The sequence below is a fragment of the Poromitra crassiceps genome (assembly GCF_964638095.1).
Source record: "Poromitra crassiceps genome assembly, chromosome: 17".
Classification (NCBI taxonomy): Eukaryota; Metazoa; Chordata; class Actinopteri; order Beryciformes; family Melamphaidae; genus Poromitra; species Poromitra crassiceps.
In genome coordinates, this window is record NC_139635.1 from 29,216,216 (window position 1) to 29,360,394 (window position 144,179).

The 144,179-nt window shown below is 44.2% G+C and overlaps 8 protein-coding genes across 9 annotated transcripts in view; 1 reads left to right on the top strand and 7 right to left on the bottom strand.

The window, feature by feature from the left end:
• Positions 1-13,681: 13,681 nt before the first annotated feature.
• Positions 13,682-21,464, bottom strand: LOC310792328 (alanine aminotransferase 2; the record flags this gene model as incomplete). The annotated part of the gene is made up of 10 exons (XM_083654050.1): positions 13,682-13,798; positions 13,930-14,085; positions 14,312-14,483; positions 14,592-14,728; positions 15,360-15,439; positions 17,772-18,015; positions 18,919-19,052; positions 19,398-19,506; positions 19,878-19,967; positions 21,363-21,464. The coding sequence occupies 10 exons, from the start codon at positions 21,462-21,464 to the stop codon at positions 13,682-13,684; spliced, it is 1,341 nt and encodes a 446-aa protein (XP_083510176.1).
• Positions 21,465-22,557: 1,093 nt separating this feature from the next.
• Positions 22,558-36,447, top strand: sharpin (SHANK-associated RH domain interacting protein). Its single transcript, XM_083653508.1, has 9 exons — positions 22,558-22,997; positions 30,578-30,752; positions 31,205-31,297; positions 31,459-31,600; positions 32,022-32,112; positions 32,204-32,489; positions 34,152-34,264; positions 34,733-34,843; positions 35,641-36,447. Exons 1-9 carry the CDS (start codon positions 22,743-22,745, stop codon positions 35,689-35,691), a joined length of 1,317 nt encoding a protein of 438 aa, XP_083509634.1. The 5' UTR covers positions 22,558-22,742; the 3' UTR covers positions 35,692-36,447.
• A 3,356-nt stretch (positions 36,448-39,803) lies between these two features.
• gpaa1 (glycosylphosphatidylinositol anchor attachment 1) lies at positions 39,804-48,284 on the bottom strand. Of its 2 annotated transcripts, none has more exons than XM_083653330.1 (13): positions 48,172-48,284; positions 47,561-47,672; positions 47,244-47,423; positions 47,048-47,159; positions 46,465-46,612; positions 46,100-46,201; positions 45,383-45,579; positions 44,694-44,890; positions 43,738-43,891; positions 43,485-43,556; positions 43,004-43,197; positions 42,092-42,262; positions 39,804-40,913 (listed from the first exon to the last, which is right to left on the bottom strand). In XM_083653330.1, the coding sequence occupies exons 2-13, from the start codon at positions 47,632-47,634 to the stop codon at positions 40,670-40,672; spliced, it is 1,845 nt and encodes a 614-aa protein (XP_083509456.1). In that variant the 5' UTR covers positions 47,635-47,672; positions 48,172-48,284; the 3' UTR covers positions 39,804-40,669. The 2 variants fall into 2 exon arrangements, with proteins under 2 accessions (XP_083509456.1, XP_083509455.1); XM_083653329.1 differs by having other exon boundaries at positions 43,004-43,200.
• A 419-nt stretch (positions 48,285-48,703) lies between these two features.
• exosc4 (exosome component 4) lies at positions 48,704-50,587 on the bottom strand. The gene is made up of 3 exons (XM_083653412.1): positions 50,386-50,587; positions 49,537-49,743; positions 48,704-49,196 (listed from the first exon to the last, which is right to left on the bottom strand). The coding sequence occupies exons 1-3, from the start codon at positions 50,554-50,556 to the stop codon at positions 48,837-48,839; spliced, it is 738 nt and encodes a 245-aa protein (XP_083509538.1). The 5' UTR covers positions 50,557-50,587; the 3' UTR covers positions 48,704-48,836.
• An 8,364-nt stretch (positions 50,588-58,951) lies between these two features.
• Positions 58,952-74,717, bottom strand: prkacbb (protein kinase, cAMP-dependent, catalytic, beta b). Its single transcript, XM_083653475.1, has 10 exons — positions 74,404-74,717; positions 66,861-66,922; positions 66,640-66,768; positions 66,146-66,244; positions 65,979-66,061; positions 65,172-65,298; positions 64,984-65,079; positions 63,786-63,908; positions 62,581-62,745; positions 58,952-60,831 (listed from the first exon to the last, which is right to left on the bottom strand). Exons 1-10 carry the CDS (start codon positions 74,447-74,449, stop codon positions 60,706-60,708), a joined length of 1,056 nt encoding a protein of 351 aa, XP_083509601.1. The 5' UTR covers positions 74,450-74,717; the 3' UTR covers positions 58,952-60,705.
• A 14,687-nt stretch (positions 74,718-89,404) lies between these two features.
• LOC310792329 (P2Y purinoceptor 14-like) lies at positions 89,405-102,440 on the bottom strand (the record flags this gene model as incomplete). Its single annotated transcript, XM_083654051.1, has 4 exons — positions 89,405-90,050; positions 90,382-90,644; positions 96,837-96,999; positions 102,316-102,440. The coding sequence occupies 4 exons, from the start codon at positions 102,438-102,440 to the stop codon at positions 89,405-89,407; spliced, it is 1,197 nt and encodes a 398-aa protein (XP_083510177.1).
• A 4-nt stretch (positions 102,441-102,444) lies between these two features.
• LOC310792331 (P2Y purinoceptor 14-like) lies at positions 102,445-107,379 on the bottom strand (the record flags this gene model as incomplete). The annotated part of the gene is made up of 3 exons (XM_083654053.1): positions 102,445-103,096; positions 103,423-103,685; positions 107,230-107,379. 3 exons carry the CDS (start codon positions 107,377-107,379, stop codon positions 102,445-102,447), a joined length of 1,065 nt encoding a protein of 354 aa, XP_083510179.1.
• Positions 107,380-139,699: 32,320 nt separating this feature from the next.
• Positions 139,700-144,179, bottom strand: part of adgrl2b.1 (adhesion G protein-coupled receptor L2b, tandem duplicate 1) — a 120,064-nt gene continuing 115,584 nt past the window's right edge. Inside the window, 1 exon segment of the mRNA XM_083653543.1 lies at positions 139,700-140,676. Coding sequence (XP_083509669.1) covers positions 139,799-140,676 — 878 coding nt within the window. The 3' untranslated portion in view covers positions 139,700-139,798.

A 144,179-nucleotide genomic window follows, 5' to 3' on the forward strand; every position in this document is an offset into this window, starting at 1 on the left:
AACCCTAAACCTATCCTTAACTTTTTTTTACTTGCCTAAAACCGAACCATAACCACCAATATCCTTAAAACAAAAAATATAAATTTCCAATTTTCTTCATGTTTTCCATGGTGATATTGCTCAGTCACAGCTTTGTTAACCTGATTGATATAGGCCGTACAATCAACATACACACACACACACACACTTGATAATTCAATATGTAGCTATGCTCACCAAACCCCTGCCAGCTTTGGCTTTTGGGTAGGCTATGATAGCCTCCGTATTTTAGACCACACTCACTCACATGCTCACAAAACCTTTTCTACTCATTATTTAAATTATTTTATATCAGAATAGCCTAATTTTCGACTGACCTTCTGTTGAGCTGCACACGCTTTATCTTGAAAATGGCGGAGTGAACTGCTCTTCTTATGCGGAAGCCGTGCAGAAAGGCTTTCTTAGAGGATGGCTTCAGGAAGTTCATAGTCCATCTGAGCTTGGAAGGCTTCTGGGCCTCTTCCTCTTTCACCACAACCTCCAAGGGTGTAGTCGCTATTGAAATACAAATACTGCCTCATATTAAGACTGTATTTCTAGCTGCAACCTTACTCCCTGTTTCTGTCTATCTTGATTAACATAGCCCAAAATTGTAATATATTGTGTTGATACAAAATTGTAATAGGCTATTGTAATGTGCATAGGTAGCAGAACGCATCTGAACTCCGGAACCCCCCCCCCCCCCCCCTTCCCCACACACACACACACACACACACACACACACACACACACACACACACACACACACACACACACACACACGTCTGTGAACCACCATCATTGATTATTATTATTATCATCATGTAAAGATTTTGGTCGTTTGAAGCCAGGTTCATATAGGAATATCTCATTTTAAATTAACATTAGGATTAGACGGTTGTGATTCAGTATTCAGTCTTAACAATCATATATTTGCTCCTTTTCTCACTCACTCCTATGTCACCACCTGCTCTCCCTGCAGGGTTTGAGATTCAACTTTTTTTTTATCACCAGCCAATATGGCTGCTAGATTTTAAAGTTACGAGCCAATTAATTTCAACTAGCCAAAATGTTTTTCTTGAAATAAACCAGAATATGAGTGCGACTGGGTTTTACAGCAGGGCTATTCAACTAAATTGTTCAGGGGGCCACATTGTCAGAAACCTAAGGGTCCGGGGGCCGGACCGTTCCCCGAGCCAGTACACTTGACACAATGCTCCACCACATTTTCGCAGCCGCGCTGGAACTATTATTAAGTAGGGGGTGCTGTAAGGAATGGAATCTCGGCAGCGTCGAAGAAAATTTTATGTTTTTTGGACTTTTATCCATATTTAGAAGAATATTTAATTTTCAATTAACATTAGGATTATACTGTTGTGATGTCATTATTCAGTATCTTCTCCTTTTCTATTATTAGTATTAGTATTAGTATTAAATACTGAGTGTCTCATGAAAAACTATTAATATTGCATCTTTTGTGTTTAGCTCCGTCTCACAGCAGGCCCGGCTCCAGAACCAAATTACAGAGGGGGCCTGCCCCTAGTTTGGGGGGGTCAAGCTACCCAAGGGGGGTCCGGGGGGATTCTCCCCCGGAAGAAGATTTTGTACATTTTAAAGTAAAATTCGTCAACCTGGTGCATTTGAGAGCAAAATGAAGAGGCTAAATCTATGAAGAACTACACACATCTCTAATGTGTTGTGACTTTACAAATAATTGGGCCTAAACAATTCATATTAAATGTATTTACACATTGTGCACAAATTGCATTCATTGTGTCAAATTTACAATAGTTAGTTAATATCCAGCCAGAATAATTGCAAATGGATGTTCAAAGTAACAGTTAGCAATAGCATTCAGTTAATCAATGCCTAATGACAGCCAGATTCCGTTTTAAACTTTAAAACAGAAAAACGGAAAAACGTTTTTAGCACACCAAAAAAAAAAAAAAATTGAATGGGGGGGGCCAGTTTAGGGAATGGGGGGGCCCGGCCCGGTCAGGCCCCCCTCCAACGCCGGGCCTGTCTCACAGCATTGTAACATTGTAGTGCAGCAAGAAAGGAAAACTACTGTAAACATTTGAACCATATTTCTTGTTTAGAACCTATAGCTAGCAACATCGCCATCTCCTGAAAAACATTAATATTGCACCTTTCTTGTGGCTACATCACAGCATCTACTGAAAAACATTTATAGTGGATCTGACTTGTTTAGTTCACTTTAGGTTCACATCACATCTGAAAAACAACCAGTCGAGTGTAATAAGTAAATGAGGTTTAATTGTAAAAAAAAAAAAAAAAAAAAAAAAAAGATTTGGGAACTGAAATGTACCCGGGCCCGGGCCCGTGTGGCCTGATTGTGCTTGTCTTTGTTCCAGGTGAAGAAAGGCATGATAACCAAGGGGCGCTTTCGACCCAATGCTCTGTGTTACCGCACATTCAGTGGTCCAGTTCTGCTTCACCGCACCTCAGTCAACAGGTTTGTACACAGGGTGTGCTCTAATGTTCACTTACAGCATGTTGCATGGTCTTTATCGGCTACTATAAATGAGTCTGATCCATGTTTACGTCTTTGTGTTGCAGGGGAAAGAATCAGCTGCCTAGTCGCTGGCTGACCTTCTTCAGTGTGCAGTCAAGTCCAACGATCACGTGTTCATCAGAGACTCATCCGCCGTCCACCCACTGGCCCTGCTACTGCTCACAGACTGTGACATCACAGAGACAGGTAGGACGTGCTGCTGCTCACAGACGGTGACATCACAGAGACAGGTAGGATGTGCTGCTCTGTGACATCACAGAGACAGGTAGGACGTGCTGCTCTCCATAAAGAAACATGTTAGGTTCATGATTAGTAACAAAATACCTCCAAAAACAAACAAAACATTACAGTCCCTCAGGGCAGAAATATTGGGGGAAAGGTGGCATTCTAAATGGCCGTTCTCTACCTGTGACATCACTTGTTGCTGGGTCAAGCAGCAGAATGCCCAGCAAGTTATGGCCCAGCCAGCTTGACACAGGCAGCTCCATTTGGCCAGCTGTCTAGAGTCTAGATGCAGCTAGGTGTGATTTATTATTTATTGCTATATACCCCTCCCATTATGTTAATGCAATGTGGTCTCCAACCTGCAGCATGCTCTTTAACAACAGCAGTTTCCAGACATGGGACCAAGTCACTTTGGTCCAAGTTTCAAGCAAGTCCCAAGTCATTTGGTCCAAGTCTCAAGCAAGTCCCAAGTCATTTTGTTTTTTGCAAGTCAAGTCAAGTTAAGTCACAGGTTATATCAAGTCAAGTCAAGTCGAGTCCTTAGTTAAGGCAAGTCAAGTCCCAAGTCTCAAGTCACTTCCCCCCCTCCCAAGATACTAGTCTTACCTTGCTTTATAAAGAGAAAAGACACGGTACAGTATTAGTAGCCTATCTGTCTAATACTGTAGTGATATTATTGACCAATTCATCTAACCTGTTCAAAAAGTATGACAAATGAATTAATTTGTATTATAATTAAATAAATGAAATCAAACCAAACAAAAGTCAAATAACTGTATGCTTAAATAACTACTAATGTAAGTGCCTTCTCCATGAAAAAAAAATCCAGTGAGAGGAGTGTGACTGACAGCCAGTCATCCAATCATGACAATGCCGTAAGGAGGAGCATGAGTGAGTCATCCAATCATGACGATGCCATTTCCAGCTTGCACTCACACAGGGACGTGCACAGGTAGACCCCCAGGTGGTGCCAAAACTGCTGCCTTTTTAACCTCTGACTGTGCCCTTTTTGCAAGACACTTCCAGTGGCCAACATGACTATCTTTCAGAGGCTGTAGCAGACTCATTTATAATAATAATATAATAATAATATACTGATATCATTATGAAACTAGAAGACCAGACCGAATGTATCCATTGGTAACAACCGTCATGCTAACCTGTAAAGTGTTACCTCAGTATTTGGCTTTGTCTGATGATTATATGGTTACTGCTGGCTGTACAACAAATTGCTCCTCGGGGATAATAAAGATGTGAACGTTTGAACCTTAAAGCATGTGATATGAAGATGGAGAAGGAAGTCCAAAGGGCGACTCCACCGAACCTGATGACGATGTCACCGGCTGTGAACTTCACACCACACAAAGTTTGTTTTTCAAGTTGAACAAATTTGCCATGGAAGTTCAGATGAGAATAAAATTAAATGCTAAGAGATGAAAATATTATGGGTGAAGATGTAACTCAAAAGTAATTGCACCATAGAAATGTTATCTAAATGTAATCAAAAAGTACAAATATGGAGGGGGGTACGGTGGTGCAGTGGTAAGCGCTGTCGCCTCACAGCTCGAAGGTCCTGGGTTCGATTCCCACCTGGGACGTTGTGAACGCTGAAGGAATGCGTGCCCGTCCGCATGTCCTCGAGTGCCCACCGCCCGGGTGGGGTCGTCAAAAGGGCCTTGTGTGGAGTTTGCATGTTCTCCCCGTGCCTCCCGGGGGCTTCCTTCATATAGGAACCCCCTTCACCAAAACATGCAATATCCTGGTTGCTAATGTGGTTCCTCCTCTGGTCGTTAAGGGCGCCTGTTCGGAGGGAGGGGAACTGGTTGGAATAGCGTGAACCTCCCACGTGCTATGTCCTACCGGTGAAGCTTCCCCTGTCAGGTGAAAAGAAGCGGCTGGCTAACTGCCCATGTCTCGGAGGAAGCATGGAGTCAGTTTCGGCTCTCCCTAGATTGGCAGAGGGTGGAGCAGCAACCAGGATAAATAAATTAAATTAGCACTAATGGGGGATAAAAATGGGATAAAAAAAATCGGCTGAAAAAAAAAAAAAAAAAGTACAAATATGGAATCTAAATGGAATCTGAAACTACTACTAGCCTACTACTTCACCCTGACATGAGATTAGATACTGTATGAACTCCTTCATGCTGGCTATATGCAAGAAATAATAATTAGTATTATTAGTATTAGTATGTTGGTGCTTAAGTTAAGTTATCCTTTATTTATCCCCATGGAGAAATTCATCCTCTGCATTTGACAGATCCTCTACTAGGAACCTTCTTAGAACTAGGAGCAGTGGGCAGCCGCAGTGCAGCGCCCGGGGACCAACTCCAGTTCTTTTGCTGTTGCCTTGGTCAGGAGCACTGACGTATTAACCCTAACATACATGTCTTTGATGGTGGGAGGAAACCGCAGCACCCGGAGGAAACCCACACAAACATGGGTAGAACATGCAAACTCCACACAGGAAGGACCTGGGACGGAGCGGGGTTCGAACCCTGGACATTCTTGCTGTGAGACAACAGTGGCAACAAAACCACTGAGCCACCGTGCCATCAGCGTGCTTTCTCTAACAATAGGATCTTGTGATCAGAGATAAGAATCTGGGCCCAGTTGCACAAAGCACCTTAGGTTAAGATTTCCCTTAGAGTCAGAGTTAAAAGGTGTCCATAAAATAGAATCAGCTGCACAAAACACCCTTAAATCTTGTGCTTATGTTTTCCTTAAAATGTTTAACCTTATGGAGAAGATTTAAGGGTGTTTTGTGCAGCCAATTCTATTTTATGGACACCTTAACTCTGACTCTAAGGGAAATCTTAACCTAAGGTGCTTTGTGCAACTGGGCCCAGATCCTCATATCGTCTGATGTCAACACATTTAATTTATTAGTTTACAATTCACAATTCATTAACCTGCTGACTGACAACTTCCCCACAGTGAACACTGTATGTGACAAATAAGGAGGGTCACTGACTGCATTGTACAACAAGGGTAAGTCTGTTATAGCTATGCTTCCTTCATGCTGTCCATGAAAGTGTAAGAAAGAAAGAAAGAAAGAAAGAAAGAAAGAAAGAAAGAAAGAAAGAAAGAAAGAAAGAAAGAAAGAAAGAAAATTAGTTATAGGCAAAATTTTGGCGAGGGAAAAAAATTTGCATTGCCATTTTCAAAGACGTCCCTTGACCTCTCACCTCAAGATATTTGAATGAGAATGGGTTATCATGGGCACTTGCATACCGGATAACTTTACACAGACACTTGAACACATTGAACAAGCTAATATTTAATATTTAAACTGATGAACACAAACAAGTCATCCAAGTCATTACGTCTCAAGTCAAGTCAAGTCCCGAGTCTTTAACTTCCAAGTCCAAGTCAAGTCTCAAGTCATTCAGTTTTTGTCAAGTCAAGTCGCAAGTGATTGAAACAGGGACTCAAGTCGACTCAAGTCCAAGTCACCAAGTCTCAAGTCCCCATCTCTGGCAGTTTCTAAGCCCTCTGCATGATTGGAATATGAGTAAAACTACGTGAACTCTAAAATCTCCACCTGTCAACACCATCAAGGTTCTGTGTTAGCACCACAGTGTGGTTGTAACAGAGAATTTGCTGAACAAAATATTGAATTCATGTGTTGACTTAGCCACTAATTAGAAGTGTCGTCTCTTTGTCTTCTACCATACTACCTGGTGTGTATGAGCACACATTGCATTTCCCTAATATAGAGATATTTTCTGATTGCAATGTGTCTTTGTTGATTACACAGATTTTGCAGGTTTGTCTTTTTGGCTGGTATTGTTTTCACATCGTGAGTCTGTGTGTGTCATAATGGCAAAATGTGGCCCTGAAGACACCTATTGTAGCAGGAAGTACCACAGAAGCCGTTTTGAGTAGCCTACTTTGCCAGGTGTTTATAGGTCGGTCTGTCTGTGGACAGATTATGCCGCTGCCCCATCGCAAGATGGTCTCTGGTATATTTCTATTATTATTATTTCTTATAAGTCATTTTCTGTCCTCTTTGTCTCAGTGAGCGGAGACCATGTGGAGGTGTCATTACCTGGACACTCTCTGGTGCGCTGTGAGCTGTCAGTTGCGACCTGGGAGCTGCTGTGGGAACTACGCACCTCCATTCAAACCATGCTGTACCGCAACTTCAGCAATCCCAACAACGCCGTCAACAACTCCTCTCAGGATGGCCAGCTCATCTCCTTACTTATGGAGCTGCTTAACAATACAGACTCAAATCCTTTCACACACAACAGTGACAGTGAGGTGGATTGACCATAAGAAGAAGGGCCAGTCTGTTGGAGAGACATGCACTGTTCCATGTTGTCTATACAGTATCAAGTCTGCTGGCTGATACTGAAGAATCAGGAGCCTGATGGTATGTCACTTGTATATTAGTTGAGTTAATGTTAGTTGGTGTTAATGTATTTCAAATGTACCCATGGCCAAACACCCAAGCAGTGATCTAATGTATTCGTTGAATGAATATCCTCCATGATCATTTACAAGAGAGTGAGATGAGATATAACACCAAGCACACATTTTGTGATAAGATGCAACCATAGTGAGGCCATTGACACCTGGCACTAACATGCGTTTTCTGTGATCAGATTGCAATCGGATAGTGCTTGACCACATTAACCTGATTACCACTTACAACGGCAGTCACCGCTGTTTTTCTGCTGCTCTACGCTGTGGAGCTTGCCTGATGTGATCGCAATCAGATCTCAATGTGGACACTGGGGACACATATTAATCATGTCATGTGTAAGTAATCTTTGACTCACTTGGGATCTCTGGTGTGGCAGCCGACCTAAACTCAGTGGCACGTGCTTTTTTTGGGATCGACAGTGACTTATACTAGCTGCTAGTCACAGCTAAAAATACTGAGAATGTGAATGGTTGTAGTTTTACAAGGAACTTGAATGCACTTGTCATTTATTACAGTACAATATGCTCTGAATTAATCAGGACTCTAAGAAGAGCAGAAATCCAAAGTGGACTGTTGTCTGCCACTATAAATATGACTGTGCTACATGATGAAGTCCATGTGGCGTGAGGAGATCCATGTGTTTGATTGGATTATGGACTCTGATTATTTGCTTTGTGAAAAGCAGAAGTTGGGATTTTACTCTGTTAATGAGTATCAAGACAGAAGATGCCTCTGGCTGAAGACCGTCACACCAGACTGCATGCAGTAAATAATGTTAATGTGGTCACATATTTATTGTAATACATTTAAAATACCAATACAAGGTAACTGGTCAGATTCTTGTCTGTACATCATTAAAGTGAAGAAAATGTACACCATGAAGTCTCAGTGAGTAGCTGGTGACGGGCAAAAAACTCTGGCTTACATGCAAAACTTTAATAAGAGATGAGAGAGAAGAGTTTCAGCCTGGTGTTTCCCAATGACAAATGGTACATAATAAATCTGTTTTACAACCAAACCAGCAATGTATAGCAAAGACCATCAAAAAATGAGAATTCACAAAGGACACAACTAAGGATCAGATTTTTTGACATTTTCAATAGTGTCAATGAGTTTTTTTTTATGATCAATTATTTATTCATATTTTCATAAACAATACAGTCCACACACCAAGAGAACCACAAATAAAAATACCCTACAATAGCAAACAAATAAAGACATACAAAACAAAAATCAAACTAAACCTAACCACTATTCCAAGAAAAGAAAAGAAAAGAAAAACGGTGTCACATCAGCAGCCCACAAACACCATTGCAAACGCACACGGCATAAACATCAACTTGAATAAGATAAAATAAAACATCTTCCCCTCATAATCCATTCACAAAGTCCAGATATTTCCCCCATTTCTGAACATATTTCTCCAACTGGTTGAGACGAAGAGAGAGTTTCTCGTATGCGTTTTTTTATACGATTTTCAGAAAACGTTAAAAAAGTCAGAGTGGTCCTCGTTTGTGAAGATTATCCTGCTGAACACAAATTTCCACTCCCATAAGCTTGTGTTAACCAGACCTTATTTCATGCTTTTTCTTTTTACCAAAATCCCCATTCTAAAATCCCATAGGCTTTTCCCCTTAGGAACCAACATGGCGGCCTACAAAAATACATCATCCCTGCGGTACTCTATTGGCAGTTGTGAGAATTCCAAACCAGGGCATCTGGGTTGGTGTGGTTTTTGGCTACATTTGAACCCATTTTATTAAGAAACATGACCAACCAAGATCTTACATAGTCAAAACTCAAAATGGACAAGTGTACAGGAGGAACCGCAGACACCTGCTAAAGACAGAGGAGACTTCATTCCCAGAGACACATGAAGACACCACATTGGAGTTCCCATATCATGTGGGAAAATAAACTACACCAAGTGTTGCTCTGGAGGACCCTATTCCAACTTCTTCCACTGTTCCCCACAGTCCAAGAGTAGTAGCAGACAATGCTGAATCCACAAACAGCCCTGTCAAAAGGTCACACTGTGGAAGGCGTGTTAGAGGGCCAAAGCATTATCAGGACTGATTTAAGGACAAAAAAAAAAAAAAAAAAGTTTGGAAAAGTTTGCCTATTGGTCGAGTTGTGAGAAAAGAAAAGAAAAGAAAAAACACATTGTTTGTATGTTTATTGTGTTTGAACTAAGAAATGGATAATTGCAAACTGAATCTGGGTTGAGTTAAGTAGGCTACGTGTAACTAGCATGTATAATATATATTAAGAAAAAATCGGAAAAAAAATCCTGTTAGAAGAAAACAAAGAAAAACTATAAAAAGGGAGATGTCAGTCAGCCCGACAGGTGGCGCTGTAGCCCAGGTTTCCTATTGTGTTCTACTTGTGTTGTTAACGCAGAATAAAAGTCCAACTCAAGGAACTGGCTGTCTCCTGCACGTATGTTACAATTACCATTGTACAATACATGCTGATCACTTGGCTGATCACTTTCTGAGTATAATAGCATCTGCCCCAGCGCGAGGTCTGCACGGTGACTCCCGGAGACTCGCGGAGCTCCACTCCCACGGAGCTTGCTCGAGTATAAGAGCACCTTGACTTGGTTGACTTGGGTCTGACGGTGGGTCTCATACGGTCTCCTGCCTGGACACGGTGTGGAATGAGGATCTCTCATTCCATCGTCACACAAGGAAGTGGGAGGGCAGGGCGATGTCTTTATCTTTATTGTTTATTTGAGCAGGGACAGTATAGGCTACACAATAAATATATTGCACCAGAGATAGCTAAAAGCTAATTTGCATCTGTAGTCCCTGTATACCCTGTCAGCCAGGACATGCCTACGGTAGGCAGCCTACCACCTGTTTCCACGGAGACATAAGGTCAAGGTAACACTTTATAATAACGTTCAGTCGTAAGTCATTTATAAGCCTTTAGTTAATGATGAACCATTTACAAAACATGAATATACATTTGTAGATGATTAATACATGTTATGTTAACATATGCTATACAAATTTGTTGTAGCGTTAAGTCATCTATAAACCTTTAGTAAATTAAGTGTTCCTCACCTGTTATAAATTATGTGTAAATCATTTACAATTCATTTACAAGGCTTTCTGCATCCCCTAATCTAAAGTGTAAACCATTCATCACACATATTGTGTTACATAGGCTACAAGGGGGTAGCTCTGTTTGTCAAAATTGAAGCCAATGTGGAAGTGTCCTCTTTGCCTGCAGGGGGCAACCCATTTGTTTGTGGACTTCTGTACTTCTGTTTTGAAGCCTCAAGTATGGCCTCAGTAATCACTTTCCTAATTAATGTGTTTATGGTCTCAATCGCTTCAGACTATGTTGTAGTTCCAGACTATGTTTTGGGGCGTGATTGACAGGTCGCTTGTCCACTGATCACACAGCTCGCCAGTGATGGACCAATAGCAGGCCGTGCTACACAGACCAATGGTTTAAGTGCACTTCCGCATTGGCTTCAATTTTGACAGAGCTACCCCCTTGTATGTAACACATTTATGTGTGATGAATGGTTTACACTTTAGATTAGGGGATGCAGAAAGCCTTGTAAATGAATATTAAATGATTTACACATCATTTATAACAGGTGAGGAACACTTACTAAAAGTTGATAGATGACTTACAACGCATTTGTGATATATTAACATAGCATTTATTAATCATCTACAGATGTATATTCATGTTTTGTAAGTGATTAGTTCATCATTATTTAAAGGCTTATGACTGAACGTTATTATAAAGTGTTTTAAAAGATCAAGTATATTTCCAAGTATAATTTATATGGAAGTTGATAGAGAATAAAATCTATTCTTTACATCCGCTAAATGTGATAATTAAGAGCTTATCTAACCAAATGAATTGAAGCCTTGAGTCCAGGACTGTTTAACATAAAAGTATATTTAATACAATATTCTCTGCAATATGCATATTGACAGAGGGCATGAATCTCAATGTACACATGTCTGATCGATGTACAGAGTCAAATATTCAGCCAATGGCCGACAGTCAACATATGCTTTATAGGCAAAGGTAGACAGAGAGAAACAGAGAGGAGGAAGGATGAACCTTGGAAATGTGTGTGCGTCCACTTGAGTCTGACAGGGAAACTGTTATCAGTTGTTATTGGACACGATGCACTGCCCAAGGTTTCAGCAAAGAGAAGTCCTCTCCATGGGGCTATGGGTGAGGTGAGATGTCAGTGTGAGTCTATATGTCAGATGTCATGTCATAATGTGTATGTCATGTCATCGTTAACTTATAGCATAATTATGTGTATGCAAATAGCTTATTGGGAAATGCCAATGGAACTTATATTTTTCTCCAACAGAAGTAATAATAATAATAATAATAATGATTGGATTTATATAGCGCTTTTCTAGACACCCAAAGCGCTTCACAGAAATCATTATTCATTCACACCATTCGTACCAGTGGTGGTAAGCTACGGGTGATGTAGCCACAGCTGCCCTGGGGAAGACTGACGGAAGCGTGGCAGCCATTTTGCGCCTACGGCCCCTCCGACCACCACCAACATTCATAGACATTCATACCCATTCATACGAGGCAATGAGGGTTAAGTGTCTTGCCCAAGGACACAACGACAACAGCTGGGAGGGAGCGGGATTCGAACCGCCAACCCTTGAGTCATTGGCCGACCTGCTCTACCTCCCGAGCTAATGCCGTCCCAGTACTGTATACTTTGTGCACTAAGTATACTAATATCAATGTACTAGTAGTATACTCCTAAGTATACTTGTCTAATACTTCTTAGCACTAAATTGTCCCAAATCAGTGTACTAGTAGTATACTAAGTAAGTAGGCCTATACTAGTAGTATACTTTAAGTGTAAGGAAAAAGTATGACCATGTGAGATTTGAACCCAGGGCACCTTCCTTTTCAGCAGGATGTATTCTGTCTCACTGTGCTATCCTTTCAGCTGAGTAAAGCAGAGCATGTTGACCATAACACTTGTGTATGTGGTATACATCCAAAACTCCAATGGTTATGGAGTTGCTTAACAATACAGACTAAAATCCTTTCACACACAACAGTGACAGTGAGGTAGATTGACGATAAGAAGAAGGGCCAGTCTGTTTGAGAGAAATGCACTGTTCCATGTTGTCTATATCAAGTCTGCTGGCTGATACTGAAGAATCAGGAGCCTGATGGTATGTCACTTGTATATATTAGTTGGTGTTAATGTATTTCAAATGTACCCATGGCCAAACACCCAAGCAGTGATCTACTGTATTCAGTGAATGAATATCCTCCCATGATCATCTACAAGAGAATGAGATGAGATAGCACCAAGCACATTTTGTGATAAGATGCAACCATAGTGAGGCCAATTACACCTGACACTAACATGCGTTTTCTGTGATGAGATTGCAGTCGGATAGTGCTTGACCACATTAACCTGATTACCACATACAACAGCAGTCACCGCTGTTTTTATGCTGCTCTCTATGCTATGGAGCTTGCCTGATGCGATCACAATCGGATCTCAATGTGGACACTGGAGACACATTAATACCAGATTTTAATCTTTGACTCACTTGGGATCTCTGGTGTGGCAGCCGAGCTAAACTCAGTGGAGCGACAGTGACTTATACTAGCTGCTAGTCGCAGCTAAAAATACTGAGAATGTGAATGGTTGTAGTTTTACAAGGAACTTGAATCATTTATTACAGTACAATATGCTCTGAATTAATCAGGACTCTAAGAAGAGCAGAAATCCAAAGTGGACTGTTGTCTGCCACTATAAATATGACTGTGCTACATGATGAAGTCCATGTGGCGTGAGGAGATCCATGTGTTTGATTGGATTATGGACTCTGATTATTTGCTTTGTGAAAAGCAGAAGTTGGGATTTTACTCTGTTAATGAGTATCAAGACAGAAGATGCATCTGGCTGAAGACCGTCACACCAGACTGCACATGCAGTAAATAATGTTAATGTGGACACATATTTATTGTAATAAATTTAAAATACCAATACAAGGTAACTGGTCCGATTCTTTAATTATGTCTTTACATCAAACACAATTTGCCATTTCTTTTTTGCAAAGAAATGGAAAGAAAGGCATCCCCCCCTCCTCTCTGTTCAAGAGAAATCCTTCATAAATTGTATGTGGAAGGTGGTCAGGCGTCTCAGAATTTCCTCCATCGTATCCACTGAGGTCATTATGCAAAATCTGCAGGGAGGCGTGAAGATTAAGGTATATTTTGTATATTTGCCATAACTCTTGACAGTACACATCCCTTTAGATTGGCAAACTATGAAATAGACCCCTTAATTCTTAGCATTCCCATTTCCCTGGTTTGTCTACTGGAAGACAGACATACAATGTTATATTGTGTTTACTATTGTTTAGTAAACACTGGTATTTGTGATAGCTGTATTGAGCATTATGATACTTAATTGATTGAGAATTGGGAATGTGCTACCTGAAATGATGGTTGCCCTCCTCCATCCCATGTTCACACCCAGGAGCGACACAAAGCCCCGCCTCCTCCAGCAGTCTGCTACAGTAGAAATGATCTGGCTGCATCCCTACCTCCTAAAATATCCAAAGACACATCTAAAATATTTGATATCCCAATACGCCTAGCAAGAGTGGAATGGTTTATTTTACAGTAATATGACTATGACATGCAGTGTATGCTTGGCCCTATAAAATAGTATTCCAACCTTGGCTTTTTGAATGGCTCCAGGTGGAAGAAACAGTCTGGGGAAAACATAGGAACCTCCTCTCACTGGTTGGCAGCGTAAACCTGGCAGGCTGTTGAGAACCTCAAGGATTCTCTTCACATTATGAACCAGCATGGTCCACATGGATTGTTTCTCCTGGAAGGGGAGCGAAGAAAAAAAAATCAAAGGAAAATATATTATTTGGCACTCAGCTGTCCAGATTCTTACAGCAAACTTTTTTTGTGTCACGTTAAGAGTTACAACGCTGAAAATTGGGCCGATGGTAGTGACATTGTCGTTGTGTTTCTTAAGGAAAATGCAGGCTATTGGCTCATTAGACTAGATCAGATAATGTGAAGCATATAGCATGATGAGAAGTCACCTCATTATAGAGGGGGTATGAGGGGTCCCCTGGTTGTGGGGGGTTCACCATCAGATCCAGGGCCATCTGACCAGTCACAGGTGAAAGGTCCATGGAGAACAGAGTGGAGATGTACTCGATAATAGCGGGGTCCAGATTTACCAGCTCCACATATCCACCACGCAGACCACACCTGGTGTCAGAGGCAGATACACAAATAGACAACGCTACTGAGATCTGTCTAAATGTGTTGTACTTGTGAGGATCAGCAAAAACAGACAAAAGTGCTTTGTGAACTCACTCTCCCATGAAGCCTTTGGATGCTGAGTGGAAGGAAGCCAGCTCCACTGTGTCTGAAATAGGAGGCCCCATCTCAGCCAGAACCTTCTTATAAGAGATAAATTCACTCCCTTCCCCAAAGACGATCGCTTGATAGACCTGTGGGCAACGGGGATAAGGAAGAAAAACGCATAGTCACATTTATGAGTTTCCTATTGTGCCTGTATAGATGATGTTTTAGCACAGGGATTTTCAAAGTCTGTGACTGTGGGCCTCCCCCCAGACAAAGCTTGATAAAAGGCGCCCCCCCCCCCTGGCTCAATTCCTGGATGCCTATGGGATCATGATTATGTTTTATCCCATAGAGACACTCAAATGAGCCAAGATAGCCTGATATTGCTGATTGAAATACTTCAGACTACACCAAATGCATGAAAAGGGTCATGTCTAAAGGCATTTATTTGTTTCTGACTTGGGAAAGTCAGAAAAACTCCCCCAAATTAGTGTATCTCTGGACCACATCACACACATTTATACTATTCTATATGATGGTCTCCTTTTGATAACTAATGTATTTTTATTTATTTGTTTGTTTGTTTATTTACTTATTTTTATTTATTTATTTATTTATTTATTTATTTATTTATTTATTTATTTATTTATTTATTTATTTATTTATTTATTTATTTATTTATTTATTTATTTCACTAAGCTTCCCCTGAAACTGTTTGGAGCCCCCCCTGGGGAGGCCTGCCTCCCACTTTGAAAACCCCTGTTTTAGGACATTTACCTCATCAGCCAAAAGGAAGAGCTTCTCCTCTGCAGCAAACTGGAGGACCTCTTCCATTGATTTCCTGCATTGAACATGACCTATAGGTCACACAGCATGAAGAAAACACAAGGTTAGATCTTCTCTGTTGAACATGACCTATAGGTCACACAGCATGAAGAAAACACAAGGTTAGATCTTCTGTGTTGAACATGACCTATAGGTCACACAGCATGAAGAAAACACAAGGTTAGATCTTCTGTGTTGAACATGACCTATAGGTCACACAGCATGAAGAAAACACAAGGTTAGATCTTCTCTGTTGAACATGATCTATAGGTCACACAGCATGAAGAAAACACAAGGTTAGATCTTCTCTGTTGAACATGACCTATAGGTCACACAGCATGAAGAAAACACAAGGTTATATCTTCTCTGTTGAACATGACCTATAGGTCACACAGCATGAAGAAAACACAAGGTTAGATCTTCTGTGTTGAACATGATCTATAGGTCACACAGCATGAAGAAAACACAAGGTTAGATCTTCTCTGTTGAACATGATCTATAGGTCACACAGCATGAAGAAAACACAAGGTTAGATCTTCTCTGTTGAACATGACCTATAGGTCACACAGCATGAAGAAAACACAAGGTTAGATCTTCTCTGTTGAACATGACCTATAGGTCACACAGCATGAAGAAAACACAAGGTTAGATCTTCTGTGTTGAACATGACCTATAGGTCACACAGCATGAAGAAAACACAAGGTTAGATCTTCTGTGTTGAACATGACCTATAGGTCACACAGCATGAAGAAAACACAAGGTTAGATCTTCTGTGTTGAACATGATCTATAGGTCACACAGCATGAAGAAAACACAAGGTTAGATCTTCTCTGTTGAACATGACCTATAGGTCACACAGCATGAAGAAAACACAAGGTTAGATCTTCTCTGTTGAACATGACCTATAGGTCACACAGCATGAAGAAAACAAGGTTAGATCTTCTGTGTTGAACATGACCTATAGGTCACACAGCATGAAGAAAACACAAGGTTAGATCTTCTGTGTTGAACATGATCTATAGGTCACACAGCATGAAGAAAACACAAGGTTAGATCTTCTCTGTTGAACATGACCTATAGGTCACACAGCATGAAGAAAACAAGGTTAGATCTTCTGTGTTGAACATGACCTATAGGTCACACAGCATGAAGAAAACACAAGGTTAGATCTTCTCTGTTGAACATGACCTATAGGTCACACAGCATGAAGAAAACAAGGTTAGATCTTCTGTGTTGAACATGACCTATAGGTCACACAGCATGAAGAAAACACAAGGTTAGATCTTCTGTGTTGAACATGATCTATAGGTCACACAGCATGAAGAAAACACAAGGTTAGATCTTCTCTGTTGAACATGACCTATAGGTCACACAGCATGAAGAAAACACAAGGTTAGATCTTCTGTGTTGAACATGACCTATAGGTCACACAGCATGAAGAAAACACAAGGTTAGATCTTCTGTGTTGAACATGACCTATAGGTCACACAGCATGAAGAAAACACAAGGTTAGATCTTCTCTGTTGAACATGACCTATAGGTCACACAGCATGAAGAAAACACAAGGTTAGATCTTCTCTGTTGAACATGACCTATAGGTCACACAGCATGAAGAAAACACAAGGTTAGATCTTCTCTGTTGAACATGACCTATAGGTCACACAGCATGAAGAAAACACAAGGTTAGATCTTCTCTGTTGAACATGACCTATAGGTCACACAGCACGAAGAAAACACAAGGTTAGATCTCTGTTGAACATGACCTATAGGTCACACAGCATGAAGAAAACACAAGGTTAGATCTTCTGTGTTGAACATGACCTATAGGTCACACAGCATGAAGAAAACACAAGGTTAGATCTTCTTTGGTACAGACCATTGTGCAGACAGACAGTTTTTTTTAAACCGTAAAGCCATTTTGATCTAAACGGTTATGCTTAAAATATTTTAAATTTGTTAATAGAAAATATAAATAGTGAAGTTGATATTGTGTATGAATTTCTTTCCAAAACCTTTGTCTTTCCATCAAGGCAAAGGGCGGCCACTTTAACGAACATAAAATATGTTTTGATTTATTCAACACTTTTTTTGGGGTGGCTGCATAATTCCATTTGTGTTATTTCATAGTTTTGATATCTTTGCTATTATTACGCATTTGCTATGGGCCTTTTTCACAGCAGCCATTTTGTATCTAAAATGCAGGGTAAACACAGGTGCAACCAAAACATTAATGAGAAAATTAAAAAGAAAAGAAAATGTGTGTATCCAAACTTTTGCCTAATAAGCACAACGAGGAGTGGAGTGCCTAACAGCAATCTCGTCTAACAAGTTGAGATGCATTCCATTGTGCTGGGACGTCAGTACCTGTGGGGTTTCCAGGGTTGATAACGTACAGAGCCACAGGGTTGCAAATGCCCTTTGCAGACTGCAGCGCTCTGCGTAGCTCGTCTATCTGCAGCTCCCAGCCCTGCTCCTCCTTCAGGTAGTACGGCACCACGGCTCCTCCAAGCCCCAGCAAGGCGTTGTTGCCAGAGGGGTAGGATGGGACTGGAGTTAGCACCCCTGATGGCAGCGGGCCCACACTGTTCACCAGGACTGTTAGAATAGTCTAAGGGGCACAGTAAAGAGACTTGACCTGTAGATGATGATGGCAGGGATAATAGTGGTGGCAATGGCTGGAGCCAGTGTTGTAGTCAAGTCACTATACCCTGAGTCGAGTCTCAGTCGAGTCCCCAGTGTTCGAGTGAAAGTCACCAAAGAAGAGTCTGGGTCGAGTCTGTGTCGACTCCCCATCATCTGAGTCCGAGTCCGGAGTTACTGAGCATGAGCGTGAATCCACACATGTACAGTAGGTGGAACACACATGCCTGCCCGTGCATAAAATTGAATAATGTCACAGTATTAATATAATTTTAGCTATCAATAACTTATGCCAAATTATTAGGGCCTATTACCAAAAAAAGTATACAAAAATGATGTCTTTATCAATTAACAAGTCCGAGTCCGAGTCTCCAATTTCCCAGTCCAAATGCATGAATGCTCAAGCCCAAGGATGGCACAGTGGCTCAGTGGTTAGCACTGTTGCCTCACAGCAAGAAGGTCCCGGGTTCGAACCCCGGTCCATCCCAGGTCCTTTCTGTGTGGAGTTTGCATGTTATCCCTGTGTTTGTGTGGGTTTTCTCCCACCATCAAAGACATGTATGTTAGGGTTAATACTCCTGTCAGTGCCAAAGAATTACCAAGGCAATGGCAAAAGCACTGCAGTGCAGCTGCCCACTGCTCTTAGTTCTAGGAAGGTTCCTAGAGGATGGGTCAAATGCGGAGGATGAATTTCCCCATGGGGATAAATAAAGGACAACTTAACAAGTCTGAATCATCAGTGCTCAAGTCCAAATCGAGTCACAAGTCCTGAAAATGAGTCCAAGAACTCGGATTCGAGTCCGACTCGACTACAAGCTGGAGCTGGAGCATATAAAATGGATAAAAGGGTGACGACAGCGATGATTCTTACCATGATTGACGTCTGGGAGCCCGAGGCCATGAATATATTTTCAGGGAAAGACGGAACCCCTCCATCTCGTTGTGATATGAACTTAGAGAGACTCTGCTTTATCTGTGATATCCCCCCTGTCTCAGTATACGAACCTACAAGAATGACAAACATCTCTGGTCGACTTTCACAAACTCAACAAAAAAAATTAATCCACAATGAAATTACATTGCTTAACATTTGCATCACACATAGGCCTAGATTATTTTAGATTATTTATTTATTATGTTGTAAGAGATTTTTTATTTTAATGTTATGATATTGTAAAGAAGTGGCAGGACTGCCCCCTTCTTGAACTCATCCTTGTGTTTGGTTGTTTTATGACAACTGTTTGACTTAATTGTTTATGCTTATAATTTGTCTTTATTGTGATTTTATATGCTTGATTTGTTTGAGAAAATTAAAGATCAAATCAAATAGGCTACCTACACAGTCCTTACCTACACTCCCTCCAGCGCACGCCCCAAGCAGCATCTGAGCCCTCTGCCTCACATCTTCGGGCAGTTTGTCACTGTTGGCAAGCTGAGGGTAGAGGCATGTTGCAAGAACCTGCCCATTATACAGACAGACAGACAGACAGACAGACAGACAGACAGACAGACAGACAGACAGACAGACAGACAGGCAGGCAGACAGACAGAGAGACAGGCAGGCAGACAGAGAGGCAGACAGACAGACAGGCAGGCAGACAGAGAGGCAGACAGACAGGCAGACAGACAGAGAGGCAGACAGACAGGCAGACAGACAGAGAGGCAGACAGACAGGCAGACAGATAGGCAGGCAGACAGAGAGGCAGACAGGCAGGCAGGCAGACAGACAGGCAGAAGACTCAGACAAAGATTGAGTTAATGGAAATGTATAGGCCTGTGTTAATGCAGGCGTGCAGATTGTGAAAGTCACAGGGAGGACAGAGGAAATACCTGTCGGACAAATGACAAGGGTTTCACTCCTGTCCGGTGTGAGTCGCCCCAGGAGACATCTATCACTTCTTTATACGGCTTCCTCACTCCCTATAGAACAGATGAGTCCATTTATAGCAGAAGTTAGAAAGTAAGTTAGATATTGGAATATATAGGTTGTTAAATATGCTGTAGTTTGCACATGCTCTCCGATGACAAGTCGTAGACGGGATGATGGGACGATGTATCGAAATTCAATATATCGCAATGCAAAAGGAGGCAGAATTAATCTCAATATTAGCTACATTTTATTCTGCTGTAATCATAAATGACAATTTCACAAGCTCTCCATCCAAATTATATGATTTGCACTTTGTAATTTCGTTGTTTACGTTCTAGCTAGCCCTCAGACTCTTTGGATCGTGATCGTCTCAACACTTCACTAATGAATGAGTTCTCTCATGCCCTATCCAAAATTCTTTGGGAAATGTGTGTCAGGCATTCAACTCACCTTATTTCTGCACTTTGAAGGCACTCTTTTATTAGTGATGTCTGAGGGCTACATTCTAGCTAGCAAATGAAATGACATTGCTAGAAAGTCGTTGCTAAGAAATAAACATAATTCTGCACATCCAGAATTTGTTGTCATTGAACTTTTCTATTCTATATGACATCATAGTGTGGTTGTATCGAATCGTGAACCCCCATATCGATTATCAATTTCATCTCTACTCTATATCAATATCCACAACTTTTACCTGTCTGAGCTCCTCCTCGATCTGGCAAGCAAGTGTGGTCACGGCTGCCAGCTCTGAGTGTCTGATGCTCATCACGTGTGGACTGATGTCTCTCGAAGCAGACATCTCTCTAACTCCTCTTCACTGGCCTCAGACCATGGCACCGGCAAAATGAGAAATGTCCAAGCTGGAAAGGCAACTGAGTGTACTGACCAGTGTGAAGAACCTTGGAACCTTGTGTGACGGCCCTATTGCCCAATCATCACCTTGGCCTGTATGCTGGCTGCTGAGCTGATTAGCCTGATTAGAGATGGGGTGCTCCCAGGCTTCTACTTAGGGTTACCTGCCCTGCTAGTCATCAGATCTGTTCCTCTCCACCAAGCTGCTTCACCTTTGTCTTTTGTTTCCACACATTACCCACTGCATCCACACATTTCCAGAGACACCACTGATATTACTGACTTCTACACTCCATTGTATTTTCTGTTGTATAATTCATACTTTTAAGTTTGTTAATTAAATCTCAGTTTATTGTGGAATCCCTGGTGTGCATCTACCTCTTTTGTAGTGGCCTACGAGCCGGTTATAACACCTTGTCGCAAGTTAACTTCTTTGTACAGAGAGGATTTCTAGTTAAAGATCTACATGGAAGACATGTGTTAATAAGTGCCTCTATATGACATCATAGCGTGGTTGTATCGAATCGTGAACCCCCATATCGATTATCATCGTCCCACCCTATACTCTACTCGATATCAATATATTTTACCTGTCTGAGCTCCTCCTCGATCTGGCAAGCAAGTCTCATCATGGCTGTCAGCTCTGAGTGTCTGATCCTCATCACGTGTGGACTGATGCCTCTCAGAGACATCTCTCTAACTCCTCTATGACCCAGGGTGCCCGCAAAATGTCAACGCTGGAAAGGTAGCTTACTGCGTACTGCCCAGGGCATACTGCCCAGTGTGAAGAACATTAGCTAAGCTGGAATGTGTGTGTGAGACGTATCACCTTGTCGCAAGTTAAAGACATGGAAGAAATGTGTTAATAAGTGCCTTATTAAGAGTTGGAGTTTCTTGTCAAGTGCCCCAGCAATGCAATGCGGTCTCGAGACATAGGAGGACACAAAGATCCTTCATCTGTTTGTGACTAAAATATTTATTACATCATCATCATCATCATCATGATCAAGCTGAGCAAGTATCCAAAATGCTCAATCGGCTAGGCATGCTCGAGTGGCATCACTGATAACATCACTCACTGATGACATCACTGATGACATCACAATTTCTCAAGTGACATTTCACATTACTTGGAAGGTTGACTGACCCATAACCCTGAGGACAAATGATGTCATCAGTGGTCGGCAGGCAGCCGACTGCATGGCAATGTTTTTGCCCAGCAGCCAGTTGACGGATGACAACATCAGTTATATGTCATCAGTAGCACACATGCTGCCTGGCATATAGCGAATATTTGTTGTTGTTGACTCAAATCTCCACCAATTTACACCTTACAAACACAACAGGCCTAAGTCAGATCATTTCGATAAGTAACCATTTCAAAAATTAATTTGCTTTGCACACTTGACTTTACACATACATAATAACACATAATATACATGATATCAGGGAAATGTCATTAGAATATAGCTCTGATAGGCTATGTATTTAGGCTACATCATTTTAAGTAGGCTATATCAATGGTCGGTAAAAAAAAATAGTTAGGTTGGTATTTCATACGGCGTTGGTTTGTATAGTATTACTTTGTATTTCATTTCACTCTTTAGTCTTTTTAGAATCATTATTTTCTGTGTAATTGTCTCCGTCCCCAGACCATTCTGTCATGATGTTGTGAGGTCTAGGGTCTGATGTTCCACATCCAAGTTTCTAATCGGAGATAAATAAAAGTCGTACCTGTCCGTCTGACTACTTCCTGTTTTGTTTTTCTTTCGCTCTGTGGTATCGGGTAGCCATACTATCAATGGTAGCCATGGGATTTCTTTGGCGAGGAGAAAACCATAACCTGTCCGCGATGAAACACAGTCTCCTCATGTCGTGGTGGATCTTATAAGCAAGACACAAGCCAACGACCTGTATTATCCACCGCGGGGCTCCGGTTATCCTGCATCGGGCCCTAAACTGTCACCGAGATGGCACTGAGCTCGGGTGGCTGGGCTCCAGTCCCAGTGCCTGCCTCGTCCCAAGCCGTGTATGGCGGGCCTACGCTGGCTTGCTGCAACACCGTTTTGATGTCAGTCCGGGTTTCGGTGTGCCATTCGGGGATTCGGCCGCTTTGCCTCCCCGGGGCGGGCAACGAGGCTCTCCGTTTACAGCTCAGCATGGATCCCAGCAGGGCGGGAGAGTTTCGCCTGGCGCTGCGAGATACAAGCGGAAGCCGCAGTGTGGTGAGATTGTTGTTACACCTGTGCTAACCTGTGTAACTCATGTTCTTCGATATTTATAATGAATGACCGAACCACCGACTGACGCGCATTACAGATAAACATGGGCCTACTACACGCACACATTTTTATGTTCGATACGTGCAGTCCAGTTTAGTTTGGAGAGGACATTCCGCCAAACTGTGCAGAAAGACGTTTTCGCTATCGGTACAGGTAAACCTACTAGTAGTAGAACATCACTCTTTTCCGAAGCGGGTCCTCCTGTAAATTCGGCATACACCAAAAGCTCAACTAGCGTTCCTGTTGTGTTTATTCCCTCCTCGTCTCTGAATCGTCCATTTTCCGGTGCACTGATGGGTCAACAGGTGAAAGTGTGGTCCCGGACCCGACCCCATACAAATTAAAATATATTTGTCAGTGATGAAAAATGTAAGTTACATTGGCTTTATTTACATAATCAGTTTAATGCACTTACACATAGTTATTAATAAGGCATAAATGCACACACACACAGACACACTCTGGCCCAGTCAGCTGCAGCCTTGTTCCAGGCAGCTCTCCCATCCTCTGCTCTGCTGTCTACAGAGTCACATGCAGCCTTGTTTTCTGTTACCATAGTTAAAACATACAGATTGTACCATGTCAGAGCTATAAAGGATTCTGTCTCTCCATAAATCCTTACCTAAATAGAAATACTAAATAAAATACTTAACCCTGCAAACCTGTAAGCTTTCATGATGGGTGCAGTCTCTTTGCATCTCTTTGCAAAGATACGTGTAGGCTAAAAGCACTTACCGTATATAAGACGACTTCAAGATTCATGGCTCCAATGATTTTATCTCAAGTGGTTTTCCTGAAGATGGCACAGTATTCTTTTTAGGCTCTTTCACACACAAATCGCGCAAAAATTGCCGTTTAGGAGTCCCGTAAAGCCAGCCGCCTCGCCACAGAAATTGCTTTCACACGAGCCAAGCAGCACGGCCACATTACTGTGCTGCTGTGTACTTTCAGGTGAAATCCCCTGCTCCCGGATTGAAAGGCGAGCGGAGGGATTTCCTGCTCCTCCTAGCCCAAATGTATATTTTCATAGGTTAGTGTAGCCTAGGCTACTGTATGATGAACGAATTCATTCAACAAGACTTCCCTCCTAGTCCGCTGAGCAGGGAGGATAGTGCACTCGCATGGTGGGCGGGCAGATCGATATGGTGTCCTACTAAAATTGGAACGATACACGACCGCCCGCATATCAAACAGCTGCAGTCTGCATAACGTTCGTCGGGGGAATAGTATAGGCTATAAATGCACATGACTCGTTAGTAGTTTTTGTAAGGGAATGCACAGAGCTGATTTCGAGAGGGAATAACCTCAGACCAACTCGCCACAGACAGCTATAGCCCTCTGAAGCTTATTATTATATCCGTTAATTGTAGCCTACCTACTAATGTCAACATCGTTTGAGCATAAAGCCTAACCGCACGGAGCATTCCTCCTGGCGTCCCTGCAGTCATGATTGTATAGGCTACTTTTTTTTACTTTCACTCGTGCACTTTCTTGATACATGAGGTGATTTCCCCTGTAATTCTTTTTATGAATGAGCAGACCATTCGCACCTTTTCCGGCTCGCTGCGACGACCTTTCAAGTGGAGGCGGGTTGCCAGGTAACCCGGCGCTGTTACTACCTCCCGTCGCGGGACAAAAGGCGTAAAACAATTGTCCACCAAAGCGCGTTCACGACTTTCACATCGGAGGCGCTAATCCTATTTTCCGTGCATTTTTCGGCTTTCAAGGCCGGTGTGAAAGAGCCTTTTGGTTCAGTAGAGAGAGATGCAGGTTATGTCGGGAGAAGAATGCTTGTTAAATTCTATTCTACAACAGTCACCAGTTTTGGGCAAGTTACTTTCAAAATGTAATATACTACATTTCCTAGTTACCTCCATTTGAAAGTATTAAGTTACTTTACAATATTACTGTCTGTGTAGAATAACTTGTTACTTATTACACTACGTTTGCATTACTTTCACCAAAATAACAGCAGCAGCAGAATGACATCGCCACCCCGGAACCATCCAGGAAAAATAATTTCAACCATCAGTCAGTGTAAACAATCCAAAATTCTAAATGTTATTCTTTTCCTTTGTTATTGTCATCTAGTGGTTATTTGCATTTAAAAAAAACAGTTTGATTGGGAAATGATTGTATCTTTATTTAAAGATGTGCTTTGATTTAAAAAAAAATAACTCAATTTGTAACTTGAGTTGACGAAGTAACTGGTATAATATTACTGAAATCCTATAAGTAATAAGTTATATTACTGAGTTACTGCTAAAAGTAATATATTTCATTTAATATGTTACTTTTGTAATGAGTTACCCCCAACACTGACAGTCACTGAACTGCCGGTGTGGGGGCTCGGCCTCTTTTTTCCTTTTGTCACTGGGCTCCCCTAAACCTGAATCCAGTGACAGCAACTGGACGTTTGGGCCATTTATCCATGTTTGCTTGCTAGTTGGTTTGCGCGCCGTTATGACATGCGTGAACGTGACCTCTTCACAATGTAGTGTAACAGTTCACACCTGCCGGCAATGGGCTTATGAAATGAGTAGATTTTTTAAATCATTTTGGAAATAAATTGTAATCCCCAATCTTTCCATGTACCACCAAGTTTGAAGTCGATCAGACAGACGGTTCTTGAGATGCATGACAGACAGACAGACGGTCCTGCCTTTATTAGCACAAGATAGATTTTCTCCTCTCTGCCATTCAGCTTGGCCCTTCTACTGATGCAGCCGTCGAAAGAGCCGACTTATTCCAGACCCAGCTCTTCCAAGACGTTTACAACTAAATTGGTTGAGAGATTTTAGACTGCCCGTTGATAACGCCCCGTGGAAATTGTGATATCATCGGTGATGTCATCATCAGTGAGTGATGTCACCCGAGCAATTGTGATGTCATTGGTGATGATGTTAAAATTTTACTCTGACAATGTCATCAGTGATGATGTCACTTGAGCAATTCGCGCCAGGAAGTTCAAAATTCTTTTAAGCTTGGAAGGGGCTTCTTGCTCTTTCTCCACAACCTCTTGCTCCACGAGCAAGAGCTTCATGGCCTGCTCCTCCATTTTTTTGTTGAGAACCTCCTTCTCATCCTTCTCTGTCTTGAGCTTAATTGAAAGCTCCTGGATTCTCAAGTCCTTCTCCTTCTGGAGCATCTTCAGAGTCGCTATTTCTTGGACGAGGCCTTCCTTCTCCTCCTTGAGCCTAAGCTCTGTGTTCGAGGCCTTCTCTGTGTGGAGCCCTTTCAGCTCCTCTGCTTTTTGGTCCAGTTTTGTCAGGAGCTTCATGGTCTGAATTTTGCTTATGGCCTCTTCATTCTGGACCCGTATCAGTTCCTCAATTTGTTTCCGGTGTGCCTCCATCTCACAGGCCATCTGCTTATGGTTGCTGTGAAGCTTTTCTTTAAGCCCATCCATTTCTCTGTGGAAGACCGCCTTCTCCCTCTTCTCAGCCTTAAACTCAGCAGCCATCTGTTCATGCTGAAGTCTGAGTTGCTCAATTTTTTGGTGTAGACTGTCCTTCTCATTCTGCTCTGCATTAAGCTTAGCAGCCATGTCATTTGTGGAGAAGGCCATGTTTCTCTGGATGTGCTCCATTTCCTGCCGAAGTGCTTTATATTCAGTTGTGAGGCTGTCATTGTCCAGTTTTGCAGGCTCTGGCTCTGTACTGTTTCCCAATTGCCTCATCTGCTCATGGTTGCTCTGGAGCTTGTCTTTAAGCCCATCCATTTCTCTGTGGAAGACCACCTTCTCAGCCTCGAGTTCAGCAGCCATCTGTCCATTCTGAAGTCTGAGTTGCTCCATTTTTTGTTGGAGAATGTCCTTCTCCTTCTGCTCTGCGTAAAGATTAGCAGCCATGTCATTTGTGGAGAAGTCCATGTTCCTCTGCATGTGCTCCATTTCATGGTGAAGCCCTTTATTGGCCAACTCACAGGCCTCAAGCTTGATGGCCTGCTCCTCATTTTTCTTACGAAGGGCCTCCACCATAATCTGGCAGGCGCCAAGTTTGATTGTCTGCTCGTCTAGTTCTTGGCACAGGGCCTTGCTTTTCATGTGAAAGTCATTCTTTGTGACCTCGCAAGCCTCAAGCTTGATGGCCTGCTCCTCCAGTTCTTGATGGAGCTCAGCGTTCTCTGCCTCGCAGGCCTCAAGCTTAATGGCCTGGTCCTCCACTGTTTTGCGGTGAGATTCATTATCTGCCTCACAAGCCTGAGACTTGGTCGCCTGCTCCTCTTCTTCTTGGTGGATGACCTTGTTCACCTTTGCCAGCTTGTAGGGGCTGTGCGCAAATATTTGGCGGAGCCCCACATGGAGCCCCTCCAATGTTTTGGGAATGTTTGGGTTGCTGTGGAGCTTTTCTTTAAGTCCATTCATTTCTCTGTGGAGGACCACCTTCCTCGTCCCAGCCGTAAGCTCAGTAGTCATCTGTTCATGCTGAAGTCTGAGTTGCTCAATTTTTTGGGTATAGAATGTTCTCCTTCTTTGGCGGACAGACATCATTTTTATGTGACATCATCAGTGATGTCATAAATCCTTATCCCCGATGACATCAGTGTTTAATATCACTGATGATCGCCGTGCTCTGAATGGTTCACACTCACTATTTCCCATGTAGTGTTTATCATATAGGGAACTGCGGAACGATCAAACAAGTTTTGGACACTGCCTCACTCTTGGTAAACACGAACGCATTGCATTGTGGTAGATAAGAGAAAATGTAGGGTACATTCGCTGTTCACTAGAAATTGCAGTGCATTGTGGTGGGTATTTTATAGTGAACTATATAGTGAATCAAAATTAACAGTTGAGAATTCGGACACTATTAAAAAATGGCGAACACTATAGAGACACTGCGGAGCGTGTCATCATTCAGAAACTAAGCCCAAAACGGGGGGAAACAAAAACTCCCCCCAATCCTGGCGTTCTCCCATAGAGACACTGCAAAACCCGTCATCATTCAGAAACCACGCCCAAGACGGGGGAGAATACAAGGAAGCACTGCCTGACGACTGCAGCTAGCAAAACAAACCGCGGCTAACCGGGGCGAACGGAGGAACTCTCATCAGATAGAAATAGTTTTGCGGGGTTTTACAGGGATTTGGACAGTTTTCTTTTTAGATGTCAAAAGATTATTTCAGTACACTTCCTCCAACGGAGAGGGAAAGGTACATCGAGAAAATGAACTCAGTTGGCCTGGAGCAGTGTCCCTTTTCTTTGCCCAAACAACGCTGGATAAACGATCCCACACAGTGGCCTGAAGTGAAATACTATGACATGAGCTTTTAGGCATGTTTAAATTATGAAAATGAAAATATGAAAATAACGCTGGTGTAACGTCAGACAGATGGCATCAGACGCGCTGGCGTTCTCCTATGTCACGTAGTTGCACACAAAGGTCATATATATGGAAGATGAACACTCCAACTTACTTCCTTGACAGCTAAATCGCCATTTTCTTCTCGCGAATGCTCAATGGCTTCCTTGTTTTGCTCAGGAGTACAAAAAAACTTTAATTGTCGATTTTTTACATTTGTTGCCTGCGCAGCCCACCACACAACAGCTTTTAGCTATGTTTAATTCAAGGAAAATGACGCTGGTGAATGGGAGTGAACGGAGCGATTTCCCCCGTGATGGGCGTGGCCTATTTCATGCAGTGTCTCTATGTCACGTGTGCACACAAAGATCATATATACGGAAGATGAACACTCCAACTTACTTCCTTGACAGCTAGATCCACATTTTTCTTCTCGTCAATTCTCAATGGCTTCCTTGTTTTGCTCGGGAGTAAAAAAAACTTGAATTGACAATTCTTCACATTGGTTGTCTGCGCAGCCCACCACACAACCGCTTTTAGCTATGTTTAATTCAAGGAAAATTAGACTGGAAGTGAATGGAGCGATTTCCCCCGTGATGGGCGTGGCCTATTTCATGCAGTGTCTCTATCCACCTTATTTCTAGTCTAGCTGCCATGGTGCCTTATGGGTGCTTCTTCCGGTGTAATCCTCCCAGCCCCTCCCCCGTTACGTTGCGGACAGCTTGACACCCGTCTGTAAACAATGTTTCAAAGCTGCAGGCGAACGGAGCAAATCAGGTCCAGCTTGGCAAAAATCTCGTCGATAAATATCCAGAGTTGCTCAAAGAGCAACAGAAATAGCCGATGTGATAGATACAATTATTACATTCCCTCAAATAAGTCATCAAACCAGTCTTATTTATTGTGACAAGCAACTCACAAGCAGCTTGCACATTTCCTCGTTAATAACGAGGAAATGCACAAGCTGCAACAATCAAGTCACGTTAAACCAGACATTGTACCCAATACCCATAATTATTTACAGCGGGGCATTCAAAAATAAGGTGGATAGTCTACTATTTCTTCTTCTTCTGTGGTGTCTTATGGCAGTTGGCATCCTTTGTTGCATTACTGCCTCCTTCTGGATTTATCCATCCACTGTTTCCCTCCGTCTTGGTCGTCTTCTTCTGTGGTGTTTTTCATCCACTATATCTGTAATAGAGCTGAACAGTCACATGACATTTCCTGTCCCGGAAGTGAGTTCCCCATTCATGTTCTCCATAGACATTCCAAAAAATCCTTATATAACGAGTTTTATGGCTGGAACCAAGCCAACCCATGACCTACTGAATCGTGAGCGACCATAAAACATTTCAGTTGGAGCAAAAACAAAAAATAAAGGGGGGGGGGGGGGGGTCAAAAATTCTATTTCCTTCCCCCATTGTCTGTGTGTCAGTCGGTCTGAAAAAAGAAATTATTCACATATCTGGTCACAGCTATTGCAAATTTGTGCTTGTTCTTTTGCACATTTAATTTCCTCTGGCAAGATGTGGAAGATGGAGGTAACTCACGGAGCCCTTTCCCACGCACACCCTGAGCATACTTGATCAGATTGACACGCTATGACTCTAAACCTCTAATCCCATCCTGCCTCAACTCCTGAATCTGCTTTGTTTATCAAAGTTAACATCACACACCGTCTTCCTGACATTTGACAGGCTTGGATCTGCTTTTTCATCCTTGTAGAATCGTCTGACAGATTTCCCTTATAGAAATGATTCTTGATTTGCACAGTTTTACTTTAATCCTAGCTCATTATAGGTATTAGTTTTTGTACCCAATCATCACAGTTGTCATATGACAGTCACACTGGTGTGCCACCTTTCCCCACCCTAATGATGACCTCCATTGTCATAATGAATGCTAGTGGAGAGATTTTGCACCCGTTTCCATGTGCTGAACAGGCGCCCCCCGGCCGACCAGAGGAGGCACTAGTGCAGCGAGCAGGACGCCTACCTCTAATCCAGCTTCCCACCCGCAGACACAGCCAATCGTGCCTGTATGGACGCCCAACCAAGCCAAGCCGGTGGTAACACGGGGGCACAAACCTGCGACCCTCGTGTTAGTAGGCAGGGAATCTACCGCTACCCAGACGGCAGACGCCCTATATTGAGAATTATTTTAAGTAAATAATTGGAATCTAACAACTGCATTGTGTTTTGTTTTGTTTTCCCTCAGTTCATCGCAGAGTTTGACCTGCGCTCGGTGCAGTATGAGGTCAAGTCCCCTCGCTGTCATGAGATGCGTCTAGCCGCTCCGCCCCACGACTGCATCCGCTTCAACTTCCGCTGTGACCGTGAAGCCGAAGAATGGGCCACAGTGGTGATGTCATCACTAAGAGAGGCACACAGAGGTCAGAGAGTCATATCAATGCTTACCCCCTCCCAACCTGCTTTGTCCAAGAACTACTTTTTTATTCGCTCTCTCCCTCTGTTCAAAGAAATGCACTTGTACCCAATCATTGCATTGGGAGTGAATGATTAAAAAACAGGACGACGATCACACATATCAAATGTTTATTCTAATAGCATAACATTGATAATGTCTACTCAAAAACCTTAGAGAAGAGCAGCCAAGCTGCTTTACAGGAGCCATCTGAGAAATCTAGGAGAAACTATCACATCTAGATTTTAACCTTTTATCAGGTCAGAGAGAGATATACTGTATATGTATGTATCTATCTCTAGAGAGAGAGAGAGAGAAAGGTAAAACTAAGAGAAGAAACACCGTCAGAATAAACACAAGATTAATATATATAATATTGATTTGTCTAACAGAAAGTGTACTTTCTTTTTCTCTTGACAGTCGCAAATATTTCCACACATGAAGCGGATGACAGGCGGCTCCACACGGCAGCAGCTATAGAACAGTGGAGCTCCGCCTCTTTACCGCTCACCGGTGGGCATCTCGCTTTTAACCTTTATACCCCCCCCCCCCCCCTCCCCGATTCAGAACAGGCATGTGAATATTGGTTGTTTTAGAGGAGCTATGATTGGAGCTGGCCCTCTATTCAGAACAGGCTGTGAAAATGTGAATATTTGTCATCTTGGTTGTTTTAGAGGAGCTATGCTTGGAGCTGGCCAGGGCGATTGAGGCAGGTGACACTCAGGCTGCCTCACAGCACGCCTCCTCTCTGGCTCGGCAAAAAGCAGCGCTGACGATTCAGCTCTCCGAGAAGAGCTACGCAGACGGAGAGATCAGGTGAGAAATCAGAAATGACTTGCTAAGCAATGCATTCATTCAAGGTCTGTATTAGGGCTAGGTGATAATTCAGTATTATCATTTATTGTCTTTGAGGTGAATCTCGTGATTTGGAGATATGGTGACACAAATTCAGTCTAAATTTGCATCCTGGCAAAATTAGATGTGAAACATTTTATTATTAAAGATTTTCAGTTTTGTATGACATCACACCTAAAATTATACTTCGGGTGAATGAGATGAATGTTAGTTTGATTATTTACGTGATTTTGCATACATGAGCCATATTGTGCTATATATCGATATCGGGGGGGGGGGGGGGGATTCATATGATTATTATATCGATTTCAACCATATCACCCAGCCCTAGTCTCTATATTCACTGGTATGCAGCTTATACAGGATCATGTCTGTCTCGCAGTTTATCTGTGGCAGTGGAGGACGTTTCTTCATCCTGCTGTGTCACAGTGAAAGTCTTCCCCCACATGACAGTGGCTGCACTCAAGCAACAGGTTAGAAAAACAGACGAATCTGTGAAACAAACTGGTAATGAACAAACGACAGCACGAGGTTTGATCTCCGCCCGCCGCACTTGTTCTCTAGGTGTTCCTGGAGTACGGCTTCCATCCCCGCGTGCAGCGCTGGGTGATCGGCCAGTGCCTGTGCACCGAGCCGCGCTCGCTGGCCTCCTACGGGGTCCAGAAGGACGGGGACACGGCCTACCTCTACCTGGTCTCCGCCCGCCAAGCCCGCGTCACCCGCCAGCTGTTCCAGCAGGACCAGGAGAGCGCCCTCCTCGCCCCGCCCCCTCCCCCCAGCAACGGCCCCTCCTCCCAGGACTGGAGGGGCTACAGCACCCTGCCCTCCAGGCTCACCCACAGCACCCAGGGTGAGTCTCAACTCTCAAAGCACAGTCGCACACATAACCCTCTGATGTGAAAGCTGTGACCAGACCCTAAATCGTTCACTAAAAAATTCCTACACATACTATATACTTCCACAAGCACGTCTCTCCTTAACATTCACAGGAATCCTAATCTATCACGAACTGTCCTCATGTCCTGCTATGTCAGCAATGTGACTGTCCCATGACACATGTAATGCTGATCTCTGTACTAGGGTTGTCAAAATTATCGATAGTATCGAAAAGTATCAATACTGAACATTTGAAACGGATACAATACTCATTTGCAACAGGTATCGATAGTATCAATACTAAAAATTTGAAACGGATACAATACTCATTTGCAACAGTTTCAATACCAGCAGTGCTTTCTTTAAGTGAAAAATCACAGATTTTCCCCCTCCCTATCATTGGTGGGTATCTGTTGCTTCAACAAGCTAAATGTGTTCTGTTATCAGGCCTAGATTATTGAGAAGTTTGCGTCTGTCCGTCCATCTGTCTAACTTTATTTTTATGCCTCTTGATGTGTCGTCATCCCCCCTTTGCGTGGTATCGAAAATGGTATTTTCCCGAGTATCGGTATCGAAGTATAAATTCTAGTATCGTGACATCCCTACTCTGTACCACCACTTACTGTACTGCAATGCCCCTGTATCAGCACTAACTTACTATGATGTTAGCTCTCTGTGCGTCATTGCACCACATATTCTCAAATACACTACTGCCGCATGCGCTGGGACGCGTCATCAGTGATGTTATCTGGGGTCGTTAGGTGTTTCGGGTCTGTCAACATCATACACCCTCGCCCAGTAGACCCAGCCGAGGCCAATTAAGACCCCGACTCGCGTCCCAGAAGCCGCTCACGGATCAGCCTTACTACTCTATCTGCAACGTTGCCCGCGGGAGGGGTAAACGAGAACGCCCAATCCGCTGCAATAGAGCTAGTGCTACGCCGCAGTATTGGCCCTTCGGTGCATGGAGGATCTAGGCTCTGTGGGTTACTCCCGGCCGTGCTCCTCCTTCGTCTCACCAGACCCTCCCGTGGCAAAGGCAATCCAGAGGCTGAGAGAATACCTCAAGGACGCCTCAAGAGGGCCTGTGCGCTGCACGTCATTTACCTGCGTCGAGCACCTCGCTCTAGCCTGGTGGACCTCAGGCCGCGCCGATCTTGCGCAGATTTTCAGGAGGCTAATCCGTAGCGTTTGTGGATTTCTCCCTCACGAGAGAGCCAAGATGGGGTGCTAATCCCATCCCGTACCGGGTTGCCATCTCTCCGGCCGTCAACTGTCTCTCCAGCTCGTCACCAAACTATACTTGGTTGTCACCTAGTCTTTCCTAAGTGTCACTGGCCAGAGGCAAGCCAGAATTCTATATTCTCAAATACACTACTGCCGCATGCGCTGGGACGCATCAAACTTTTCCTCTTGGAAGAGCTGTATCCACGCACCCTTGATGCGTGACTGTTACACCTCTTCCTCTTACGAGACCTTAAATCATGTTCAATATATTCAAGTCAGCCGAACCCTCTGACTCAAGAACTTTTACTTTAATTATTTGACATCACCCGCCCTCCCTGTCATGTGTTGCTCTGGACCTGGAGAAAAGGCTCACGCTGGGCTCTCATGTCTTCTTCCTCATCGACTGCAGGGAGCACAGCTGCAGGAGGAGCTGATCGACCCGCTGGGGGTGAAATCAAAGACGCCCTCAACCTGGAGTCTTTGCAGCTGAACGATAGGCCCAGCAAAGCCAGTAAATCACAGGTACGTTACAAAGTCCTGTGTGTTTGGAAGTCAGTAAATCACAGGTACGTTACCAGTCCTGTGTGTTTGGAAGTCGCAGGGTTCCCACGGGTCCTTGAAATCCTTGACAGTTTGTGAATTGGGGGGGGGGGGGGGGGAATCAAGGCCTTGAAAGTTTTTGAAGGTAGACATAAATCGAGATGGGTCATTGAAAGTGCTTGAATTTATAGATGTGCAAGAATATAAATTGACGTTCTTTTGATATATTCGATATATGCTATGTTCCACTGTCTGCATGCCTGCCTCGAGAAACTGTGACGGTCACCTGCGTGTATGAGTGATTGAAGTCGAATGATGCAGGTTAAACAGCGGCAAGCAAGCGAGAAAGCTTGAAAGAGTTAAGCGAACCTTCAAGCTATGCCTGGAAAATGTAAAAATGCTAAATGTTAGGTTACCTAACTCTGTCTCAACCTACCATGCTCTCTGCAGACGGAGTGGGCTTGTCCCTCATGCACTTTCATCAACAAGCCCTCCCGCCCCGGCTGTGAGATCTGTGCTACAGCCAGACCCGACACACACAAGCACAGCCGCATCCAGCAGGTACCGCACGCCGTCAAGCAATCAATAAAATCCCTACCACAACTACTACTACTACTTGATCCAGTCCATGTTTCACAATCTAGTGTCGTCTTGCAGCAAAGGTATTCCATGCAAAAGTAGTGATGTAAAAAAATTATAATAATAAGACACACGGTTATAAAGTGGAAGACAACTTACTAGGGATGCACAACTGCAAAATTCTGGGCCGATATCGATACCGATGTTTAAAATAACAATTTGGCTGATAGCCGAAAACCAATGTTTTTTTTTACACCTTTTTTGACAGGGAAAACAAATAACTGGCTTGTTTTATAAAGTCTTTGGAGCCCTTCATCACACTATCTTTGAATGAGCACAAATTCAATCATCCTGTAATGAAACAAACAACTCATGTGCCTCAACGGATCTGACTGATCATCTTTTTTTTGCCGATGGCCGATTGCAGTCAACAAGGCCAATATCGGCCGATACCAAGATACAATATACAGTATATCAATATAATTTGATATTATTGATATTGATAATATATATCAATCAGTCCAACTGGGACATTCCACATGTGGATCCGCCCCAATACCAACCATAAATGGTCAATGCCAATCACCGCATGACGCATATAAATGAGCCTGATTTTCAACTGAACGGGGAAAGTGCATGCAGGTGTGCACGCAGTCACTGGATACGTTTTGTAGTAGGGATCCTACACATGGTTTGATCAATGAGAGCCCCTGTTCTTTGTAACACTTGCTGCCTGTTACATCACCTGTTGTCCTCTTCTCTCGTTCTCTCTCACAAAGGAGAAAGGCAGGAGAGAGGATCGGGGAGAGCCTGGTATGAGCAGCAGTTGACTGCCCGGCAACGCCGTCTGGTCAACTTCCCTTTTTCATTCACTCACACACACACACACACATGCACACACACGAATGGCTAATTCTGTTCTTTACTGACAACATACTCACATGGAGACTGTCCAGTGCACTGAGGCTCGCTGGCTGCTGAAGACTGGAGCGTTCACTGTAGCATGACACAGAGCCCCCGTTGGTCGAGGCTCAGATGAGGAACTACAGACGGAGAGCGTCCGCTTCAACTGACATGACATGATGGTGAAACACCTTTGGATCTGGGCAGACATTTTTATTTATTTTAAGGCGTGGATGTGTGGTGCAATCGATGCAGACGAGTCCAATATTTATTTTAGAGGGCGGGACGAAGGCGTACGTTCCTCCTGCTCGATCGCAAGCGAAGATAAGAGAATGTCATACCTTCAATTTCTGACAACTGTGAAGTGAGAGGAAAAAGTCAAAGCGTCACGACTCCGGCGTTGTTGGATGGTGCCAAAATAATTTTGAACCAAACGAATAATGTCATCGTCGGAGAAAGTATGCCGAGTCTACACTCTACAGGGTTGTAAAGTGCTTTTATTTTTTTATAACATTGTATTAAGTGTATTATTTTTAACAATATGCATTGAGTAAGTGAGTTGTTGTTCGTTTGACTCTTGGTCTCATTTTACTCTGTTTATTCTCAGCTGTGACAGTGACGGAATGATTTGTTTTTAACAGTTCACGATGCTGTAAAACGGTGTTAGCTGAATAAACATAACATGACGCAAATCTCAAGCCTCGATCATTTGTACTCTAATGGAAAATACACCTGTGGGACCATTTCATAGCAAGTTCATTTCTTTGTGAATGCCATGGTTACGTTTCAATTTGATGTTTTGTACATGTAGGCACAGTCATTACACATTACATTACATTGTACATGTAGGCACAGTCATTACACATTACATTACATTACATTATACATGTAGGCACAGTCATTTCACATTACATTACATTACATTGTACATGTAGGCACAGTCATTACACATTACATTACATTACATTGTACATGTAGGCACAGTCATTTCATGTTTTTCTCTTAACTTGACAGGACAGGCAGCCTTGTTTTTGAAGAACCATCTGAAGTTTTTCATTACATTACGTTATTTGGCAGACGCTTTTATCCAAAGCGACTTACAATAACACATTTTTGTCAGCAATAGAGCAATCAACTATGCAACACAGTCTATGACACTGTGTACAACAATGTAATGTAAAGTTTTTCATACATTGAATTGAATATTATATTCAATTCAATGTATGAAAAGCCTTCAGTTGGTTTATTATATATATATATATATATATATATATATATATATATATATATATATATATATATATATATATATATATATATATATATACAGTGTTGGGGAGTAGTTAACTACATGTAGTTGAACTACTTCATTGAACTACATTTTGCAGTAACTTGCTGGTAATTCAACTACATTCATATTTGTGTAGTGAGTCAAGTAGTTCAACTACCTTTTGGGCATTTTTTGTAGTTTAACTACTCAAACTACAATTTTGGGCAATAAGATGAAATGAATATAATATATATATTTATATATATATGTATTTATATTATATATATATATACAATAAAACCATAAACACTGTTTATCTCTATGGGGTATAGATGTGATAGAGATATATCTCTATGGTATATAGATGGGATAGAGATATGAAAACAAAACCGAGAAGAACCCAGATTCGTTTACAACAAAAAATATAACATTGAATATATTGGGTGTCAGCTATTGCAATAAACTCAATTGAGAGGCATATTTTTTGCTGGCATGTGACTTTTTCGTAGGCTATTATATTTTATTTCATATCACACATGTACATTGTCAATTTAATGCTTTTCTTTTAAGTAGTTTGTACTTTTTTTTTACTTTACTTTTTCTATAGTTTCCTAAACTACATTTTCCGCAGGCTAACTTTGCTGTAGTTCAAACTACTACCATGGTGAAGTAGTTGTTAGCTTCCTAAGCTATGCTTTCAAAGTAGCTTCCCCATGTGTGTGTGTATGTATGATGATTAATGACTTTAGCAGCAAATCGGATTTGCCTGTAATGTGAACATGGCCTAAGACTCAAAATTATCGAGCCTGTTCGTGTGTTTTGTTTGTGTACTGTTCAGAAAAATGTAAAATAAAATAGAGAAAGACTCTCAAAATGATAGCTAGCTAGAGTAGGCCTACTAATAAAAGTAACAAAACCGTCAAACTATACTGTGCACTTAACTTAGGGGAATAATATATTTGTATTGCCCCCCCCCCCCCACACACACACACACACACACACATTAACTAGTATTATTGTGGAAAAGGATTACTCCTAAGGAACTCAATTTCCCGTGATCCTCCACTCCCATAGGACCCATACCTGTCACTCCACTCTGCCTCACTTCAAAACTGCTTATCATCAGCTTGATTGCTGCACTTCTTAATTTTTCCTTGCACTTTATTTTATGTGACATTGTATTTTATTTAACGTATGTATTATTTTATCTTTCATATTTGTCCTCCTTGGCGCTGATTTGAACTTTTGAACTTTTTTTTCTTAGCTTGTGGAAAATGGGTGGATGTATCAGCACATCATGGAAGAAGTAGGCCAGTCAGCTGGACAAAAAACTGGCGAGGGCAGGCACCAAGAAGAAGCTTTCAGACAAACTGAAGAAAAAGGTGAAGCAAGGGAGGGACAAGGTGCAGGGCCAGCTGGACAGCATGCCGCAGGGCCTTAAAGCCCAATATGCTGTCCTGGAGGAGAGTCAGAACGACAAGAGAGTGATGCAGAGAGCTCTGAGTGAGGTCCCCATCTCACTCACATCCGCACCTGCAACAAGCACGATGTCACGCCTGAGACGCATCCCGCCACAGATCATCATACCCTCAGCAGGGCTGAGGCAAGGCAGCAGGAGGCTGAGGCCAGAGAGTACAGGCGATACCAGCGGTTGCTGACCTCTACAAGCCCGGCCTTCCCCGGGGCTTGCCGTCGTCAAGAGGTCAAGCTCCATGACCATGACCAATGATCACTCCACCTCTTTGCTGCCAAACACACTGGCATGGCTTCACACACAGACACACACACACACACTGAGAGAGACTTGTCATTCAATAGACATATGGGGGATCCATTGTTGAACACTCGGGTCAATCATTGGAACTCAAAGTGCCAATACCCTTGTTAAGAAAAAAAATGCAGTATTTACATTTCAAACTTATTTGTATTATTTATATTTTTAACTGCATTTTTCTACTTTCTATTTGTATTCTAAGTTACCTTTACTTGTACTGTATATATTTCGCTCAACAGCAACATTTTCTCTTTGTACCTCTTGAGTTAATTTTACCTGCTCTTATGTGCATTATTTTCGACTGTTGCAATGTTGCACAGTTGTTTACACAGTCCTCAAGTTCGTCTATATTGCACTGTAGTAATTTTGTAAATATATTTGTAAATATATTTGTAAGATGATTTGTAAGATGACTGGTTACATTGCTTGAATCTGTATATAGTTTTTCAGAATAAATTGTTTACATTCAAATGTTTTGTCTTTTTCTCAATTTCTGTAGAGCAGTCAATTTTTTCAAAAACATGATGCCAATATGACAGACAACAAGCAAAGTGATTATCAAAAAGATCTAAAAGACACAACACATTGGGTTTAATTAACCCTCTGTGGTCTAAGTCAATTTTGCCTATTTTTGGTCTGTCTGGTCTTCTTGTGTAATAATGCTTGTATAACCTCAACCCTGTAATGCACCATCAAGTGATGATATATTTAAGCAATAGATCACAGGTCTGAAGTGATCTATTGCTTTTATAAAATGGTTTTATTTATTTTATTTAGCCTTTATTTAAACAGGTAAAATCACATTGAGACCGAAGTCTCATTTACAAGTGCGACCTGTTCATACAGCAGCAGCTCACACACACACACACACACACACACACACACACACACACACTATATTATATCCCGGTTGTATTAATTCCTGTTTTGAGCCATGAATGTGGTAGTGAGGTAATGTGGATGTCATGTTGAAATCATATGCAATCAATATAATTTCAGCCTTTTATTTTGGCATTTATAAATTAGTACATATGGTTCAAATAGTTATCAAAACAAACCGAAACCAGTATAAAAAATTATTAGAAGTAGATGTGATGATTTCTTCATCAGATGCAGATCTACAGATTTGACAGGAGGCAGACAGCCAACCACTTGGCTTCTTCCATTTCAACTCTTCTTCCCACTTTGCTTTTTTCTTTTCTTATTTCAGCCATAGACTCCCAGCTAACCCGGTATCAAAACCATTCAAACATAAACAAAAAAACACTAGTATTTTTCCTCAGGTGCCACAAAAGTCTAACAATTCAAACAAAATCATTAAACATAATCCCATCTGCAAGCAAATCAAACCACATTTACACTTAAAGGACCCACCCTTAATTCTTTATAAAATAATTTAAAATTGCACATATTTGTAAGTGATGTATGGAATAGAAATCAGTCCATTCTGCCAAAGTGAAAACAAAATTCTAGAAATTTAATGAATGACTTACTACAAATACGATGGATTCTGATGTAACTATCCATTGCCCATAAAAGGGTAAAACAGTTTTTCAAAAATGTGTTTGTTGTTGTTTTTCATTCAGAAATTTCTAGAAATCCATTCCACATCTTAAGAATGGCATACTTTGAGTAAATACCAGGAAACCAATAGCATGTTAAAAAAAAACACCCAAAAGAGTCAGTGCATTCTTTCCTAGTGAACTGTAGCCATTTCCTTTCTGTCCCGATCACTCCAGTGGATAGACGCCTGTCATTTTTTGCTTCACCTTCCCCCGGAGAAGAGGAGCCTTGCATATGACAGACAGCGGGCTTTTCCCCTTATAAGAGCCCTGTGTGGGTCCTCCTGACTCCTCCACATCTACTTCCAGAAGAGGATGTTCCAGAAAAGCAGCCAGCAGGGATAGACCAGCAGGGCCAGCAGAGGGTAGAGCACAGAGCCGTACAGCGAGTGGTCCAGGATGCCCTGCGAGATGACCGACAGGAAGAGCATCCAACCCTCCTGCAGGTCCACGGGCGACTCCCTCAGCTCCTGGAACAAGAAGACCGCAAAGAGCAGCGTGCAGCCCGGGCTGAGGAGGACCATGACCAAGGCTGACAGAGTCCTGAGCGGAGAAGGAGAGAGGGGGAGGGGGTTTACTTTCATAGTGTGACGGTCATATGGTCGCAAATCATAACTTTAGGTGTTATGATTTGCAGAGTAAATGTCAAGCCAGGCCTCCCATTTTTGAGTGATTGGCTAAGCCTTCACGGCACGCAGGTGTAGTGTTTTGGGCTGTGGTTGGCTGAGACCTTGATATAGAGGGCGAGGTGCCTGATGTCTTCCCCCCGCTGATGGAAGCAGGAAGTGAGAAGACTCTTGTGATTGAAAGGAGCGCGTGGGAAATGTTTGGGCGCGATTTTTTTATTCATTTATTTAGCCTTTATTTAAACAGGTAAATCACATTGAGACCGAGGTCTCATTCACAAGTGCGACCTGTTCATACAGCAGCAGCATACAGCAGTTACAAAATACAATCAGCAGTCAATACAATCAATAGAGTTCAGTAACAAAAACATGAACATAAAACATAAAAGTGCCAGAGAGGTGGAGAGATTCAACCTTGCGAGCAAGAGCAAACCAAGTAGGCACTCTCCAAAATTACTCAGCAATAATTTAAAACTCGCAACGGGGATCAAGCTGGACAGCTTCAGACTCTGCTGTAGCATGTTCCAGGTGGAGGGGGGCAGAGTAAGAGAATGCCTTGTTACCACGCTCAGTACAGACTGAGGGGATGGAGTAAGTGATGAAGTCCTGGTTGCGTAGGCTATAGCTGGACTGTTTGCCAAATAGATAGGCAGATAAATAAGTGGGCAGCAGACCTAGGATGGATTTGTAAATGAAGATGTACCAGTGCAAAGTTCTGCGCATGGAGAGAGATGACCAGTTGACTAAGGAATACAGAGAACAGTGATGTGTAAGGGGTTTACAAGCCAGTTATAAATCTCAGCGCGCCATGCGCGCCAGCATCCAGCAGATGGAGACAATTAACAGATGCATGGTTGAAGCATCAAACAAAACTTGGTTGAAGCATCAAACAAAACTGTGTGTGTGTGTGTGTGTGTGTGTGTGTGTGTGTGTGTGAGAGAGTTTGTGAGTGTGAGTGTGACACACACACACACACACACACACACACACGTGTAGCTGAGAACATGTAAACTCCACACAGGGATCTATGTCACTAAGTGCATGTGAAACACAACCAACATGGACATGGGGTTGGGCTCTGTTGTGTTGTCTTACTTAGGTACGTGGGGTGTGATGAAGGCAGCCAGAGGCACCAGGGTGAGAGCCAGGATGAAGCCCAGGGAGAAGTTGATGAGGGCGGTGCAGCCCAGCAGCACAGCCAGGTAGAGCACAGCCACCAGCTTCAGCACCCTCCAGCCCTGCTCTGTCCCCTCACCTGACACCAGCCTGCAGGGACGCAACACAGCAGTGTGACAAACACATTCAATGACAGTGATGATGCTGTGCCGCATTACAGTGCACTGTAGTGGACATACCCTTCCACCATCTCTGTTTGTGAGTGTGGCTTGGCCTGGGCTAACCATGGTGCTTGGCCTGGGCTAACCATGGTGCTTGGCCTGGGCTAACCATGGTGCTTGGCCTGGGCTAACCATGGTGCTTGGCCTGGGCTAACCATGGTGCGGTATGGTAGGATTTATTTAGCATCAGCTAGACAAACAACAGTGGTTCAAATTAGCATAGTTTCAGCACCGGAGTGAAAGAACAGCGACACAACAATTTCATGTTTTTGTTCCTCCTAATTCCTTGAGTATAAGTTTAATAACGCCACTACAAAAATGTAATTCTGAACAAAATGTTTCCACAGTATGCTGGAAAGGTTGTATTTATAATTGACAAGCATGAACCTTTATTTCAGATGTTTTGGGCAGCTTTGGTCAGGCCTGTCCAGGTTGTCAAATGCAGCTGGCTCTACTGTCATCCAAATGTGGTCAGTACAGACTCTGGACACAGCATGTGGCTGAACCATGGCCAGTGAAATCAAACAAACTTTGACAAATGGAAACAGCGCAAAATGTATACAGTAGGCCTACTGTATATTGCAGCTTGCAATATCCGTCTTGGCAATTACATTTAGTTCCTTGGGTGAAAAATGGATTGCATCAAAGATCTGCAAGTGTCAATAGCTACCTGTGTGTGTTGTGAGGCAAAGCCAGGCCTGCCGTGTAGACGGCGATAGCCGTCAGGACCACAGCCTCGGTCTCCGACACCGGGAAGTGCTCCACAGCCATCTCCTGAAAATGGATGGGCAGGATGTACAGAGCTACTCCTGTCAGGTGGCTGATCACCAGGGGAGTCAACACCGACAGCACACCTGGACTGGACTGCTGAGACACAGGAGAGAGGATGGAGATTTGAATAAGTTACTGTTGACTTTGAAGATTACCATCGACTTATTAACAGCATATGTCTCTGATGTCAGATGTTTGTTTCTTTACAAATGAGGACCACAATGGAAACAAGTCATGGACTTTATTGTGTTTTATTCCTCGATAATTCTAATACTGGTGTATGGATTTTATCTGTTCATTTGTATTTTTAACAACTGTCTTAATAAATTCATTCATCCTGTGAGAAGGCAGAGAGGTGCAGGCAGGCGAGTCTGACTAACCTGTTCCATGTCACTGACACCATCCTCTGCTCTGGGCGGTGGAGAGACTAGTTGAACCCACAAGTCTAAGGCCTGTGTCATAGTCAAGGGCAAAATTGACAATCAAGTACTTATCAATGCTAGCGATGTGTACACAATGAGCCAAAATTGAACAGCAAACCAATTTCAGATCATCAAAGCAAGTCAGTGCGCGACTATCCATCACAGTTTGAGATCTAATCAAAATGAATGTAAGCTAGCAGTGAGAGGATACACGAAGCAGCAGGATGAGGGCGAGCAGGCCGAAGGCGGGCATGTAGTAGCCGATGGAGACGAAGCGAGCGAGTGACGGCATGAGGTAGAAGAAGTAGGACTGGTGGAGGCGCTCCAGGAGGTTGTTCAGCTTACGATACATCCCCTCCAGGAGCCTGGCGAGTGCAAACACAAAAGCAGTGCAATTATGTTGACTGAAAGTCATAAAGTAATGGGTAGAAGAGTTTAGTACATTTACTCAGATATACCAGAACATGACAAGAAAAGAGAGAAAACAAGGCTAGATCGAAACCTAGCATATGGCCGGTGCGGTAAACGTTGATGAGCCTGTGGATCTCCGTGAATTGAGCAACAATCTCCCACAATTTGACTCCCGGGTTAGTGATTTGCTGATCCGCATGCAGTATTCTGATCAGGGTTCCCACACATTTTCATATGAATGTGTATTTTTTTCTTGTCATTCTAAATGTCATCACCTTGTTTCCTCTGATTAATATTTAAATTCAAATACATGTCACTCCAATGAGCTGAATTAAAGTTGACTGTAAATGCGCATTGACCCTGTTTTTATATCACATTCGTTCTTTTTTTTAAGATTTGTCTGGCAGCGTTATAAACCATAGACGTTAGGTCTACTAGGGCTGCCAGGTTTTTAACGCCCCTTCTGCCCACCATAGCGGTCAGCCCGACCACTGTGTAAAATGCATCTCTACAATAATAATAATAATGACGCCCCCAATCCTCGCTCTCTGACGAGAAGGAGGCACCTTTCTCTTTTGAAAGTGACGACTAGGGGTGTGGGCATAACGTCAGACGCCTGACGACTTCGGAGTGACAATGTGTTGAACACTGGCAACGAGCAATAAGGCAGGAGTAGAGTGATACTGCCTTATTGCTTGTTGTGTCTCTTGGGATAACTCGCACTTAAATGGGCCATGTGAATGCATTTGCACTCACCTGCCGATGGTGGTGACGTCAGTCTTGTACTGGCGGAAGCTGTTGACGCCCTTGATGGAGGCAGCTTCAATGTGGTAGCGCAGGAACAGGCCATGATCGCCCCAAGCCCGCCCACTGGCCTGCTTCAGCACCATCAGCATCATGGTCTGGACCGCATGGCTGTAGCCTGACGCGCTGTCCCAGTCGTTCCTCTGCAGCTACATTCAGATCCATAGAGAAGTGCTGCTCAATATTTGCCATTAGGGATGTAAGATTCAAACGGTGAGATGAAAAATGAATCGTGATGCTTTTTCTCCACTTTTTCTTTTAAAAAATAAAATGAAGAAAAAAAATGCATTCACTGCAAAGTGTGTGTTTTGCAGTTACTGTATACCCTACCTCAGAAATAAAAAGAGATTATTTCATTTGATAAAGAAAACAAGAAAAAATACAGTTCTTGTGCCATTTCTCAAAGAAATAATTAAAGGTATATTTTTCAGTCATAATTTGTCTGCAATCTCTCTCTCTTTATCGAATCATGGGTTGAGTGTATCATTACATCCCTAAATTGCTGACCTATACCAAGACAACTTCAGGTAATCCACCTTTCTGCTCATCAAACACATAAAATAGAAACAGTCAATAACCACAAAATCCATATTTTCTAGAGAAAATGTCACAGCATCTTCCAAGTGTTTACAAGCTGATACCTTGCCCTGGATGGTGCAAAGGACCCCTATCTTCTGGCAGAAGGCATAGAAGAGGTTAACCAGATCCAGGTTGGGTAGCTGGCCGTTGAGCCCTTCCAAGACCAGGTCCAAACTGGTGATGACATCATCGCTGAGCTCCAGGGACAGGGCTGCCTGGATGGAGCCACCACGCCCCTGCAGAGGAGACCAGTCCATACCTAGACCAACCGTCACAGAGAGACATCACTTTAGACACATAGCATGTGCAGAGTAAATGCATATAATCACCTGTATTCAGGGCTAGATGTTGCAGAGTTAATGCATACTAATCACCTGTATTCAGGGCTAGATGTTGCAGTGTTCAGTAGCAGAGTAAATGCATATAATCACCTGTATTCAGGGCTAGTTGTTGCAGTGTTCAGTAGCAGAGTAAATGCATATAATCACCTGTATTCAGGGCTAGTTGTTGCAGTGTTCTCTGTAGCAGACTTAATGCATATAATCACCTGTATTCAGGGCTAGTTGTTGCAGTGTTCAGTAGCAGAGTAAATGCATATAATCACCTGTATTCAGGGCTAGTTGTTGCAGTGTTCTCTGTAGCAGACTTAATGCATATAATCACCTGTATTCAGGGCTAGATGTTGCAGTGTTCTCTGTAGCAGACTTAATGCATATAATCACCTGTATTCAGGGCTAGTTGTTGCAGTGTTCTGTAGCAGAGTAAATGCATGTAATCACCTGTAGTGTTGGTGTGATGGTAGCCCTCCAGCCAGGCCTGCATACCAATCAGATCATGCTCATTCACCAGGAAGATGATGTCCTTGGCCCAGTAAACCTGACCTACAAAGGAGCACAAGCCATTAAATCATGACTGACCAATTTGGGGCCCGCGGGCCAAACTTGGCCCACGCTCAGTTTATTTTGGCCCTCCATGGTTTTGAAAGAAATGTGTATATATATATATATATATATATATATATATATATATATACACACAGTTACATATATACATACATATATATATACAATTACATATTACAGAGTTACATGCAGGTATATTGTAGCAAAGGGACAAGGCACTGTGCATGATACACGGTACTCACTCCTGAAGTACTGTGCCAAACCAAGCAGCAGGCCCACAGCCTGGTTGTTGCTGTTCCCCGGGCTGCAGGCAGCACTCAACACCAGGGATTCAGTCCGCGGGGCTCGAGGGGCCCGCAGGATCCCGTATACATTGGTGCCTTTCACCATCTGGAGACGAGAGGGGACAGAGGAAGATATACTGTATATATACAGGGGAGCCTGAGTCAGGGAATATACAACAACTAATGTGAGAACCATTCTATTGCCCTTTATATGATGAAATGTGGGGATTTTTAATAGCAAAATTATATTTCTGCTCTGCTTCTTTTAGTTAGTTTAACTAACTAAGTTATGAACTTTTACGTGTAAAAAAAAAGTGAATTGTAAGGCAGTAGAAGCCAATTTACTTTACTTTGTTTTTATAAGATAACCATTTTGTTTAGGAACACTTTATACACAATTGCAATAGGCCTATATATAATGTGATGATCCTTGAATAAAGTAAAGATCATATCACATCAAAAGTATTCGTGATTGCGATTATATTTATGCTATAAAACTGAATGCGTCACTAAATCCATGCACCTCTCATCACAAACTCACATATCGCTCTTTGTCTTCATCGGGGAAGGGAAGCGTGCGAGAGAAGCTCTGTGTGAACACCTCCAGCCCGCGAGACTGCATGGTCTTCACCAGCCAATCCACTGGCATCCCGCTGCACAGAGACATGTCATTAGATCAGAACAGAGACATAATGCGGGGAGAGATTGTCCTCTCTCTGTAGGTCTACATAGCTTACCCTGCTTTGTTCTTATGAGCTGCAAACTCCCTGCCCGTGGCCAGAGCCCTCTCCCCTGCTGGGAAGCGCTCCTCCACCATGGTGGAGCCCATGGCATTCTCTGACATGTAGGTACGCAGGGTGAAGGGCTCAAAGGCTAAGCCCATGAACCACGCCACACCTGCCATGTAGCAGACCACGCTGAGAGGGAGGGAGACATAAACACATAACGTTACAGCAATGGTGGATTTTTGTACATTAAGGGTATTGCTGTATGTATGGTGAAGCACAAGTGGACATAACGAACACATCACCTGTCAGTGACTAAAGTCTCTCACCAGATGGGGGCATTGAGATGGGTCAACATGCCAATCAAAGCACGCCTTCTGTTTGGATCAGACAGCAGTCCCATAATGTCCTGTATCCTCGGGGCAGGCTAAGCACTGGACCCTGGGAGGCAGAACACACAATAATATCAACGACACAATTAAAACCAGTGAAGGAGACGGCACATCCCAAAGACCTCATAAAAACAGCCAGTGAATGAAAAAGTAGAGGCCGCACACTGTAGCTCCCATTTGCTGATTTATTTCAAACCATGGACTACTTACTTACACACACACACACACACACACACACACACACACACACACACACACACAAGTATGATGAATTGATTATTACGTACATATCGAACTAACGCTATAGTGCTGGATATTATTAGTGTAATTTTATCTGACAGGGCAATATTATTATCTCGTTCAACCATTCTGCCAACCAGTCATTCACTGCATCGATTGACAGATAATGCTTAGCTGGCTGCTAGCTAGCTAGCTTCGCTAAGTGTCAAATTAATACAATCGAGGGCTGTTTTGCAAGCAAGCAGACCACTTTGATGACAAATCGCAGGAAACAACTCAATAACGTTATTTGACGAAATATAACATACCTCTTTCTGGTGCACAGCTGGTTAAAGCCACCCAGAGAGGAGGGGCTTTGGCTTTTAAAGTGGTAGCTTTTCAGCCGCGCCTGAATTTCGTGTTTCCCATTTCCTTGTTCCTGTCGGAAGGCTAATGCGGCGGACTGACTTCCTGTCCGGCAAAAATCGTTTTTTCTTTCCTTTTTTTAACCATTTCAATATTGCATTACATTTCATCATAGATACATTGAACTTAATACAATGTGAGATGATCATTTTAGCATCTTGAGTTATCATACAAAATGTATTCACAGCTGTGACTTGCAGGGAGTTGGAAGGTTAAAACTCACAAAGCCTTAATATTATTGTAACACAATTGATATGGCGTTATTACATACCGGTAGCTGTGTTAAAACCTATTTACAAACTAGTATACCGGTACTATACTAGCAATAATTTAGGATTTTGTGTGTATTACCTTCCTAGGAGACATACATTTATATGCAGGCAATTCACAACATGGAATCCAGGTTTCACATTTTTATTGTAAACTTCACTCACAATACATATACAAAAGTGGAATTATGAATACAACAACAAAAAGCCCAGAATCCTCTCCTCATCCTTCACCATTCAAAGTCCAATAACAATAACACTTTCTAGGATGCACCCCAAAATAGTCCAGCCATGCCACATCACTCTCCAGTGAGCACGGACACTTCTTGGAGGTGTTGGCGCACCACGTCATCCAGCACTTTGCTCACAGATTTACAAGCGGTCGTGGCTGCCTCAATCAGAGTCTCGAGGTGATCCTGATGCAGTCTGGCATCCATCTGCAGCAAAGCGATCTGGCCTCCGCGGGGCAGCAGGGCCAAGGCCAGAGAGCTGCCTCCTCCACTCTCCTCGGCGTGGCACAGGTCTGCCAGCGGCGTCTCATCCACAAACCCCACGCTGCAGGCACACACATAGTCCCGCATGGGGATGCCGGCGTCAATCACCGCCAGCGTGGCAGCATTGACGCACACACTGTAGTTCCCGCCATCCGACTGCAAAATCTGTTTTGAAGGAAAGTTTGCATGCATGTCAGTATAAATGTCATTGTTTCTCAAAATCAATATTTTTCCAATATGGTGCTGTTGTGCAAAACACACAACAATGAACACTAACCAAACAAATACACTTGGCTTGCACCAGTTAAAATGTGTCACTAAGGGCAGAGATATAGACTACTTGCTTTTAACTACGCGTTCGCCTGATGGCTGCTCTGCATTATCCTACATCTGTCTGGAGCGTACGAATAGCGTTAATTTGGATAGGACGTGCACAACCGACACTCCAAACAGAAGCAAGATAAGCAGGTGGACGCATAGGAAACAGTAATATCTCTGCCCTAACCTTGACGTAGATGTCTATTTGAGAGCGGGGGTAGAGCTGGGTCATCACAGCGGCTTCAAACGTCTGCTTGAGGTGCAGGCTCATCTCGGTGGACTTGCGGTCCCCGTGGGGTCGTCTCTTTCTCTCCGCCGTGCTGAACGTGGCCATACTGTACTGACAGTTGATGGTGGCTCGGTCATGAAGACTCCGACCACGTGAACCTCGTATCTAGGGAGACAAGAGAGAAGTGTACATAAAGGGAATACTCCTCAATTTAAGCATTCATATTTGTTGTGACTATAGTACAAAGACTCAAACCCTATGCTGTCACTGACACCTAAAATCTGGAGTTGCTCCATAGGTAATAAATGTTAGAATGAGCTTTGAATATACATAAAAAAAAAACTTAAAAGCATGAATCTTAACATTGAGACTAGGCTACTTCTCTTCATTCTAGTCATCTTCATCATCTCATTCAATTAATAAAGCAGTTCCAACTTTTACATGCTGATGATGACATAAAAGCATCTATATTAGTTCTGTGATTATAGCTTTTTTATGTTAAATATTGAGACTGACATCTCGAGACGGAGACAGACTGCCCTACAGACCAGGGACAATTCTTAATTTGATGCCATTTCCTTTTGATCGCTTGTTCCCCTGCATTCAGTGTCGCAGAGTAAAAACTATTGGCGTGACAATTATTTCGTTTACTCTCCGCAACACTGTGTAATAATAATAACCCAACATAGTCTTGCACTGCACAATCACATGGTGTTATAAACCTGTGCAGCAGCAACAGCAACATCAACACACACCACACAGCGTAGCTAAACGCCAAGGCTAGTACTACTAGCTAACGCTACTTACTTCATGCGGACCGTAAACAACAGCCAGGGCTTTGGTGTTGCCCTGCTCTATGTACGCGGAGCCGTCAGCTTGGGCAAACACTCCCATGCGGGCTTGTACTTTTCGCAGTTCGGTGGCTTTTCTCCCATCCAGCCGGTATCCCTGGTCGGACAGTAACTCGAGGCCTGCCATGTTTGCGCAAAACTTCGTCGAACACCACGCATGTGTCTGTTCTTCTTCTTCTTCTTCTGTTTGGTTTTACGGCGGTTGGCATCCAAAATGTTGCATTACCGCCTCCTTCTGGACTAATACATCCACTGTTCCCCTATTCCATTACAGTCTTTTTAACAGTCCAGTTCCTCTCAAAAAACTGACAACTATTTTCTTCCCCTCCACTACTCCCACACATCCCATTATACCCTTCACACTGGCCTCTATTTGACCCAGTCTCTGCAGTCCAGTCATCATGATCACCCTCTCTGCTTCATATCTCCTGCATGAGATCAGAACATGCTCCACCGTCTCCCTTACTTGACACTGACTACAATGCCCAGTTGGGTGCTTCCCTATCATACTAAGTGTTCCATTTAAGTTGCTGTGCCCAATTCTCAATCTACGTATAACTCTCTGTTCAATCCTATTAGTCCCACTATTCCCCACCACTCCCACTTTATTTTTTATACTATGCAGATGTCTCCATTTTATTGCCCTATCCCACTGCTGTTGCCACTGTTTAACTATTTCCCTCCATACTATACTCTTCCCCTCTGATTTTGAAAGTTTGATGTCAATGTCCACCTGTTCTCTCCTGATCGCCTCCTTTGCTGCCCTGTCTGCTTTCTCATTACCTGCGATTCCTACATGAGCTGGCACCCACATGAACTTAATAGTTTTCCCCTGCCTAACTAACCTTGAATTAACAAACAACAGTTCATATACTAAGTCTTGATGACTTTTCCCTGCTCCATTTTTAATACTTGCTAACGCTGCCACTGAATCGCATGTGTCTGTTGCTGTCAAGGAAGGACTACATTACCCACACGCCCTTTCGCTGGAATGGCTACGGACTATCTCCGTTTCGCCAGAGCCAGATTAACACCCCCAGGGGCCCCGGGGCACTGAAGCTCCCAGGGGCCCCCCTACCCATCGTCCGGATGTTTGGATGTTTTTTCGCCATATTTAGAGGAATATCTCATTTTAAATGAACATTAGTATTGTAACGTTCTTAGTACTTCATGAGGCAGAGGCTTCTTGCTGGTACAGGTTCTTTATTCACAGTTATTCATATTTACAACTCTCCGCTGTTGTCATGCTCATAGATAGCAGCTTTTCCTTAGGCAGTGCGCGGAGACTGACGCGCATGCTCAGTCTCCCCCCGGAAGTGGTCCCACAGCATAGTGCTCCCCAACATAACACTCCCCCACACAGTTCCTATCTGTAGCGGAGACACTACCATTGCTCACCACTATGTGTGTACTGCTGATTCGCTACATACTCCCCGCCCAACAATAAGGTCAACGCCCACGTTGACACCACATCACACCTCCCCTGTACCAACACTCCCAGCATCTTTTTTTTCCTTTTTAACAGTTCTTTGTTTTTTAACCACATTTTATGTTTCCATCTCAGGCTTTTCCCACGTCTCCTCCCCACAATATCTCATGCCATACACATCATTCACTTTCCATTATAACACTTCCAACCACCATCTCCTCCTTTTTTTTTTTTTTTTTTTTTTTAGTACAACTCGAAGTTGCTCAAATGTCCTGGAGCCCTTGGCTCTCTCCGTGGCCGTGTTAGTCTCTGTGAATCTGCCGGTGGGCCTGACCCCACCTGCAGTGTCTCTGGTGCTTCAAGTCTCTGAGTGGGGCCCGCCCGGTCATGGCCGGACGCCCCTCTCTGTGGAAACAGATTCCTTCTTTCACTCTGTCTAAGTGAAACCGCTGGGCGGCCGAGATCTGGGGGAAGGGTGCACCCCCCCCGGTATGGGGCCAACCTGTCTCTGTGGAGTACCTTCTTGCCACCAAGTGGCATCTGCACTCGGTACACCACCTCCCCCATTCTCTCCATGACCCTGCATGGGCCTGTCCAGTGACAGTCCAGTTTAGGGCTACGCCCTTTTTTTCTCCGGGGTGTGTACACCCACACCAACTCCCCCCCCTGGAAATGGTTTCCCTTTGCCCTCACATCATAGTTCCTTTTTTGTTTCATGCCTGCTTTCTCTAGCTGGTCCCGAGCGAAGTTGTGAGCGGACTCTAATCGATCTTGTAGCCTCCTGGCGTACTCTCTCCCCGGGGGAGCGTCCAGTGCATCCGGTGGCTTGCCGAACGCCATTTCTGCTGGTGTCCGCAGTTCTCGACCTAACATGAGCAGGGCGGGTGTGCAGGAGGTGGACTCGTGTGTTGCGGATCTGTAGGCCATGAGGATGAGAGGCAGGTGCGTGTCCCAGTCTCTCTGGTGCTCCTCCGTGAGGATGGCCAACTGCTTTTTCAGTGTCCTATTGAATCTTTCTACTAGGCCATCGCTCTGGGGGTGCAATGCTGTGGTCCGTGTCTTTCTAATGTTCAGTTTCTCGCACATGGTGGCGAACACTCGTGACTCAAAGTTTCTTCCTTGGTCACTGTGTAGGGTCTCTGGTGCTCCGAACCTACTGAACATGCCTGTGACTAGTGCGTCGACCACCGTCCCCGCCTCCTGGTCGGGCAGCGCGTATGCCTCTGGCCATTTTGTAAAGTAGTCCATGGCTACTAGGACGTATCGATTTCCACTCTCTGAGCGTGGAAACGGCCCCATCACGTCTACCCCTACCCTCTCCATGGGGGCTCCTGCTGCTAGCTGTTGGAGCGGGGCGCGAGACTGGTCTAATGGCCCTTTGTACGCCGCGCAGAGGTCGCAGCGCCGACAGAAGTCCTGTACGTCTCTCCTCATCCTCCCCCAATAAAAGCCTTGTCTGATGCGACGGAGGGTTTTGCTTACCCCAAAGTGGCCCACCCCTACTGTCCCATGGCAGCTCCTGCACACCTCATCTCTCAGTGTCGTTGGCACTACTTTTCGCCACTTGTTTTCTCCCGTTGCTGGCTCTTTCCAGCACTTCATCAGCACTCCACTGTTCAATCTCAGGGTGTCAAACCCTGCCCACAGCCCTTTGGTTGTGTCGGTGGCCCCCGCCACCTCCTCCCATTGCGGCTTCTGGCCCGCTTCTACCCACTGCAGCACTGGTGACAGCTCCCTGTCGTTTTCCTGGTGGCCCTTCCAATCTGCTGCTTCTGCCATCCGCAGTGTCTTGCACACTGGCCCATCTCCCGTGTGGTTAGGGCAGACTCTAGCGTCTTCTTGGAGCTCTCTCTCTCTCCCCTCTCTCTTCTCACAGTACACACACCCCCTTTCCGCGCAGGGTCGTCGTGACAGGGCATCTGCATTTACGTGGTGTCTCCCTGCTCTGTGCTCTATGGTGAAGTTATAGTCCGCCATTCTCTCTAACCAGCGGCACACCTGTCCCTCCGGCTCCCGGAAGGACCATAACCACTGCAGCGCTGAGTGGTCGGTCCGTATGGTGAACTGAGGCTGTCCCAGGAGGTAGTATCTAAAGTGTCTCAGTGCTTCTACGACTGCTAGGAGCTCCCGGCGTGTGACGCAGTAGTTTCTTTCTGTCTTATCAAACGTCTTACTGAAGTACCCCACCACCTGCTCCCCCTCCGGCCCTGCCTGGGACAGCACGGCCCCCATACCCCCATTGCTGGCATCAGTGTCTAGTAGGAACGGCAGTGCGGGGTCTGGTGCTCTAAGCACGGGGGTCTCGGTCAGCGCTTTCTTGAGGGTTTCGAACGCTAGGTGGCATTTTGCTGTCCAGTTGAAGTCTGTGTTCTTTTCTTTAAGCCGGAACAGTGGCTCTGCGATGTCAGAAAATCCTTTTACAAACTTTCTGTAGTAGGATGCTAACCCTACGAAGCTCTCGAGTTCACTTTTGTCTCTGGGGGTGGGCCATTCTGAGACTGCCCGTGTTTTTTCCTCTAGAGTGCGGATGCCCCCCTCGCCGATGCCATGTCCCAAGAACTCTACCCTCTTCTTCAGGAAGTGGCACTTATCTGGGTGTAGCTTTAGACCCGCCGCTGCTATTTTCTGTAGGACCTTTCGTAATGCTCCCACCGCTGCCTGAAACGAGCCCCCGTGTGTCAAGATGTCATCTAAGTATACGACGCATTCTGTTTGGGGAATGTCCCCCAGCAGTTTCTCCATTAACCGCTCGAACGTTGCGGGTGCGTTACACAGCCCGAAACTGAGTACTCGAAACTGCCACAGTCCTCTCTCGGTGCGGAAGGCGGTCTTTGGCTTGGCATCGTCGCAGAGGGGCACCTGCCAGTACCCACTGCGGAGGTCTAGGGAGGAGAACCAGGCTGACTCCCCCACTATGTCTAGTAGCTCCTCGATGACGGGCATCGGGTACGCGTCTTTTTTTGTCACTTTGTTCAACCCTCTATAGTCTACGCAAAATCGCATCTTTGCGCTATTTTTCTTTTTTACCAACACTACTCCCGATGCCCATGGGCTCTCTGACGGCTCGATGATCCCTGCCCTCAGCATGTTTTCTACAGCTTCGTTCGCTATATCTCTTCTTGCTGCTGGAACTCGACGGGGATATGATCTGATGGGCCGCGCCCCTTCAGTGTCTATTTGGTGTTCTACCAGGTGAGTGCAGCCTAGTTCATCGTCCGACATCGCGAAAATGTCTTTGTACTCTTCTAGTACTCTCCACAGTTCGTCGCTCTGTTGTGGTTCTAACCCCTCGCTCTGACGTTGGTGTAGTGTCCTGAGCATTTCTAACCTCTCTCTCTCTCCCTCTGCCTGTTGCATTGGCTGAGGGCAAGTGTTTGGAGGTGGGCTAGGGGCGTGGTTTTGGGGGGGGGCTTGGCCTGCTAGGTGGGGTTCATGCTCTACGGTGACGCGGTACACGGTGATGTTGTTAACGTTAGGCCGTTCCCTTGGAACGGTGGGCGGGTGGCTCATTTGGACTACCGTTCCTTCTGCAAATGTCAATGTGCTTTTTCCTAGGTCTACTGTGCATTTGTTCATCGTTAAGTAGTCTTCCCCCAGGATGCAAGGCCCCGCCATTTCTACCACCCACACCGGAAAGTCCACTGTCTGTCCCCCCACTGTTATCATTACGTGTCCCCTCCCCCTCATTGGCATTAACTCACCGGACACTGTTCTTAGCAGCTGTGCTGCTGGCTGCTCCAGGCGCATCCCCTCGGGCATCATGTTGACGTTCACCAGCGTCGCCGTACACCCCGTGTCCACCAGGGCGGCGCAGTATCTCCCCTGTAGGTAGGCTGGAACATGGCAGCCGTTCATCGCGCGCGGCCCGCTCTGCATGTTGACAGCTCCGGCGATGTCGTCTACTTCGGGGCACGGCGGAGCCCCACCTCTCTGTTGCTGTCGGTGGGCTCCCTCCTGCGACGCTGTGGCTACGGGGACTGTGGCATCGTAGACCCGTCTCGCCCCATCTGGACGGGCCCCGTACCGTTTCCCTGGTTCCACGCTCTCCGGCGGCAGTCTGCTTCCCGATGACCGGGGCGCCCACATCCCCAGCAGATCATGCTCCCTCTAGCCCAGCTGTTGTTCCGCTGGGTGGGCTGTCGAGCGGGGTTGGGCTGCAGGGTCGCTCTGCGGAGCAGTTGTTCTTTGAGCTGTTGTACTGACTCGGACAGTTCTTTCACCATGTTGCCTTGTTCTGCCAAAGCCGTCTTCCACGCTGGCTCTTCTTGTATCGGGCTTTCCGCTGCCATTCTCACTACGGGGACAGCTCTCCCCTCTTCGCTGTTCATGGCCCAGCCCTCCACTGTCTCTCTTTCAAACGCCAGCTCTAGCGCTATTTCTAGTGTCTTTGGCCGTTGCAGCATTACTTGCTCTCGTAGCCCTCGCGGCGCGATAGCCTGGACGAAGTAGTTTCGGGCTAGCTCGTCCAGTGCTTCTGGCGGCAGCCGGCTGTATACACGCCGGCTGAGGATCTCAATGTCTGTGGCTAGCGGCCGCAGCGACTCCCCTGGTCGTCTACGCCTGTTACACAGTTCTGCGACCATAATGCCTTCTTCTTTGCATCGTCCGAAACGCCTCCTCAGGGCCGCCATCACAACGTCTAAGTCTTTGGTATCTGCCATTGCTGCTACACATGTTATAGCTTCACCCTCGAGTGACATTACCAGATGACTGGCTCTCTCTCCCCTCGACCAGCCATTCATTTCCGCTGCTACGTTGAACATTGTGCAATATGGCTCCCATTCGCCTTTACCGTTGAATTTTGGCGGGGTGATTTCCTTTCTTCCTCGCCGCCCGCCGTCCTTTGTCTCCTCGACCCGTGTCCCGTCTTTGTCTCCGGTTCTCCGGCTAGCTTCACCGGGCTGTGGCACAGCCTCCATGGCTACAGCGGTGTTGTCAACCCGCTCGATCTTCACTCTCACCGGCCTCGGCTCTTCCGCTCTCTCCGCCGCCTCGTTAGCCTGCCTGCTAGCCTCTTTGAGCCGCGGGGTAGCTTCCGTGGCTACGGGGATATCGCCGTTTAGTTCGGATTTTATCATCACAAACCCCAGGCTTGCTGCTGCTATCCCCGCCTGGATCTCTGTGGTAGCGGCCGCGTCTACCCAGTCTTCTTCCTCCTCGGATGCTTGGTAGTCCGCCCCGGCTCTTTCTCTTCCCGCCTCCCGTTTGAGTCTTTGCTTCTCTTTCTTCAGGAACTTGTTAACCATCTTGCCGATTCTGGAGGTAATTCACCGTTTTAAACTTCTGACGCCAATGTAACGTTCTTAGTACTTCATGAGGCAGAGGCTTCTTGCTGGTACAGGTTCTTTATTCACAGTTATTCATATTTACAACTCTCCGCTGTTGTCATGCTCATAGATAGCAGCTTTCCCTTAGGCAGTGCGCGGAGACTGACGCGCATGCTCAGTCTCCCCCCGGAAGTGGTCCCACAGCATAGTGCTCCCCAACATAACACTCCCCCACACAGTTCCTATCTGTAGCGGAGACACTACCATTGCTCACCACTATGTGTGTACTGCTGATTCGCTACAGTATTATACTGTTATGGCATTATTCCGTTTCTGAGATTCTGTTTCTCACTCACTCATAGGCGATTCGAGGCTTTGCAAACAGGTAGCACCAGCAGGATAAAAATATTAGTCTGACTGGGGGGATTCTAGAAATTTTGTACATTTTAAAGTAAAATGCATGAATCTGATGCACTCTGAGAGCAAAAGGAAGAGGCTAATCTTCACATTAATATCCTCTTCACTGTGCTGTCGCTTTACAATGATGAAAAAATAATTGACATTTCATTTCCAATACAAAACAGCAGAGGGTGCCGCAGCACCACAAGCACCCCCACTTCCCGCGCCCCTGGTCACCACTTGCCCACAGGCATCCAATGAGACTAAATCATCAGACTTAATCTTCTTGGAAACACATTTTATTTTGTCCTGATTGGTCTTAGATTTGTGTCATAGTTCTGTGGAGCCCAACATGAGCCCGACCAAAAAAAAAAAAAAAAAAAAAAAAAAAAAAAAAAAGATTTTGGAGGGCCCCTTCACCCCGAGGGCCCCGGGGCACCTGCCTCGGTTGCCCTATGGTTAATCCGGCCTTGCGTTTCGCGCTGTGTATGCTACAAGTGGCGAAAGTGAGAATGACTGTTGATGGTCATAGTTCAACAACACATATAGCAGGGGTTCCCAACCTTTTTTGGCTTGTGATCCAGTGACCCCACATTGATGTCACAAAAAATCTAGAGACCCCAGACGGGGAATGCCGCCTTTTGCTCGAATGTCATCACTGGTGACATCATCACTGATAACATCACTCACAGTCACTGATGACATCACATTTGCTCAAGTGACATCAGTGATTACATAAATTTAATCTCAGGATTCTGACTTTATTCTTTTCTGGGATTAGATTAAGAATTCTGACTGTACTCTCAGAATTCTAACTTTTCCCTCAGAATTCTGACATTAAAATCAGAAGGCTCTTTTTTTTTTTAGAATTCTGACATTAAACTCAGAATTCTGCCTTTATTCTCAGAATTCTGATTTAAACTCTGAACTCAAATACAGTTTTCACATGTCATGTGGCCCTAATCATCTTCCGTAGTAAAAGAAAAAATCAGGGGACCCCATTGGAATTCCAGGCGACCCCACTTGGGGGTCGTGACTCGTGACCCAAGGTTGGGACCTACTGATAGCCTCAGAATTCAACTCATTTCATATCGATATGGAATGAGGAGTTGAATTGTGAGGCTAGGTCTGCATCACATACTGTAATGACATAATTCAAGAATATCTGAAGTCCTTGGAAGTAGTGTCTTACCAGTAACATGCCACCAATCATCACATCATCATCATCCATCAATCATGTTGTTTTCATATTTGGCTACTACTCTAAACTGGTTCATTTGACTTCAATGACTTGGTCAGTAATAATGTTCCATTTGACATCTGTGTGCCATGTTCAATAAAATAAATCAGCTTAAGTACCAGCTAGTCTAGTGTGTTGAATGGCATACTATTCAATGTCACAATTCAAGGAAAGGTACACAACTTCGACACTTTTAAAAATAAAATTTATTAGCATCTCTAATGTGTATAAATAAAAACATATATGAAACGATGCATATACGTATAATGTAATGAGCTGAACAATAACTGGGTTACATGTGATACAAAGGAGCTTGTTGTAGTCTTGTTTTTAGCCAGTGTATTGTGAGGAAAACTGTACCTTGAAATCAAGCTTTTCAAATATGCATACCTATAAGTTGCAAATCTACATTCTTTAATAAGAATGAAATAAAAATTGTTTATGGACGGCAACAGGGGAATTATGGGAAAATTTGCAGTTTTGTGTTCCTGGTTCAGAAGACCTCAAAACTTCTTTGCATGAATACATTATAAATTGTGTACTTCTTTAAGGTTTTACTAACAATGCTGAGGCACAAAGCCACAGCACTGTTCACATTGAACCGATCGATTTTACATTAAACTATCAAAATCCTCAAAAGGAATTCATTTCACCCTTTTCCATTTACTGGAGTCATACTGCTCCATAAACTCTTATCAAAGGATCCGTATCAGCAGACCTGAAATCTAGGGACAATATGAATATAATGTTAGACACAGCAACAAAATATTGTGATACCAAAATGACACATTTTACATGTAACTAACAGACCCAACTGGATCAAAAACAAACGACTAGATTTGCATTTTACTATTGTAACAAGGTTCGTCATCTTCTGCGATGGCTTGCTGTGACTGGGTCGGAAAAACCAAGACAGTGAGTGGATGTTCTGTGGGGTCAGTGAGTGGATGTTCTGTGGGGTCAGTGAGTGGATGTTCTGTGGGGTCTGAGGACTTGGCTCTCTAAAGACAGTGAGTGGATGTTCTGTGGGGTCTGAGGACTTGGCTCTCTAAGACAGTGAGTGGATGTTCTGTGGGGTCAGTGAGTGGATGTTCTGTGGGGTCAGTGAGTGGATGTTCTGTGGGGTCAGTGAGTGGATGTTCTGTGGGGTCAGTGAGTGGATGTTCTGTGGGGTCAGTGAGTGGATGTTCTGTGGGGTCAGTGAGTGGATGTTCTGTGGGGTCAGTGAGTGGATGTTCTGTGGGGTCAGTGAGTGGATGTTCTGTGGGGTCTGAGGACTTGGCTCTCTAAGGCAAAAGCAAAGAAAGGAAACAGCCTCTCTTCTTGTGTCATCATTTGGTCATGCTTTAAACACTCAACGTGTTCAAAAATGTCTTACAAAATTGACAGATATGCACATAAGACAAATACTACTTCTGAAAGCTGGCCAAAACTTTACAATAGCCAATGTGATGTGGACCTGTAACAGACCAGAACTATACACCGCTGACAACTAGAGGCAATACCCTACAACCCACACAACTGTGTGTCATACTGCCACAGACAAATCAGTTACAATGTGTGGACTAATATTGGCCATTGTGTCCGTTTTTCCCTCGTAAATTGAAAAATATCACATTTTAAAAGTGGAGCACAACATCCAAGACTAGAACTGCTTCAAAGTAAAAGTAGAAGTAAAAAAAAAAAAAAAAAAAAAAAAAAAAGTTGGTAGGTAAAAGAAAAAGAAAAACGTGATGTCTGCTTTAATAGGCAGGTGTATGTGACAGTGAGAGGTTATCGGCACCCAAGGATCATGGCGACCTCATTCAGCCTTGTGGAATGAAGGGACTATGTCGTAGTTTTGAAAAATGATGGTCTCTGCTCCATCCCAAGTCTTTAGAAGAGTGCAAAGATCCCCTTAATTCATGTGTTTTAGCCCTGAAATATCCACGGTCTCGCCTCCTAAAACTCTGCAAACTCCTTTGCGCATTTTTCGGTTAAGGAAACGCGGATCTCCTCCTCCTCGTAGTCATCAAAGTTGCTGGTGTCCCCTGGGCCTCTGCACTTTGGTATGAATGGGGCTTCCACCTACAAGAGAAAAACATATTTTAGGACCCCCTCGAAAACTCAAGGGATTTTTCTTAATGAAAAAACGTATAAAAACGTATAATCATCATTTTAAGAGGTACTATGCTTCACATGACACAAACATAAGCCTTTAGTGTATTTATTTCTCCAAAGTTTCCAGTCCACCTAAAAAGTTAATTTAGTTTATATGGGAAGACAACAGTTAGGCAGCGTGCACACACAACACGTGTGAACGCTTTGGAAATCGTGTCGAGAGCACTTCCATTGCGCACAAAACACAGCGCAGAGAGTGTTTTTTCGTGCTTCGTTTTGTTTTTTCCTGCGGCCGCGTGCAGTACAGTTTCCTGACGCAACGATCACACGGACAGTAGCCAGCTAGTTTCGTCTGTTTGATGTTGATGATTGTTCACACTGTAAACATGAAAGCCAGATTATGAGTTTGAAGATCCCTCTGTCAGGAGAGGAGGTAGGAGGAGTGACATTGACGAGCAGCGCGCTTTTCCTCCAAATGTTGAACTTAAACGCTTAAACGCGAGGTGCGTTCCTTGAAAGAGGAGCGCGCTTAGTGCGTCCTTACCATAGAGAATGAATTGCAGAAAAGCGCTGGCAGCTCAAATAAGCACGTTGGGTCTGCGCAGCCGCTTAGCATGTTTTATAAATAAAGAGAAGCATGTGCACAGCACCACACAGACATGCTCCAGATGGTTATCCCCCAAAATGATGGGCATTATCATTACGACTATTATTATTATAATTGTTATTATTGTGATTATTATTGTAGATTTAGCAGATTCCAATTCAATTAATCTGAGCATTTAATCAAAAAGCATATTAGTTTAGGTCCGGATATTATTTAGGGACAGTGTTTAGAGAGCATATATTCAATTAATCACTTGAAAACATGCATTGCCTGGAAAAACATAAATGCAAAATAAATGGGGGCCAAACTGGGCCTAAATAATAGCCTACTACAATAAACCAGCAGTATCACAAAAAGCAGCATTCAACAAGCAAAACAATCAATAATGTTTCCTCTGTACAGAAGCGTGGTGAGTAAAACAAAACAAAAACAGGCCCCCTTGTCACCTCCAGCATTTATTCTGAAAGCAATAATTATATTTAAAAAACTGGGGTGCCAGTAGATGGGATATGAAAATGAACAGTGCTGAAATATGAATTTATTAATTAGCCCCCTGTACCAAATCGTAGCGAGAGAGGTCAGGATGAGGGACACATTCTACAAGAAAATGGCAGTTAATAAATGCAGATGATGATTGCACAATAACCGAGGCAGATCAACATATCTATGAGATTAAAGCCTGGCCCTGGGCTAAATATCCATTTTGATTCATCAAAAAAAGAAAAGGTTTTTTTTATTATAATTATCCTTCTCATCCCGAGTACATTGGATGTGTCACAGATGCCTCACGCCAGCACCAGGGCTGGAGGGTTTCCGAGTGAAAAGAACAGCTCTGATTGGTCAGTTGTTGTGCATCACTAGTAGTAACACACAAACATTGTTACAGTGTTACATGTTACATGTACCTGCAAATAATGTTAACGACACAAGGACAAACTAGACTGACAAACCATCTTCAGATAACTTTATAGAAAGAAAGAAAAACTACTGTTGCAGCATCATAGCCAGGAATTTTACCACTAGCAAAATCAACAAATCAATAAATAAGTAGCTTGGGATTAACAGGAGAAATTCTGTTAGGTGTTACTATGAAATGTGCATGGTCTTGCCTTCCTCTCGTAGATTGCGATCCAGTCCGTTGTGGCAAACCACTTGTGGCCCTTGATGTCGTTGACAGCGTTCTTCAGGTTGCCGTAGCGCTTGGTGAGGTCCACCTGCAGCAGGTTCCTCAACAGATCCTTCAGGTCCGAGCTGAAGTGGGACGGGAAACGCACCTGCAAGGATCAAAGTTTGGCTTCATTTTAAATGTGAATTTTATGTGCAATACAAAAAGAAAAATCCCACCTGTGAACACATGAGACTTCTGTACATGCACACTAAGAAGTATACTCAACATTTTCATAAAATAACTAAAGGTACAGTAGAAAAGTGCATGTTTATGTACAGTAAAGTAGGGCTACCCCCTAATAGTCGATGAACCGTTAGTTGACGAGAAGAGTCTTCTGCCACGTTTTCATTGGTCAGGAGGAGAGGGGGAAAAAAGCTTTGCGCAGTTTGTCCTGCTCTCACACTGCTTCACCGTCACTTACGGTAATTTGGGGCATGATGTGGAGGTGTGTGTGCTGCTAGCAAGCGGTATGTGGAAAGTCAGTCAACAAGGCATAGGGGAGAGTCCTTATTTTCTGTTGACCGTACGTTTTGAACTTAATTTCTACATAACTGGCATTGTTTGAAGTATACATATTGCATTGTTTGATGCTGCTATGGATTGCACAAAATAAATTCAAAACTCAGCCATGGAGTGTGTTTGATTCGAACGAGGAGGACAGATAGCGTTAGCCTCCCTTACTTAGCCTCTCAGCGGCTAGTAAACCTTTGTGAGTGACTGTGCCTGTGTGTTTAATCACGGGTGACGGGTCAGCTCGCGGGTGTTATATTAACGGGTCTGAAGCGGTTTTGTAAAACTGGACTTGTGCAGGACTCTGGACAACAGAGCCCTACTCCACCGGGGCCCGCAACTGCGACTTGGGTGTGTCAAAAAAAGAAAAGAAAAAAGTTTTAATAATTAAATTAATATCATAAACGTGCGATGATTAGTCGACAAATGGCTTGAACTAACGACCAATAGTCACCCAGAAAAATCTTTAGTTGGGGGCAGCCCCAATGAAAATACTTTTAAAAAGACTATTAATATACCCGTTTCCATCATCATCATTATCAATTATTTTATGTGACTTGTGACCATGATCACATGGTATGGAGAAAATCCAATCAGACCCTAGCGAGAAATATACAAAAACAAACACCTGTTTACCTTTCCAGACACAATCTTCTCATAGATCTGAATGGGTTGATCTGCAAAGAATGGCGGATAGCCAGCTGCCATCTCATAGATAAGGACTCCGAGGGCCCACCAGTCCACTGCTTTGTTATAGCCCTAAAAAGAATGAAGAGGACAAAAATACTTCTACTACTCATAATAAGCAAACACAATTCAACCAAGATTGGACTTAAAATTAAACAAAAGGTAAGCCATTTCCATAGACACAGTGTGGTTGTTTTTGATCAACATAATTTACATACAACACAATCACTTTTATGAGTTCCAGCTGCTTTTAATGTATAATAACTTTCGAAAGTACTAAAAGAGATTTTTCAGATTTGTAGGGCATTGAATCCGAAGCCTCCCAAATCAGACCAAAACAAACCGACGTTGACTGTTGACGTTTTAGATAGCTCAACGTTTTTGCTGTCGAACTCCGTTGTAGCTGCACAGGGAAAACCTCAACGTGGCGTCACATTGTGTACGTTTGGCCAGTTATACATAGGGGGTGGGAATCACCAGATGGCCCACAATACGATATTATCACAATACTTAAGTCACGATACGATGGTATTGCGATATTGCGATATGCTAGTATTGTGATATATTGAGTATTGCGATATATTGTGATTTAATACCTTTTTTCAACTGCAAATTATGTCCCCAAAGGAAGAAAAAAACTTTGTCAACATCCGTTTTATCTAATGAGATCACATTTGCAGTCTGTTCATCTCACTTCAATCATTTTTATTGCAGCAAAATGGGATTGTCAAGCAGACAGACTGACCAACACTGTCATAAAAACCTGTCATAAATGTTGCATGATGCACTTGACATTTTGCATAATAAAATATCACGATACTTGGCATTCGATATGATACGATATATTGCCCACAAAATATTGTGATACTATGTTGTATCGATCCCCCCCCCCCCCCTAGTTATACAGGATAAAGGGGGACAGGACAAACACACCACCAAACAACAAAGTGGGTCCAGAAATGCAGGATATAGCGCCACTAGCTGTTTTTTTAAGTGTTACAACAAGTGTTTTAGGGTGGGCGGTTCCTTCTCGGTACAAGCATGGGAAACTGTACAGTTCCTGCACTGATGACATCTGACCTAATCTGTTCCATCTCTCTGTTCTCAGACGTGTGTGACTGGGCTCAACATTATAGGACATCCATACTTTGCTGAGAATGATTTCTGGTGCCAGGTACTCCGGTGTCCCACACAACGTCCAGGTCCTGCCTTTTACCCGCTTGGCAAATCCAAAGTCTGTCACCTAGGGGTCAGGAGGAGACATAGCGTCCATAGGCAAAGAGTTGACAACCATGACAGTGGCATTACGGATTCATCCATGGAGTCATAGCACACCTGAATGTAGCCGTGATGGTCGATGAGAAGGTTCTCAGGTTTCAGATCTCTGTATATGAGATCTAGTGAATGGAGGTACTCAAATGTCAGCACTATCTGGGCGGCGTAAAATCGTGCGTGTGGTTCACTGCAGAGGAGAGGGAGACAGTGGTGTCAAAGACAGAAGCAATCAAACAGCTAATCAGTCAAGATATGAGCACAGAACAAAACCGCAGCAAACAACTGATTAAATCAAGGGCACATTCCTTGTGATGACACAGTGTATAATGTGCGACCAAGACGCTAGCGCATAGCTCCGTTCCTGAAGCCAATGTGGAAGTGCCTTAAACCTGCATTCTTTCGAATGGCCTGCAGGCAGCGACTCCACTGGCTGCAAAAAAGAAGCCAGATTGTATGGAAGTCAATGGGGAAATGGCCATACACTTCTCACTTGATTTATGGCCCCCGTAAACACTTTACTAATGAGTTAATGCTTCCAATCTGTAGTTTCAAATCTTCTTCAATACAGCATGATGTTCATTTTGTAATTGATGGTCCCATTTAGAGTCAAATAAACAATAAACCCGACTAGTATTTTGGGCGTGATTGACAGGTCGTCTGTCCAGTGATCGCACAACTCGCCGGTCATGGACCAATCAGGCCACACTTCTCATCCAAATCTACGTCACTTCTGGCTCCAAATAACCAAGATGGCGACAGTGAAAATGCCAACCTGGAGGCTTCGAAACGGGAGTCCAAAAGCTAATGGATGACGTCACGCTAGCTACGTCCATATTTCTACCGTTGATGGTAGAGAAGAATACTTACCTGAACCTTCCAATTCGTCTTAGATGTGAGAACATCTCTCCTCCTGGAACATACTCCATCACCATGTACAAATTGGAGTTGTCCTGAGAAAAGTAAAACGTCACTTAATCCCTGGCTGACAATTGGGCTAAACTAATTCAACGCATAAGGAGAGAACAGCACCGTACCTTGAATGAATACTCAAGTTTGACGAGAAAGGGGAAGCTCACAGCCTGTAATATTCTCTTCTCATTTAACGTGTGTTCTATTTGCTTGAGTTTCACCACCTAATAGATCAAAAGAGATCAGCAGGGAAATATCACTTCTACTGGCAACAGATCACCAACGAGAAGTGTTGTTAGCTTGTTAAGTTGTTGTTGTTGTCGTTTTATAGCTGCATCCCATTTCATTGATGAAAAGAAGAACGCAGTTATCCAGGCAACAAGTAATAATGTCAACTTGGGTAGGTTGGTGGTTCTTGGCTGTAGAGAAAACAATCAGATCACTATGACACAAAATACCTCAGTGGCACTCAACCTGTGATGTCACTCAAACCTGTGATGTCACCGCGCACACTTCGTTGCAACACAAAAATTCCAAGGTGCACTCCGTTATTGATTGCTTGAAAATATCCCACGGAGCCAAAGATAATCTGTTAAGCAGAGAGCGCGCCGCCACTGACCTTTTGCTTGTCCAGTACTTTCATGGCAAAATACTGCTCTGTTCCTTTATGTTTCACCAGCATGACTCTTCCAAAAGAGCCCGTCCCCAGGGTCTTTAATCTCTCAAAGTCATCTAGGCACGTTGTGCTCTGTGGAAATAACGGAGCGTGTCAGCCTACTTTGTGTGACGCATCTACCTCAAATCTACGCATCTACCTCGAAGCCTTTTCATCACTCTCACCTGTGGTGGACATTCCCATTTCCGTAAGAAGTCTTCTTTGGCTTTGGCTAGGAACTCTTTCACTAAAAAGGAGGACAGACAAGACACAGTTAGCAAACATCACTTATCACACAAACTTGAATATTGACTTGTGAAAATATATTTGGGTTTCGGATGGAACTGGCAAAAAGACCAATGCTATGGTACTAGAAAGGGAAGGGGAGAAACTGCATGGAAATTATATTGTAAATCAACAGCGGAGAACAGGGGCAAAGTCAAACTCTCATCTAAATGGGATATTAAAAATATCACATATTTTGTTTCTAAAGAGAAGACAAAACACGGACACAAAACAACATCCAAGACAGGCAGATTAGTAAGAAACGATGCAAAGAGACCCAGTATATTTGTCTTTTCTGGTTATTATTGAGTAATTCAGAGGGGGGAGGGAACAAAGATTTCTCCGAAATCACAGGAGAGATCTCCCTGAGCTCTGAGCTCTTGTGCATCACTTTCTGTAATCTGTACTACATAACAGTGTTTTAGGGAAGGCTATGAAACTCACACGGCATTAAAATGATAAGCCAGGACAAACCAAGATTACATGGGGAACACAGCAGACAGAAGATATCCAGAATGACAGAATGTGGATGACAAAAACACAGACTTATTATCAAAGCACACAAGAAAAGCAAGCATCTCTAGCAAGTTATCACACTGAGACCAATGCTGTTCTGCCATTTTGGGCATCTTTTGGAAGAATGAGCATTACCAAAAGTCTCTATTTGATCACCAACGATTTGCAGGAGCAATCACCCACATGGATGGGATGATGACACGGAAAAAAAGACAGGGAGAAAGACAGATCGATTTTATGGACTTAAAAACAACTATATCAGATCAACACATATGAAGCGTATGTAGTGAATGAAGCGACAAGAATGATGCAAAGAATGAAAACAGTCACAGAGTTCAGTCAGTTGACATAAGAGGATTTCTTTATACTTGGCCAATTCCCCTTCAATGCCGTCTCAGTCGTTGCTCCACCCCCTCTGCCGATTTGGGGAGAGCCGAAGACTAGCACATGCTTCCTCCGATACATGTGCAGTCACCAGCCGCTTCTTTTCACCTGACAGCGGGACGTAGCGCCTGGGAGGATCACGCCGTTTCCCCCCGTTCCCCTACCCCTGAACAGGCTCCCCGGCAGACCAGAGGAGGCACTACTAGTGCAGCGGCCAGGACACATACCCTTAATCCGGCTTCCCACCCGCAGACACAGCCAATTGTGCCGGTATGGATGCCCGACCAAGCCGAGGGAGGTATCACAGGTGCTCGAACCTGCGACCCTCCTCGTGTTGATAGGCAGGGAATCTATCGCTGCTACCGACGCCCACGGTAAGAGGAATTTAAACTAGGGATGCACCGATCGATCGGCACGTGACCGGAAATGGCCGATTTTCACGTGATCGGCCTCGATCGGTGATCTGTTCCGGTCACTCTAAATAGCCGATTCTGTGAGCCGATTTTCACATGACGTGCGCGCACCCCAAAGCACCGAGACAGGCACCCAGCCACCACACCACACACGCCAGCATACCTTCCTCGTTGTGGATTTTTTTCACCGTCAGTGAAGTAGACAAAGCTCGCAGTTTGTCACACATGCAAGTCGAAAATAAGCCGTGGAGACAGAGGTGCGGCCGTGTCCCGCTCGGCTGGAGTCTAGTCTGAGCGGCTCGCTTCACCTCACTGGCCCCCCTCTCTCTGCTCTCTCTCCCCGGGAAGCGGTGCTCCAGCAACCCGCCACCGCGCACAGCCGGCTTGGCGAGGTGAACGCGAGCATTGTGTCCAGTCCCCGACCTGCTTTTCCATTCCACATCAGCGCTGCTGCCTCAGCCTGTCAAGTCATGTTGTAACGTGACGTGGATACAGGAGAGACTATTTGTTTCGTATTGCAAATAGAACGACATGAGAACGACGGACATAATAATAAAAATGCATCGGACTCACAAGTGTGCAACGTTTTCTGTGCGTGACGATATTTTTTCGGATGGCAGATAAAAATACGCATACCAAACTTCGGACTGTGTGTAAACTCCGCCTGATATTCAGACTGAAGATCGTTACTGTAACTCATAAACTCATTTCCCCTCTACTCAAGAGGACTGGTCTGGAGCCAGTCTATAAACTCCTTGTCCATGGATCATTTTGATGTTCTGTTGCACCTGTTTTCTTTTGGAAAAGTAAATGCATGATAGCTGTGGGATATAGGCTATTGGATTTAATTTAATTTTTGTATTCATTGTATTTGCACAAAAAAGCTCTGTCCAGTAGCCTAACCTGGAACACTTTTATTTTGAGATGTGTTTGAGTGAGAAGGTCCTACTTCATGCAAATGATAAGAATTGTTTATTTGTTTATTTGGATCCCCATTAGATGTAAGAATTGTTCTATGAATCTTAATTTTTAAACAAAGTTACAAAAACGTTTGTGTAAGCTGTCAATTGTTGTTTTTAGAAAAAAAAATCGGAATCGGCAAAAATCGGTATCGGCAAGTCAGACTATTCAAAAATCGGAAATCGGAATCGGCCAAGAAAATGGCAATCGGTGCATCCCTAGTTTAAACGTAGACTGAGTGTCTACTAGGGATGTTCATTTTGAAAATTTTCCAAAATCGATAATCGGTGAGAATTAACGATCAATTATCGATTATCGATTTTATTAATACTTAGAAAATTTTCAATATTTTCAATATTTTCAATTTTTTTTTTTTTTTTTTTTTTAACAAAATGAATGCCTATGGCAGAAAATACGAAAGACAACGTGTTCTCCTCAATGAACTCTTTATTTCAATGTGTCTCCTCTCCAACACTGCTGTCCCCGGCGCATGCCGGTGTGAATTTCTCATGTTTAAAACAGTTTTGTTGGCACAAAGGCCCGTGCCCAGCCAGAAAACTAGAGACTATATGAAGCTCCACCTCACGTTAGTCGGCTGTGCAATGGAGTGGGGCGAGGAGGAACGAATTCCACCCAAACCTAGTCCAAAAAAAAAAAAAAAAAAAAATTTTTTTTTTTTTTTTTAACACATTGAATGCCAGCCATGTTTTCATTCCTGTAGGTAAGTTGTGCCAGGGGTGTTTTTGACGATTCTGGCTCATTTTAGCAACAGCCGAGGATTCTTTTCTGTTAAGAATTCATGAACACCAATCATCTAAAAATAACTAATAGAATGTGTGCTTTCTCTGTCTAAAAGAGTTAGTTTGCAGAGTTAGTAGTTATGTAGATATTAGCCGTTGAGTACAGCATGGTTTCAGCGTCTGGAAATTTATTCAGAGATAAATGGCTTTTTGTGAAACAGTCACTTTAACCATTCATTTTTGGCATCAGTAAGACCGTCAGACATTCTAAACAATAGTTTTGAACAGTAATTTCCTCCATAACAACAGGAAACACCCCTCTCATTCAAACTCCTCCCTCCGTGTGTCTTCTCCTCCTTCCTCCTGGCTGTACAGCGGGCGTGTCAGAAGCGCTTTTGCTGCTGCCTGCCTGTGTGCCTGCCTGCCTGCTTGCGTGCGTGCGGACGCTCCTTGTGCGAGTCAAGATGGGCCGGGGAATGCGTGGGCGATGGGCAGATGTTGATTATGGCCTTTCTGAGGTGTTTCAAAGTGTGTTTCACCTATGATCTATTTTGCAAATCGCTCTCCGCTCTCTGTGTGCTGCTGCCGGTGCGCGGCCGCTCTCAGGCAAGACAAGTCTTGAGTGGATTACTGTAAAATCGCCACGGCATTTCCTTGAACGGCTTGGTCCCGCGGCAGTTTTTTCTTTGATTTCGGTCGTCTGGGGGAGCACTGTCAACACTTAGTGGGTCGGTAAAATAGATTATACACATTATCTTGCTCCAATAGTGATCTCGAAGATGTAAAAGTTGTTGATTGATGTTCCACCGTCAAAAAAAAAAAAATGTTTATGTAAGACGAGTAAACTCGGCTCTGGCACTTAAGCGTTGGATTATGTAAGACGAATTATTTCGGCTATGGCACTTAAGGTGTTAATAATTAAAAAATCGATCCAAATGCCACAGGATCGATTCCAATCCTTAACGATCGATTATCGATTTTCGATAATTGATGAACATCCCTAGTGTCTACTGTCGAAGTGTCAGAGGTTTACAAAACAGGTATGTCACAATGCCATGTGGCAGAGATGCAGTGGTGCATAACAGTTCAGATTGACAGGATAAAAAGCGCTGAATACTTGAGGGAAGAAAACACATTCAAACCCTACTGTAAGAAGAAGCAAAGTGGGCTTGCCTGCCCAAAAACGTTCCTGAAACTCCTCTCTAAGGTTTTTTGTTTGAAGTCATTTGGAAGTCATGAGTGCAAAGAATAATCAACGTAGTTGACAAAAATCAATGACCAAATTAGTTGCCAACTAATTTAATTGTCGATCAATAGTTGGTGGCGTCATTGTGTGGGTTTTTCATGCTGTGGAGCTGAATTACATTGTTCTTTCCGGAGCTGATGATGGAAGTAGCTAATGACAGTGAGCAATCTCACTTCCTTCCTATCTCTGTTGAGTTTTTTCTTCTTCTGATTTCCCGCCCATTTTCTCCCCCAATTGGATTTGGCCAATTTCCCCCCGCTGCCCTGGTCGCTGCTCCACCCCCTCTGCCGATCTGAGGAGAGCCGTAGAGTACTCTAGACTAGCACCATGCTTCCTCCGACACATGTGCAGTTGCCAGCCGCTTCTTTTCACCTGACAGCGGGGAGCTGACGATCGGGGACCATGTTGGAAATAAGTGTTCACACTTTAACATGTCTATCCCTTGGATTGTGTCTGCCGCCATACCCATGAATAAAGTCAATCAATCAATCAAGCTTCACCGGCAGGACGTAGCACGTGGGAGGATCATGGCGCTATTCCCACCAGTTCCCTTCCGCCGCGAACAGGCCCCCCGACCGACCAGAGGAGGCGCTAGCGCAGCGACCAGGACACATAACCCTCAATCCGGCTTCCCACCCGCAGACACAACCAATCGTTGCACATGCGCAGTACCGATCGGTCAGCGACAGACGCTTACTGAAGCAATATGACAGAATGGCAGCACAACCAAAACCTTTGCGAGTCGCGGGGTGAAACTACACATTGCGAGTGAGGCAGAGGCTACGTGACTTTCTCCTGTGTGAGCTCAACAGTCAGTGACCGCCAATTTTCCGCGGCTCCGGTTCCAGGAAGTTAATTTTCCATTAATTTCTCCATTGACGTTTTTAAGCCTGGAATGAAGCCAAACAGCTATGAGACAAATCGTGACAATAAAACATTTGATTCTGAGAAAAAAAAATATATATAGACAGTATAACTTTAGCCTTTTTTCCGATTCTGTTTCTTTTTTTTGCTCTGAATCAAATTGTTTTTGGCATAATGAAATTAAGAAGATGTGATGACAACTGCATCTCCCCGAGTGTGGCTGTATTGTCCATATAATGGATATTGGCAAGGTGGTTAGGACAGCTGATAGGAGACGCCCACTCTACCTGGCAGAAAAAACTGACCATTTTCAGCTGTTTGTAAACAAAGACCCCTCATGTCTAGAAAGGTAAAACCAGAAAATATCCTGCTCTGGCTAGACGGACATGGTCCAGACTTCATGTTTAGAAGTGGCTATGGAGGTCAGGAGACGAGACACAGATAGCATAGGTAACCAGGTCGTCGACTCTTGTGAGAGCAGTAAATCTGCAGCTCAGGTCACGGTGTCAGCTTAAACAGGTTTAACACAGTCAGCCACAGCCTGGGCAATGCATCCAGAGATCATAACTACACCCAGAAGAAATGAGTGTCTCTCTTCTCTCTGCCTGGCAGTGCTCTCTGTGCCTGCTCTCTCTCAATAGCCAATACATCTCAGCAGAACATATTCGCAGCATCATAGAGTGACACTAGTTTAAACAACCCGAGTGCATAACAGACCACAGATAGTTTTCTCTATGTTGCAGGACAGGTGCTTGAGAGTTGCAGAGAATGTCTGGTATAAATAGAAAACACACACAACTTGACTAACTGGAAGCCATTCTTTTTGCCTACCCCGGACCTGATGCAGTTAATTCAGCAGATACGACACAAAGCAAATACTGCCTTAATGCTAACACCTCAATTAGGCATAGGGAAACATTTCTGATTTATAACACTGGATGCTCACGGATTATCAGCTGCACACATCAAAGTATACAATCACAAATTAACTCTCTGGCCTCGGCCTAGTTACGTCAAACCTTTCCAAGCTTGTAATACCCCTTATCCTCTGACGAAGGTCTGATGACAAGCTGCTTGACAAACCATGTGAGAAGTGGACCTACGTGGACCCCACCATTACCATAGCAAGATTAGAAAAGGGCTAGACTCTAAATAAAAAAAACAAGTGAGGAAATCCCTCTCTGTGTGCATGTGTGTGTGTGTGCCTGTGCGTGTGTGTGTGTGTGTGTGTGTGTGTGTGTGTGTGTGTGTGTGTGTGTGTGTGTGTTGGGAAGACTTGTAGTAGGGCCCAGTTTTATGAATGGAAAGAGGGCATTTGTCATTTCTTCACCATATTTGGTCACTGTGCTGCACACAGAGAGAAAGCTTTGTTTATGCAGCCGAGAATAAAATGTAGTGGTGAAGGCTGAGGCAGACACAGACCCACGCAGTCTTCAAGTCCAAAATAAGAGTTATTCATAACAACTCCTCATGGGTTTGTCGTTTATTACTATGTAAGATCACCACCACCATCATTGTAAAGTTTGCAGCTGATATGCATTATACATCATATATACATCATAAGAGGCTTCCACCATAGTTCAATTCATAACCTGATTGTTTTTCGTGTATTTGAGGATGACACCACAGCGTTGGCTGCATTTCCCCCCAAGCGACCCTCGCATGCATGGAAGAGGCTCGCTGGTGATAGCCTGGGGATGTTTAGCCATTAGCCAGGGTTTTCCATATGCGACTACACGCTATGGCTAACTGTGTGTAACTTACAGGCCAAGGGGCGATGGAATGACAGGGCCTTCTGAGGGCTAATCCCCCCTAACCCCCCACCCCATAGCTAGCGTTAGCCTGCTATCTGCCCAACATACTTTATTCTACTTTCGATCCAGTCGGCGTTTCCTACTTAAAAGGGCTTTCAATTAGTAAATGTACCAATATGGAAGGCGTCGATACATTTTGCTTTGCAGCTCTCCCAGCTGTCAGGGTTCACACGGCACGGGCAATGCCCCCTCCACTTACAGCCAAAGGATTCCAATGACAACAACCAAATGGGGTCCCTTGCTACTGCTAGCTAACAGGTAGGCCTTCAATTATGTGCAGATGAGAAACCACATGGTATTTTCACACTGCAACCAAAAGGGCGAATGTTTACAACGCTGGTGGTGGTGGGATGAATGCGCGGGGGATGTTGGCCCTCCCCTGCTTTACTGAGGCTGCCAGATAGCACAGTGCTTTGCCAGTTTCAGTTAGCCGACTAGCTAGCTAGTTTGTGGACACCATCATCCCATAATAAACACCATTATCCAAAGCCACTGTCCCAACTCACCGCTCTCTAGCTCGTTGCCCTTCTTGGCGGTGGCAGCGTTTCCCATGGTATGGAAGACACGGCGATCGCACACACTGCGAGAGATGGCGGTAGCTAGCTACCTAGTACAGCTGATGTCGAGCTTTTCCTCCTTAAATTGGGTAACCTCAATCGATTAAAAAAATATATAGATCGATTCACATGTATAGAGAATTCCAATTCCCTTCCAGCAGCCCGCTTCTCTCTCTCTCTCTCTCTCTCTCTCCCTCTCTCAAAGATGCCCGTTATGACTCAGTAATGCGGCTGCTTGTATCGTTGACATGGAGCTAGCGGTCACTTCTGCGCTTCTCCCCATTCAGGGTCGCTCTGGATTGGCCAGCCAGAGATGTCTGACTGTCAAGATAGCAAACTTGACTCGCTTCCGCGTTTCTTGTGTGCATTCATTCACTGATATGAAATGACACGAGGAGCATTCATTCGCCAGACTTTACTAGGTGGGCACTAATACTTTTTTGTTTGATTTAACTAGAATTTCAATATTTAAAATAACTTGCTGTAACCATCCATTGTTGTTATCATGAATTTTATTTTTTATCAGTATTCCGTTTTTACTATCTGTATCTGCACATGAAATAGCTTTCTCTTTGAATCATCTGAATGTTATGATGTGCATCACAACTGTCTGTCATGTCATGCACTGGGTATCAGTGTATTAATTTAGCAGAAACGACAGTATACCAAGAAAATGTAATTAAAATTGGCATTCTAATTTAGTTTTACTATCTGAAAAACTGAAAAAAGTGTCCAAATGTAATGATTTCATCCAAACAGCAACAGCTATGGGACAAAACTACAATTATCCTCCCAAAATAACACCACAGCTACACAGAGGAAATGACTAAATGGCAGTGTTTGGATTTAAACTATAACTAATAGTAACCTCAGATGGATCAGTCATAAGGATTAGTAGTGATAGTATTATAATAGTAACACTTATAATAGTGACCAAAACCAAACTAGGCCCATAGTTTTGGCACAACAATGAACTTGGCGATGATCAGTAGCCCTTTGTTGCAGAGGATGCTGAATTCAAGAAGTGTCTTTCTCTGATGCGTTCTTTCTGAAGCATCCTCTCCTGCTCTGACTTGCTTGCCTGTGATGGCAGCACGTCTTTCATCTCCTTCATGTTTGTATCGCTCATCTACTCCTTCCTCCTATTCCTCCTCCTCACCTCCTCCAGCGGTCTCATGATGGCCCCATAGGTGCAGCAGTTGAGCAGCATCCCCCCCTTCCCCATAATGAGGAAGCCCCCCCTCCAGCCGAAGCAGTCCAGCAGCAAAGGGGACAGGATGGAGAGGAACACGGGCATTGGCCAGCAGGCTGCACCTGTCCCAGCATGATGAGGGACGGCTGGAAGTTCAGAGCCAAGCAACACCTGCAAAGGGTGAGATTACAGTGTAATATAGCCAGCAGGTGGTGCTGTGCAGTAAACCCTCTCCTCATCCCAATGCCTCAATGCTCTAGCGCAGGGGTCAGCAACCTATAGGGCACGGGTGCCACCTCTGGTTAACCAGGCAGCACACAGTAGCAAGTTCACAATTTAGATTTTTCTTTTGTAGAAATGTTGAAATGCCCTGCCAAATTATCTATTTCACAGCCATTTGCAGTTGTGCGGCGTCTTATTTAGGATATTTAGGGTAGTGACCCCTGCTACTCTGCCTCTGATTGATTAGCCTCCTTGCGTTCCATGGATTCCATACATTCCAAAGCAGCAGACAGCAGATGAAAATGTTGGGTGTGAAAGATTGACAATGTCAGGCCCTCCAAGCCTCGGGCACAAGCAAATTTGAAAATGGCACTTCATATCAAAAAGGTTGCCGACCCCTGCTCTAGCGACAGACGCTAGAGCCCATGCGTTTTAATCTCCTTGCTAGAGCATCCGCCTCCCATGCCGGAGGTTCTGAGTTCGATCCCCAGCCGTGGGGGACTACACAGTGCGGGTATATGGCATGTTTGTGAACACTGTGAAATCACTGTTGGCTGCTGTCTCAGTGACAAGAAAGGCTGAAAGATGGCTGTGTGGTGATGGAGGGTAAGAGAATGCTATGAATGGAGTTTTGGATACAGGTCATTCAGAAGTGGGATACATTGACTTACCTGTATAACAACACCAGCAAGTTGGATGATGTCGGTGCTCCAACCATCCTTGCTGAGGCAGTCCCCCAACCAGCATCACTGACGGGCTGCCGAACCTGTTCACCATGATGCTCGCTACAGCGTAGCAGGAGTCAGATATATTAAAATTGGCTCCAGAGTCTCCACCCTAGAAGATGTATATCTCAGGTATTGCACAGTTATATTAACCTTGCAAGGCAGCTGGATTTGCGTGAGATCATGAGATCAGATCACGCCCCAAATTGAAAACAAAACCATCCACCTGGCAGCGTCAGGTTACCGGCGGCTACGTAGCATTTTGATATGATATAATTCATTTTGGAAGATAAATGTTAGTCTCACTGATGAAATAACTATTACTATTCATTATTCCGGTGAAGCAGTTTGCTCCAAATGTGCATTGCTATGTCATTCAGTTTATATGCTGTACATTTCTCTGTCCATCCTACCTTTCTTTCATGCATCCCAAATCAAACCTGTCCATTCGAGTACTGATGATGTCACTGATGTTGTCTCTGATGATATCACACTTGACATTATAATGTCACAGATGATGTCACTGTTGTCGTTATGATGTCACAGATGATGTCATTGAAGGTTATAAGAATCATCACTGCCAACTTGTCAGATTGGGTACATCTTAGTGTTTAATGACAGAAGCGGAGAAGATGGAGAATGTAGGGAAGCAGTGGATGGATGGATCCAGAAGAAGGCGGTCATGCAACATTAAGGATGCCAAATGCCATAAAACACCAAAAAGAAGAAGAAGAACTTGTCAGATCATAGTACCAGCTACATTCAGTCAATCTACGTCTAGCCTCTAGAAGGAGAGAGGACCCCCCCCCTACATAAACACCATAACTCAGCGCTCTTGTTCTGCCTCTTCCGTCAGGTCTTTGAGAGCCTTCCACAGCATAGACCACACATGGGCAAAATGTGGCCCCAGGGCCGGACCTGGCCCCTGGACCATCTCAATCCGGCCCCCAAGGTCCTCAAAGAAAAACAAAACAACCCCCAAAACTCAATAAAAGGCAGAATTATGTTAGTAAATCTCATCTGCTACAGCCATTGAATTTGTATCACTATTGTATCGGGAGATTAACAAGAAATTACCAATCACAACAAGAGAGGGTTAAAAATAGGGAGAGTGTTGGCAGGTATGATCTCCAATGTGTGGCCCTGATGTATGGCCCTCTGGAAGAAGAAAAAATGGCCCACCCCTGGCGTAGGTAGACCCTGTGATCCCAAGAGACTTAGCACCCTCCACCCTGCTTGGGAGCACGCTGCTGCCAGCTCTGTGTACTTTTCCTTCTTTCTCTGGAAGGCAGCCTCCATTCCCTCTTCCCAAGGTCATGGAACAGTCAATTCGGTCATAATGACCATCCTACAGCTGGACCACATCTGGCCATAATATGGAGGTTGTGGTGATCTCTTGTGGGAACTTCAATGGGCGGTCGAGGTCAGCTCTCCTCATGTTCCGCTTGCCTTCAGGTGACAGCAGGGACCACTCCCTCATGCTGCTACTCTGACACTTACAAACTGATGTAACCGGGTTGACCCCGTTTGCTTCCAGGATTTCGCCTGGCTTATGCGGGACCCGGTCGTGGCGCTATCAGTACCGGCCCTGCATCAACGCTGCCTTGCAGCCAGAAATGTTGAAAGCTGGGGTTCTGCGAGTGTGCAGAGTTGGCGGCTCTCCTCTGAGCCGTACCAGAGGTGCAGGTTCCGTGGACCGGGAAGGGTATCGTACGTGCACCTGATCAGCAAGCGCAGCCTTTCCTTGCCTGGGGGCATCCTCCACATATCGGCCCACGTAACAAGCCCTGTTGACCACAGCCTCCCAGGTTGTCCATCTCCCGGGATGTTGTTGGCTCACTGCTCTGATAGCTGGATAGCTCTCTGATAATGTGTCTGTTGCTGCCTGCCTGCTCCTCTAGTCATTTGTGGGTTAGTACATTCTTTTAAATATGAATTGGGCTTCTGTATGCATTTTCTCCCTGGATTATGACACAGAGAGGCTGTTATAAGCTTTACACTCTTTTTGACTTATTAAGATCATTTAACCATACCCCACACCGAAATGAATGGTGGAGAGTGAATAGTAATATCTGGTGGGTACAAATTGTAAACAGATTACCCTAATTCCTTCTAATAAATTAAACTTTGTAAGCAAGCATACTTCCAACTGCTTTCAGCCACACATTTTCTCCATTTCTCTCTACTGCTAATAAAAAAATAATAATATAGAAGAAAATTGAGTACAAGAGAAAATTAGAATCTAACTAAAATTCAGTACACTATACTCAAATTAACCCAAAGGGCCTCGTGACTAGATCTTGAGGACTTTCAAGCTCAAACTAATTAGCTAATTGACATGGTGCATAATTCACCCACTTACTTACACCCATGGCAGGAAAATGAGATTAGATAGTAATCATCAATTAGTTATCACAGATTAATATCAACCCCCTTATTAGGACTTCCTGTGACACAGGATAGACAGTGTAATACAAAATGTAGTAGTCTAATATTATTACTACTACTCTATGCACCCTGCAGGGTGACAAGCGCTGCCTGGTCATTATGCCACACCACACCAGAGGGCAGCAGTGCTCTGTTCTGGATCATTTGTAATGTAAAACCCTGTACCAGCCTTGTGTAGTGAGCACAGCACATGCCTTGAGTCAAAGGGACTTGATTTAATTTCTTGAATTAAGCTAATTGTGCCGAGTCTTTGTATCCTGTTTTCCATAGGGCTAATTTTATTGCATTTGTCTGAGACAAGTCACAGCTTGTTGTGCACCGTGTGAATTTCACATGTACAAACAGAGCGCCTTCTCTTTCAAGTGGCACTTTTTCTGACAAAATACGTGACGGCACACAGCATGTCCTGAGACTCTCGTTAAAGCTGCGGCCTGCCTAATTGTCCAAAGAAGGAGACGCGCTGGTGCATTTCTGTAGCCGCCTTTGAGCACGTCACTCAAGAGATGCAGCGTGCATTTTTCTTTTTCATTAAAATGCGTGGGAGAGTGCGAAGAGATATTTTTTGAATATTGAACGTGAAGCTCATCTGTTTTCACTCTTTTATCCCCTCGTTTTTCCCTTTCTTTCTCTATTCCGTCAACAAACAGCATGTCATGTTCATCCCAACTGACCAGCTGCTCTCCACATTGCCTTTCTTATGTTTCTTGCAAACAGGGTCGGCTGTTAGCTTCAAAGGGAATGATTGATGCCTTTTAATGAATGAGTGAAAAGCCATATCTTTAGGTTTTGCTCTTGGTCTGTTTGGACTTAAGTGCAGTAACCCAGTTATATATACACAATATGCTGTATTATTTCTGCCTAATGCATTCGGTGAGCTATATTATCAACAACAACAATATTAACAATAATGGCACTTGAATTAATTTTTGCTTTAACCAAGCATCTGTGTTCATTTATTTACAAATATGGTTAATGTTTATTTTAAACTTTCAATATTATTATTTTTTTGTAACTTTTATTTGCCCAGGCAAGGGATATTGGGTCGAGTCCCGCTTTTTCAGGCACGCCCTGCTCCACATTCACACAGGAGCTGCCTAGTAGAACGAACCACAGATTTCCTCCGTTGGCCGCTGACCAACTCCACTCCAGTGGCTGGGCCTTCCTCAAGAGCACAACAACAGAATTAATAAGGAGCGGGGTGTGTTTGCAACTCTCCAGGTTCCACTTCTCATTGGCCCCCTTCTGGGATTCAAACTGACAACCTTTCAATGGCAAGCTCTCTGATTTCAAGGTTGTATAACTGCCCGGATTGTCCAATCTTACGTTTCCCCACACCACACATTCATTCCCCATAAAATCATACTATCCGCACCCCCCCCCCCCCTCCCCCCTCCATTGTGTTGCTAGTAGGAGGTGGGTGTAGTGGGGGTGATACAACCTGTAAGATGTCAGTGGACTGTCAGCTCTTCTTGGTTACAGTGTTGCAGAAAAATAAGATACAGGTCCGATCAAAATGTGACATGTCTCTTAACACAATGCGCTATTCCAGGGCCGTGCGAGGTGATTAGAGTGAGAGGGAAAGTTGACTGGTTGTAAGAGAGAGATGATCTGGCTATCTCTTTATTATCAATCACCAGCTCCTATTAGGATGTCGCATGTGGTTCCAGGACATTACCCATTTCCTCCTCTGTATATCAAAGAATCCAGCCCCCCCACCCCCTGCCCCCCCCTAACCCCCCCACCTAATGCATTCCAGATGAGCACAATGGGACATTTGATTTAGTGTGCAAAGACACATGTATACAGCTGTGCCTGCCTGCCTCAAACAGCTGGCGCGGAGCTTCGGCACAACTGCGATCCTTAATCATGCATTTGTTTATGTAATTAAGATGAGAAAAAACACAGAGCCAGAGACTGCGTTGTATTGTCGTCAGCTGCAGACTGATCATCAGATAGATGTTGTCTTTGTTGTAAGCTCGCACAGTCACACTGGTGAATGCAGGCCGGTTTAATGACATCCAGGTGATACGAATCAAGTACGAGCTGCAAAAAGGTCTTCCAAGTGTGTGTCAACACACATGACGGCTCGCCCAGTGAACACAGCTCCAGTGCCTGTGTGCTTTGGAGCCCAGTCAAGAGGCTCCAATGACCCGTGGCAAAGGCCTACTGTCTGATTGTATATAGCATGCAGGTCATTTCTTTAATCACTTTTTATTAAGATCGTTAAGCCTATTAGGCAGAGAAAAGAAAAACAGGGCTGTGAGAAGAATGAGCCATCAGTAGCCTACTGCTGGTGGTTCCCAAAGCGGGGGTCGGGACCCCACGGGGGGGGGTCACGGGACACCGATGGGTGGGTCGCGAGATGAGTTAAATTATCCTTTATTTATCCCCATGGGGAAATTCATCCTCTGCATTTGGCCCATCCTCTACTAGCAACCTTCCTAGAACTAGGAGCAGTGGGCAGCCGCAGTGGGCAGCCGCAGAGGGCAGCCGCAGTGCAGCGCCCGGGGAACCAACTCCAGTTTTTTTGCCATTGCCTTGGTCAGGGGCACTGACAGAGGAGTATTAACCCTAGCATTCATGTCTTTTGATTGATTTCAAGAATGTGTGAAATTGACAGAAATAATGTGTGAAGTACATAATGTGTTAAATACAATGTAAAAAAAAACAACGATTAAAAATAGCACATTTTTAACCATAATTGTTAGGCTTTGTTTGTTTTGTTTACTCTATTTAGTGCATGTGTGTGCTGCAACCACCTCCGGGGATAGTGGGAGTCGCGAGCCTCTGGCACCGTTATTTTGGGGCGTGGGGGTCGGGGGCTGAAACGTTTGGGCACCCTTGGCCTACTGTCTGCAGAGCTCGGATCTGTAAGGTTTGTGCCAACTTCTCAAAGCTTCACACACAGTCCTATTTTTGCTATGCAGCCCTCGTGACTTCCACGGATTTGATCCTGGTATTTACAGTTTGGTGCCCTCTTCTTCTTAGCTCCAGGCTGGGTGCCCTCTGGGCATCAAGAGGTATCATATAAGTGGTATCTCTGTCTGGGAATGTTGATCTCCAAACCATAAGGGTTTGCCTCTACTCTGGTCTCTCCCATCTACACCCCGCGTCTCCATTGTGGCTTCATGCGGGAAAAGAATCCACGTTGTTTTGTCCTTTGGCAGGCTCAGTGGTGCACTACAACATAAATGCCTGTAATTTCATAACCGCAAGATAATGTATTCTTACCATCAGAGGATGGTCTCAAAGTGCTCAGACAGTTGCTCAGGCAGCTAATTTGGGATAGATGCACAAAATCCCTTTGAAGTTCTGCTTTAGTGCTGCTAGTGCTCAGAAGTCTCCCCTCCAGAAAACAGAACATAACAGCTTGTCTGTAGGACATTGTTTTCAGTTGCTGAAAGGAAGGTAATTGTTGCTTTTGATTAAGTGGAAAGTCGATTCATCATCAAGGCAATAGTCTAAGTGCACGAAACCACCCTGTTTTGAGTCACCTTGTCAGAATCATACTTGCATTATTCTGTTTCAAAGAAATATATTATTTTCTCTTAGGGCACACAGACTGTACCGTGGTTTTTGAACGAAAACAACGGTCTCTAGAACGTATTTCTGTATTTATAGACGCGGTAATTCATGCGTCCTACTGTGAGAGGTGAGAAGATGGTCTAAGGAAATTGCAGAGACGCAGACACCCCAGTCAGCGTCACGTCTTTCCCACTGCAGCATTTCAGCGAGGGCAAGAGAGATTATGAGAGGATAACGCTGCACAACATGGCCGCCCCAAACCAGATCAAAGCCAGAGCAATCAAAGCCAGAGTGAAAGCAACAGCCACAGTAAGCTCCTCTAAATGTCTGCCCCACCACCACCACCACCACCACCCCACCCCGTCCAAGTGGAGTGTTACATCACCCTCCTCAACTGTTTCCAACCCCAAGCTTTCCACTTCTGGGAGCGACATAAGCCCCTTTTTTTGCATGAACAGTGGGCAGTGGACAGTGAGTCGACTGGACATTTAAATCCTTGAAAGCAATGCAAACAGCACAGTAAATGACCCGTGTTCATATGAAACCTGACCTGTCGTGTTGTAAAGCCTATGTAATGCCAGTACTGATAGGACATGACACTGCTCATAATCATTCATGACACTTAGCTTTAGGCTATATGATATCACTGTGACCAATGGCTTGTCATGACTCATGTTTTCCATAAAAGGGTCTGTCCAGAGGGGGGGGGGGGGGGGTCACAAACTGCACTGTCACAGTAGACATTTTGACCTAGCTCACTATAACGCCGAGCCTCATAGGCTAGACCAGAGGTTTTCAAAGGGGGAGTCGGGCCTCCCCAGGGGGGCTCCAAACAGTTTCAGGGGAGGCTCAGTGAATGGAAGTGAATACATATGACTTTAGTTATTACAAAAGGAGATGACGTAGAATAGCTGAAATGTTTGAGTCAGAGTCAGGAACAAATAAATGCCTTCAGCAGACCCTCTTTATGTATTTGATGTAGTCTGAAGTCAAACAGCAATATCAGGCTATCTTGGCTCAATTATTGAGTGTCTATGGGATCAGATAACATCATCACGATCCCATAGGCATCTAGGAATGAAGCAAAACTAAACAAGTAAACTGCACAGGGGGGAGGGGGGGGGAGGGGCTTCCAGGTCTGTCCCAGGGCCAAGGGGAAGCCCCCAGTGTCAGACTTTGAAAACCTCTGGGCTAGACTATATGATGCAGACTATTAGCTATCCAATAGGGATGGGACAATATGCTTATCTGATCTCATGATGTGTTTTCATATGCAATATGGGGTTTAGGAACACTCGCAGTGTTTCCCGCAGGATTTAGTGGGACTCTGTGGTGGGTGGACCTCGCTCGGACCCTCTAGGGTGGTCCGGGCACATGCTCCCCCAGAAGAAAAGTTTGTACATTTAAAGTTAAATGTATCAATCTGCTGCTCTTTGAGAGCTAAATTAACAAATTAGACTATGGTGGGACAAATTGGGCTATGATGGGCCACCATAGTAATTAATGGGACACTGCAATGATACGATGTAGCCTAATGAATGCAAGTTAAATGTAAGTATGACTGTGCAGATTTATGTTTGTTTCTGAGCCACTAATCTTTCTAGCGAAGGCATTGGCTTGTTAGACGTACTGTAAACAACAAATCAATCATTACTTTGTCATTACAAAGTCCAAATAATATAATTTCGATGGCGAAATTGTGATGGTCAATCCATCTCATTTGTGATTATAGCTAATATCGTGACTAATTTTCCTGCCCCATGATACATATTGTGACATTTTTGTATTGCGATACGTTGAATTGTCGATCTCGTGCCATCCCTATTATCCAGTAACTCAAGATTCAAGATTCAAGATTTTTATTGTCACTCCCTAGTACAAGTATCACGTGTGAAATTCTTGTGCTGTGAACTCCGTTTACAACATAGTACAAATATAACAGGGCATATGAGTGCAAAAACAACAAGAGACACAACAAGCAATAAGGCAGTAGAGTGATAAGACAAGTCAGAGACAATGGCATATTCACTGCACATAGGTGCACATGTCATGTGCATACTTTGGACGTACTTAAACATTTTAAATTCGACGTATTTGACGTACAGGTGCAAATAGCATATACCTAATTAAACATACAATTGAACATTAGACATACATAATGGTAGCATCTACAGTGCGGTACAGTACAGCTACTACACTATTTGTGTATGTTAAGGAGTCTCGTGGCCTGCGGGAAGAAACTGTCCCTCAAGCGATTTGTGCGTACTTTTGGGACCCTGTATCTCCTCCCTGAGGGTAACAGGGAGAACAGGCTGTTGTGGGGATGGTTTGTGTCTTTGATGATCTTCAGGGACCTCCTGAGGCACTCCTCAACCTGCATCTCAGAAGTCAGTTGACGTTATAATATCCTTCCACCCTGACTTTCTATTGTGTTAAATGTCAAATGGTAGATTGAAAATTGAGTGTGTGTGTGTGTGTGTGTGTGTGTGTGTGTGTGTGTGTGTGTGTGCATACGTGTGCCGTGCGTGTGCCGTGCTTGTGTGCCTGCGTGCGTGCGTGTGATTTTTGGAAGGAAGAACAAGTTGTGGCAAGAAGATCAGATCACGGGACTGTTTAAAAGGGCCTATAGGCTCCACTTGTCTCTCTCTCTCCTCTCTTAAAGTTTGATTTTGCCTCAAGGACATTAGAGACGGGTACACAGAACAGAAGCACTTTCCTGGGACAGGTTTCCTTTTAGAGAGAGGAGATGGATCAAATGTTGCTTCCAGCAGTAGGGGACAAACCTGTATCAATTAGGAGCATCATAATGATTACGACTGAGATCAAACACCATGACCTGGCACCGCTTGTCAATTCCACAGACAGCAGCTTTTGGACTGCCTATATAGTCTGTGGAGAGCAAGGAGGAGCACACTCAGGGGGAAGTCTCACTTTGATGATGTTTCATCAATCTGTTTGAAGTTTCTTACTTTTTTTCTCCGTCCTAATTGTCTTCTGCCGCGCTTTTTGCTTGGTTTGCAAAAGCTTGTCATTTGGACCTGCTGCCCAAAGACTAGTGTACTTGTGCCGTTCCTATCCACATAGCCTACCTACAGCTCTGTATGCTATTGCATACTCTTTGTCTTATTACCAGAAATTCTATGGTATCTAAAATGCACAATTCAATTAGATTGAGCAAGAAGGTAAGTGGTTTGTTGGCCAGATTGTGTGATCGTTCCAGAAGTAGGTCTAATCGCAAATGGCTGCATAGCTGATAGTAGTCCACCTTATCAGGTTCATCTTGAGAAGGTATAACCTTAACTCTGCATTTATTCTCAGTGGTGTGCCAAAGGTTTCCCAGTCGGTCAGCTGCTCTTCAATCTTGATGCAGGTCTATACACAGATTGGTGTTCCTCTTCTTCTTCCTCAGTGTAGTCTTATCAGCATCCTGTCTAGGGCGTAGTAGGGGTTGTTGGGCCAAAACTATGACCATTACATTGTTTTACTAGTCTTCTCATGCACTTCATGCAGTATTCACATATCTGTAGTGAAGGGATCCCTCTTTGGCGTCAGCATGGCAGACTGAAGTAGCGTGTTTCAAGCAAATCAAAATGCCACACTGCCTCTGCTCTCAATATCCAGTCAGCCAATCTGCAGTCCATGCCTTGCGTCTGTCTTAACGAGATGTGACTGTGTGCGGGTCTAAAAACCATTCCGATTATTAGAGTTTTGAATAGATGTGATGTGTTTTTTATTATTTTATTTTTTTCTGTGCCTTTGACATGAGGGGGGCAGTGCTGGCTCCATGTGGCTGTGCAGGGCAGCCAATGGGCCATTTAACGGCTTAAAAGTTGAGAGAAGAAGAAGAGCTCAGTTTGAGCGTCACACACGCTGATGTACTGCTTTAGACACAGAGCAGTGCTTTCTGCCCCTTCAGTCTTTCTGTATTCAGCGTGACTCAAATGTTCCTTGCATAATGTAGAAGGTGGGAGTGTTCTTCTCAGCTCGTCTCGTTTTCGTCATCTCTCCTGATACCTCTGCTTCCTATGTTCCAGATCGTTTTGTAGCCCAGGTCAGCCTGCTGCTACCATTTGTAATTAAGACAAAGTATTCTCAGACCGGAATCAGATGAAAGGCGAATAAACTCAGTGTTGAATATAGTCGTATGCCAGAGGCCAGCTCAGTTACCAACTTCATTCTTATTCCCTTTGTTCCTCTCCATCTCACAGAGGGCTGGAGGCAGCTGAAGGACTGCTGGGTCTGTGACAGTGGAACTGGTATTAAACGGACCATTTCTGCTGTCATCATGTGTTAACCCAAAGCTTCAAAGAGCCATCTATTTACTGCAAAATTAAAGCAGGGATAAGCCTTAGCCTGTATGATATTATCGCCAGTCCTACAAGTCGTTATTGATGAGAAGTTACTGTCGGCACTGCTGAAGTTTAGTAAGGCCAGAACAGACAGAGGTGGAAAGAGTACTGACAAATCATACTCAAGTACAAGTATTGTTACTTTAGCTAGTGAAAATTAACTCAAGCACAAGTAAAATTACTAGTCCAGGAAATTACTCAAGTAGAGTAAAAATAGTAGCCTATTTAAAAGTACTCAAGTAAAAGTACATTTGCGTTACTTTAAAAATGTTTTATATTTTAATTATTTACCATAAATTAATGACATTCCACACATCCAGCACATGTTACCAGAGTTACCTAAGCTGTCCCAGTCTTTGTCTGTCTTGTCTTTCATACTGAATTCAGATGTGGGCACGGATGCTTAGTTTGGCGATTCTCTCCTTTGCCAGACATGCTAGGATAGCAACAATATCACAAATCACAATCAACAGATATGTCCATTGTGCTGTGGCTATCAGCAATGTCAAATGAAACTGAGATTTCTCAACTAATAAGATGATGGGAATCATTAAACCTGTCTAATTCAATTTGCCAGTCTTGAGCACGATTTAATTTAATTGAACATTGCACTAACCAGTTTGTGCGCCCTAAATGTGGAAGTGATTCCGGACCTGTTAACGAGCAATCTGAATTTACTAATTTACTCAGTGTAAAAGTACTTTAGAATATCTATTATTACTATTAGCATTATTGAAAATACTTTAAAAAGTACAAAAAGTACTTGTACTTGAGTAGCCTACTTGTACTTGAGTAGCCTACTTTCCACCTCTGAAAACAGACCCCTTGACTACATGCCATTAGCGGCTGCCACATAGTGGTTCACATGATGTGCAGGGGCGGACTGGCCTTCGGGAGTACCGGGAGTTTTAGTTTTAAAAATAGACCCCCCTCCCCCCCATTTATCGAAATGTCTATGGAGAAAATGGACGCAGAACTTACTTCCGGGGCAAATTACATCACGAAAAGTCACTGTTGAACTCTATTGAAAACCACAATACTGTAGGCTATATCCCTCAGTAATGTAACAATCTGGTTCAGAATTGGAATATACTACACATAGCACCACAATAAATCTATCTATACCAGGGGTGGGCAACTATTTTTCATGGGGGGCCACACGAGAAACCCAGATTGTTGCCGGGGACCGAACAAATATTGTCATGCCGTAACCCATGGATGGGCAACTTTGATGATAGAGAGGGCCACAAAAAAATGTCCTCGCTACCAGGTTTTGCTGAGGGCCGAACGGCGCCAGCGCAAAAAAATTGGGGCATTTTAAGTCAGGTTTAGAGGAATAACTCATTTTATATTAACAGTTGTGATGTCATTATGCAGCCTTAACCACCAATATTTGATCCTTTTCTCACTCACTCCTATGTCACCACCCTGCAGGGCTTGAAATTAACTTTTTTGACCACCTGCCAATATGGCTGCTAGATTTTAAAGTTACCAGCCAATTAGAATTTCCACTAGCCGAAATGTTTTTCTTGAAATAAACCAGAATATGAGTGGGTTCATTTAAGCATAAGTACCAGTAAGTGGCCCGGGATTCTCAAAGCCTGTGTTGAGGGTCACACAAACAAAAATGCACTCTTGAAGCTAAATAAATCCAAAACCAACAAGTTAATTATTTAAATTTCTACTTCAATGTAGAACAGTCATTTCTTACACATGAGATTACTTTTAGCCTTTTAGTCATAAAGATGATTGAAAGATATTCCATATTCCAGACTGAAATGCTATAACAGAAGTGGAGTATTGGTCAGAATGACATGAATATTTGGACACTCATTCAGCGGGTATCTTGCATGTTGCGTTCAGGTGCACTGTAAAAAAAGAAAAGAAAAAAAAAGAAAATTACAATTCCATCGCGGGCCACACAGGGGGCGCCGTATTTTGCCCATGTGTGATCTATACCATGGACCCACAGAACATTATCCACATTACCAATCTATAAACTGTAGAACCATTTATATTAGGGGTATATAGAAAAATAATGGACACCCGCACACTGTCTTCACTTGCTCAAAATTGGAAAATTTAATACACAACGTTTCGGTACAAGACCTTTTTCAAGTATATCTAGGGGTATTAGGGGTATATAAAAGCAGATCAATTATTAGGCTATTTTTATATTTGAAATAAATGATGTGTCTCCTTTTCTAAAGTAATGATAAATAGTCATGAGTGAATCAAACAGTAGAAATTATATTCTATCTAAAAATACAGACTGTTAATTGAAAGGCCACAGAAAAATGGCAACAACAACTGAGAAAGTCTGATTGTCAACAGACAACTGTATAAAATTATTACAGATTAGTCTCACTGGTCGCTCAGACGGTCCTCGCTGGTCCTCATCTCCTCACTGGGTGCCTGAGTGGCACTCTGCTTGGTGGCTTGGGTGCCGGCCTGCCAGATGAACACCTTCCGCAGGCCCTCGCTGGTCCTCATCTAGTGGCACCCTGCCTGGCTGCCTGTGTGCTGCTGGCCTGCCTGGTGCTGAACACCTTCTGCAGGTTCAGCTGGGCCCGGAACTCCTTACAGAAGATGAAGTAGATGAGCGGGTCCAGGCAGACGTTGAGAGCCGCCACCATGCTGGTCAGCTCTATCAGGTAGAAGAAGGCCTGGCGCCATGCACAGAGTTCACCCAGGAAGGAGTAAGGAAGACGTACCAGGTGGTATGGGACGAAACAGATGCAGAAGACGCTGACCAGCACCAGCATCTTCCTGCGGGACTTGACGAGCTTCTTGGAGCCTGAGGACGATGCTTGCCCCGACTGATTCCGCTGTACCAGCGTCAGCCTGCGGGAGGTGCTGACGTAGAAGAAGACCAGGGCGATGAGCACAGATAAGAAGAGAGTGACGTAGGTGCCGTGGGCGATCTTGTAGAACAGACTGAGATCGACGCTGCGCAGGGTGTTGCAGCTCGCTGTATCGGAGAAGGATTTCAGACGTTGCTCGTTGAGGAGCGACAGGGTGACGTAGATGGCCATCGCGGCCAGGAAGAACACCCAGGTTACCGTGGAGATGATGTAGGCAGCCCGCACCTGCTGCAGGATGTGAGTTGTTAAAGGATGGACAATCTTCAGATACCTGGAGAGAGGGGAGGAAGAGAGGAGAGGAGGAGAGAGGAGGACAGCACAGAAGAGGAGATGCAGGTGTGCGTTAAATTTGACAGCAGATAACGTCAGTGGTCAAATCTGACAAATCTGACACCACAAATCTGACACCACCAGGAATAATATACTCAACTGTATGAATTCTTAGATTAAGTAGTATGCCAATTTAAACTCATAAACATATGTTTTGGTGATTCTATTAGGGTATCTGTTAGGGATGAAGTGTCCAAACAGTTAATTTGTGTCACACAGGATCAAACCTGAGACCGGCCAGTTACAGGACGGTCTGATGCATCTGATCCTACCTGTAAGCGGCGATGTATCCCATGAACAGGATACTGGCATACATGTTGAGGTAGAAGATCAAGCTGCCGAAGTGGCAGTAGACCCGCCAGGCCTGGAAGGAACTGCTGGCATAGTAGGCGATGCGAAAGGGGAGACAGAGGGTGAGCAGGAAGTCAGCGACCACCATGTTCTTCAGGTAGATCGTCATGCTGCTGGATGCCTGCTGCTGCCAGGGCCGGCAGAAGTAAACCTTCATGGTGAAGCCATTTAGGACCAGTCCCACCTGGGGAGGCAGCAAGGAAAAACCTACAGTCAGTCGCCTTTATTCACAAAGTTCAAATCTTTATCGTCCCACCAAGTTAAAAGAGAGACTTCTCTGACCTCGAAATAGAAACACGTCATATTGAACCAATTACATTACATTACATTACATTACGTCATTTGGCAGACGCTTTTATCCAAAGCGACTTACAATAACACATTTTTGTCAGCAATAGAGCAATCTACTATGGAGCACAGTCTGTGATAACTACAACTTCTGAAGGAACAGTGGTACAAGTTTAGGTTAGTGGTACAAGTTAAGGTTAGTTTTTTTTTTTTTTTTTTTTTTTTTTTTGGGTGAAAGAGAGAACGAAGTTAGATCAAGAAGGGCCCAGATGGAGCCTGAAAAGGTGCGTCTTTAGTCTTTTCCGAAAGATCGGCAGTGATTCAGCCATCCTGACCGAAGGTGGAAGCTCGTTCCACCATTGAGGTGCCAGGGACGAGAAGAGTCGAGATCGGGATGAGCGACTTTTGAGCCCCCGTAGCGAAGGAGGGGCGAGGCGACCTGCACTGGTGGAGGAGCGAAGGGAGCGCTGAGAGGTTTGGAACCTGACCATAGATTGCAGGTACAGGGGAGCTGACTGGTGTACTGCCCGGTAGGCCAGTACCAGTGTCTTGAATTTGATGCGGGCCGAGATGGGAAGCCAGTGGAGCTCCTGGAAGAGGGGAGTGACGTGAGAGAATTTGGGTTGGTTGAATACGAGACGGGCTGCAGCGTTCTGAATGAGCTGAAGCGGTCGGATGTCGGTGGCAGGTAGGCCGGCCAGGAGCACGTTGCAGTAGTCCAGGCGGGAGGAGACAAGAGACTGGACCAGGAGTTGAGTCGCTTCTCTTGTGAGAAAGGGATGGATTTTGCGGATGTTGTAGAGAGAGAACCTACAGGAGCGTGCTGTAGCAGCTATGTTGGCTGAGCAGGACAGCTGGTTGTCAAGGATCACCCCAAGGTTCTTAGCTGTTTGGGAGGGAAGTACAGTGGTGTTGTCAATGGAGATGGAGAGATCTGCGAGAGGGCAGTCTTTTCCTGGGAGGAAGAGTAGCTCTGTCTTACCAAGGTTGAGCTTGAGGTGGTGGGCAGACATCCAGTCGCCAATGTCTTTGAGGCATGCAGAGATGCGAGCCTCGATTTGAGTGTCTGAGGGGGGAAAGGAAAGGAAAAGCTGGGTGTCGTCAGCATAGCAGTGATAAGAAAAGCCATGAGAAGAGATCACATAGGCAAGAGATCTGATATAGAGAAGGAAAAGTAAGGGGCCCAGGACTGAGCCCTGGGGGACACCGGTGGTAAGAGGACAGGATCTGGAGAGGGACCCTCTCCATGAGACCTGGTATGAGCGGTTCGAGAGGTAGGAAGCAAACCAGGAGAGTGCAGAACCTGAAATGCCTAGGTCAGACAGAGTGGAAAGAAGGATTTGGTGGTTGACTGTATCGAAGGCAGCAGACAGGTCAAGGAGGACAAGAACAGAGGAGAGGGATGAGGCCTTAGCAGTGTGAAGGGCCTCTGTGACAGCAAGAAGAGCTGTCTCAGTGGAGTGAGAAGCCTTGAAACCGGACTGCAGAGGGTCCAGGAGGTCATTTTGGGAGAGATAGAGAGAAAGTTGTTCGGACGTTGCTCGTTCAAGGGTTTTGGAAAGGAATGAGAGGAGAGAGACAGGTCTGTAGTTCTGAATAGCGGTAGGGTCAAGGGAGGGTTTCTTAAGCAGAGGCTTGACTCTTGCAGTCTTTAGAGCAGGCGGAACAAGACCAGAGGACAGAGAGGAGTTAATGAAGGTCGTGAGGAAGGGAGATATGTTAGGTGAGATGGTTTGGAGGAGAGAGGAAGGGATAGGATCGAGGGGGCAGTAGGTGGCTCGGTTCGAGCTGATGAGTTTAAGCACCTCATCGGGAGAGAGGGGAGAGAAGGAAGGAAATCCAGGGACAAGGGGCCGGGAAGCAGGATTGGAGTCAGGAGTGTTAGTGAGGGTGCCTGGAGGATGGAAGGAGGAGCTGATGTCATCCACCTTTTTAGTAAAGAAGGTTACAAAATCATCAGCAGAGAGGGAGGAGGGAGGGGGAGGGGAGGGAGGGTTGAGGAGCGTGGAGAAGGTGGAAAACAGTTTACTGGGATTGGATGCAGAGGACTGGATTTCAGAGATGAAGAAGGAGGTTTTTGCTTTGGAGACAGCATCAGTGAAGTTGGAGTGGATAAGGTGGTAGGAAGAGAGATCTTCAGGGAGATGTGATTTTCTCCATTTTCTCTCAGCTGCCCGAAGCTCAGTTCGAAAAGTTTGCAGAGATTCAGTCAGCCAAGGAGAAGGGGGAGAAGATCGGGCAGGCTTAGTGGTGAGTGGGCACAGAGAATCAAGAGCGGAGGAGAGAGAGGAGAGAAGAGTGGTGGAAGCCTCGTCAGTGGACAGGAGAGCAAATTGCTCGGCAGGGGGAAGCAGGGAGAGGACGGTAGAAGAGAGGGAGTCGGGTGAGAGAGTTTTTAGGTTGCGTCGGGTGGTGGTAGAGTGAGGGGGAGATGGGTGGGAGGAGGGGAGGGGGATGGGAAGGGAGAAGGTGATAAAGTGGTGGTCGGATACAGGAAGAGGAGTCACAGTGAGATTAGAGGTGGAGCAGGATCTGGTGAAGACCAGGTCAAGCACATTCCCTGCTTTGTGAGTGGGAGGAGATTGAGAGAGGTAAAGGTCAAAGGATGAGAAGAAGTTAAGGAAAGGCAGAGATTGTAAGGTTACTGGCTGGATGTTGAAGTCTCCTAGAAGGATGAGTGGAGTGCCATCCTCAGGAAAGACGGAGAGGAGGGTGTCCAGCTCGTCCAGAAAGTCACCAAGTGGACCAGGGGGGCAGTAGATTACCACAATGTTGAGCTTGATGGGTAGGGATACGGCAACTGCATGGGACTCAAAAGATGAGATAGACAGATGAGAGAGAGAGGTGACAGTGTAGGTCCATTTGAGAGAGAGCAATTAATTCTAATTAGATTCTAGAGCAGATACATAGATGTCTGTTCAGATGTGCGTTTACTGCGGGGGTTAAATCCCCAATCCTGTCTGCCTGGGCTGGGCTAGCAGCTAAATGCTAACTATGCTGAATGGATAGAACGGGGGATTTACCCCACCCTGACCACGCCCCCAGCCAGCTACCCCAGCGTCTATGACGAGACACAGACTGTCTCTGTGGAAAGATAAAGAAAACGCTGCTGCGGTCAACAGCGTTTTAGTGGACAACCAAACTCTAACTGAGGTTTGAATGTCATTACATCCATGACATGTATACATTACAGTATATATAATAATATGATAGCTTATAGTAGAGTTCCCCTGCTGATTCTAGACAGAGCCACCAGACGCAGGCTGCAGCCTCCACCATGTTGTGTTGAATCTGCTTTCTGCTCTGTTGCAGGGTTTTCCAGTGAGTTGACCAGGTATAAACTTTGTCACTTAGTAGGCTACATGAATCACACCAAAATACCATTGGAATACTTTTAGAATATTAATTGAACGCATTAGTAGCCTAGTTACTAGTTACTCACTGAGGATGAGATGACTCCCCAGCCATGCAGCGGGCGCTCCCGTCCCGATGCTGCTATTTTGCAAAATATAGGAGTCATGTGTGCCCACCGGCCATTCAACCATGCAGAGCCAGATTAACACCCCCAGGGGCCCCTGGGCACTGAAGCTCCCAGGGGCCCCCCTACCCATCGTCCGGATGTTTGGATGTTTTTTCGCCATATTTAGAGGAATTTCTCATTTTAAATTAACATTAGTATTATACTGTTATGTCATTATTCAGTTTCTGAGATGCAGTTTCTCACTCACTCATAGGCGATTCTAGGCTTTGCAAACAGGTAGCACCAGCAGGATAAAAATATTAGTCTGACTGGGGGGGTTTCTAGGGGAGGCTGTGCCCCCCCTGGACAAAGAAACTTTGTACATTTTAAAGTAAAATGCATGAATCTGATGCACTCTGAGAGCAAAAGGAAGAGGCTAATCTTCACATTAATATCCTCTTCACTGTGCTGTGGCTTTACAATGATGAAAAAATAATTGACATTACATTTCCAATAAAAAACAGCAGAGGGTGCCGCAGCACCACAAGCACCCCCACTTCCCGCGCCCCTGGTCACCACTTGCCCACAGGCATCCAATGAGACTAAATCATCAGACTTAATCTTCTTGGAAACAAATTTTATTTTGTCCTGATTGGTCTTAGATTTGTGTCATAGTTTTGTGGAGCCCAACATGAGCCCGACCAATTTTTTTTTTTTTTTTTTTTTTTTTTTGGAGGGCCCCTTCACCCCGAGGGCCCCGGGGCACCTGCCCCGGTTGCCCTATGGTTAATCCGGCCTTGCAACCATGTTTAGGAGAGGCCTGGCATCACAAATTAAATTCCCTGAACATTTAGTGATAGTTTTTACGATTGATGAATGCATAATCATTCATGGATGGTGGCTTCTTACAAGTATGTAGAGGTTGCTTAATTGCTTCACACCAGACAACTGTTAACACCGTTAATTATAAACAATAGTTTGAAAATGATCTTGAAAGGCTTAATGCCAAGAAAAAAAGATTGAAGCTGAATATTTAGTTATAAAAAGATACTAGGAATTTCGGAAATGAATACATCCATCTTAAATAGATTTTGACTTTCGAACTTTACAATGCTCTGGGGTTATTGGAAATGGTACACGAGGAGGGACCTGACCTGATTTGATCGCAGCCTCCGCTCATGTCCAGATTGATAAATGCAGAGCGTTGCGTGGCGTGAGCTGAGGTGAGATACATTTCCGATAGATTAGCGCTTGCACCGTTTATGTGCAAAATGTGACATGAAACCATGAAACTGAAACTCACACCTCTGCTGCATGTGCAGCGGAAGCATTGACTTGATGAGCGGAAGCAGAAGACAAGGCTTGAGACAACACCTCCCTTCATATGCGATTTTAGGCATTGTATTGGGGAGATCGGTATAGTAGAATATTAGAAAAAATGCATAATGACGCACAATATGAAAATACACAGCATAAAATGCACTGTCATCCGTCATGCATCACATCCACAGCTACAACACAATGTCAATCAAAAATGTCAATCAAATAATGCCAATATCACATTACTATAGAACGCACCAGTGCATGTTAGTCATCCCAGCGATAACAAAATCCAACAATATCACAATATGACAAAGAAGAAACGACTGAAATAACATTACTTTTTTGGACAATGTTTCTTCTATATTTACATTCCATTGTATCAGGGGGGGGGGGGTTTCTTCTTTTTTCGAGAGAAAAAAATCCAGCTTCTTAAATGGGAATATTGTCTGGTTTCTTTATTCATCTATGACAGTAAACTGAATATCTTTGGTTTTTGGACAAAACAAGACATTTGAGGACGTGATCAAGGGCTTTGGGAAACAACTAATCGATTAATCAAGAAAATAATTGACAGATTAATCAATAATGAAAATAATCGTTAGTTGCAGCACTAGTGCAAATAAACATTTCTCAATGTGTTCTCATCTGTTAGTTAACATTTGTTGGCTTTTTTGTTGTATTTGTTGTTGTATTTAAGTTGTATTTTTCTTTCCTTTTTTCTTCAATTGGCCACATTTCTGTCTGTACTGTATATTCAAGAAAAAATAGCTATGGTATCGGAATAATATCGGTATCGGCAGATATAGGCTATTTTTCTAGAACATTTTTTAAACAAATTATGGTTTTAAAAAGTAATGGGGACAAAATTGGTCATTTGGAAAAATGGTGTTGATATGTCCCCATTAACGTCCCCCAGTCTACCTGACACCTATGCTACATTTAGATTTGCGGACCTGACTTGAGAGACTTGTGCCTCAAGACTGGAGACTGACTTGGGACTCAAGCAGAGTTGACTTGATGCAGCTCTGGCAGAACATCATGAACCTTCATCCTCCTCTTCTGAACAGACTCTTCTTCAACAGCAAGCAGGTACATCACTACCGTTTCAATTTTGATTTTCTACAGCTGTATCTGCTTGGTTACTTCAGATCAGCTAGCTAGTTGGCAAACATAGTGACACTCACACACACAAACATAGTGACACTCACAGCTGAGCTTTGAGTTTGAGGAGTAAAAAGCTGCTATCTGATCTCAGACTGAAGTGACTCGAGTCTGATGTGAAGGTTTGGAGGCATTGCAACGCACCAGGAACTGCAGGATGGAGGCCAGCATGAAGAACAGCTTAGCCGAGGTGTCGACCTGACCACAGGTAAGCGAAACGTTGCCATCCAACCGATTGATGCCTGAGGACTGGTTGAAGGATGAAGCCACGCTCTGTCCCACCAGACCGCTCATGTTTCTGGGTAATCTGACAGAGGTAACGCAAGCTCAAGTTAGTTAACCACCTTCAGGTCTTCAAAGTCTGGACTGTAGCTTCAATATAGCTTCATTACAACCCGGCTCTAGGTTGGAACAAAGAAGGGAGTCATACGGCAAAGTAGTGTTATTTGTTTTAACAAAAGCAATGAGGAAATATGCTCATCGACTACTTTTTTTACTACTAAAAACAGGATGAGGTTGACTAAATATGATAATAACTTACAATGACATTTGACACAGGACTAAGACTAAGACTAAATTTAAAAAAATAGACGACAAAATTAACGCATATTATAGACTGTTTTCCCCCCTCAATGCAGCAGTTCAGTTTCTTGTACTGCAGCATCATAGCTGACATTTAGCTGTCTTAACAACACATTTACAAAAAAACAACAACACACATTTACAGAGATTGCAGGTAACAGAACCCGCCCAGGGTCTTATCTGTGTATGAGCGCTTTCCACACAGCGCAGCCAGCCCCCCTCCCTTCTCCCCTCAGCTGCGGGCTGAGCAGGGACTGTGAATAGGGTCCACTGGTCATTGCTACCGGCATACGCCGACACTGGGTTGGTACAGGCACCCGCGCATCCACATCAAAGTTCAACGGACTCCAGCTCGACATCATTTGAAGCAACCACTACATGACTTTTTGCAGCACATGAAGAACTGTTGCTGAAGCCGAATAGATTAAGCCAGACATCGGCTTAAGCGCTACCACGTTCCTCGAGAACCTGCCTCTCACCCAAGCTGGGTGGGAGGCACCCAGCTTGGGAACCTTACTGGACTCATCTTGCTGCTATGCCAGTAAAGCTTGTGCCATCCTCATCTGCTGCGGTTGCCAAAAGTCATGTAGGTGCTTCAAATGCTGTAAAAGGAGTCCATTGGACCTCAATATGTGGATGTGAGAGTGCCTGTAGTACCAACAATGAGGGTCAAGACGACAGATTTGAGTAATAAAGAGGCCATTTACACCTGGCGTTAACATGCGTTTTCTGCAATCTGATTGCAGAAATGGTTGTCCTCTCAATCCGCATAAAGTTGCTGTATCCAGATTGAGAGGACACATTGCATTTACACTTGTGTTCAATGTGTACACAATGCATCCCTGACCACCTCCCGAGGTGGTTTGGCCGATCAGATTGCAATCCTTCTTCAATGCGTTTTGGGGTTGTTTACACCTGGCATTTCAAGTGATAAAACACAATCTGATTGCAATCTGATCACAGAAAATGCATGTTAGCGCCAGGTGTAAATGGCCTCATATGTTGTGTGATTGATTAGGATAGCCGAAAACTCTTTCGGGCGGTGGCCATATTGGATTTCGCCACCATGGTGACCCCATGGGTCGCCGGCTCGAGCGCTCTCACTAAATCATTAGAGCATGTCCTGGGCTACACCTGGGTTTGGGTTTGGTGCCTTTAGACTTGATTTGCACAAACTTAGCCTCATATCTCCCTAAGTCCCTCGACTAAAAGGTTTGAAATGTTTGTTTTGCATGGGGTTATAAATCGAGTGACAACACACATTTGGAGGGCACCAGTGCAATGCTACCACGTATATTTTCTAATTCTACGGGTGTATACCTTGCCAAAATGAAAGTTAATCCCCCAAGATGGTACCAGTGGCCCAAAGTTGGGGCCCCGGCTCACAGCCTGTGACAATAAAATTGTCAGTTAATTTAACTTGTGTTCAAATCAAAGTGTTCAGTCAAAGTGTTCAAGTCAGCACTGTCAGTGTTTATGAGTCTAATCAACCCACTTGAACATTTCAAAACGTGTCAGGTTTTGCAGAATCCTACTTTAAAAGGTAGATAGAACCAATAGATACGATAGAAATAAATGCAATACTGTATTCATTATCATCATCATATTATCAGACTGAAACTAGCAGTAGGATCGGTGATCATCAGTCACCTACACTCACCTGCCTTTTCCGTCAGCTGCAGAAAGCTTCTCTGTATGCTCTGCAATTTCCTTCTGATTGTTATCGTTATAATCTTCACATATGTCAGGAAGAACTTCAGAGTGCGTGTGTGTGTGTGCGTGTGTGTGTGTGTGTGTGCGTGTGTGTGTGTGTGCATGTGTGTGTGTGTGTGTGTGCGTGTGTGTGTGTGTGTGTGTGTGTGTGTGTGTGTGTGTGTGTGTGAGAGTGAGAGTGAGTGAGTGAGACAGCTGCACTAACCACGATTACAATGTGGTTACTGGTTAGTGTCACAGGTGTGATAATTTACAAGTGAAAGCAGAAACTTAACTTGCTGAGAAAAGTTATTTCCTGATGCATTACGGTAATCAGTGTTGTTCCTGCAGGCCCGGTTCTACGGGGGTGCAAAAGCATGCATTGCACCCTTATTTTAATTGTCTGCATGCTCAGTTGAAAAGTAAAAAAAAAAATAAAAAAAATAAAAAAAAAAATGCTACAGCTGCACACTTACTGTTTAAACTTGAATTATAGTTGTTGTTTTTCTTTGTTCTTTGATGTGATTTTATGGCTTTTTGGCACCTATATGTAACCTTTTAAGGTTGAGATCATTGTATTATCATTATATGGTCCAAATATTTCAATAAAGCACTTGAAACACTTGAAATATTCTTGCTTGGGTGGTATCATTCTACTTGAAATGATGGTCAAATGCATTATTTTTAGTAAAATAACATGTCGGCCGGGCATCTGCACCCCTTCCTATCTAGGATGCACCCCTAGTCATCTTGTTCTGGAACCGGCCCTGTGTTCCTGTAGCCAGGGGTGGACTGGCCATCGGGAGTACCAGGAGTTTTCCCCGTGGGCCGCTGGACAATTGGGCCGGCCGCAATTTATTTATTTTTATTTTATTTTATTACATTTTTTACAGTGTAGCCTATGGGCCCTATTCTCCCACAGGCCTTCGGCGCTAAAACGGGCCTTAACCGCAAAAAAACGTGCCTTGCGCCTGTTTTGGGACGATATCAATATGGCTTTACGCTGCCAAATGTGCTTTAGGCCGAATGGGCGTGGCGCAGTCCCAGAATGGGCGAGACTAGGCGTGTCGGCGCTAAATACCGGCCTACTGATATCTTCCGACCTGGCGTACATTTAGCGCTTTGCGCTTTTGAAAAGCAGGCCTATTCAGTGCGCGGAGCGCTCCCCTCTGGCTCTCTCCCTCCCCTCTGGCTCTCTCCTCTGTCACCCTTCTCTGTGTCACTCTCTCCCTCTCTCCTCAGTCCCCAGCATGCAATTGGGTACTCCATTTCGCTACTAAATAGCAACCAAATGAGGCGAAATAGATATAAAAGGTCGATCTAAAATAATGTGTAATGGTAACACAGCCTGCAATTGTAGAACATTTCAATATTGGACCAAATAAAACATCGAAATTAAAACACCACCCTAAGTGAAACATATATGTCCTCCTGGGCCTATATATATCCCTTGTCGATTTAACGTGATTTAGATAAGTGACAGCGGAACGCGCTTCTATACTGTGATGTCCGCTCCAATAACTTGGCCCTACTTCACATTTAGTTTTACAATAAAAACACATTTATGCAATGACTTTACATAATGTAGGGTATATTTATGTACATCATCCTTCCTGCAGCAGGCGAGAGAAAATGATATCTTTCTGGACAAACTTTCACCAATCTAATAGGCTATATTATTCTAGCTGATGCATTTAGAACATTCTTTTCACTTTGATCTTGCTATAGTGTAGCGTATTTACATGCTTGCAGTATTTAAACTGCAGTTAGATTGGTTTGAGAAGCATAATAATATGGAATAATAGCCTATATGGAGACAGACAGACTGGATGAAGGGAGGGGGGGGGGGCAATCTGAATTTACTAATTTACTCAGTGTAAAAGTACTTTAGAATATCTATTATTACTATTAGCATTATTGAAAATACTTTAAAAAGTACAAATCCTCAAAAAGTACTTGTACAGACCCCTTGACTACATGCCATTAGCGGCTGGCATGCCAGCCACATAGTGGTTCACATGATGTGCAGGGGCGGACTGGCCTTCGGGAGTACCGGGAGTTTTAGTTTTAAATGTCTATGGAGAAAATGGACGCAGAACTTACTTCCGGGGCAAATTACGTCACGAAAAGTCACATGCCTGTTGAACTCTATTGAAAACCACAATACTGTAGGCTATATCCCTCAGTAATGTAACAATCTAACAATGATAGAGAGGGCCACAAAAAAAATTCCTCGCTACCAGATTTTGCTGAGGGCCGAACGGCGCCAGCGCAAAAAAATTGGGGCATTTGAAGTCAGGTTTAGAGGAATAACTCATTTTATATTAACAGTTGTGATGTCATTATGCAGCCTTAACCACCAATATTTGATCCTTTTCTCACTCACTCCTATGTCACCACCTGCTCTCCCTGCAGGGCTTGAAATTAACTTTTTTGACCACCTGCCAATAGGGCTGCTAGATTTTAAAGTTACCAGCCAATTAGAATTTCCACTAGCTGAAATGTTTTTCTTGAAATAAACCAGAATATGAGTGGGTTCATTTAAGCATAAGTACCAGTAAGTGGCCCGGGATTCTCAAAGCCTGTGTTGAGGGTCACACGAACAAAAATGCACTCTTGAAGCTAAATAAATCCAAAACCAACAAGTTAATTATTTAAATTTCTACTTCAATGTAGAACAGTCATTTCTTACACATGAGATTACTTTTAGCCTTTTAGTCATAAAGATGATTGAAAGATATTCCATATTCCAGACTGAAATGCTATAACAGAAGTGGAGTATTGGTCAGAATGACATGAACATTTGGACACTCATTCAGCGGGTATCTTGCATGTTGCGTTCAGGTGCACTGTAAAAAAAGAAAAGAAAAAAAAAGAAAATTACAATTCCATCGCGGGCCACACAGGGGGCGCCGTATTTTGCCCATGTGTGATCTATACCATGGACCCACAGAACATTATCCACATTACCAATCTATAAACTGTAGAACCATTTATATTAGGGGTATATAGAAAAATAATGGACACCCGCACACTGTCTTCACTTGCTCAAAATTGGAAAATTTAATACACAACGTTTCGGTACAAGACCTTTTTCAAGTATATCTAGGGGTATTAGGGGTATATAAAAGCAAATCAATTATTAGGCTATTTTTATATTTGAAATTAATGATGTGCCTCCTTTTCTAAAGTAATGATAAATAGTCATGACTGAATCAAACAGTAGAAATTATATTCTATCTAAAAATACAGACTGTTAATTGAAAGGCCACAGAAAAATGGCAACAACAACTGAGAAAGTCTGATTGTCAACAGACAACTGTATAAAATTATTACAGATTAGTCTCACTGGTCGCTCAGACGGTCCTCGCTGGTCCTCATCTCCTCACTGGGTGCCTGAGTGGCACTCTGCTTGGTGGCCTGGCTACCGGCCTGCCTGATGAACACCTTCCGCAGGCCCTCACTGGTCCTCATCTCCTCATTGGGTGCCTGAGGCACTCTGCCTGGCGGCCTGTGTGCTGGCCTGCCTGGTGCTGAACATCTTCTGCAGGTTCAGCTGGGCCCGGAACTCCTTAGAGAAGATGAAGTAGATGAGTGGGTCCAGGCAGACGTTGAGAGCCGCCACCATGCCGGTCAGCTCTATCAGGTAGAAGAAGGTCTGGCGCCATGCACACAGTTCCCCCAGGAAGGAGTAAGGAAGACGTACCAGGTGGTACGGGACGAAACAGATGCAGAAGACGCTGAGCAGCACCAGCATCTTCCTGCGGGACTTGACGAGCTTCTTGGAGCCTGAGGACGATGCTTGCCGCCACTGATTCCGCTGTACCAGCCTGCGGAGCCTGCGGGAGGTGCTGACGTAGAAGAAGACCAGGGCGATGAGCACAGATAAGAAGAGAGTGACGTGGGTGCCGTGGGCGATCTTGTAGACCAGACTGAGATCGACGCTGCGCAGGGGGTTGCAGCTCGTTGTATCGGAGATGGAGTTCAGATGGTGCTCGTTGAGGAGCGACAGGGTGACGTAGATGGCCATCGCGGCCAGGAAGAACACCCAGGTTACCGTGGAGATGATGTAGGTAGCCCGCACCTGCTGCAGGATGTGAGTTGTTAAAGGATGGACAATCTTCAGATACCTGGAGAGAGGGGAGGAAGAGAGGAGAGGAGGAGAGAGGAGGACAGCACAGAAGAGGAGATGCAGGTGTGCGTTAAATTTGACAGCAGATAACGTCAGTGGTCAAATCTGACAAATCTGACACCACTTGAATGCAAAGGAATAATATACTCAACTGTATGAATTCTTAGATTAAGTAGTATGCCAATTTAAACTCATAAACATATGTTTTGGTGATTCTATTAGGGCATCTGTTAGGGATGAAGTGTCCAAACAGTTAATTTGTGTCACACAGGATCAAACCTGAGACCGGCCAGTTACAGGACGGTCTGATGCATCTGATCCTACCTGTAAGCGGCGATGTATCCCATGAACAGGATACTGGCATACATGTTGACGTAGAAGATCAAGCTGCCGAAGTGGCAGTAGACCCACCAGGCCTGGAAGGAACTGCTGGCATAGTAGGCGATGCGAAAGGGGAGACAGAGGGTGAGCAGGAAGTCAGCGACCACCATGTTCTTCAGGTAGATCGTCATGCTGCTGGATGCCTGCTGCTGCCAGGGCCGGCAGAAGTAAACCTTCATGGTGAAGCCATTTAGGACCAGTCCCACCTGGGGAGGCAGCAAGGAAAAACCTACAGTCAGTCGCCTTTATTCACAAAGTTCAAATCTTTATCGTCCCACCAAGTTAAAAGAGAGACTTCTCTGACCTCGAAATAGAAACAAGTCATATTGAACCAATTAGTTCTAAGTAGCAGCCTGAAAAGTGGCATTAAAGCAAGTCAGAAAAATGCAGTATAGAGACAGTCTGTCTGTGTGGGAATGCCCACAAAATGTTACTACGGCTGGCGCGCGACTCGGCGCGAGTATATCTCAATGGGCTGACTCACCAAAGGACTCTACACTACAGGATTGGGGATTCTAGAGCAGATACATAGATGTCTGTTCAGATGTGCGTTTACTGCGGGGGTTAAATCCCCAATCCTGTCTGCCTGGGCTGGGCTAGCAGCTAAATGCTAACTATGCTGAATGGATAGAACGGGGGATTTACCCCACCCTGACCACGCCCCCAGCCAGCTACCCCAGCGTCTATGACGAGACACAGACTGTCTCTGTGGAAAGATAAAGAAAACGCTGCTGCGGTCAACAGCGTTTTAGTGGACAACCAAACTCTAACTGAGGTTTGAATGTCATTACATCCATGACATGTATACATTACAGTATATATAATAATATGATAGCTTATAGTAGAGTTCCCCTGCTGATTCTAGACAGAGCCACCAGACGCAGGCTGCAGCCTCCACCATGTTGTGTTGAATCTGCTTTCTGCTCTGTTGCAGGGTTTTCCAGTGAGTTGACCAGGTATAAACTTTGTCACTTAGTAGGCTACATGAATCACACCAAAATACCATTGGAATACTTTTAGAATATTAATTGAACGCATTAGTAGCCTAGTTACTAGTTACTCACTGAGGATGAGATGACTCCCCAGCCATGCAGGCAGCGGGCGCTCCCGTCCCGATGCTGCTATTTTGCAAAATATAGGAGTCATGTGTGCCCACCGGCCATTCAACCATGTTTAGGAGAGGCCTGGCATCACAAATTAAATTCCCTGAACATTTAGTGATAGTTTTTACGATTGATAAATGCATAATCATTCATGGATGGTGGCTTCTTACAAGCATGTAGAGGTTGCTTAATTGCTTCACACCAGACAACTGTTAACACCGTTAATTATAAACAATAGTTTGAAAATGATCTTGAAAGGCTTAATGCCAAGAAAAAAAGATTGAAGCTGAGTATTTAGTTATAAAAAGATGCTAGGAATTTCGGAAATGAATACATCCATCTTAAATAGATTTTGACTTTCGAACTTTACAATGCTCTGGGGTTATTGGAAATGGTACACGAGGAGGGACCTGACCTGATTTGATCGCAGCCTCCGCTCGTGTCCAGATTGATAAATGCAGAGCGTTGCGTCATCTCATCAGAGCTGAGATGAGATACATTTCCGATTGCACCGTTTATGTGCAAAATGTGACATGAAACCATGAAACTGAAACTCACACCTCTGCTGCATGTGCAGCGGAAGCATTGACTTGATGAGCGGAAGCAGAAGACAAGGCTTGAGACAGACTTAATTTATTTCAGATGGGAGACTATAACACCTCCCTTCATATGCGATTTTAGGCATTGTATTGGGGAGATCGGTAGGCTATAGTAGAATATTAGAAAAAATACATAATGACGCGCAATATGAAAATACACAGCATAAAATGCACTGTCATCCAAGGCCGGATTAACCATAGGGCAACCGGGGCAGGTGCCCCGGGGCCCTCGGGGTGAAGGGGCCCTCCAAAAAAAAAAATATATATATATATATTTTTTTTTTGTCTGGCTCATGTTGGGCTCCACAGAACTATGACACAAATCTAAGACCAATCAGGACAAAAGAAAATGTGTTTCCAAGAAGATTAAGTCTGATGATTTAGTCTCATTGGATGCCTGTGGGCAAGTGGTGACCAGGGGCGCGGGAAGTGGGGGTGCTTGTGGTGCTGCGGCACCCTCTGCTGTTTTGTATTGGAAATGTAATATCAATTATTTTTTCATCATTGTAAAGCCACAGCACAGTGAAGAGGATATTAATGTGAAGATTAGCCTCTTCCTTTTGCTCTCAGAGTGCATCAGATTCAGGCATTTTACTTTAAAATGTACAAAATTTCTTTGTCCAGGGGGGGCACAGCCGCCCCTAGAAACCCCCCAGTCAGACTAATATCTTTATCCTGCTGGTGCTACCTCTTTGCAAAGCCTAGAATCGCCTATGAATGAGTGAGAAACTGAATCTCAGAAACGGAATACAGAAACATAACAGTATAATACTAATGTTAATTTAAAATGAGATATTCCTCTAAATATGGCGAAAAAACATCCAAACATCCGGACGATGGGTAGGGGGGCTCCTGGGAGCTTCAGTGCCCCGGGGCCCCTGGGGGTGTTAATCTGGCTCTGCTTTCATCCGTCATGCATCACAATCACAGCTACAACACAATGTCAATCAAAAAGGTCAATCAAATAATGCCAATATCACATTACTATAGAACGCACCAGTGCATGTTAGTCATCCCAGCGATAACAAAATCCAACAATATCACAATATGACAAAGAAGAAACGACTGAAATAACATTACTTTTTTGGACAATGTTTCTTCTATATTTACATTCCATTGTATCAGGGGGGGGGGGTCTTCTTTTTTCGAGAAAAAAAAATCCAGCTTCTTAAATGGGAATATTGTCTGGTTTCTTTATTCATCTATGACAGTAAACTGAATATCTTTGGTTTTTGGACAAAACAAGACATTTGAGGACGTGATCAAGGGCTTTGGGAAACAACTAATCGATTAATCAAGAAAATAATTGACAGATTAATCAATAATGAAAATAATCGTTAGTTGCAGCACTAGTGCAAATAAACATTTCTCAATGTGTTCTCATCTGTTAGTTAACATTTGTTGGCTTTTTTGTTGTATTTGTTGTTGTATTTAAGTTGTATTTTTCTTTTCTTTTTTCTTCAATTGGCCACATTTCTGTCTGTACTGTATATTCAAGAAAAAATAGCTATGGTATCGGAATAATATCGGTATCGGCAGATATAGGCTATTTTTCTAGAACATTTTTTAAACAAATTATGGTTTTAAAAAGTAATGGGGACAAAATTGGTCATTTGGAAAAATGGTGTTGATATGTCCCCATTAACGTCCCCCAGTCTACCTGACACCTATGCTACATTTAGATTTGCGGACCTGACTTGAGAGACTTGTGCCTCAAGACTGGAGACTGACTTGGGACTCAAGTAGAGTTGACTTGATGCAGCTCTGGCAGAACATCATGAACCTTCATCCTCCTCTTCTGAACAGACTCTTCTTCAACAGCAAGCAGGTACATCACTACCGTTCTGCTCAATTTTGATTTTCTACAGCTGTATCTGCTTGGTTACTTCAGATCAGCTAGCTAGTTGGCAAACATAGTGACACTCACATACACAAACATAGTGACACTCACAGCTGAGCTTTGAGTTTGAGGAGTAAAAAGCTGCTATCTGATCTCAGACTGAAGTGACTCGAGTCTGATGTGAAGGTTTGGAGGCATTGCAACGCACCAGGAACTGCAGGATGGAGGCCAGCATGAAGAACAGCTTAGCCGAGGTGTCGACCTGACCACAGGTAAGCGAAACGTTGCCATCCAACCGATTGATGCCTGAGGACTGGTTGAAGGATGAAGCCACGCTCTGTCCCACCAGACCGCTCATGTTCATGGGTAATCTGACAGAGGTAACGCAAGCTCAAGTTAGTTAACCACCTTCAGGTCTTCAAAGTCTGGACTGTAGCTTCAATATAGCTTCATTACAACCCGGCTCTAGGTTGGAACAAAGATGGGAGTCATACGGCAAAGTAGTGTTATTTCTTTTAACAAAAGCAATGAGGAAATATGCTCATTGACTACTTTTTTTACTACTAAAAACAGGATGAGGTTGACTAAATATGATAATAACTTACAAGGACATTTGACACAGGACTAAGACTAAGACTAAATTTAAAAAAATAGACGACAAAATTAACGCTAATTATAGACTGTTTTCCCCCCTCAATGCAGCAGTTCAGTTTCTTGTACTGCAGCATCATAGCTGACATTTAGCTGTCTTAACAACACATTTACAAAAAAACAACAACACACATTTACAGAGATTGCAGGTAATAGAACCCGCCCAGGGTCTTATCTGTGTATGAGCGCTTTCCACACAGTGCAGCCAGCCCCCCTCCCTTCTCCCCTCAGCTGCGGGCTGAGCAGGGACTGTGAATAGGGTCCACTGGTCATTGCTACCGGCATACGCCGACACTGGGTTGGTACAGGCACCCGCGCATCCACATCAAAGTTCAACGGACTCCAGCTCGACATCATTTGAAGCAACCACTACATGACTTTTTGCGGCACATGAAGAACTGTTGCTGAAGCCGAATAGATTAAGCCAGACATCGACTTAAGCGCTACCACGTTCCTCAAGAACCTGCCTCTCACCCAAGCTGGGTGGGAGGCACCCAGCTTGGGAACCTTACTGGACCCATCTTGCTGCTATGCCAGTAAAGCTTGTGCCATCCTCATCTGCTGCGGTTGCCAAAAGTCATGTAGGTGCTTCAAATGCTGTAAAAGGAGTCCATTGGATCTCAATATGTGGATGTGAGAGTGCCTGTACCAACAATGAGGGTCAAGACGACAGATTTGAGTAATAAAGAGGCCATTTACACCTGGCGTTAACATGCGTTTTCTGCAATCTTATTGCAGAAATGTTGTCCTCTCAATCCGCATAAAGTTGCTGTATCCAGATTGAGAGGACACATTGCATTACTTGTGTTCAATGTGTACACAATGCATCCCAGACCACCTCCCGAGGTGGTTTGGCCGATCAGATTGCAATCCTTCTTCAATGCGTTTTGGGGGTGTTTACACCTGGCATTTCAAGTGATAAAACACAATCTGATTGCAATCTGATCACAGAAAATGCATGTTAGCGCCAGGTATAAATGGCCTCATATGTTGTGTGATTGATTAGGATAGTCGAAAACTCTTTCGGGCGGTGGCCATATTGGATTTCGCCACCATGGTGACCCCGTGGGTCGCCGGCTCGAGCGCTCTCACTAAGCAACCCTATTGGATGGTAGGTCCAGCAGCCTGTTCCAGAGGTTCACCATGCTGGCTTTCCATCTGACCACACAAGGGTCCCACCCCATTTCTCCACTAACTGCTGGAAGAGGAGCATATTTATGAAGACCCAAAAAAAAGCGAATTGCCCGGTTCTGGACACGCTCGCTTAACAAAAAACGTTTACCACCCCAAACACCAGAAACATAATCTAACAGGGTATACACAGGAGTGATACAGTTTTGAATAAGTATGGTAGCCTAAATCCCTCAGAACTTTGGTCTTACCTATAACACCTCCTAGAGCCCTGCTTGCAGAGTCTGCCAACATAGAAACGCCAGGCAAAAAAGACAAGTGGTCATCCAAAAATAAACCGAGGTACTTGTATTTGTCAGTGAATTCAAGCTGTGTGTCACCAATAGAAAACACAAACTGACTTCTTGCGACACCCGGCTTTCTGAAGTGCATTATTTGTGTCTTCTGTTGGTTAACACACATCTTCCACCTGTTACACCACTCGTTGACACATTTCAACATCACTTGCAGATCTTCTTCACATTCTGAAAGCAAAATAATATCGTCTGCATAAAGAAGGATGCTTAAGAGTACCTGGCCACATGGCCACAAGTCAAATTTCCCAACACACACTTGCACAATGAATGCTTTGCGCGTACGTACACTTGCGTGCACGCGCGCACACACACGCACACACACACACACACACACACACACACACACACAAACACACACACACACACACACACACACACACACACACCCTATCAGAACGTCAATATGAAGCAATTGTATTTTCTCTTATCAGTAAGCGCACCTTCCCTCCTTCCGCTTGTCATCTCATGGAACAACGCTGTCATCATGACAAGATGTTTTTATCAAGTCTATCAAACGGGCTAAACATTGTCATGGAGTTTATCTCTACTTATCTATATTTCTTCATAGCAGTGTGCTGTGCTGTGCTCTTAAAATACCACGTCGTCAAAGTTGGCGCAGTAAGAACTGAGAACGGGCCCTGGCAAAGGACTCAAATTGCCACCCCAGAAATACGCCTGTGTTCAAGAACACACTAACTCAAATTAATAACTCATTAACTCAAATCAATTCTCAATAACTGTCAAACTAGATGAATGACAGACTGTTTGACAGTTATTGAGAGTTGATTTGAGTTAATGAGTTATTTATTTGAGTTAGTGTGGACCAGTGATGTCACTGGTCCACACTTCAAAGTCCAGACTTCAAAACAGTTTACAGTTTTCTGATATACTACTGATGTTCTAATGATACGAAGCTGGTTGAAAATGGGCGGAGTGTTCCTTTAAGATTAGACTGTTGTGTCATTATTCACTCACCTTTTCTCACTCACCTACCATGTCACCACTTGCTCCCACTGCTGTGTTGGAATCCTCATTCTCTCTCCCACCCTTTTTGGACTTTTAGCCATATTTAGAGGAATATTTAATTTAAAATCAACATTAGGGTTATACTGTTGTGATGTCATTATTCAGTGTCTTCTCCTCTTCTCTGCAGCATTACTCAATTTACCCTCAGGAATCAGGGACAGTGATAGCCTACCTGCTATTCCTCCCATATATCCAGGGCCGGATTAATAGTACCATGGGCCCCCGGGGCTATTCATTTTCTAAGCTATTCATTTAGCCTTTTAGTCATAAAGATTATATCTTCCAGACTGAAATGTTATAACAGAAGTGGAGTATTGGCCAGAATTACATGAACATTTGGACACTTATTCAGTGGGTATTTTGCATGTTGCGTTCAGGTGCACTGTAAAAAAACAACAAAAAAAACACATCTCTTGCCACCAGGGGGTGCTGCAGCGCCCACCGCACCGTGCTTCCAGCGCCGTTGGGTGCAGTTGCACCCCCTAGTGGTCAGATTAAATTTCTATTATGTAAACGGACGTCTGCGGCCGACATTGCTGTCTTTCAGAGGCTGTAGCAGCAGGTTCCGTCTTAAAGCTAGTGATCATAATTATGAAACTAGAAGACCTAAGCCAAGGCATCCATTGGTACCAACCATGTCATGCTATAATGTTGTCGGGAAGTGCGCTAAATAATGCTCCAAAATTTGGCTAAATGTTATCGAGGTAATAACTGGCATGGCCATTTTCAAAGGGGTGCCTTGACCTCTCTCAGCATGATTTTGTCTACGTGTTCTCCAAGGTCTTGGAGTCTTAATGTGATATTTTGGAGGGATTTTTGACCTTTTGTAATTCAAGGCCCACTTCTGATTGTTGAAATAATTCTGAGGACCACCTTCCCAAATAAATGATAGGCTATCATTCTGATATCTTGATGTGAGAGGTCATCTGTGGCCCACTAGATGGCACTCTGAGGCTCAGTGGGCCACGGCCCAGTGGTTGAGAAAAACTGTTTGCAAAATATGGAGAGAATCCTTTTTTCATCACTGTAAAAAGCCACAGCATAATAAAGAGTATATTAATGTGATTAGATCTAGATCTCAAAGTGCACCAGATTGATGCTTTTTACTTTAAAATGTAAAAAGAATTCTTCCCCCTGCTGGGTTATGCATTGCTGTCTCATCTTGCACCACCTGCTTGCTAAGCCTACAATCAAAAGTGTTAGTTTTTAAATGGATTTAATGGTTTCATTTTGCATAAAATAAAAAATCCAGGAATTAAGGTCTCGTTGTCGCGTCCGGAGAGTGGGCCGACCAGAGACAAATTCCCGGGGGCACTTTTTTACCCCAGTCCGCCCCTGATGATGTGTTTCATAAGATTCTGTTGTAGAGTGTGCTACCTCAACTGTTACCGTTTTCCCCCCTCCTTCACTAATAAGCTCAACTCTATTTCAGTGAGCACAGCACAAATTCCACTATCTAACCTTGCAAACTCAAACGAATCTGTATGCGAGGCATGACTGTTTGGTATTCCAGTCATACCCCAGCAAACCATCTGGTGGCGGTCTTTGCACTCTCCCAGCGGAACATTACTCTTAGTGATCTTGTTGCCCTATCACTTGCTACCTCATTAAAATGAGTGATGATAATAAGTCCCACAGAGGCCACGATCGTGCGATGAAATCCTATTAATTTGCAGTCACACATAGATCACAGACGTGCCGCGTAAATATCAATCGACAAACAAAGCCCAAATCGGCCACAGAAACACTCTGTCTGAGCCACTGACACTATTAAATTATTTCATTTCAAATCCCTTTTCACAGTCCAGCAGCCTTTGTAGGTGCCTAGTGCAGCAGACACACTATAGGCACATGGCTTTCAGAATACAGACCAGGGAGGAATGTTCAATCAACCAAGATCACTGTTGCTTTGCAGTGTTGTGTGTGAGGAGGTTCTGGGAGGTTCTCGGAGGATCTCATCTGTATTCTCTTCAGATGGCTTGCGTTAGGAGGATCATGCAGATAGGGGATTTTTTCTCTGAGAATTAAAACCCAGATGTCATGCTATAACGGACACACATATCCCCACTACAGTAAAATATTATTTATGACGCCGCAGTCAGCATAACTAATTCCTCACACTCTGCAATCACTCACTGTGAACAATGCAAAAAAAAAGAGTCTTCAATTTGATCTGGTTGGCAATAATCCAGTTCCACCCATGTACCAAAATTTATCTGCCCCTTAACTCTGTCTCCACATTGACACGCACATGCACGCACGCGCACGTGCAACACACACACACACATGCATGGACATGCACACAAACACACACGCACGCACACACACACACACACACACACACACACACACACACATGCATGAATACATACATGCATGGACACGCACACAAACACTTTGAATGTAAAATCATTTCACAGAAAGCAATACAAAATAGCACCATTTGCTTGATTTGAATCTGACTTGTGGGAGGCCACAGTTATGTATTTTCATTTCTGAATGTTAATGTGTCCAATGTGTAAAGTCCTGTGGCTTTCTTTTTGCAGTTATATAAACACTCAACATGGTTTTAGACATGAAAAATGAAGATGGCGTATTTGAATCGATTGATTAATAATTTCATATCTTGGTAGAAAAATAAAAGCCTACATTCACATTTTTTATATCAAGTTGCCTTTTCACCACCGTGCATGCAATAAACAGATGGCAGGATATGTATATAATACACATCAAAAGCTTTCCTTACAATGAGATTGTTTTGATGCACATCTCTTCATTGAATGTAATTATGATAAATTCATGTATGCACGGCATCGCAGGATCTGCCGATAAATTTGACGATATGACACTTTCATACATTTTTTTGTGGCAGAAATCCCGGATCCTTTCTGAAGTGGCAATTGACTGTCCCTGTTTTACATAGAGAGCAGAGGCTTTGATGTCCCCCGATGAATTGCACAGCAATAACTGTGTCTCAACAGAAGTGATAACATCAACATATCTCAGGTACAAGACATGCACCAATATATGATGGCCGTGTTTCAAGCGATATTTGATTATGCTAATACACTAAAACAAAGAATAATACACACACTGCAGAGCATTCTAATATATATATACACAGCTGTGCTTTAGCTTGGAAGCAACATAACCCAACAGGTTTGATAATTACACTGATTATACTTCCATAAAAGAAGAGAAACAAATTACCTGGCTGTTTGCTCAAGGTAGGGACAAGTCCTTTGAAAACTATTGACTGACCAGTAACCTTTTTATTACTTTCCCCAGTAACTAGGAATGTATGGGATTACAATTCCCAAAACAAACCCAAGTAACTTCAAGTTACTATTACTTTCTCCAGTGCTGGCACAGCGCCAAAACGAGAGTGTGGAGATAGGTCTCGCTATGCGAGACTACTGCATTGCCATAATGCAATTTGTGTACTGTAGTTTGGCTTATTGTTAGTCTCGCTTGCCAGACTATCTCCACACTTTGTTTCAGGAGAGAGTCTGGCTCAACTCACTCTCATTCTGGTATAGCTTTGGGAAAAAATGCTCCGTTATCTTTACAACCATCCACCGAAACTAAGTACCAAGCAGGCCTGTTCTATTGCACAAACCAAATCTTCATCAAAACTTTTCAGCGTGTAGGTTGCTAGTTTGCTAGCTAGCGTTGTTGTTTCACAGCGGGGGAGGCATTTGAGAGCGACACACGGAGCGGAAAGGGATTTCCTGTCGCTCCGACTGAGATGGTCGGAGCCAATGGCAGAGCTTACACCCGCAGCCTCCTTCCGTCAAGTCAGACTAGTTAGGTTAAGTTAAGGTTAAGTTGATTATTGACTCCTCCTGTAAGGTTAATTGTTCCATTAAAGTGGATTCAGTTCTAAAAGGAGCTGGCTAAACAGGTTGTAGGCCTACAGGTCACTTTTTTTGAAAGGGGGGGGTGGCGACAAAAGTAATATAGTAATGTACCAAGAAATGTAAGTAACTTTTAATACCAACTAATAAGTAAAGTAATGGTATCACTTTTTAAAGGAGTAATAAGTAACAACTAATTTATTACACTTCCTGAGTAACTTGCCCAACACTGATTCTAATATACACAGCTGTGCTTTAGCTTGGAACTAACATAACAAGTTAGCCAACAGGTTTGATAATTACACTGATGACTTAGGCCTACTCCTACAGTATGAAAGAAGAGATCATTACCTGGTTGTTTGCTCAAGGTATAGGAACAAGCTCTTTGAAAACTATTGACTTGGTTGGGACAAGCTCCAGATGTTAGTGTTGATTATTATCATAATAGTCTTTGGGTGTGTTTTGTGTTTCTAATGCTAGGTCTCTAACCTGTGAGTGAAACCTTTTTTGAAACCTTGCCATTTCATTGCCTTCTCCCTGCTGTCAGTATAATTACGCACAGCGGAAAAGCATTGTGAGCCAGTGCCAGCCACCTATACTTAGAACGGAAGACTTTAAATGGAGACATACCTGGAGTGACACAAACTTGGCAGGGCTGAAATAGTTTCCAGATAGTTAATTAACCTTTACTGACTGGGCACAGCGGTCTCGCATGGCCGGCCAGTCGCAAACGAGTGCCGGGATAAATACAACCAGTCACGTTGACGTGCCACAGTCCATACATGTCATCTGTGTACTGGCACCCATTGCACTCTGTTTAGAGCCCAATTCACTGGGTATATCCATCAAGGGGAAGGGGGTGAATTTGGCACATAGCCATAATGTTATTCAAACATATAGCAGAAGTCACTCTGCCCCATAATTAGCCCAGGTATGTTTGCAGACTGATATTTGTATAGTGCTGCAACCCAGGGTTTCTTTTTTCTTTAATGTTTGATAATCATATGTGACAGGGACTGGTGTTTTTGGGTAACAAGTAGGCCATGGTAAAACATTTTTTTTTTTTTTTTTTTTACAGATTATGAAAGTGCAGATTGTAACATTTAAAATGATGTGTCATACATTAAAATCTCCTTAAATATAGAGGCGCCTCTCTAGACCTAACCATTTTTAAACTATGATGGCCTTTTGGCCTGTTCTTGTTTTCCTTATGTACTTTAGGGGTCTGTTGATCTATAGCTATTTTTACCTTGTATATATATTTGATGGTTATGTAAACATAGTTGTCTACTGTGTGTCTGTAGTTGTGCATCTGTGGTTTTTATGTATCTTTTCTGGAGTCATGTGACTATCACGTGACCGCGTCACGGGTGTATTTAAACATGGCATCTTTGTAACAATTTTTATGTCTGAGGAAGAGCAACACCTCGAAACGGCACGTGTTGGATGGCTTAATAAAAAGGTAATTGGACCTTCCCTTTTTTCATACATTGAAATCTGAACATAGTTGAAGAAGATTTGCTTATTTGAATGTTCGTAGGCTTCTAAAAGCAACATTCAGAGAAAATCGCGCTGAAAGTTAACAACCTTTTATCTTGATTTGCTTGATTTCACAGTTGCCTACTTGCTACGTCGTTCACCAGATCATGTCACATAATGTTGTAGTCATATTCATCAACAACACAAATGACGTCACTTGAATTTTGAGTGCATCTTGTAATTCTCTTATCTTGACATACGATACTGCTAGGGTAGATAGTGAGTGAATACATGACCGTGGTACTCTACTGTGGATAGTCAAATTGAGTGGAGATAGTACAGTAGGCCTATGGTATAAAAAACATCCTGTCCTTGGAAGTGCTACACTAGTTCACTGCATGAGGTCCAGATGTCCCTTGCTGCGATCTGCAGGAGGAATAACTCAAGCGGGGAAGCGCTAAAGTAGCTATCAGGTCCACAACGCGACGTTAACATTTATGCGGATCCTTCTCCTGGTTTTGAACATTTCCACTTTTCCCACCGCCATTACACGTTAGCCACATTCCGACAAGATCTTTAGAAGCTACGTCTCCGAATCAAAACGTCTCTATGAAAGAGTTGGGGAAGGAGGGGGAGGGGGGGGGGGGAGAAAACGAAACATCTGGTGGATAACACCTCACAGCTCCTGGGGGAAGAAAAAAGTCATCACATTTGCTGAGAGAGATTGCATGTGTCAGAAAAATGGATATAAGTTTTGGTGGAATGGAGCCCAAGCTGAAATGAGGGAATGATGACACTTGCAGGGCGGCCATTACACAAATGAATAGAAAACAGGTGGAATCGGCATGCTCCCACTGGAGACACTCCATTTCACCAGCGTTAATTCTTTGCAGGCTTTTTCCCAGCCAGCGTTTGCCGAGGAGAACCTCTTGTTTTTTGGTCGCGGATGAAGAATTCACATGTGCCAACGTAGCCACAAAACCTCCCTGCAGCTTCTTCCACCCACCCCCCCACCCCCCCCCCCACACACACACACACACACACACACACACACACACTCACACACACACACACACACACACACACACACACACACACTGTATCCATGGCATCGGCCTCATCACGCCCGCCGTTGAGCCCCTGCTTGCATCAAATGCCGGGGCTTTGAGACCTTCTTATCCAGGCATGGCACCAGGCCAGTAACATCAGCGAGGAGCCAAGGTGGAAAGTTCGGCATGGGACACTCTCCAACTCTATAAACAGATGCCTGAAGGCTTCCCTCAAGACAAACAACGTGGCGGCGGTATTTTGTAACAATTTGTTGAGAAAACCCCACCAGTCTGAAGAGTTACATTAGCATGATGTTGATGCCAAAGGCAATCACGGCTGACACGTCGGCTACTCCACCACCTTCCTTTCTAAAGCGCTTACGAATGTCGTACGCGCCAATCCATTGCCCCGACTTGTCCCTGTCAGAACGGACCCTGACGTTTTGTTTTAACGGTGGCGCGGTGATTTACGAAACCCTAACCGAAAAAGACATGCGGTTTGTATTCTCATGGCTGTCCCGCGCCTAAATGCCTCCAGATTCTTTACGAAGGGGATGTAGGGGGTGATTTGCTGACGTTATTTACACGGGGAAGGTTTCGCAGCCTCCCTGTCGGCCCAGAACATCAGGATTTTGGAATTTCTTGGCAGTGACCTACATCTGGATTTGTGCACTAGAGGGTGCCCCACCCCCTGACAGCCTCTCACAGAGCCGCGAGGCCTGCTTCCCTCTCTCTCTCTCTCTCTCTCTCTCTCTCTCTGCGAGTAACACTCCGGCCCACACTACACGTTGTAAATGTAACCCCCTCGTCGTCTCTGTCACACCTATCAGTGTCGAGTTCAGCTAAGTGCTACGGCAACACTTCCTGTTGTTCTCGCATGCGTACGAGACGGTTAGCGAGCAGCCATCCTTCCAGACGCTGCTGCTCCTCTGTATGCAGCAGTAGTAGTAGTAGGCTGTGTGGAACTCCGTGAGCGCCCAAATCTGGTTTTCATCCTGGGTGCCCCACCCTGGCTGCAACACAATGGGATTGGGAGCAGGCCTGGTGACTTTTAACTCACTCTGCAGATTCTATGCTCTGCCGCCAGTTTGGCCGATGCGCAGCCCAGAAAATTCCCTTGATGTGTCAGCCAGGGCAGCTTTGAATCCGATCATAGGGCCATAGGTTCCCTTGTAATAGGCCATCCATGTTCCTTCACTTTAGACACAAGGGGATTGCGTTTACGGTCAGCAATGTGGAAAAAGACAGATTGATTTTAGCCACAAATCTCGGGCTCCTATAAAGTGATGTATTGGAAGGAACGGAGAGATAGTCCGCGAAACCTGTACAGTAGGAAATAAAACCGATAACCCTCTCTTCCTTCCTTCCTTCCTTCCGTGGCATTCTTTGGCTGGCAAACAAGTTAAACGTTTCCCCTTTTTTTTTGTCATTGCGAAATGTGCTGTATCAGACAGTCAACTGAAATATATAGTTTGGTATACCACCCAGAGCGGGTAATCAAATCTATATTTGTCATGGCCAATTCCAGCCTGTTACTGGCGCGCAGTTCTCCTTTCATGCGTCTACAGAATAGAAACGAACACTTTAATGAAAGAAAGCTGGTAATGAATGAGTCTGACAGTCTGTGAAGGCCCAGTTGTTCGTCTGTCAGGCTCAACAGACTTTAGCGCGTCACCAGTGGGTTTGGGTTGGTTTTCTTGTCGGAGCCACCGTACAAACAAAGGCACCCCTGTAGATTTATGCCTCATCCCCCCTCTCTCATATTGGACTCTGAGGGCTTTTGAGTCTGTAATTAAATTCCAATCCTCACTCTCACTTCTCCGCCGACTGTCCCCGTCTCAGTGGGAGGTTGAGAAGCCGGGTTTGCCGCCTGTTGTGGTTTGTTTGAAAGATCCAGCGCTCTCTGGAAACGCCAGCCATAACGATAGAATTCACACATGTGGCGCGGAGAGAGAGAGAGAAAAGACCTCTCTCTCTCTCTCTCTCTCTCTCTCTCTCTCTGCTCAGGCACAGGCAGCACCGGTGGGCCCGTCCGGTCCGCCTGGTCAAGTAGTTGAGAAGCATGTGTGTGCGTGTTAATCCCCACATCTCCACCTCTCGCTGTGAACTCTGCGATGTGAACCTTCTCACGTCACGTCGGAGATGGCTATTTCACGCGTACGAGTGCGTTTTGGGGGGCGTTACGATGTCCGTCTCAATAACTCCATCACTCCATACCTATCAAAGCTTTTCCCTACCAGACGGGCCACCTACTGCCACTGGCGCGGATTGCATGGCTTGGGCCCGTGCAGCAAAGTGGACTCAGCTGCAGCGGCAGGCTGTCAGTCGGGAGTCCTGACAGCGATATGAAGGGCTAGAGTGAGCAGGTCCAGTCGGGCAGGGACCAGCGGGAGAGGAGGAGGAGTTCTGCACCAGTGATCCAGAGTGACAGTGATGGACAGCTTCAGAGAGGAGAGCTGATGGCCGGGCGCATGTGTGTGTGTGTGTGTGTGTGTGTGTGTGTGTGTGTGTGTGTGTGTGTGTGTGTGTGTGTGTGTGTGTGTGTGTGTGTGTGTGTGTGTGTGTGTGCGTGTGCGTGTGCGTGTGCGTGTGCGTGTGCGTGTGCGTGTGCGTGTGCGTGCGTGTGCGTGTGCGTGTGCGTGTGCGTGTGTGCGCGCGTGTCCGTGTGCGTGTGCGTGTGCGTGTCTGTTCCGGGGTACTGGTGCGTGTCAAAAACTTGTTTCGGTTCAATTTGAGGTTAACTTAAGTCAATGGAACGTGGAATAAACGTACAGCAATTTACTAAAGGGTTATTTTGTTGATTTTCAGCCAGCTCTGTATCATTACAAAATCAGTATATGCAAATGACGTCATAATGATGTCATAATAATGATAGTGATAATATCACTATACACATTATGATGATAGTGCTAGTGACAGCAATAGGGACACCATGACAAAACTGATCATTTGGTCGAGGAAGTTCTGCGAATGAATGGGGAGCTCTCGGTCCAGCCAAGATGGAGGGAAGTTACAGTGACATTGTTCATTTGCATAATATACTGAATTTGTAACGATAAAAAGCTGTTTGAAAAACCGGCAAAGTGGCCCTTTAAACATCATTGTAGAAGACATATTTTAGGCGCTAGCCTGTTCCGGCGCTGCAGTTATTTCCTGTGCAGCGTGAGTGGCGAGTTGTGCTCTCTCTCTCGGTAGCTTGTTAAACCTTCTTTATTTGTCACTAAAGATGCTTCTGTGCAGCTAATGCTTGATGGAGAGCCAGGCTTCCCTCACACAAGCCATTACGTCAAGAACAAACGTTCCCAAAGGCAGCAATTAATACTGAACTCATAACACACTCTGCCAGCCCACGGCCCTGGATCTAATATGGACCCTGGCATCCGTTGTTGTGCCATTTACCCAGTTGTCTGCTTTGATGACCCGAATACATACACCGAGAATAGACATGCTTTGTTTTTCAAGTTGCGTGCACGTGTTCAATGTTGTAGTGGAGTCGAGTCAGACTCCAGTCTGAGTTCTGGACACTTTTTCACGACTTCTGACTCGACTTGGACTTGAGCACCGATGACTTGGACTTGGACTTGGACTCGAGCATTCATGCATTTGGACTCGGACATTGGCGACGAGGACTTGGACTTGTTAATTGATAATGACCGTAGTTTGTTGTTCGTTTTTTTGTAATAGGCCCTAATAATTTGACATGATATTGATAGCTACTGTATATTAAAGGGATAGTTCACATTTTTTAAAGTCTAGCCCTATTTGCTACTTGCCAATGATGATGTTGATTGATAGAGTTCTTTCTCAGCACAATCCATGATATTCCTCATAGTAGCTCTGCAAAGTTGGGCAAAAACAAATCCAAGGTCAATGGGGTCACACTCCTGTAAGCTCACTGAAATGTACTTTGTGTACACAGTGTGGATGAATTTAGAGGGAACTATCCCTTTAATACTGTGACATTCAATTTTGTGCCAGGTCAGGCACATGTGTTCCACATACATGTGGATTAACCATCATGTTCAGTAACTCCGGACTTGGACTCGACCTGGACTTGGTGACTCGGACTCGAACACTGGGGGACTGTACTGTAGACTCGGCTTGGACTCGACTACAACACTTCATGTGTTTGTGAGTCTGTATGTGTCTTTAGGTGTGTGTTATTTAAGTCCCCTTCTGCTCTCATTCACTCACTCACTCACTCACACATTCAATCACTCACTCTCCTAATGCACAATAATCTCAGGGTGTCTTTAATTCCATAGGCCTATGTCCCGGAGGAAGATTATATGTGCATATAATACCCAAGGACAACTAAGCAAACCCATTTTTTTCCGAGGGAGCTGATTTTTTCAGACACATACGTTATCGACCGGGACAACTGCAGGATGCACACTGGCTGTATATCCTCTTTATGGTGAAATTAATCTTTTTTGACTACAGCTGCTCCTCCAAGATTTGCTGTTCCTCCAGAAAATATATGCCCAATGCATTCAGGACAGATCCCCCCCACCCCCCTTCCTCTGGAAATAAGCTCAAACAGAAGACTTGTCCTCCCCATTTCTCCTGGATGCCTTCAGGGTCACTGCTATGTCTGTCTTTAAACACCCCCCAAATCCCAATCCGATTAGTTTTTTTTACTACAATATAACTGTGGACAGCAGATGATTTCGAAATCGCTTATATATATATATATATATATATAAAGGTGAAAATGGTTATGGCATCTGCCCGGTAATGCATGGAAGAAAGATGGACATGCAGCGTTTAGGACGTGGGGCTGCGTGCTGCCTTCAGAGACAGCGCGGGCTTTAGGGGCTTTGCGAGGCTGTTAAACATGTTCCTGCTCACTTTTCCAGCTGCGGCCTTTTAATGGTGCATTAAACTCCGGTAAACCCAAAAAGTCACCGGGGAAAACAAGACATGCCCTTTGAAAAGCAAGGGAGGGTCAAGGACAATCCATTTGCAATATTCTGTCATTCTCGGGGTGGTGGCGGTGTGTGTGTGTGTCTGTGTGTGTGTGTGTGTGTGTGTGTGTGTGTGTGTGTGTGTGTGTGTGTGTGTGTGTGTGTGTGTGTGTGTGTGTGTGTGTGTGTGTGTGTGTGTTTGGGGCAAGGGAGGGAGGGGGTGATGGTGCTTGTGGTGGGACTAAGGAGAAAAACTGGACATTTCTCGAAGGCAATCTCAGTTGGGACGGGGGGGGGGGGGGGGGGGGGCATTTCAACACCCCTCACTCCCACAAAAAGACACCCTAAAACAAATAAAGACATTTGGACATAATGAGGTGTCACCATACCCCCCCCCACACACACACACACACACAGCAGGCTAATCACTATTACATGTATGTTGAACAGTGACGTTCTCAGCACCTTCCAAACAGGCTGAGGTCAACAGGCTGAACATGAATATGTTGAAGCACATATTTCTATTTGTATTTTGTAAATGTTAACAAGAAGCACATGCTGACTTAAAAAAAACTGCAAGAGTGGAAGTAACTAATTACATTTACTCCAGTTCAAATTCAAATAAGCTTTATTGGCATGACAGGTTAGAAACCCATATTGCCAAAGCTGTACGGAAAGTTAATCGCCTACAGATGATTATACAATAGTATGCACATAACAATTATGTACTGTACAATATTTAAAAAAGCATTAAATAATAACATTCCAGTATATACAGTATGAAGACATGGGGAGCTGTCACTCAAACATTTACCCATGTTTCTCTTTCAGTATGAACTAACATATTTTGCAGCTAATACTGTACACTCACTTTTCTCACCACATATAGGGCAGTTTCTGATGGGAGATGAATAAATTAATTGTAGGCTCTATGTTTTATTTATTTATTTGTTTATTTATTTATTTATTTATTTATTTATTTATTTATTTATTTATTTATTTATTCATTTATTTATTTATTAAGTAATGTAATGTAATGAAAACCTTTTTCAAATCCTTATGTATCACATATGTCTCAACATCTCTTTTTTGACAGAGTGAACACAACCTGACCTTCCTGGCTAGCCAGTTCTGTATTATTAGTATTATTACTATTTCCAGTTACTGTAACTGAGCAGCTTTTTGCGTATTTGTACTTTTTTTAAGTTTGATTTTTTTTTTTACATTAAAGTCAGTAATTTTACTTTTACTCAAGTGGGTTTGTGCTTAAGTGTTATACTCTTTAAATCACATCCATTACAAAGTGCATATTTTGTAGCTACATAAGCATCAGAAACTGGGCCGATGTAAATTGGCAACACGCAGAGTGATTCATAGTGAGAAGAGTAATCTGGCTTTACTTTATTTTGTAATTTCCAATTTTACCAATTAAAAGAATCTGACACTGTTCTCCCATCCTTTTAGAATGGCATGGAAAAGATCACATGTAACAAATGACTCTTTTCTAAAAAGAAACTCAGTAACTTTTACTCTTGAGTAGTTTAAACAATCTTATTTCCTGTCAGTTATTGTACTAGCAAACACTGCAACAGGAAGTAAGCTGGGGGCAATTTAGAATGTTTATGTTGTTGAGTTGAAACCGTCTAGATTTTTACACCAGTACCTCTAGTAAAAATATGAGCAATACTTGCACTTGAGTAGGACATTCTAGTATTCTTTCCACCATTGAAAAATGGTTATACTGTAATATTATTTTTGGATAAATATATAGGAGTCCATTTATAATTCACGATGAGTTATGTATTATTGTGGGAAGCACGTTGTAACATGAAACAGAAAAAAGAAGATAGCTTGGACTCAAAAAAAAGCTGCGTTCAGCTTTCATCAGTGTGAGCACTTTGTAACAAAAAGAGTGCTGCATAAATAAAGGAAACACGCTGTTGAACGAGGTCCATTCATTGTTCTTGAGAGCAGAGAAGATTCAACGCTGTTCTTTGCCTACACTTCACTGTCAAGGCCACACGCAGTGTATTATACATCTTATTGTAGAAACCCAATCCAGTTCATTGAAGACAGTCTAATAAACAGCTTTTCACTCCGAGCTGAGAGCGGTGCCCCCACACCATCTCTTCATATTCTTCCCACAACGTGCCGATTCAGTTAACGTCACAAAAACATTCACATTCTCGGCACTCTCAAAACAGCGTGGAGTCAAGAGTCTTCTCCATGTGGAAAAAGCAAAGTGATAAGAAATCAAACCGGGGGCACACACAGCACACACACACACACACACACACACACACACACAGCACACACACACACACACAGCACAGGCCTTGAGCGCAGCGGGGGATTCGTCTTTGTACTGAAAATACCCTTTTTGGTGTGTTTTGCTCTGCTGAAGCTGAAGATGTGAGTTCTTGAAATAGAGTTAATCATTTAAAAAGAACCACTTCAATCAGTTTATTGCACTTGTGACCAAGGCTTAGAGATGATAAACCGCACTGTGCTCTGGAATAGAAAGAATGTGAAGGAATAATGTATATATATATACAGGTATATGGTGTGAAGACCTAGGCATTGCTTTGGCTCTACCTGGAGCCTTTATGTCAGATCTTTCACAGGAGAGAGAAGACTGCTCTCAGTCAGAGTGTCTTTTGGTCTCTTCTGCGGTCGACTGGCTCACTGGCTCTTCTTTCAGACGAGGGGAAAAAATAAGAAAAAGAAAAATTATTGTTTGTGAACAATGCACTTTGAGATATTCAACACTTACCCATGTGTGTGTGTGTGTGTGTGTGTGTGTGTGTGTGTGTGTGTGTGTGTGTGTGTGTGTGTGTGTGTGTGTGTGTGTGTGTGTGTGTGTGTGTGTGTGAAAGAGAGAGAGAGAGAGAGAGTGCGTGTGTGTGTGTATTGCATCTATTTCTTTTATATTATTACATTTTCTTATTATTAGTTTAAATCTTTTCTATCCTTTCTTTCAGTTCCACAAATGCATGAATAGCGGGATTAGTATCTTGCTCAAGGGCACAGAGACAGCCGCTGGTGAGGAAGTTAAAACAGTTACATTCCCCAACGGGATCTGCACCATTAAAAATATACTGTATATTTATTCATCCAAAGTGATTGTTGGCATCAAAAGAGGCACTTTATGAGGTACTACTACAGACATTATTATACACTTTATGAGGTACTATTTTGAAGACCTTTACCGTAAATTCCGGACTATAAGCCGCGGCTTTTTTCCCGTTTTTTGGCCCCTGCGGCTTATATAACGGTGCGTCTTATCTATGGATTTTTTCAGAAAAAAAATTTCAAATACAAATAAAATCTCTCTTTTTTAGCACTCTTTCTACCTATAAATCCACTTCTGTTTTAATTTCCTCTGTTGCCCTCTTTTCACCACACCGCGGACACTGTGTGCACTGTCGAAATAAACAAAGGTGTTGTGTTATGTTGTTTTGTTGAAATGTTACGGTAATACGGTAAATGGGAGCTTCCTCAAACAGCCAACAATCCCCTCTGTGCGTGAACCCTTACATATGGTAATTACGGTAAGCAAAGTTCATCAGCCCGGAATCACAACAAGACGAGCAGTCTCTCTCTCACTTACCATGGGGAAGGTACGCAGAAAGTCACACGACGCAGCTTTCAAGCTGAAAGCAGTCGAACTCGCACTAAAAGAAACAAACAGAGCAGCAGCGCGTACCCTGGGCATCGATGAGTCAATGGTGAGACGTTGGAAGCAGCAGCAGGAGGAACTGTCTCAGTGTAATAAGACAAAAAAGTCCTTCAGAGGCCACAAAAGCAGATGGCCGGAACTTGAAGATTCCCTTGAGGACTGGGTGTTGACCCAGAGAGGAGACGGCCGAGGCGTTTCCACGGTGCAGATCCGACTGAAGGCCAAAACAATCGCCACCGAGATGAAAATTGAACATTTCAGAGGTGGGCCATCTTGGTGCTACCGATTCATGAGACGAAAGGGACTGTCCGTCCGGGGGAGAACTACTGAACAACTCCCTCCCGACTACCAGGAGAAAATCACAAACTTCGGCGAATTCACACAAAGGAAGATCACGGAATATTATAGGAGTGTGAAAACATCCACAATCACCAACGGGTTCCAAAACGCTGGACTGCTGCGGGATGAAAAGGATGACGCCGCCACAGCTGGCGCTGAGGGCCGTCAGAGGCTTCAGAGGCTGTTCGATGCCGACAGTGATGAAGAGGAGTTCGTTGGTTTTGAGTGACAATGAAGGAGAGAGGAGAGTGGTTGACGAAGCCACCCTGAACCTGTTCGTTTCCGACACTGAAGATGAGGACTTTGGTGGTTTCAGTACGCAGGAAGAAGAGGAAGACGAGGATTAGTGACTTGACTTCTCTGGTTACAGGTTTGCTGCACATATACGGTAGCCTATTGTTGTGTGATTTTGTCTGGGGATTAGTGACCTGACTTTTGTTTTGTTTTGTTGAAATGTTAATAAATGGGAGCTTCCCCAAACAGCGATCTCTTTCCCGACATTCCTCTCTGTGCACGAACCCTTTCATATGGTAATTAAACATCAAAACACCCGCGGCTTATAGTCCGGTGCGGCTTATAGAAGAAAAAAATAGTCAATTTTGGTGCTGCGGCTTATAGACCGGTGCGTCTTATAGTCCGGAATTTACGGTACTTCTTTTTTTTAGGATCATTTTGGAAATATTGGCAGAAATGTCCGGTAGCAACATTTTTCCAAAACAATGAATGAAATGTTTTAGTTTGTGTGTGTGTGTGTGTGTGTGTGTGTGTGTGTGTGTGTGCATACATACATGTAAATAGTATATAGATCTATCTATCTATCTATCTATCTATCTATCTCTCTCTCTCTCTCTCTCTCTCTCTCTCTCTCTCTCTCTCTCTCTCTCTATCTATCGTATCTATATATCTATTCTATCTATATATCTCTCTATAATGTGTGTATATGTGTGTGTGTGTGTGTGTGTGTGTGTGTGTGTGTGTGTGTGTGTGTGTGTGTGTGTGTGTGTGTGTGTGGGTGTGGGTGTGGGTGTGTGTGTGTGTGTGTGTATATATATATACACACACACACACACACACACACACACACACACACACAGTATATATATATATATATATATATGGAGAGATAGGGAGGGAGAGAGAGAGTTTGTTTGTGTGTGTGTGTGTGTGTGTGTGTGTGTGTGTGTGTGTGTGTGTGTGTGTGTGTGTGTGTGTGTGTGTGTGTTTTACGTTGTAATGTCTAAGCCAAAGTGTTACAAAGAAACATGAAACTAAATCACCTCAAACATAGAGGTGATTCAGTGACTACAAGAGAAGTATCAGTGCTTATACCATGGTCTGGGTGAATACTCGATTCTGATTGGCTGCAAGGTGTCCATTAAAAAGTGATATTGTACAGTGATAATGGACACCTAGCTAAATGGTCTGTTCACCGTTCATATCAATGCGCCATAGTTTCATCAGTGTTATCAGGAGAGCAGTTTGAGCTCTATACCCCCGTTAAGGGTTAATATGACAATTTTGGAACTTGAGAAAAAAATTGAGTCGGTCAAAGTAAGTATTTAAATCACCCCTGTGTGCTCAGTTTATCAAAAATAACTCTTATTTACAATTTTGATTTTCGTTTCGGAGATTTTTTAACCTCGCGTCATCAGGCTCTTCTCGGCGAGAAAGAGGAGATTTCCCTCGCTCGTGCACGAGCCCGGCCTTTGACACAGAGAGAGAGAGAGAGAGAGAGAGAGAGAGAGAGAGAGAGAGAGAGAGAGAGAGAGAGAGAGAGAGAGAGAGAGAGAGGATTCCCTCTCCTGAGAGAAGCCGGTGTTATGCCGAGAAATGCCCCCCCGGCGAGAATGCCCCCCCCTGCTCCATAACGAGTGAGAGCGAGCGGGGGGGGGGGGGGGGGGGGAAGGGGGGGGGGGGTTGAGTAAATCTATGAAGCCTCGTTTCCTTGTCTCATAACGAGTGAGAGCGAGCGGAGGGGGGGGGGGGTTGAGTTGTGAGACACAGCTCCCAACGTAGGTCAACATTAGGCTACTGTTTAAAGACTAATCTTACATAGGCTATAAGTACAGGGTACCAGATTTGGCCTAATTGCACAACAACACAACACTTGCCCTGTAACCTAAGTACAGATTTGGTACAAGTAGGCTTCTTACAGGGTAAATTCACATCATACCCTCTACTTAGCCTGTAAGTACAGAGAAATGACATGTTTTTGGAGTGTGTAACCCTCTGAAATTCTCAATGTCACTCACAAACAGCCATAAATATCAGCTGGTGACATTGAGAAGAAACGAGGCTTCATAGATTTACTCAACCCCCCCCCCTTCCCCCCGCTCGCTCTCACTCGTTATAGAGCAGGGGGGGCATTCTCGCCGGGGGGGCATTTCTCGGCATAACACCGGCTCTGTTCTGGTCAGCTGACAGAAACCGGGCTCTCAGCTGTCAACTGTCAAACCTCCTGTTTACAACTTGCAGCAACCAGCAGCCAGGCGCTCTGGGAGAGCGCGCGCTGCCTCTTATCACTGATACAAATCAAGGGGTCCACCCGCTATGCACAAATCAAGTCAAAGAGGAAAAAGACGAGATCAACAAAAAGAAAACAACGCAATGGGCAGTTAACAGCAACACACTGAGAGACGTCCTTGTACAAAACATACCTGGACTCCAACATACTGAAAGCAGATAGTTTTCACTCTACTCCTGCCTCGCGCCATTTACGTCTTATAAGACCCGCAGACGTTAACGCAGAGAGTTCTCTCTGCATGTCACCACATACAGCCCCCGCTGCTCTGTGTTACTTCCTGAAACTCGATCGCTCTTAAATGTTAATATACTTGGCCAATACGTATCTATCATACAAAATAAAGCAAGCTGCCAAACGGTAATGTCTTCATTTAATGTAGAACGCAAAACATCGTTAAACCCGCATTCCTGTGATAAAGTTAACGTTTGAGTCGGCTTTAAAACGGAGGGTGGTGGAATAGTGGGAGGGACTATTTTATTTCGTGGAAGACTGATTTACAGTATGAATAACAGACATTTAGCCATTTAGATTGCTTTATTTATTACACATGGAAATATAAATGACTGGTCTTATTGTTTTGTTGGCAAGTGACCATGGTATAAGCGGGTTAATGCACTTCGAGGTGTACATTATCACTTTTTAAGGGACTTCGCGGAGGCAACCATCCTCGGCTTCGCCTCGGACGGTTCACGCCTCTCGCGTCGTCCCTTAAAAAGTGATAATGTACACCTCGTCGTACATTAACCCTTACATAATACAGTGATCAAAGCCAAACACTGTCTCCGGCTTCACTCTTTGTGTTCTTTATATTGTACTTCTTTTTTCTTTTTTTCTCCCCTCTGTCACTTTGATTTCCAAACCGATAGCCTATAAGGAAACTTTGCTTTGGGCATCCTTTGAATGCCACTTCAAGCATGACATTGATTTTCTTAGCTTCCCTAATGATCTCCACATGCTATACTGTACTACTGTACTACTGTGTGTCATGTTCAGACGTGGCCGGGCACATCCTGGGTGACTGATTATAGAAACTGTAAGTAAATTAGCTGTGAATAAGAGCCTTTTAAACAGAGCGCTATTCAAAGACGCCCTACTGTTTAATACCATAAACCTCACTGATCCAACAGTGGAATTATAGCAGCAGGAGAAAGTACACACGGCCACAATAGTCAGCTGTACAACGACTATGCACTTTCAACATAAACACTTGAACAACTTTCCCAATGTTTTTTTTTAATCATTTTGACATTGTATGACATTTGAAGCAATATTTACAGAAGGAAACAAACCAGCAATCCGTCGTTTTATTTATTTATCTTCAGTTTGTTTCTTTTCCGTCAGTTGAAAAATAGCAATTGCAAAGATGTGCTTTTATGTCTGCAGAACCTCAACTTGTTGTGAAATTCTTTTCATAGATGCAGTCGTTTGGTTGCTAAGAAAACTATGTAGCCTTCTCATGGCAGAAATAACGAGGGGAGGGGGGGTAATACGGATTATAGGAAAAATACACAAATATCTGTGAAAATGATCTAAGTTAAGTTAAGTTATCCTTTATTTATCCCCTTGGGGAAATTCATCCTCTGCATTTGACCCATCCTCTACTAGGAACCTTTCTAGAACTAGGAGCAGTGGGCAGCCACTGTGCAGCGCCCGGGGACCAACTCCAGTTATTTTGCCAGTGCCTTGGTCAGGGGCACTGACAGGAGTATTAACCCTAACATACATGTCTTTCTTTGATGGTGGGAGGAAACCGGAGCACCCGGAGAAAACCCACACGGACACGGGGAGAACATGCAAACTCCACACAGAAAGGACCTGGGACGGACCGGGGTAATGATCTGTAATGATCTGTAATGATCAATCTCAAATACCACTGAATAAAAGATAAACCAGGCTTATATTTCTTGAAAACTGTGCATACTGTGCGTATATGATATATACATACGTATATATGTTTCGAGAAAGAAAAAAATTCCTTTCTTTGTGTATGAAAGATTATTCTCTCAAAGATGAGTTTGACAACCCTATCTCTCTGAATCGGCCTTTCAAAAGGCACTTTGAAGTGGGGGGGGGGGGGGGGGGGGATGAAAAATGACCATAATTTATTTTCAAATGTGCTTTCCACATGTTTGAAGTTATATAGCCTATGCTGGATATTATGGACTGAAGCTATGCACTTTATAGATTCCCCAATTAAAGCCAATTGTGTCTTGTTTTGCTGTCGTTCCCCAAGGCTGTCTCAAATAGCCCAAACTATGTTCCCTAAGGCTATCTCAAATAGCCAAAGGCATGTTCCCCAAGGGAGTCTCAAATAGCCCAAACTGTGTTCCCCAAGGCTGTCTCAAATAGCACAAACTGTGTTCCCCAAGGGAGTCTCAAATAGCCCAAACTGTGTTCCCCAAGGCTCTCAAATAGCACAAACTGTGTTCCCTAAGGCTGTCTCAAATAGCCCAAACTGTGTTCCCTAAGGCTGTCTCAAATAGCCCAAGCCATGTTCCCCAAGGGAGTCTCAAACAGCCCAAACTGTGTTCCCCAAGGCTGTCTCAAATAGCACAAACTGTGTTCCCTAAAGCTGTCTCAAATAGCTCAAACTGTGTTCCCTAAAACTGTCTCAAATAGCACAAACTGTGTTCCCCAAGGCTGTCTCAAATAGCCCAAACTGTGTTCCCTAAAGCCGTCTCAAATAGCCCGAACTATGTTCCCTAAGGCTGTCTCAAATAGCCCAAACTGTGTTCCCTAAAGCTGTCTCAAATAGCCCAAACTGTGTTCCCCAAGGCTGTCTCAAATAGCCCAAACTGTGTTCCCTAAAGCTGTCTCAAATAGCCCAAACTGTGTTCCCCAAGGCTGTCTCAAATAGCCCAAACTATGTTCCCTAAAGCTGTCTCAAATAGCTCAAACTGTGTTCCCTAAGGCTGTCTCAAATAGCCCAAACTGTGTTCCCTAAAGCTGTCTCAAATAGCCCAAACTGTGTTCCCTAAGGCTGTCTCAAATAGCCCAAACTATGTTCCCTAAGGCTGTCTCAAATAGCCCAAACTATGTTCCCTAAGGCTGTCTCAAATAGCCCAAGCCATGTTCCCCAAGGGTGTCTCAAATAGCCCAAATGTGTTCCCCATGGGTGTCTCAAATCAGAGGAATCGAGGAATCAAAACGCACTTCCCCTCGGTCGATCACACTGAGTTTCTCTTTTTGTCTCTTTTCTCTTTGTATGTCTGTATTTTGTATCTTGTGATTTAGGACTGAGACACAAATGTGTTTACCCGCAACGGTGATGAATTGCAGAAACTGAATTGCCCCTTGGGGATAAATAAAGTTTTCTGAATCTGAATCTGAATCAAATAGCCCAAACTGTCTTCCCCAAGGCCGTCTCAAATAGCACAAACTGTGTTCCCCAAGGCTGTCTCAAATAGCCCAAACTGTGTTCCCTAAAGCTGTCTCAAATAGCACAAACTGTGTTCCTCAAGGGTGTCTCAAATAGCCCAAACTGTGTTCCCTAAAGCTGTCTCAAATAGCCCAAACTGTGTTCCCTAAAGCTGTCTCAAATAGCCCAAACTGTGTTCCCTAAAGCTGTCTCAAATAGCCCAAACTGTGTTCCCTAAGGCTGTCTCAAATAGCCCAAACTGTGTTCCCTAAAGCTGTCTCAAATAGCCCAAACTGTGTTCCCTAAGGCTGTCTCAAATAGCCCAAACTGTGTTCCCTAAAGCTGTCTCAAATAGCCCAAACTGTGTTCCCTAAAGCTGTCTCAAATAGCCCAAACTGTGTTCCCTAAAGCTGTCTCAAATAGCCCAAACTATGTTCCCTAAAGCTGTCTCAAATAGCCCAAACTGTGTTCCCTAAGGCTGTCTCAAATAGCCCAAACTGTGTTCCCTAAAGCTGTCTCAAATAGCCCAAACTGTGTTCCCTAAAGCTGTCTCAAATAGCCCAAACTATGTTCCCTAAAGCTGTCTCTCAAATAGCCCAAACTGTGTTCCCTAAGGCTGTCTCAAATAGCCCAAACTGTGTTCCCTAAAGCTGTCTCAAATAGCCCAAACTGTGTTCCCTAAGGCTGTCTCAAATAGCCCAAACTGTGTTCGCTAAGGCTGTCTCAAATAGCCCAAACTGTGTTCCCTAAAGCTGTCTCAAATAGCCCAAACTGTGTTCCCTAAGGCTGTCTCAAATAGCACAAACTGTGTTCCCTAAGGCTGTCTCAAATAGCCCAAACTGTGTTCCCTAAGGCTGTCTCAAATAGCACAAACTGTGTTCCCTAAGGCTGTCTCAAATAGCCCAAACTGTGTTCCCTAAAGCTGTCTCAAATAGCCCAAACTGTGTTCCCTAAGGCTGTCTCAAATAGCACAAACTGTGTTCCCTAAGGCTGTCTCAAATAGCCCAAACTGTGTTCCCTAAAGCTGTCTCAAATAGCCCAAACTGTGTCGCCTAAGGCTGTCTCAAATAGCACAAACTGTGTTCCCTAAGGCTGTCTCAAATAGCACAAACTGTGTTCCCTAAGGCTGTCTCAAATAGCACAAACTGTGTTCCCTAAAGCTGTCTCAATTAGCCCAAACTGTGTTCCCTAAGGCTGTCTCAAATAGCACAAACTGTGTTCCCCAAGGCTGTCTCAAATAGCACAAACTGTGTTCCCCAAGGCTGTCTCAAATAGCACAAACTGTGTTCCCTAAGGCTGTCTCAAATAGCACAAACTGTGTTCCCTAAGGCTGTCTCAAATAGCACAAACTGTGTTCCCTAAGGCTGTCTCAAATAACACAAACTGTGTTCCCTAAGGCTGTCTCAAATAGCACACACTGTGTTCCCCAAGGCTGTCTCAAATAGCCCAAACTGTGTTCCCTAAGGCTGTCTCAAATAGCACAAACTGTGTTCCCTAAGGCTGTCTCAAATAGCCCAAACTGTGTTCCCCAAGGCTGTCTCAAATAGCCCAAACTATGTTCCCTAAGGCTGTCTCAAATAGCCCAAACTGTGTTCCCTAAGGCTGTCTCAAATAGCACAAACTGTGTTCCCTAAGGCTGTCTCAAATAGCACAAACTGTGTTCCCTAAGGCTGTCTCAAATAGCACAAACTGTGTTCCCTAAGGCTGTCTCAAATAGCACAAACTGTGTTCCCCAAGGCTGTCTCAAATAGCCCAAACTGTGGGACTGATTGCTGAAATTTGGGGGGAAATTCCTCTCGGGAGTCCTGGACTAATAAGCATAATATGTCATGTCGGTGTCACGGGGGAATGCATCACTGTTATTGGAGCAGGGAAAACCCAACAGAAACACACCTCTGTGGAGTGTTTACTGTATAGGGGGTGTGACAGGTTTCCCTAGCCCAATTTTGAGGTCATTGGAGGTGTTTCCTGCGAGGTATGACAGTTTTACAGCCAAAGTGCTCCGACTTGGATTGTTTTTGACATGTTTTAGGCTGCAGCTCTCTCTCTCTCTCTCTCTCTCTCTCTCTCTCTCTCTCTCTCTCCGCCCTTCTGGCTGTGTCTCTCGCTCCATCTATTACTGCCTTTGAAGCGCTCACACTCATTCCTTCTTTCATTTCCTCTCTCTCTCTCTCTCTCTCTCTCTCTCTCTCTCTCTCCCTCCCCCCCTCTCTCTCACTCTCTCTCTCTGTCTCACACACACCCACACAGCCACATAGCGAAGCACGGAATTACAGCAAGCCATTTTCAGCTGGACTCAAGGAAGCCTCTTGAGCATATTTCAAGCCTAAAGTCTTATAATTAGGCTTCATTGTGGATGTCTAAGAATCCCACATTTCTGTCGCTTTTGGGAGGGCTCGTCGTGGCGACATCCTAATAAGTATTAAGAGCAATAAGTGCAATAAAACGAAAACGTTCAGATTGGAAAAACAGACAAATTGGGGTAATAAGACACAACAAAGAAACAAGATTAAACACACAATCTAATTCTAACAGAGCAGCAGGGTTTGAAGGTTACAACTGAAAGAAAGCGGAAAAAACATTTGATTCTGATTCTGTGGTTACTATAGGCATGTGCAATGGGGGGAAAACTACACACACACACACACACACACACACACACACACACACACACACACACACACACACACACACACACACACAAGGCACAAACACAAAACACAAGACAGCCTAGAAGTACAATATGCATAATGTGCATGACCAAACAGCTATAGAAATGTGAGCTAATCAGATTTCAGTTTGTGTAGGCAGCTATTCTTCTCTCTCCAGCCTTAATTCCCCAGCAGAAAAGCCCTCAGAGAGGGGGCAGACTCGGCCCAGGCCCGGGCCCAGGCGCGGTGTGCCATGCTGGGGCAGAGAGGGGGCAGACTTAACCCAGGCCCGGGCCCAGGCACGGTGTGCCATGCTGGGGCAGAGAGGGGGCAGACTTAGCCCAGGCCCAGGCCCAGACACGGTGTTCCACGCTGGGGCAGAGAGGGGGCAGACTCAGCCCAGGCCCGGGCCCAGGCGCGGTGTGCCATGCTGGGGCAGAGAGGGGGCACAGAGAGGGGGCAGACTTAGCTCAGGCCCGGGCCTGGGCCCAGGCGCGGTATGCCATGCTGGGGCAGAGATGGGGCACAGAGAGGGGGCAGACTTAGCCCAGGCCCGGGCCCAGACACCGTGTTCCACGCTGGGGCAGAGAGGGGGCAGACTCAGCCCAGGCGCGGGCCCAGGCACGGTGTGCCATGCTGGGGCAGAGAGGGGGCACAGAGAGGGGGCAGACTCAGCCCAGGCCCGGGCTTAGGCGCGGTGGCAGCAGCGGTGCAGAGTCACATTCACATGTTCTTTATCTCGCTGCCGCAGAGTGAAATGTAGAGGAATGTAAGCTGTGCATTTACAGGGGCCTGGAGGAAATATAATACTCCTCCTGCATTGTGCCTGTGCTAATGTCATTATGCATAGTTCCCATACTGGCTCAAAGATTGCTATCCTACAATGTAAACATTTGTCTGCAAGAACGCCTTTTCATTCTAATATGACTGTTTTTTTTGTCCGCTTTTTTTTTGCCCTCAGCAAGACCTTCTAGTGGAATCAGTTGGGTAACTGTTCACCTAAACATGATGTTCATTTCTGTTATAACATCAGTTTAGGATCATCCATGAGGTGGGGTGGAGGAGCTGTGCCTCTCTTCTTCTGAATAGACACACATATTATGCCCAAGTTATATAGGTCAGTGGTTTTCAAACATAGGGTGCGTGGACCACCAAGGGTCCTAGTGGGGGTCCAGGGGGTCCCCAGCAAACCGATGAATTGTGAAACTTCACCGTTATTTCATGATGATAAGACAATTATAGAATGTAGAAGAATGATTGTTTTGATCACAGGTTTACCCGTTATCTCTCTCTACCTATAATAAAGATATTCAAGGAGTTCTGCACAAATTCATATCTAACAATAAAAGATATTCTCAGATTTGGGTCCACCACAGAAAATCTCATCAAATGGGGGTCGGTGGCCCTAATGTGGATGAAATTAGGGGTCCTTGATAAGAAAAAGGTTGAGAATCACTAGGCTATACAACAGTATGCAGTCAGACACACACACACACACACACACGCGCACACTCTTTGAATGTAACGCCTTGTTTGATGTCTTTTTGATGATGGACATGAAATAATGTCCATGTCACCAGGGGCTGCAACATCAAACAGATCCAAATGAAGACAGGGTAATGTCCTCTAGGGCTAAGCCTTATTGCACCTTCATTTGCTAACGCCCCATTGAAGCTGGGCTTTGACTGTGAACAGAGAGAAGATGAGTTGATTAGTGAAGCACTTTCATCTCCAGCAAACCTTGACGACTTTTTTCATTTGTAACGCAATCTGCATGGCTAATATGCTGCATCAAAATAGAATCATATTATATTATAGGTGGTTATGGCGTGGACTCGTCAACAAAACAGAGCGCAGGTCATCTTTGAAGAGGATGGCTGGAAATAATCTCTGCAGCGGGCGTCTGGGTAGTGTAAGAGGTAAAAGCACTCGCCTACTAACGCGGGTTCAATTCCCGGCAGCGGTACTTCCGGCTTGGTCAGACATTCCTACCGACACAATTGGCCGTGTCTGCGGGTGGGAAGCCGGTAGGGTATGAGTCATGGTCGATGCACTAGTGCCTCCTCTGGTCGGTCGGGGCGCCTGTTTGGGGGGAGGGGAACTGGGGGGAATAGCGTGATCCTCCCATGCGCTACATCCTGCCGGTGAAACGCCTCGCTGTCAGGTGAAAAGAAGCGGCTGGTGACTGTACATGTATCGGAGGAAGCATGTGCTAGTCTACGGCTCTCCCCAGATCGGCAGAGGCGGGTGGAGCAACGCCCGGGACAGCAGGGGGAATTGGCCAAGTAGCCTAATACAATTGGGGAGAAAATGGAGAAAAACCGGGGAGAGAAAACGTGATAATTTTCTTTTTGTTATGCTGATCTTTTACCCCATATCCCTATCAAGAACCCCCCTATTCATAATGGGAAAAGGACATGATCACCTGTATATTGTTCAATTTCACAATCCAATGTTCTCCAAGGTAACGCGGCGCCAGAGCTAATGCAGCACACAGATAACCCGGTGATAATGAACCAATATATATGCATCCTAATGCTTGGCAAGGGGAGCTCAACATATTCATTCATCACCATTTTTTGTCTGTTATGAAAACGCAGACGGGGGAATTCTCACCCGCACTCCGGCGGTGACATCACACATGGGCCTCCTGGCTCGGCGGTGACATCACACATGGGCCTCCTGGCTCGGCGGTGACATCACGCATGGCCTCGAGGCTTTTATATGAGTTCCACGTGAGGTCTAACTGCCAGCTGCCATGATAATGTTTATAATAAGGAAGCTTTCACAGACAACGCAGGAACCACTCGCAGTGAACCGCGCGCGGGTCATCGGCGTTGCATTTAATTTGATTTATAAACTGAACGGAAGCCAAGTTTCCGTACAGTTTACAGACCTGCCTCGCTGTCTCCCAGGGTGTTTGGATGGGCTCCGTGTGTAAAGCGAGAGAGGCTGACATTTAGACAACAAGGCAAAGAGCCACGGTGGACTGAGAGCGCTGCCTTGGCCCCGCTCCTCAGCGCCTGACAGCAAACTGGCACCCGGCGCCGGACGGCTAATAAAAAACCAGCGCCGCCCATGCAGATTGCGCGGCGGCTACACGGACGTCTGCTGAGAGAGAACTGTGTGTGGTCAGTTGGACCGTGGGCCTCCTCGGAAAGCCGCAGATGAAAGTCACATTGAGCAATAAAATCAGGGCACTCTTATGGTGTTGAGTCTCATCCGCCCAGTCTGGCTGTGGCGCTCTGGCCTTGAGAGAGGATGGATTATAAACACATTAGAAGACACTTCCTCCAGGATTTCGCAGAGCTTTTCTGTGTGATTGTTGCGATCAAAAATGCTTGATTTTGCAGTGGCTTTTCTCAAAAAATTGCATTGCAATTTGCAAAGTTTTAGGTGATTTTGTTTTTGCATCCGAATTGCAGGAACTGGCAAAAATTGCATGTTGAGCATAAAGATTGTGATTTTTTCCCCTTCTAACTACTAACTAATGGCAACTTTTCACAAAAATTGCAATGCAATTTGTTTAGTTTTATGAGCTTTTTTGCTGTAAAATTGCAGGAACTGGCAAAAATTGCAAGTTGAGAAACCTGTTTTGCCCTTTTTACAGAGAAATCACAGGAATTCTGAAAAATTACAAGCCCCGGGCCCTGCAAATATTGTGGAGATTGGTTGAATTTGCATTCATTATTATGATCGCAAAATCACAATTTCCTGGAGGGACTGATTAGCCTGTCCTCCAAATGATGTGGTATAGGTCAATGGCTATAATTCAGTGCATGGAATGCCCAGATTCCCTGCCTACCAACACAAGGGTCACAGGTTCGAGCCCCCATGTGTTACCTCCGGCTTGGCAGTTGCGTCCATACAGGCACAATTGGCCGTGTCCGTGGGTGGGAAGGCGGATTAAGGGTATGTGTCCTGATCGCTGCACAAGTGCCTCCTCTGGTCGGTCGGGGTGCCTGTTCAGGGGGAGGGGAACTGGGGGGAATAGTGCGATACTCCCAGGCGCTACGTCCTGCCGGTGAAACTCCTCGCTGTCAGGTGAAAAGAAGCGGCTGGCAACTGCACATGTATCGGAGGAAGCGTGCACTAGTCTATAACTCTACCCAGATCGGCAGAGGAGGTGGAGCAACAGCCGGGACAGCAGGGGGAATTGGTACAATTGGAAAGAAAATGGGAGACAAATCTGAAAAACACTTGATCAAAAAAAAAAGAGAGTAATAAAATCAGCTAACTCTATGGTATTGAGTCTCATCCACTCAGTCTGGCTGCAGCGGTCCTGCCTGAGAGACGATGGCTTATAAGCCTGTCCTCCAAATGATGTGCTAGAATTCAGTGCATGAGATGACTTTCACACCAAGTCTGATCAAAAGCCATCATGGCATATCTTGTTAACCTGACATAATTACTGTCATAGTGTATTCAGACAGCGGCAGCTCCTTGATCATTTTTTTATACACATATCCTTCACGGCAGATTTTCATGCAAACTATGAATAAGCAGTCAGCCGTTTGCGAACAAGAAAAAATCTCACATTTATTTGATATCAAACAAGAGTTGAATTAAATATCAGCTGATGATGGGCTCTTACAAAAGAAATCAAATGAACCTAATCAGTGCTGCAACAAGTCACACTTTTCAACCATGTTCTTTTTTTCCCTTTTAGTTAATAAATTAATTTGTGTCAACGGCTGAAATATGTTTGTAAAAACTGCAGTATCGCATTGACACCATTAAAAAAAAATCAAAATCTTGAAAACCTGACAATTTCTTTCAAGTCAAATAAATTACACAAGTATCCAATTCACTCCAAATGTGTGCATGGCCTGGTGTTAACAAATATACTACTGGCAAAACTCATCATTCATGAAAAGCAAAAGCACTTCACAAGCGGAGACGTGAGCATGAGATTTCATATGGGTTCATATCTCTCAAAACATCTTTTTCATATTCAAACATACAACGAGTCAAGTGTGAGAGGAAAGAAAAGCACGTTTCCACCATTTTGATTGACCTTGTCCGATGAAACGTATTAACATTGAACGGGCGTACAGTATTTCCCCAATGGTTAAATTGCCACTTCCTTTGACTGATCGGTTAAGTTGCCACTTCATTTGACTGAATGGTTAATTTGCCACTTTTTTTTGTTCACTTTTTACACTAGTGGTACAGCAAAATATATTTTCTTTAGCTGTTACTTTGACAACAGTTAAATGTGCAATAGAGAAAATATAAGGCCTGAGTCTGAATTAGTGGTTTCTTAACTTGACAGTCCTGACCGTGTAGTGGAGCCGCACTAGTTCTAGTTCTGTAGTTCAGGTCTAAAAAAGAGCCTGGTACTGCAAAGTCCCCCAGGAGCATGTCAGAGAGTGTTTCATATTTCTTCACTCAGAGTACGTTTCCCCCTCCTTTATTCTTCAATACAACAGAAATGCAGGCTGGAGCCAGACTCCTCTCTGACACGGAGCGGTCTGCGCATTATTCTCTGCACCTCTTTGAGTTCGACAGGCAGAGATTTCACAGTCCACGAACGTCTGGCCTTGGACGGACGTATGTTGCGTGTTAACGAGGTCTGTGTGCAAAAGTCATTTGTTCCCCCCCCTGTTCCCCCCCCCCCCTCCCCTCCTTTGAAACATCTCACTTCCCGCTCGTAACGGGAAGGGGGACGTGGAGTGCAGAGCTCGGACTTGGCAACTGTCTTGACATCAACCAAAAGCACCCATGTGATCGGACCTGTGCAAACAGAAGAGCTAGCTTGTCCACCTGCTCAGAGGCTGGTGATGAGCTGCATTTGTCCGTCGCTGGGCGGCTCTCCCTCCTGGCAGTCCTCAGTGCTGGGCGGGACGATGCAGCCGTCGCTGGTGCCTCGGTTTATGTGGTAGTAGGACAGTGGCTGGGGCCCGTCGCACAGCTCGGGCATGCTTTTGTGATAGACGTCCTCGCTCTCGCTCCCGGGGGACGGGGAGAGGTCCTCCTCTTCCTCGGGGGGGTAGGGTGTAGTGGAGGGCGAGGGCGAGTCTCTCAGGTTGGGCATGCTGGTGTACAGGGAGTCTCTGTTATTGTTGGGCGACTGGGAGTCCGCGTCCTCCGCCGCGGCGACAGTCTCTGCGGTGCCGTGGCCCCCCGTTCCCCCCTCCAAGCGCCTGGGGGCCTTCTGCGCGCTGTAGAGCAGGGAGTGAGTCCTCTGGGGCAGCAGGGGGGCCTCCAGCACCTCCTTGTGGTGAGGGTGCAGGAGCAGCTCCAGGGTGGGGTGGCCCGCTCGCCCGGCTGCGCTCTGGGGGGACGGGGACAGGGCCTCGGCGTGATCCGCCACGATGGCGTCGTCCTCGCTGCCGCTGCCGCCGCCTCCCCGGTCCACCGTCACCCTGGTCTGGGGGGGTAAGGCTCTGTCTCTGTCCCGCTCCCTGGGGGCTTCGCGGCCCTTGGGGGCCCCGCGGGGCCTCAGGTTGTTGTGGACGAGCTCCGAGATGATCATCTTCTCGAAGGCGGCGTCATCCAGGTTGAGGCCCCCCAGGTCGCCCGGGGCTCGCACGCCCACGTCCTCATAGTCGTCGTCGCGCAGGGAGTAGCTGTTGTTGAAATTGCCATTGAGGGGGAGGGTGTCCATGGCGCTGATGTCCCTGCTGTTGGTCAGAGAGTGCTGTCCTGCAACAAGAGGCAAACGGAGTGGGTGAGATATTGTTTGATTGTCTATTGTGAGTCACAAAACTGTGTGTAACACACCGCCCACATACAGCTTGATACTGCTCAGGACACTTCGCTCTTGTGCACTTTGATCTCTGGGCTCATTTAAATTTTACGGCATTCATATATTATAAAAAGTTTGAAAAGTTCCAAGTAGAAATCAATTAGCTCTCAACCATGCCCATCCTCATTATGGTTGAATATTATTGAGTCCTTCCAGGATTTTGCGATTTTTGTTGTTGTGATTGATGCGATCAAAAATGCTTGATTTGCAGTGGCTTTTCTCAAAAATTGCAATGCAATTTACAAAGTTTTATGTGATTTTCTTTTGGGGGTGTAAAATTGTGGGTAAAAATGGCAAGTTGAGGAAAAGAATTGCGATTTTCTTCTAACTAGTACCGGATGAAGAAAGAGTCATATCTAATCACTTCCTATGATAATAAGCATACTGCACATCACAGAAATAGCTGAATGCGCAATGCGATGACGTGTCATGTCGCGTAAATCCCCGCCACTTCCTATTTTTCCGTTTTTGCGAAGAAATTGTGGGAATTTTGAGAAAATTGCGAGCCCCCACAAATATCGCGGAGATCGGTTGCCGTTTTTGTGGAGAAATCGTGGGAATTCTGAAAAATTGCAAAATCCCTGCCAATATTGCGTAGATTGGTTGAATTTGCATAAATTATTGCGATTGCAAGATTGCAAAATCCTGGAGGGAATGATTATTATAGCCAATCTAGAGATTATCCTGAACAATATTGGACAGATGAGAAAAGAAAGATGACAAAAAGTTAAAACATACAGCAACACACGTATATGTGGATGGTGCCAGGGCATAGCAAAGCAGCATACAACATCAACACACAAAATGAGCCAGAGTAAAAAAATATATATATATAAATAAAAACAAGTCAATGGGGAAGGGTGAAATTAAGAATGAATGAATAAAGCATTCCAGCCATTAAAAAGAAGGCAAGACAAAAGAGTAACGTGGGAACACAGATGGCCAGCCACCTCTCTGCACCGGGGCCCCACAAGCACAGCAACACCCCCACATAGCACTACAGACAGGCAGGGTGCAATGACTCACTTTGCCACCACTCACATCAAGTGTGTCTGCTCAGGCTATCTGGCCTAAGAACGGCTGATGTGCAAAAAAAAAGTCAGACAGATGCTTTTCTTCAATTGCAGCAGAAACAACAAAATTACCGAAATAAGACAAAAGTGAAAGCTTGTAAAAAATCCAGCCTGGATTCAGTCAGTCCAACTCAGTTCATGTCCTCACGATTAATCATGATTTAAGACAACGACAAATTAGTGTTGTTAACAGTTTAGAGAGTGAAAGGACAAACCAAGGACAACTGAATCCTGGACTCAGCAGGTGAAAGGGTTCAGCAGCAGGCACAGTTGTTTTTTTTAAACGTCTAGAGTAAATGATCGAAAATTCCCTCAAGGACTTATTTCTTTCCCTGTTTTGAATAAGATTTAGATTTGGTTTCTATAAGCGAACATCTATCAATTTTATGTGGAGCAAATATTCACAGTAGATTACTTTGAAAGCCCTTGGTGAAGCCCTATCACTAACCACAAGTAGCAGGATGAGAATGGGGAGGGCTAGCTCGATTTGAGACGAGGATTTGATTGACTGGGTGGATAGGTATAGTATGAGCCTTAAATGAAAGGCTAGAATGGATGAAGGGGGGGGGGGGGGGGGTAGAGACTCACACACAGGGGAGGGGAGACTGAAGTCTTCGATTTCAGATAAATTAGTATTACAATTGTGACATAAAGAAAATGGCGGCTCTACAGTTGCCTACCGCCATTGAGGTAAAAACAACAACAACAACAAAAACAAGAGTAAAAACGGACATCAAAGACATTTCCAAATAACAGCGAGCGGATTGGGAAAAAAAAATATGAGAGAAGTTGTTTCCCCGAATATGCCCCCCTCCAAATTGGCATTTGTTTATGCACAGCCAGTGATTTGACTGCAGACAGGTATTGTCTACTGGGAGAGGAGGAAATGATGTGAACAGAATTGAACTGGACACCGCGACAGCTGCACTCTGGGAACCATTCCAGCCGAGATGCATCCAAGATGTTCTCTTTACCGCTTTTACTGCATCGAATGAACATCTGCAGGACATTACTTAGTATTAATACACTTCTAATAGAAGCCACGCTCATCCTTTTGCAGGAGCTCAAATATGATGACTGCAGCAGACAACATTTGAAATAAGCTCGTGTAAAACTTGACAGCCTCTCGGAGCGTATTTCATACTTGGGTCGGTGATCTTCACACCGGGTCTTATCCTGAAGCCTGTTTTCCACCCAAAACTAGTTTCCATATGTTGAACCCCCCCCCCCCCTTTGAGATCCTCCTGTTTGTCGACGCTTCTTCATCTGCTTTTAAATAATGAATCTATTCTAGGCCATAAGTATGTGTAGAATTTCCCCGCTGGTGCGCTGCTGTCTCTCCGGTGTTTCCACATGGCTAAGTAGTGCGCCTGGGGCGGGGGGGTGTGATTGGCTGAGGAGACGAAGTGTTTCTACAGGTACGAGAGAGATGTCTTCTGGTGACATTCGAAATTACCCGTTAATTAAATATCACCTCTTTTCATCCGTCGCCGCTGCCAAATGCTAACATGTCATTATCTTTATAATGATCGTGCGGGTAAACATTCTTAATTTGCGGCGGCTTTGATGCTGAGCACACAGGAAAAAAAGGGCAACGCGATTCCAGAAACGTCTTTGATTCCCGTGCAGACAATGCTCGGTCCCAACTCCCAGGCCTGCTTCATTATCTCTGGCTGTGAAGTGCTCTCTGTGTGCTGTAAGTGAGCCTACAGAGGCACCGAATCAAGCGCTACACTGCAGTAGCTCAAGCTATAGACGCTGTATTGCACATCCTTTCCTTAGACACTTTTGCCATAAAGCTGCTTTCGGCGATTCTCTTTCATGATCAAATGCCTGTGAATATCTGAGGGCTATGATTCTGCCCGCATTGCGTCATGTGCTTCTGTTTTTTTCTTTTTCTTCTTCTTCTTCTTCTGCTTCTTCCCTTTGCTTGGGTTTCTTTTGCTCTAGCAGCGAGGAACTAGGTCACCGTAAACACTGACATGATTTAAATCAAGCTGGATCCACTTTGTACTTGACAAGACAAAAGCAAAAGATTCCCGACCTGTTGTGTAAAAAAAAGAGCAAAAAAAGCATCCACATTGTGGTTACAGGGCAACAGTATGAATAATCTGCCGGAACGTGTAAGGTCCGTATTCAGCTCAGAGGAATTCCCACATGACTGTTCTGTTGTCAAGATAAGATAGCATTGACTTCCCCGAGCCTTATCTCCGGCTGTGTTTACAAAGGAGCAGCTTGTAGATAAGAACAACTGGAAATACAGAGTAGCCCGACCGATATATCAGCTGGACGACATTATCAACTGATATCCGCCTATCACATACAGT

Coding starts and splice junctions, on each gene's coding strand:
- sharpin (XM_083653508.1), top strand. CDS start 22,743: ATGGCACTGAGCTCGGGTGGCTGGGCTCCAGTCCCAGTGCCTGCCTCG. Junction 22,998..30,577: donor CAAGCGGAAGCCGCAGTGTG/GTGAGATTGTTG, acceptor GTTTTCCCTCAG/TTCATCGCAGAGTTTGACCT. Junction 34,265..34,732: donor GCAAAGCCAGTAAATCACAG/GTACGTTACAAA, acceptor TGCTCTCTGCAG/ACGGAGTGGGCTTGTCCCTC.
- gpaa1 (XM_083653329.1), bottom strand. CDS start 47,634: ATGGGACTGCTGTCTGATCCAAACAGAAGGCGTGCTTTGATTGGCATG. Junction 47,424..47,560: donor CATCTCAATGCCCCCATCTG/GTGAGAGACTTT, acceptor CCTCCCTCTCAG/CGTGGTCTGCTACATGGCAG. Junction 47,160..47,243: donor GCTCATAAGAACAAAGCAGG/GTAAGCTATGTA, acceptor GTCTCTGTGCAG/CGGGATGCCAGTGGATTGGC.
- exosc4 (XM_083653412.1), bottom strand. CDS start 50,556: ATGGCAGGCCTCGAGTTACTGTCCGACCAGGGATACCGGCTGGATGGG. Junction 49,744..50,385: donor TTGTTTACGGTCCGCATGAA/GTAAGTAGCGTT, acceptor TTGTCTCCCTAG/ATACGAGGTTCACGTGGTCG. Junction 49,197..49,536: donor AAATAGACATCTACGTCAAG/GTTAGGGCAGAG, acceptor CCTTCAAAACAG/ATTTTGCAGTCGGATGGCGG.
- prkacbb (XM_083653475.1), bottom strand. CDS start 74,449: ATGGGAAACGCTGCCACCGCCAAGAAGGGCAACGAGCTAGAGAGCG. Junction 66,062..66,145: donor AACTTGAGTATTCATTCAAG/GTACGGTGCTGT, acceptor TACTTTTCTCAG/GACAACTCCAATTTGTACAT. Junction 62,746..63,785: donor AGAAGATTGTGTCTGGAAAG/GTAAACAGGTGT, acceptor TGATCCTTGCAG/GTGCGTTTCCCGTCCCACTT.